Source organism: Saimiri boliviensis, chromosome 15 (assembly GCF_048565385.1).
Source record: "Saimiri boliviensis isolate mSaiBol1 chromosome 15, mSaiBol1.pri, whole genome shotgun sequence".
Classification (NCBI taxonomy): Eukaryota; Metazoa; Chordata; class Mammalia; order Primates; family Cebidae; genus Saimiri; species Saimiri boliviensis.
The window spans coordinates 13,397,360-13,541,538 of record NC_133463.1 but is presented as its reverse complement, the minus strand read 5'-3'; the positions used below and the strand labels follow the sequence as shown (position 1 = coordinate 13,541,538).

The 144,179-nt window shown below is 40.0% G+C and overlaps 1 protein-coding gene, 1 long non-coding RNA gene and 1 other non-coding gene across 3 annotated transcripts; 1 reads left to right on the top strand and 2 right to left on the bottom strand.

Moving 5' to 3' along the window:
* Positions 1-22,646: 22,646 nt before the first annotated feature.
* RAB2A (RAB2A, member RAS oncogene family) lies at positions 22,647-110,731 on the bottom strand. The gene is made up of 8 exons (XM_010346046.3): positions 110,454-110,731; positions 77,606-77,677; positions 68,411-68,478; positions 56,835-56,917; positions 56,303-56,395; positions 50,241-50,352; positions 25,989-26,057; positions 22,647-23,984 (listed from the first exon to the last, which is right to left on the bottom strand). Exons 1-8 carry the CDS (start codon positions 110,497-110,499, stop codon positions 23,889-23,891), a joined length of 639 nt encoding a protein of 212 aa, XP_010344348.1. The 5' UTR covers positions 110,500-110,731; the 3' UTR covers positions 22,647-23,888.
* Positions 110,732-110,776: 45 nt separating this feature from the next.
* Positions 110,777-140,007, top strand: LOC141581426 (uncharacterized). Its single transcript, XR_012514014.1, has 4 exons — positions 110,777-110,999; positions 131,560-131,642; positions 132,124-132,178; positions 139,790-140,007. It is a non-coding gene; the product is annotated as an uncharacterized LOC141581426 (long non-coding RNA).
* Positions 128,721-128,824, bottom strand: LOC120362393 (U6 spliceosomal RNA). The gene has a single exon (XR_005578309.1). It is a non-coding gene; the product is annotated as a U6 spliceosomal RNA (small nuclear RNA).
* Positions 140,008-144,179: the final 4,172 nt, after the last annotated feature.

Genomic DNA, 144,179 nt, shown 5'->3' with positions numbered 1-144,179 from the left:
TACTTTTTATAGTTTAAATTAACAGTCTTTTTTTCAGCAGTTTTAGGTTTATAGAAAGGTTTCCGTGGACCTCCTTACCCATCTATTATTAATACCTTGCATTAGTGTGATAATTTATTATAATTGGTGAATGCCTATGGATGCGTTATTACCAACTAAAGTTAGGAATTTGCATAAGTGATCATTCTTTGTGTACATTTTATGGATTTTGATATCTGCAAAATGACATGTACACACCACTACAGCGTCATACAGAATAGTTTCACTTCCCTAAGGTACAAAGGATGAAAGTAAATGTCCCTTGCACAGAGGCAACCTCTATTATTATACTAGAAAAAAAAGCCATTTTAATAGCAACAACTTGGAAAAAGATAATTTTACAGAATAAGAGTTTTTTCTGAAAAAAGAACAGTTGGGAAAACTATGCTTATATATTCTTCCTTTCTTTATTCACTCATTTACCAATCATTTTTTTAATACCCCTATCAATGAGGTGTGGCTTCAGGTGCAGGAAATACACCAGAGAACAAAGCAGTGAAAATCCCATAGCCTGCCTTCTTGGAGTTGATGTTCTTCTGGGAGTTGGGTCAGAAACTGGGACACCTCATGAAGGCCCATGTGAGCAAATGGGGAACCCCAACAGAATTGAAGAAGAGGACACCCATGTGGGCCAAGAGTGAGCTGCATTTATTCCAGGCACTTAGATGCAAAAATGACCCCACATTTAGAAATAGACCACCTGGGCTGGGTGCAGTGGTTCATGCCTATAATCCCAGCACTTTGGGAGGCCAAGGTGGGTGGATCACGACATCAAGAGATCAAGGTCATCCTGGCCAACATGGTGAAACCCCGTGTCTACTAAAAATACAAAATTTAGCTGGTCATGGTGGTGCGCCCCTGTAGTCCCAGCGTACTTGGGAGGCTGAGGCAGGAGAATCGCCTGAACCTGGGAGGTGGAGGTTGCAGTGAGCCGAGGTCGCAACACTGCACTGCAGCCTGGAGGCAGAGTGAGACTCCATCTCACGTAATAATAATAACAATAATAACAATAAAAGAAATAGACTACCTGCCTTGTCCAAGACTGGTCAGACAGGGCCAGTAGGACAACTAGTCAAAGGTCGTCTTGCGTGAGTCTGAATGGCAGTCGGGAAACAGACTCTGACTGTAGGGTTTGCCCTTGGCCTGAATATGAATGCAAGGCGAGGCGGGAATGCTCAAGTACTGAAAGGATAGTAATTTTTATATTTTTGTTGAGGGGGTTTCTGTTTATGCAAAGAAAGCAGCTGAATCTTCCTGCCATTTGCATGCTTCTCCTTTCATCTTTCAAGCATCTGACCTTGCCTTTGATTCGAGGTGACAATTGAGCCGTACTGAGTTACAGCTCTGTCCATGGCTCTCCCATCAGGAGATCTGTTGCGAAGCATGAACCACAAACTTTATACATTCAAACAAACAGAGTATTTGTAAAACTATTTTTTAAATGAATAGATTACTTTTTGTTTTCTTTTTTGAGGTGAAGTCTTGCTCTGTTTCCCATGCTGGAGTACGGTGCCACCCAGCTCGGCTCACTGCAACCTCCACTTCCTGAGTTCAAGCAGTTTTCTTGCCTCAGCCTCCCGAGTAGCTGGGATTACAGGATAATTTTCATATTTTTAGTAGTGACAGGGTTTCACCATGTTGGCTAGGCTGGTTTCAAACTCCTGACCTCAAGTGATCCACCCGCCTCGGCTCCCAAAATGTTGGGATTACAGGCATGAGCCACTGCACCTAGCCCTGATTACTTTTTTGTTGTTGTTGAGGTTTTGGGTTTATAGAAAGGTTTCCACGTACCTCCTCTCCCACCCTCAATTCCCCTTTTATTAACATCTTGCATTCATATAATAATTTGTTACAATTGGTGAATGTCTATTATTATTACTAACTGAAATCAGTAGTTTTAAGTTCACACCTATAATCCCAGCACTTCGGGAGGCTGAGATGGGCAGATCTCTTGAGCTCAGGAGTTCAAGAACAGCTTGGGCAACATGGCAACACTCTGTCTTTACCAACAATATAAAAATTAGTTAGGCATTGTGGTGGATGTCTGTACTCCCAGGTGCTTGGTAGGCTGAGGCAGGAGAATTACTTGAACCTGGGAGGCAGAGGTTGCAGTTAGTGGAGATTGTACCACTGCTCAAGCGATCCACCCACCTCAGTCTCCCAAAGTGCTGAGATTACAGGTGTGAGCCACCGTGTCCGGCCCCTTCTGTGGGTTTTGATAAATGCAAAATGACATGTAACCATCACTGCAGGTTCATACAGAGTAGTTGCACTTCCCTAAAAATCCTGTGTCCCACCTATTCATGTCCTCTCATCTCCCCAAAACCCAAGCAATTATTGCTTTTTTAAAAAAATGTCTTCGTAGTTTTGCCCTTTCCAAAATGTCATATAGTTGGAATCGTACAGTGGAGAGCCTTTTCAGCTTGGCGTCTTTCACCTAGCAATACGTGTTTAAGATCCCCTTCACTTCATTTTGTTCCCAATAGCTCATTTCTTTTTATTGCTGAGTAACATTCCATGGTAGGAATGTACCACCATTTTTTATCCATTTACCTATCGAAGGACATTTTGGTTTCTTCTAAGTTTTGGCAATTATGAATAAAGCTGCTAGAGACACTCATTTGTAGGCTTTGTGCGAGCCTACATTTTCAACTCATATGAGTAAATACCAAGGAGCGTTATTGCAGGAACGTTTGATAAGAATATGTTTAACCTTTACGCTTGTTTTTTCAAACAAACTCTTTCCTTTTATGTAAAGTGTTTAATGCAGAAAAAAAAAATGTAGCATAACATTTTATTCTGAAACAATATGTTGCATGCAATTTCTTTCTTGATATGAGTTTGCCAGCTTCGGAATCTGTGACAGAAAGCTAAATATTTTAAGGTCCAAAACAATATTTGTGGCATTTGGTTTTTAAAAAATAGACTTTATTTCTCAGAGAAATGTTAGCTTCATAGCAAAATTGAGCTTAAAGTTCAGAGGTTGCCCATATGTCCCTAGCACCTACTGTTTTTTTTCTTTTTTGAGACAGTTTCACTCTGTTACCAAGGCTGGAGTGCAGTGTCTCGATCTCAGCTCTCTGCAACCTCTGCCTCCCAGGTTCAAGCAATTCTCCTGCCTTAGCCTCCCTGGTACCTGGGATTACAGGTGCATGCGACCACACCCAGCTAGTTTTTGTATTTTTAGTGAGACAGGGTTTCACCATGTTGGCCAAGCTGGTCTTGAACTCCTGACCTCAAGTGATCCACCCACCTCAGCCTCCCAAACTGCTGGGATTACAGGTGTGAGCCACCTGTGCCTGGCCTAGCATCTACATTTTTACAATCTATCATTTATGAAAATATAGTTGCACGGGGGTTTGCTAATGAAAATGTTGACTATTTTAACACACACGACTTTAAAATTTAAATGTAATAGAAGCACATGGAAAGAAATACAAGCAATGAAGACCTGACATTAAACATTATCACTTGCATTATTACTTTGGCCGGGCAGGGTAGCTCACGCCTACAATCCCAGCACTTTGGGAGGCTGAGGCAGGCAGATCACTTGAGGTCAGGAGTTGGAGACCGGCCTGGGCAACATGGTAAAACCTCATCTCTACAAAACATACAAAAATTAGCCAGACATGGTGGCATGCACCTGCAGTCCCAGCTACTCAAGAGGCTGAGGTGGGAGAATCGCTTTAGCCCAGAGGCAGATGTTGCAGTGAGCGAGACTGCTCCATTGCACTCCAGCCTGGATGACAGAAACCAACTTTGTCTTAAAAAACAAACAAAAATATTATAATTTCTCCTTCTTCCTCACCCCCACCCCTCTTGCCCTGGTCACCACTCGATACAATGTGTAAACTTGAGGACATCACTTTTCTGTGCTTTGAAAGCATATTCATACTGAAGTTGAGTGTTTTTTTATTTTTATTTTTTCCTCAGCTTACCAGCAGTTTCATTTTTGTTATTGTTTTTACAAAAATTGGATCCTACCATAAATATTATTCTGCAATTTTTTTTCTTTAACTATAATACAGGTGCTTTTAAATTTTTGATGAAATTGTGTCCTGATAAACTCATCATGAGCTACCCAATAATTATTAGGACCTCAAAAAATAAAATAAAGTTAAAAAATAAACCTCATTATAAGCTGAAAATATCATAAGTTTAAAATTCACTTAATACACCTAGCCTACTAAGCATCATAGCTTAGCCTACTCTACCTTAAATGTGCTCAGAACACTTATATCAGACTACAATTGAGCAAAATTATCAGGCATAAGCTATTTTATAATAAAGTGTTGAATAGCTCATGTAATTATTGAATTGTATACTGAAAGTAAAAAACAGAATAATTGCCTGGGTACTTGAAGTATGTTTTCTACTAAATGCATATTTCTTTTGACAGCATTGCACAGTAAAAAAAAAAAAAAAAAAAAAAAAAAATCATTAAGTCAAACCATTGTAAGTTGGGAATTGTCTGTATGAACTTTCCAGCTGAGTACATAAAACATTAACAGTGTTTTGCCAGGTGTGATGACTTATGCCTGTAGTCCCAGCACTTTGGGAGGTCGAAGCTGGCAGATCACCTGAGGTCAGGAGTTCGAGACCAGCCTGACCAACATGGGGAAACACAGTCTCTACTAAAAGTACAAAAAATTAGCTGGGCGTGGTGGTGCATGTCTGCAATCCCAGCTACTCAGGAGACAGGCAGGAGAATTGCTTGAACCTGGGAGTTGGAGGTTGCAGTGAGCTGAGATCAGGCCATTGCACTCCAGCCTGGGCAAAAAGAGCAAAACTCCATCTCAAAAAAAAAAAAAAAAAAAAAAAATTAACAATCTTTTTAATGATTACATAGTATTCCACAATGCACTACCCTATGATAGAAATGTAAGTAATTTTGTTATTACAAATCATGCTTAAGGAAACATTCTACTCACACATCTTTATGCATGTGTGCCAAAATTTCTGTAGGATGAGGCAGAAGTATATAATTGGAATCACTAGCTTATTTCATACACACACACACACACACACACACACACACACACACACAAATTTACATGTTTCATATAAATTCCAGCAACATAAGTCTCTACATACTGGCTGGTATTTTTTGCCACCTGCAAAGGCAAAAATTGGTATATCATTATTTCAAGTTGTATTTTACTGATTTTAAACATATTTTCATATGCTTGGAACCATTTGCATTTCTTTTTTTGAAATTGTCTCTCTTCATGCTCTTTACCTATTTTTATTTTAAAATATTTTTCACAAATAATATACAATAATTTATATAATGCAAGTAATATATTAATGTGATATCCTTATAAAAATTCAAACAAGGCTGGGTGCAGTGGCTCATGCCTGTGATCCCAGCACTCTGGGAGGCTAAGGTGGAAGGATCACTTGACATCAGGAGTTGGAGACCAGCCTGGGCAACATTGTAAGACCGCATCTCTATAACAAGTAAAAATAAAAAATTAGCTGAGTGTGGTGGTACATGCCTATAGTCCCAGCTACTCAAGAGGTGAAGGTGTGAGGATTCCTTGAGTCAGGGGTTGAGGTTACAGTGAGCTATGATCATGCCACTGCACTCTAGCCTGGGTGACAGAGAAAGACACTGTCTCTCTTTTTTTTTTTTTTTTTTTTTTTTTTTGAGATGGAGTTTCGCTTTTGTTACCCAGGCTGGAGTGCAATGGCGCGATCTCGGCTCACCACAACCTCCGCCTCCTGGGTTCAGGCAATTCTCCTGCCTCAGCCTCCTGAGTAGCTGGGATTACAGGCACGCACCACCATGCCCAGCTAATTTTGATTTTTAGTAGAGACGGGGTTTCACCATGTTGACCATGATGGTCTCGATCTCTTGACCTTGTGATCCACCCGCCTCGGCCTCCCAAAGTGCTGGGATTACAGGCTTGAGCCACTGTGCCCGGTGACACTGTCTCTTAACAGATAAGAAATAATAATAAAAAGATTCGAACAGTATAGAAGTGTATAGAATTAAAAAGGAAAAATTATGTCTCCAGAAATCAGTTACCCTAGTCAAAATTTGGGATGTATTTCCCTATAAAATTTTTTCTGCATATGTGATACATACATATATGTATATACACACATATCTGTATATACACATGTGTATGTGTGTAACTATGATCATAAAATGTATTATTCCACATCATGCATTTTGAACTTAATAGATTTGCAAGTATATTGTTTTACTTAACAATATGTCATATATAGAGAACCCTGATTTATTTATTTATTTTTGAGATGGAGTCTCACTCTGTTTCCCAGGCTGGAGTGCAGTGGCACAATCTCAGCTCACTGCAACCTCCACCTCCCAGGTTCAAGCAATTTTCCTGCCTCAGTCTCCTGAGTAGCTGAAACTACAGGCACCTGCCACCATGCCCCACTAATCTTTTGTTTGTTTTTTGTAGTTTTAGTAGAGACGGGCCTTCACCATATTGGCCAGACTGGTCTCAATCTCCTGAACTGAGGTGATCTGCCTGCCTTTGCCTCCCAAAGTGCTGTGATTACAGGCATGAGCCACTGCACCTGACCAAGATTTTATTATTTTATTTTATTTTTTGAAACAGAGTCTTGCTCTGTCACCCAGGCTGGAGTGCAGTGGCTCAATTTTGGCTCACCGCAACCTCCTCCCCCAAGGTTCAAGCAAGTCTCCTGCCTCTACCCCCCAAGTAGCTGGAATTGCAGGTGCCCACCACTACACCAGGCTAATTTTTTGTGTTTTTAGTAGAGACAGGGTTTCTCCATGTTAGCCAGGCTGGCCTCAAATTCCTGACCTCAGATGATCTGCCCACCTTGGCCTCCCAAAATGCTGGGATTACAGGCATGAGCCACTGCACCCGGCCTTAGAGAACCCTGATTTCTAAACCATTCTTTAGTATTCCATGTGGTATGGACTGAACGTTTGTGCCCCACCCTGAAATTCATATGTTGAAACCCTACTTCAAAGTGAGATGGTATTAAAAGGTGAGGTTTTTGAGAAATTTGGGTTGGATGAAGTCATGGGGGTGGGACTCTTATGATGGGATTAATGTCCTTTTAAGAAAACAAAAAAGCTAGAGATGGAGTTCTTGGCCATCTGAAGAAATAGTGAAAAAGAAGCTGTCTCTTAACACCATATACATCAATACCTTGATTTTGGAGTTCCTGCCCTGCAGAATTGTGAGAGATAAATGTTTGTTGTTTGAGATGTATTTTTGTTACAATAGCCAGAACTGATCTGAACATCATTAGGTTTTTCTCCCTTTTTTTTTTCTTTCTTTTTAACCAACACATATCTATTGCTTGGTGGATAAGGCATTCTTCTACTGCCTTGTAAGTATTAGCCCATTTAATCATCATAACCATCCCATAGAATAGGTATTATCGGTATCTTCATTTGATTAAGAAAACTGAGGCATGAAAAGGTTAACTAACTTGCTCAAGATCATATGCTGGTTAGTTGCAGAATCGATTGAAATTTTACTTTAAGATTCGCTTATTGATAAGTTCACGCTGTTCCTAGTTTCCTGCAGTTTCACGTGGTGCGACAGCGCACATCCTGGGGACCCAGCAAGAAGCCTGGAGAGGAGAGGAGCAGGGAGTCTGGTTCAGAGGCACTGAGAAGGTCAGAAGCACTAACACAGGGAGGAGAAAGAGGGCCGAAAGCATTCTTTGTGAGGTGTGATACGTAGGTGGCCTACAGAAAGAACATTCTCACCAAATCCCGGGAGCAGAAAGAACAGGCCACAGAGCCAATCAAGGACAATTTATCTTGAGAAGAAGGTTAAAATAAGTCAATAAAGCCAGCTTACCGGGCAGGGTTTCAATGTGGAAAATATTGAGCCACAAGCAATGACCCTGACAGTTACTATTTCTCAATGATTTGGATAATAAATATGAAAGAATATTATATTATCAAATAGCACATTTATATGATTTGCTATATTTACCTGGCAAATACTCAGCATTTGAGAATTTTCATTCATATTGAATTGAATCAAATGCATACAGAGTGAATATTTGCTGTCTCTTATAGCTAAAATAAGAGAAAGACTATTTCATTTTATTTTTATTTGTTTTTACTTTTTTTCACTCTTTCACCGAAGCTGGAGTGCAGTGATGCAGTCTTGGCTCACTGCAACCTCTGCCTCCCGGCTTCAAGCGATTCTTCTGCCTCAGCCTCACAAGTAGCTGGAATTACGGGTGCACACTACTATGTCCAGCAAATTTTTGCATTTTTAGTAGAAACGAGGTTTCGCCATGTTGGCCAGGCTGGTCTTGAACTCCTGGGCTCAAGTGATCCACCCGCCTTGTCCTCCCAAAGTGCTGAGATTACATGCATGAGCCAATGTGCCTGGCCAAGAAAGACTATTTTTTAAGATAATAAACTAAAAGATGTATAGAAAACAAGAAGTTGAACATAAAAATAGATAAGAACTGATGAAAATGAGAGTTAGAAGAAATTACAGAACATCTTAAATTTGATCAAACAAAAAATAAAAACAGGCAGAAATTTCCTTCCTAAAATGAACTAAATTTGAAAATGTAGAAACAAAACAAATTTTATATTTTGAAAACAGAGATCTTTAAAACAGAAGTGTTTCTGGAATACATGTCATTATCTCTAAATGTTTTTTAAAAGTCTTTGTCACAGCCGAATGTGGTGGCTTATGCCTGTAATCCCAGCATTTTGGGAGGCTGAGGCAGGTGGATCATCTGAGGTCAGGAGTTTGAGACCAGCCTGGCCAACATGGTGAAACCCTGTTTCTATTAAAAATACAAAAAAATTGGCCAGGCTTAATGGTGGGCGCCTGTAATCCCAGCTACTTGAGAGGCAGGAGAATTGCTTGAACTCACGAGGCAGAGGTTGCAGTGAGCCAAGATCGTGCCACTGCACTCCAGCCTGGGCGACAGAATGAGACTCCAGCTCAAAAAAAAAAAAAAAAAAAAAGTTCTGGCCAGGCGCGGTGGCTCACACCTGTAATCCCAGCACTTTGGGAGGCTGAGGCAGGCAGATCACGAGATCAAGAGATCAAGACCATCCTGGCCAACATGGTCAAACTGCATCTCCACTAAAAATACAAAAATTAGCTGGGCATGGTGGTATGTGCCTGTAATTCCAGCTGCTCAGGAGGCTGAAGCAGGAGAATCGCTGGAACCTGGGAGGTGGTGGTTGCAGTGAGCTGAGATTGTGCCACTGCACTCCAGCCTGGTGACAGAGTGGGACTTCATCTCAAAAAAAAAAAAAAAAAAAAGTCCTTGTTGCATGGAAGGGCATATCTTCTTGCTCCTGGATGAGAACACTTACTATTATAACACTATCAATTTCTCCCAAATTAAACCATACATTTACCTCAATTTTCTAAAATCCCAAGAGAAGTAAGAGGGTCTCAAATGGTGGCAGTAGCCTAGAATATAGAATCCATGACACAATAAAAATTCGAAAAACAGGTTCAAATATGCATATGAAAGTTGCCTGAAATTAAAGCACTTAAAGGTAATGAGGAAAGGATTAACTGCTTAATAAATGATATTAAAATAGGAGTTCATCAAGTTGCCAAAAATGTATTTTTCAAATAAAATAATCCACTACTGGTAATAGAGTGCAGGAAACAGAACATTCTCCAAGTCTGATTGGAGTATAAATTGGAGGGCACATCTCTGGAGGGAAATTATACAGATATAAAATCTTTAACGATGTCTATACATTATGAACCAGTGATTCCCATTTCTAAGAATGCGTTCTAAAGAAATCTTTGTATTTTATTTTATTTTTTATTTTTAGAGACAGTGTCTCACTCTGTCACCCAGACTGGAGTACAGTGGCACGATCGCAGCTCACTGCAGTCTGGAAATCCAGGGCTCAAGTGAGAGTTGTCCATGTCCCCAAAGATTTATCTCTGAAGATAATAACTGAGTGTTGACGGTTTTGCCTAAATTATTTATAAATCTAAATAGTCAATAGGAAGGTATGAATAAATAAATTATAGGACACCCTCACAATGAAATACTGTGCAGCAGTCCAAAGGTTCCACCCCTTCTCTGGAGCCTCCTCCACAGCTGGAAGCCAGACCTGAGGATTTCACTCTCTAACACTGACCAAAGGTGTTTTTCTAAGATGAATTTGGGGGCCATGAATTTTGTTAAGAAAACAAAAGTATGCCTTGCCTGAGTCTAAGGTACCTGGGATGTAGTTTTAACAGATAAACTATCCGTTCTTCTTCTATTAATGCAATACACATTGTTGATCAACAATAATCACATGATTGTGTTGTTTCTACTCCTCTCCACATTCCTAGGTGGGTTAAGAGGACATTCTCCAAGAAAGTTCTGTGGCAACTGTATTTTATTCATAGCTGTAGGCTGGCAAACACTGTCTGATGCCAACTACCAGTTTTCTGATTTACTGGCCTTGTGCTCTTGTGCAAATTGCTTAATAACCTCTCTGGTCTCAGTTTCTCAGTCTGTAAAATGGGGTGATAGATCAGCTCACAGACTTTTTGGGAGGATTAAGTTAATTCATGTAAAATGCTTAATATATAATAAAGGCTCAATAAATATTAGCTGCTACAAAAAAATACTGTACAGCCATCAAATTGTGCAGCATGACAGTGAGCTATCATTTATCCAGTGATTGGCATGTGCCAAGCAGATTTCTAAGAACTTGACATGCTACAATGCGTTTCACCTTCCCCACACATCTGTATGAGGCAGGGTGATGATTCCTTTCATGTTATAGCTGAGGAACCCAGTGAGGAAATGCAATTTCTTGCTAGTAAGTGGTAGAGCCCATATCTGAACACTCCTAATTGTTACAACTATGTAACAGTGTTCGAAGGTTTTATGCACAGTAAGTGGGGAAGAAGGCAGTGTCCTCAGTGTGACTTCATTTTGATAAAAGAAGGCATGTATACATAATCATAGAAGGAAACCAGAAAGAAATCCAGCAAGATGCTGTTTTCTCTGGGTGGTGGACATCTCAGTCTTTTTTTTTTTTTTTTTTTTTTTTTTTTGACATAGACTTGCTCTGTTGCCCAGGCTGGAGTGCAGTGGCCTGATCTCAGCTCACTGCAACCTCCTCCTCCTGGGTTCAAGCAATTCTCTACTTCAGCCTCCCAAGTAGCTGGGATTACAGGTGTGTGCCACCATGCCTAGCTAATTTTGTATTTTTTAGTAGAGACAGAATTTCACCATATTGGCTAGGCTGGTCTTGAACTCCTGACCTTCTGATCTACCTGCCTTGGCCTCCCAAAGTGCTGGGATTACAGGCATGAGCCACCTTGCCTGGCTTAGTCTTTTGAACAGATGCTGTTGGTACCCTGGCCCATCCTCGTGTCACCACCTCGAGTTCCCAAGAGTTTCCTAGTCTGTCTGCCCAAGGGCATCTCTGGCTAGTGTATCAGGCAGAGCAGAGTGCTGAGGAGTTGATGTCCCAAGAGAATTCCCCACAGATGACAGAAGGTGCCCTTTGCTGGCTGTGTCCTTCCCACTGTCTCAGAGGGTCTCCAGGAGAATCTCCAGGAGAATGAGCACCAGGGACTGATAGTAGTAATGTTTATAGCAGTGGCAACACCTTCGTAAGCTTTTTCTCTTCCCCATTTCATTTCTGCTTTCTTTCACCTTGCTTCCTGGGATCACCTCCCAGCAAAAGTATTGGCACCCAAATCATCTCAGGTTGGGTTTGCGGAGAATCCAGATGTGCTGAGTAGTTTTTAAATGTTCTCCTTTCTTTAGGTTTTTTTTTTTTTTTTTTTTTTTTTTTTTTTTGTGAAGCAAACATGTTGCATTTTAACAAGTTAAAAGGAAGATGAAGTTATTGTTAAAAAGGAATGTACTGGATTTCCAGTTAAACAAAGTGTATTGAACACATGCATTTATCACCTTCACAGGACTTCAATAAATGCCATCAAGGGAATAAAATGTACAAACACACAGGGCAAAGAGATTAGGAGAAGAGATAGCAGTGTACAAGAAATGCCAACAAATATTTGACTTAGCAGAGCAAAATGTTGGTGAACAGGTTGCAGTCACCAGGGGAAGTGAGTCGAGGTGTGGGGCTGCTTCTGGGTTCCCTCCAAACGCCACATAGCCGGGGATTCAGCCTCCATCCCTCCTCATGGGAGGTGGAGGTCAAGTTTGGGGGCCATTGGCTTCCGACAAGGGATGCCCAACGCGGAGGAAGGAGTGGGTAAGAAACAGGGCTGAGGCCGGGCGCGGTGGCTCAAGCCTGTAATCCCAGCACTTTGGGAGGCCGAGGCGGGTGGATCACGAGGTCAAGAGATCGAGACCATCCTGGTCAACATGGTGAAACCCCGTCTCTACTAAAAATACTAAAAAATTAGCTGGGCATGGTGGCGTGTGCCTGTAATCCCAGCTACTCAGGAGGCTGAGGCAGGAGAATTGCCTGAACCCAGGAGGCGGAGGTTGCGGTGAGCCGAGATCACGCCATTGCACTCCAGCCTGGGCAACAAGAGCGAAACTCCGTCTCAAAAAAAAAAAAAAAAAAGAAACAGGGCTGAGAGCCTGGGGAGGGAAGTGTGAGGTGGGTACAAAATGAGTGGGGGTTGCTTTCTTATTATAAGCCTTGTAATACTATCCGGTTTCTAAAAAAATGAAATGCTTGCATAATCTTAATCAATTTTAAAACAAAAAATTAAAGGAATGTTTTTATTTCAATTCAGAAAAATCAGACAAGTGCTATTTGATCATCAGATAGACATATACATGATGTCGACGGCAGCACTGGTCAGAGCAGCCAAAAGGGGGAAACTGCCCAAATGCCCATTGGTGAAAAAATGCATAAGCAACTTGTAGTGTAAAATTCAGTTGTAAAAAGGAATGAAGTACTCACACAGCTACAGTGTCGATGAAGCTTGGAAACGTTATGCAAAATGAAAGGAGGCAGGCACAGTGTCACCTATCGTTAAGATTCTATTTATATGGAATATCCGGAACAGGTAGCTCCATAGAGACAGAATGCAGATGGTGGTTGCCTGGGGCTGGGTGAAGGGGTACTGTGGGGTAACTTCTGGAATGGGGGCCCCTTTGGATTGATGAAAAAAATTTAAAACTAGATAGAGGTGGTGGTTACACACATTGTGCATGTACTAAATGCCACTGAAATGTCCATTTTAAAATGGCTAATTTTACGTTATGTGACTTTCATGGCAGTTTAAAAAGAAAGAAGGGAAAAAGATCATTCAAGACTGATAAAGGACTACGCGTGGTAGCTCAAGCCTGTAATCCTAGCACTTTGGGAGACCAAGGTGAGCAGATCACTTGAGCTGAGGGGTTCGAGACCAGCCTGGGCAACATGGCGAAAACTCATCCCTACAAAAAATGCAAAAACTAGTGGCACATTGGTGGGCTGTGCCTGTAGTGCCAGCTACTCAGAAGGCTGAGGCAGGAGGATTGATTGAGCACAGGAGGTCAAGGCTGCAGTGAGCTGAGATGGTGCCACTGCACTCTAGCCTGGATGAAAGTGAGACACTGTCTCAAAAAAAAAAAAAAAAAAAAAAAAGACAAAGACTAAGAAAGGAGTGGGAAGGCAAGAATAATCAGGAATGCTGGCACTACTGCACTTGCCTTGTTTTGAGGAATGTCGCCATGCAGACCAGTGATTCTGCCTCACAGGATGACATGTGGCCCTGGGACCAGGCGACACAGTGGAGACATGCATGCCAGCCTTGTGACATCACAGAGGCTCCAAAGGCAAAGAGCTCACATGCCTAGCGAATGTTGATCAGGTGGTAAGACACCCACGGTTAGGAAGGGGATTGATATTATTCATGCTGAGCTTTTCTCTAGATTCAGCAGACACAGATGAAAACAAGAAACGTGAAGGAAGCGTTCTTCACGATCTTTACACCTTGCCTGTTTGTGTCATATATAGTGTTTCCTGAATCCTGCCTTCATCAGAAAGCCTTCCCGGGCTGAGGAAGGAGCTGTGGGCTTCCTTTTTTGACTCTCTAAAATGCATAATCTACAATTACATTTTTTATGAGCAGAATTGTGCTCTGCCCAATTCATATGTTGAATTTCTAAACTCCAGTACCAGAAAATGTGACAGTATTTGGAGACAAGGTCTCTACAGCGCAGTCAAGTTAAAAGGAGGTCATCATGGTGGGCCCCAGTGAGTATGACTGGTGTCATTATAAGAAGGGGACATTTGGACATAGAGGCCCACACAAAGGTAAGATGCTATAACGAGACAGAGAAAAAATGACCATCTATAAGCCAAGGAGAGAGGCCTTAGAGGAAACCAATCCCTCAACACCTTGATCTTGGACTCTCAGCCTCCAGAACTGTGAGACAATAAGTTTCTGCTGCTTAAGCCCTGTGGTCTGTTGTACTTTGTTATGGCTGTCCTAGCCAAGCAATACTACATTGTATAATAATCCCTGCTCTTCAACCTTCAAATGCATATTATCTGTACAAATACTTCACCCATCTTGTATTGGCTGGTCTCATGAAATAAACTCATGATCATTTTAGATAATACATTTTTATAGGCTAGAACCTAGGGATAAGTAACGTTTTGGCTACAGTCTCTAACAGAACCATCTATGATTACAGTCGCTAATAAATGCTTTTATACTACTAACTGCAAAGTGGATGTTGAGTATCAATGCTTTAAGAGAAATCACCTGCTTGAGGGAAAGGTATGACCTGAAGCATGGATAACTCACACCTGCGCAGCTCCCAACACAGCACACACACACACACACACACACACACACGCTCACGCGCGAAGAGGCAGCACGGGGCTGGTGCGGTGGTCATTTACCACGTTCTGTAAATGTGAATTCTGTGCGGCGGCAGCATCTCCTGGGGACTGTAATGTGGCCATTTTAATGCAAAATTAATTGTCAAATATAAGACTGCAGCGGCCTTCTCCCGAGTGATTACCTCACCCTCCAGCAAGTCATCTTCACTCTTGTCCTCGGCGCTCACTACCTTGTTAGCAATATTCAAATGATCACAAATGACTTTGGGATCTCACACATAAAACGCAACACCTCCTGGTCAGCTCACACCCATTCTAGAATTCGTTCTGACTTGCTCATTTCTACAACAGAAAGGGAATCATTCCTGAAGTCTGTGTTATTTCTCCATTGTCATTGTCACCCTCATAATCATTGTAAGACGACACTTGTGTACCTTTGACACCTGCTTCTATTTTCGACTGAATTCTGGGCATAAGTCACATTAAAAAAGGTGTCTTTAATATTATATCAATGAAGTCCTATGTGTGGTACATATGATTTTTTATGGAATCTTGTATGTACTGATATTGAATATTCTGAATAGCCCCTTGGTATACAGATTAAATTATTGTGAAGCTGGAAGATGTAAAAATAATATTTCTAGAGATTAAGTTGGCTTCTGCCAAGTTGAGCTCTACACATGCCAGGCAGTGCAGCAGCTTTACCTCCCATAGCCCCTGGTTGTGACGTGCTCTTTCGCTGCAGGTACACAGACAGCCCAGCAGAACGAATGTCTTTGTTCACAGGGCATAAGGGGTGTATTCATTTCTATGGCTGCCATAGTTTCTATGACGTAAAGCAACAGAAATTTATTCTTTCACCATTTTGGAGGCCAGAAGTCAAGCTTTCACAGGGCCATGCTTCCTGTGAATCCTGGGGAAATCCTTCCTTGCCTCATCTGAACTTGTGGCAGGAAGCCGGCAATCTTCAGCGTTCCTTGACTTGCAGCTGTGTAACTCCAGTCTCTGTGTTGGCCTCACATGACGTTTTTCCCTGTGTGTCTGTCTTCACGTGGCCATCTTCCTATAAGGACACAGTTATGTTGGCTTAGCGGCCCACCCTACTCCAGTGTGACTTCGTTTTAATTAATTGCATCTGCTATGGACATAGATGGCTGCTCCTTGATATGTGCTGGAGGTTGGTTACAGGATGCCTGAGGATACCAAACTCCATGGTTATCACATCTCTGATATAAAGTGATATTTACATACAACCTATGCACATTCTCCTGTATACTTTAAATCCTTCTAGATTACTTATACCTAACACAATGCACATGCTATATACACAGCTGTTATACTGTATTGTTTAGGGAATAATGACAAGAAAAATATCTTACATGTTCAGTACAGACACAACCATCTAGTTAAAAAAAAATTTTCGGCCGGGCGCGGTGGCTCAAGCCTGTAATCCCAGCACTTTGGGAGGCCGAGGCGGACGGATCACGAGGTCAAGAGATTGAGACCATCCTGGTCAACATGGTGAAACCCCGTCTCTACTAAAAATACAAAAAAAAAAAAAAAAAATTAGCTGGGCATGGTGGCACGTGCCTGTAATCCCAGCTACTCAGGAGGCTGAGGCAGGAGAATTGCCTGAACCTGGGAGGCGGAGGTTGCGGTGAGCCGAGATCGCGCCATTGCACTCCAGCCTGGGTAACAAGAGCAAAACTCCGTCTTAAAATAAATAAATAAATAAGTAAATAAATAAAAATAAATAAATAAATAAATAAAATTTTCAATCTGCACTGTACTCTTAAAATAGGGCAATAATACAATTCCTCAGAGACTTTATCTGTTTTATCCATGAAAATAAACATTGGCTTACAAGCTCAATGAGGGCAGATATTTTGGTTCTGGTACTTTTGACAAAGAATTTGAGAAAGAATATTTGCTTTGAGAGTGTATTCTTTTAGCTAATTATGAGGGCAATATTTGAAGACAGGGACAATTGTGTGAGGCAAGAAATCAGCATGAATAGAAGGAAAAATAGGCCACTACAATCTTATTGGGGCTACATTGAATTTCGCAGGCCTCATGATTTCTTTACTTATTCTTTAAAATAATTTTAGATTTACAGAAAAGTCTTAAAGGCAGTTTCTGTACACTTGTCACCCACCTCTCACTAATATTAGCTTTTTTTTTTTTTGAGATGGAGTCTCACTCTGTCACCCAGGCTGGAATGCAGTGGCATGTTCTCAGCTCATTTGCAACTTCTGCCTCCTGGGTTCAAGCGATTCTCCTGCCTCATCCTCCCGGTTAGCTGGGACTGCAGGCACATGCCACCATGCCCAGGTAACTTTTGTATTTTCAGTGGAGACGGGGTTTCACCACGTTGGCCACGATGGTCTCGATCTCTTGACCTCGTGATCTGCCCACCTCGGCCTTCCAAAGTGGTGGGATTACAGGCTTGAGCCACCGCACAAGGCTAATATTAGCTTCTTACACAACCATAGGAACAATGATCGGTACCAGGAAATTAACACTGATTAAAATGCTGCCAACTGATCGGCAGACCGTATTCCTATTTCACCGGTTTTCCCACTAATGCCCTTTCCTGGGACTGGCATTGTACGCTGCATTTCGTTGCCATGGCTCCTTATCTCCTCTAGTCTCTGACAGTGCCTCATTCTTTAACTTTCATGACCTCTAGTTGTGAAGAGGCTTGGCTACTTTGTAGAATGTTGCTCAATTTAGCCAGGTGCGGTGTCTCACGCCTGTAATCCCAGCACTTTGGGAGGCTGAGGCAGGTGGATCACGAGGTCAACAGATCGAGACCATCCTGGTCAACGTGGTGAAACCCCGTCTCTTCTAAAAATACAAAAAATTAGCTGGGCATGATGGCGCGTGCCTGTAATCCCAGCTACTCAGGAGGCTGAGGCAGGAGAACTGCCTGAACCCAGGAGGCGGAGGTTGCGGTGAGCCGAGATCGCGCCATTGCACTCCAGCCTGGGTAACAAGAGTGAAACTCTGTCTCAAAAAAAAAAAAAAAAAGAATGTTGCTCAATTTGAGTTTGAGGTTTCCTCATGCCTGGATTGAGGTGACACATTTTTCACAATGCCATGGAATCGCGTTCTTCTCAGTACACCCCATTGAGAAGTTAGGTGGCATCCTCACATCTTCCTGAGGACTTGATGATGGTGTCTGCCCGGTCTCTCCACTGTTGTATTTCTTCTTTTGCGATAATAGCTTGTGAAGAGATACTGAGCTTGTACACATAACCTTTCTCATGCTTTCGCCCATGAATTTTAGTATTAATTGATTCCTGCTTTAACAATGGCTGTGTTGTAGATTTTCTGTTTCCATCATCCGTTTTTATCTTTTTTTCTTTTTTGAGGCGGAGTTCCACTCGTTACCCAGGCTGGAGTGCAATGGCGCGATCTCGGCTCACCGCAACCTCCGCCTCCTGGGTTCAGGCAATTCTCCTGCCTCAGCCTCCCGAGTAGCGGGGATTACAGGCACGCGCCACCATGCCCAGCTAATTTTTTGTATTTTTAGTAGAGACGGGGTTTCACCATGTTGACCAGGATGGTCTCGATCTCTTGACCTCGTGATCCACCTGCCTCGGCCTCCCAAAGTGCTGGGATTACAGGCTTGAGCCACCGTGCCCGGCCTTATCTTTCTTTACTAACTGGTAGTGCATGTAAGGAAGAGCTGAGCCTTTCCCATTTACTTAATCATTCATATTAACGTAAACTCAAGGATATTTATCTCACTCCCTGGTTTACCATCCATTCCTAGCGTGTTTGTTAGTGTCCTTTTGCCTGACTCCTCTCTGCCCCTTCCTTTTATGAACAATTCCTTACTTTTCTCTGGTATCACAAGATATTCCAGGCTCATTTTCTAATTTCCCTGCCCCAACCCAGAAAATAATGAGCCCTAGTTCCCTTTATTAGAGATTGCTATTTAGAAACCAGTATTGGGCAGTCGGTACGCTCATTGCTGCTGGGCCCTCAGCAGACAAAGCTGAAGAACATGTTTACTCACAGTGTATCTGTACATATACAATCCATGAGTTCATAATCTCAATTCCAACCTACTACCACAAGGTTCACTCTAGCCTTTCTCATTTGCAATGCCTTTTTGGATGAGGAACTTTGCTCTCATTGTCCACAATGTATTTACTTATTTGCTCAGTCTCAGTATATGTGAAAGGCAGCTTTGCACTGCTAACCCATCCCTTTACTAGCTATAGCCTCTGTAATACTTCATTTTGTCTTCAGTCTTACAGTATACAGTGATAATACTATTTTCCAAAGTTATATATGTTGGTTTTCTTCCCTACGCCCTTCAGTGTGGTGTTATTCATTTGTAACAAATTCATTAACAGTTTGTATTTCACTGAGTTCCCGCACTTCATGGTTGATTTTAATTATGTTTGGGTTACGTGAAACATTACCATAGTTGAGTCAGAGCTATACAAAAATGTATACTGAAAGAAGTAATATTCTCCTCTCGTTCCAAGCACCCTATTTCCGGTCCTCTTACTTTCCACCCTATACCCACCCAGTAACAACATTTGAAGAATATTGTTACTCTAACTAGTTTCTGGTATATTCTTCCTGTGTTTCTTCTGCACAAATGAGCAGATACCTGTGCATTTTCTTATACTGCCTTCTTTATTATATGAAGTAAACTGTGGACACTGTTTGCATTTTGCTTTTCTCACTTAATAATATATCCTGGAAATAATGAGATCAGTTCATAAAGATCTTCCTCATCCTTTTTTATAGTTGTGTAGGACTCCATTGTGTGGATGTACACAGTTTATTTAATCACTATATACAGACATAGAAGTCATTTAAAATAACTTTTTTTTTTTTTGACAGAGTCTTACTCTGTCACCAGGTGCCAGGCTGGAGTGCAGTGGCGTGACCTCGGCTCACTGCAACCTCCGCCTCCCGGGTTCAAGCAATTCTCCTGCCTCAGCCTCCCAAGTAGCTGGGATTACAGGCACGCGCCACCAAACCCAGGTAATTTTTTTGTATTTTTAGTAGAGAAGGGGTTTCACCATGTTGGCCAGGATGGTCTTGATCTCTTGACCTCATGATCCACCCACCTCAGCCTCCCAAAGTGCTGGGATTACAGGCGTGAGCCAACACTGTGCCTAGCCCATTTCCGATTTCTAATTACAACAAATGCTGCAGAAAGTAACCTTGCGCATATGGAGCTTTTGCTTTATTGAAGAATTATCGATTCCTAGAAGTGGGATTGCTGGGCCAACAGCAAGCACATATGTAATTTTATTAGGTATTGCCAAGTTTCCCTCCAGAAAGGTAGTTCCAGTTTGCACTTCTACCAGCAACACAAAGCTGCCTCACTAATAGTAGGTGGTGGTACTGTATTTTACATTTTTTTCCAGTTTCATAGGTAAGAAATGGCATCACAGCTTTAATTTGCCTTTATGTTTGATTTTTAAAAAATAAATTTTATTATGTATATTTAAGATACACAACATGATGTTATGGGATGCACATAAATAGTAAAAAGGTTACTAGAGTGAAGCAAATTCATGTATCCATCACTCACATTCTTTGAATTAAAAAAATGCATTTTAGGAACATTTTATGTTTTCTTGTAAATTGCTCATGTTCCTCCATTTTTCTATCAGGAGTTTGGTGCTTTGTCCTTCAATGTTTTAAGAACTGGCCTTGCCTGCGTCTGTAATCCCAGCTACTCAGGAGGTTGAGGCAGGAGAATTGCTTGAACATGGGAGATGGAGGTTGCAGTGAGCCGAGATTGTGCCATTGCATTCCAGCCTGGGCGATAGGGCAAGATTCCGTCTCAAAAAAAAAAAAAAAGAAAAAAAAAATTTGTAAACCTAATTAATACTAACATAGACTGGCACTTAGTTTTTGTTAATTCCAGCACTCTGGGAGGCTGAGGTGGGCAGATCACCTGAGGTCAGGAGTTCAAGACCAGCCTAGCCAACACGGCCAACATGGCGAAATCCTGTCTCTACTAAAACAAAAATTAGCTGGACATGGTGGCAGGCGCCTGTAATCCCAGCTACTCAGGGGGCCGAGGCACGAAACTGCTTCAACCTGAGAGGCGGAGGTCGCAGTGAGCCAAGATCGCACCACTGCACTTCAGTCTGGGGGTAGAGCAAGAGCAAGGCTCTGTCTCCAAAAATGAAATTAAAAAAAAGTTCTCTATCATGACTTCAACCAAGAAAGCAGTATTACCTAGTAATCCCAATGGAGTATGAGATATCTACTATGGTGTTAGGCTTTATTTTAATGTAAACGTAAAGTACACCTACCTAAACTCTAAGAAACACAGGTAGATATGCTGGTCACCTATTTGTATAGTCAATTCTTGTTTATTATGAAACAGCTTTATCTCTTTGTGTATCTTTTAGCTCATACAGTCAAACCCCATGCTGCCAACATCAGGACTACATAAACTGAGATAGAGCTTTACTATCTATGACAGAATCAATGCTTTAAGGTGTTCCAAAACCAGACATTAATCAGTTTTTCTGAGTGTTTGGATACATTCTGGTACCATTCATATCCCTGCCCTTTTTGACCACTAGCAGATAAATAGGGACCATTTCCCTGTTAAGAGGCTATTTTAAAATATCATTAAAAACAAACTCTATGCAGATCCAGTTCCTTTCCTAATTTGTTTTAGTTTTATATTTAATTATATGCCACTCTTTCAAAAAATTGGCTTTTCATTCAGTTGTCTTAAATTTAGAAGACAAATGGTAACATGTCTTTATGAAGATCACAATTTTGAAATGTTACATGTTGAGTGAGGCATGAAAGTTGTTTATTTTTTCAGTGACTGATTTTCTATGTCCATAGATGCTATAAAAACTGATCAAAGATCAACTAAATATTCAATTACAGTATTACAAATTCAACTGCAGGTACCAGTATTATTTGACAAAGATAATAAAATGAGCAAAGAGTGGAAATCACAGACAATAACACTGCTTTGTCAGTTAACAGAAAGGATTCATTCCATATTCCTTAATGGTAGATGTGATTTGTAGAGAATGTGGAAATGAACTATTGAGAAGTCCACCTGCTGCCCCAGACTGAGGCACATTAGGGTGATGGTGGGAGGAGTTATATTTGAGGACTCCATATCTTCTTAGGATAATAAAATGCATGTGCTGGTTTGCTGCCGTTTTTTTTGCCATTAATTTATCTTCTTATACTTGATTTATAAAAGAAGTAGGGGAGACAGCATGGAAACTAAACACATTAAACTTCGGGAAAAGTTAACAGAAGCTTAAAAATAACAATTTCCAAAGAATCATTCTCTTCTTGGTATAGAGCAGAACCTGTTCTAGCCAGCTTAACTTTTTCTACTCATTGGTAGAGAGCGATTAGCAAGATCAGTGAATTTGATACGACCACTTGAAAGAAAAAAAGGCTGTATTACAAATACTCATGAAAATAGATTTTCTCTCACCTTTCTCTCTGCCCTCAAGAAGACAGTTGAAACAAAACTATGATAGCATTTGTTATTTCCCACAAGTACTGTCAAACTTTTGACAGAGTATTGCTGAATCTTCAGGGAAGACCTGTAGAAAGTTGAAGGCAGTGAGCAAAGTCTAAGTAGTTGTTAGAACTTCTTTATGCTTTCTTTCAGGTGTAAGTGCTTTTGTGGTAGTTGAGGAGTAGAAAACACTTGCTTACACTGTTTACACCATCAATAAAAAGAATTTCAATATAGTGAGATCTGTTGCATTTTAGCAAAGTTTTTAAAAAGTGTAAGTGTTAAACATTCTGATCCTTTTAAAACACATGCTTAAACACACGTTAAAGCTGTAAGTGGATTAAAAATACATTTAAAAAGAGGTGGTCATAATAATAATAAAAAAAGAACATTTTTATACATAGGATTTTATTTTGCACTGCTATAACAATTTCATTATAGACCAAGGGAGAAAAAGAAAAAAAGGATAAAACCACCACACTGAGTAAATTACTAAAGCTTTTCTACTTTGCAACAGGATTTTCCATCTGACAGATTTACTGTCATATCCCCTTCAAAACAGACAAGATGCTTACCATATTTTCAAGATTATAGAGGTTGCCACTGAAAGAAAAATTTTACACAGTCACTGTACATCAAGGTTGAAAAACTGTCCTGCATGAAAAATATACTCAGAAATCATGTGAATAAAAGAAAAAAGAAAACATTATTGTGTTTAAGGAAAGATTAAAGTCCTCATAATGTGCCATCTAAATGTGGATACTCATTCTTCCTGGAGTCGCTAAGATGTAGGAATTTCTTGCTTCTGCCCTTTTCACTCATTATACTGTGTGTTTTTCTGCCCCCAACAGTATTCATTAAGGCAAACAAATCCTTTTCTGAAGAGGTCTTAAGGAAATTGTGGACAAAGCAAACTTTTGGCATTAAAACAGGTTAACATATACAAAGCCTTTAGTAATATACATTAAGCATATTTTTCTTGGACTAGTGACAAGAAAAGATGAACATGCTTGTTAACAATGTCAAAAAGTTTAAAATTCAGTGTCCAAGCAATTCCTAACAATGCTTCTGTAGCTTTAGGCTCTAAACAGTATAGAGTTTATGCAAATGCATTAAAGAATTCAAGCTTGGCAAATTACACCCAAGCAGGTTATTAAACTATATACACAGAAAGTAAATGATAAATACAGAATTAAAAGAGTCTGTCTGTTTCCTTATAGCCTTGAAAATTGACAAAGTTTTTGAGGACAGTTCTATATTATTAAACATTAGGTAACCACAGGTGTTGGGAAACCTAACTACACAAACCAATTTAAAATACTCAAGATGACTTTGTAGTGTTTAATACAATTCAGTTCGTAGTTAAGGGCACAAGACAACATTTAACAAAAATAATCACATCAATTGACCTAGAAATCAAATGCAAATAGATATGAATACAATCTCCAAAATCTGTCTTTTAAGTGAACATTAACCATTTATTCAAAGTTATACAAGAATGTGAAGGATTAAAGTCTTCTGTGACATAAAGCCATTTCAAATAGTTTCATGTCTCAGCTGAGCAGGAGGAGAGAGGGTGAAAGAGTGAGTGAGTCGGCCGCGTCGGGCAGCTAGACAGCAAAAACAGACTCAACAGCAGCCGCCCCCGGCCTGCTGTCCCCCCTGATTGCCTGCATGTGTTGCATTAGTAGCAGCATGCTGAGGGCCAATTTTAATGCCATTTGCCTGAAATAAAAGAGAACAGAACAATAAATACGACCAGACACGACCAGACAATCTAGTTCAACTAGATTCTTAAAAAAACTCATTTAATTCTTAATAATACAATTGTATCAAGCATTGAGAAAAATACAGTAAGGTTTTAGCAACAATTAAAACAGTATCTCTTAAGTAATGTTCCTTCCTTTTAAAAACACTGTGGAAATGTTTCTGAAAATAATTCTTCATCATACCAGGTACTGCGTAAACAGAAATTGGATAATGCTGCTTTTCAGGAAATTCTCATAACGCACAAATCATTTAAAATAATTATTGCAAGACATCTTTAAAGGACAAAAATATCCAAAGCCCATGCTGCTTTAATACAACGTAAAACCTTTTTTCTAGACAGTGTTTCTGTTCCATGTTGAATCAGCTGTACAGGCTAAGGGCATATGAGTGTTCTGTGTCATCAATAATTTCTATGATCCCCAAAGACATGGCAGCTTGCCAAGAACCCACACACAGAGTAGTTCTTTCATTCATCAAACTCACACTTATGTCTTAACCCTCACTCCCTCAAGTGGATTTTACCTAAAAATACAACACTTTGAGAAAAGTAATACAGTAGCTTCAGAAATTAAGCTCTTAAGGAAACTTTACGTCACAGTAAATCTCAGATTTATAGTGCTTGGCAGTTGTTCTGCAACAGTAGTAGCCTTGGGGTTTCTGGCACTAGCTCAGTATTGACAGCAGCTGATGTGGTTTCTTTTCGCTCTTTTGACTCCTCTTTAATAAAAAGCATGCCCTATGGCTCATTGGTTTTGCCCCCTCTGGGCTGGTAGCAACTTCTTGAGGAATCAAGGAGTCAGACTTGGCATTAGGCCAAATAAATAGCACGGCCTGTTGGCTCCTGACAGCACATTACAATCAAAGCCGCATAAGGCACAGTAAAGCAGTCAGCTACTATATGAAACCAGACAGAAACAATGAATGTGCCCTTTTAGATAGAGGCCCAATTACTGTTCAATTTATATGGCATTATTCTCTGAATGGTGTCACCTTTAAACTAACTGGAGAAGTACTGCCATATAAGCACAGAAGATAGGATTTAGAAACTACATTACTCCAAATTAAACAGTGAGAGAATCATGTACTTTTTGGAAACCTCAGGCAAACTGCTGTTTGTTTTAGCAGAGACTACTGAAGTAACAGAGAGACTCATTTATGCACAGGATGAGAGAGACATATGTAATGGTTTCCTAACACAATACTTTTCTAACTGCAACTAGGGAGAAACCAGGGCTTTTCTTTCAGAAGCCAGATGTCTTATTACAGAATGGCAAAAACATTTATGTAAAAGTAAGTATGCTATATCCACATAAACATTTTGAAATAAATACAGATAAATGCAGACTGGGGATGTGGGTCAAATGATGCTCTTTGGTGAACACTCTGAATTAGATGCTTCAAAGCCTTACATTTTATTCAAATCATGTTGACCAAAACAGGACCAAAATAACATTGCAAAAAACCCAATGCCAAATGCCAGTTATATTTATATTAATTTAGTCTCCTGAAAACATGCTATGCTATATATTGGGAGTCATTTCCAAATTTAGTATTTCCCTCTTTCCTACAGACAACAGAGAAAGCATCTTGCATTATTACACAGTACATGCATTTATATACTAGAAAATTATTCCCAAAGCAGATGACACCATATGGACATGTGGATAAAAGTGGGTTTTCCTTTCTCTTTGGGGGATTTATATTATTTTGCATTGTTTGCGATAAATGGATAGGGCCACTTACTTTAATCCATTTTCATAAAGTGATGCTCTACTAGAACATAAATATTTAACTATTATACCACATATACCAATTTTTCAGTTGGATGACTGTAAACTAATGGTGTTAACTGATTATCATGATTGATTTTAGGAATTAAAAAAATTATAAAACAATAAATCCAAACAGTAATTAAAAGTGAATTCTAAATTCATATTGACAATATTTTTATGTATATACCTCATTATTAATGTCAAAGACTCCTTCTTGAATTTTTTCATAAATTTCTTTTGCTGTATTAATAAATGCCTGAAATATAGAGAAATTGGTTCATATTATATAAAACCAAAGCAGTAACATTACATATAGAACATCATAATGTTCAACATATGAAAGTCAATAGATGTAATATATTAATAAAGAATAAAGATCATATTAATATATTATAAAGAATTGATGTGATACATTTTATTAATAAACAAGCCCACATGATCGTCAACAGACACAGAAAAAACATTTGACAAAATCCAACATTTCATGATAAAAAAAACTCGACGAACTAGAAATAGAGGTGAACTCCTCAAACGATCTAAAGAAGGGCATCTAAGAAAAACTACACCTAACATCATAGTCAAAGACGAGGGCTGAAAGCCTTCCTCCTAAGATTAAGAACAAAGCAAGAAGGATGTATGCACATGCTCACTAGCATTGAAAACAGCATTATTCACAAGAGCCGACAAGTGCCAACAACAGAAATACTCATCAACCAATGAAAAACAAAATTTGGGATATTCAATTAGTAGAATATTATTTGGCCACAAAAAGGAATGAAGTATTGATTTATACTACAACGTGGATGAACCTTGAAAACACTGTGCTAAATCAAAGAAGGCAGACACAAAAGCCCACAATAGCACAACTCCATTTACATGAAACGTCCACAATAGGCAAATCCATGGAGACAGAAAGTAGATTACTGGTTGCTAGAAGCTAGATGGAAAGGAAAATGGGGAGAGAATGCTAATGAGTATGAGGTTTCTTTTTGGGATGACTAGAATGTTCTGGAATTAGAAAGTAGTGATGGTTGCACAACTTTGTGAATAGACTAAAAACCACTGAATTGATTGATTGAGTGACTGATTTTTGAGATAGGGTTTCACTCTGTGCAGTGGTGTGATCTCGGCTCATTGCAACCGCCACCTCCTGGTTCAAGTGATCGTCTCACTTCAGCCTCCGAGTAGCTGGGACTACAGGTGTGTGCCACCTTGTCCAGCTAATGAACTGTATACTTTAAAAGGATCACTTTTATGGTATTGGAATTATATCTCAAAACATCATGACCATGAGAGAAAAAAAGAATACTGGAACATGAGAATAGCACATATGACAAAAACACATTTCTATTAAGTAAACTGCATAATCCTCCATGTAAAAACTAGCTTACTTTTGGAGGATACAGTTCTACACAGGGCCTTTTTTTGGGTCATGATAATGTATTATTGTGTTTTTTTGTTTGTTTGTTTTTTGAGAAGGAATCTTGCTCTGTCACCAGCCTGGAGTGCAGTGGCGCGATCTTGGCTCACTGAAACCTCTGTCTCCTGCATTCAAGCAATCCTCCTGCCTCGGCCTCTTGAGTAGCTGGGATTACAGGCGCGTGCCATCATGCCCAGCTAGTTTTCTGTATTTTTAGTAGACATGATGTTTCAACATGTTGGCCAGGATGGTCTTGATCTCTGGGACCTTGTGATCTGCTAGCCTCAGCCTCCCAAAGTGCTGGGATTACAGGTGTGATCCCGGCCAGTAATGTATTATTTAGTATATAGTTTAAGAAGGAGAGAAAAAAGGATGTTTATGATAAAGAGATAAAAGGCAGCTCAACTTCTTTGCCATGTTACAGTTTCATGCTTTTCCCACATAGTATACCATTAAATTGTCAAAATAAAAAACTAGTGTTAGAATACTGGAGACCAAAATAAACCTATAAATACCAAAATTTATACATAAGCATTCTCTATGTGAAATATTTAGAGATTTTATATAAATATTACCAATGCTGTAGAAGGCATACAAACTCTGAATAGGTTCTAAACTATCAGATTTGACAGATCACAGATAACAGTACCAATCAATATAATAAATAAAGTCCTCCTCAATTAGCACTCTATAAAAATTCATAAAAGAAAGCTATACTCCATTACCACTGTTACAGACCTAATTCAAAGTTTAAAAAGTAAACAGGATTCATGGAGAGGAACAAATGATACCTTTCATCTTTCTACACTGGAAACATTTGACTGCTGAACTTGCCATCAGAGCTTTTGTTTCCTAATTAACAGGACTGATATGTTTTCACCTTTAAAGGCCTTACAGCTCCCCTGAGTAATCAATCTACTGCAGCTCAATTACTGCACCAAGCACACACCAGTCAGTGAAGGAGATTTGAATGTCTGCGGCAGGAGCACAGAGATATGAATATGCATAAACTCTAAGTGGCTGATCGAATCATCACAGAGGGTCATGAGAATTTGCAGCAAAATAATGAGAAGAATTAATCACTGCAGATTCACAAGGCACTTAGGACGCCGAGTGTGCTTTCCATGTATATGCTGGAGCTAAAGTGAAGAGGGAACTGGCTCTCAGCCAAGTATGAATTGATTCACATTCTTCAAAATTGAGGTTATCCCTATAAATAAGGAAAAACCTAACTTTATTTCCAATAACATGGCAATTACCGTGATGGCTTTAGAAACCAACCTAACTAAATACTGAAGTCAACAGATACATAAATTCATAGGGCTGGAAGTGCTTCAAGGAGCATCCACATGCCCACATTTCACTAGAACGTTAGATTGAAGTACAAGGCCTCATAAGTGAGTTATAACGTCATATAAAAAACAAGCACTTTTATACTACAAAAGTTATTAAATGTGCCAATTTATGTAAAAATTGCCTTTTTCCCCATCTGGTAATAAATCACTTTAAAAACAGGCTTCAGAAAGTGATGCTATATAAAACTTCATAAGTCACTAATAATTTTATTACCTAAATAGTACTGAATACTTTTACTAAGCACTTTTAAGCATAGTTGTAGCAGATGAACTGAGGATGTACAGTATTTTTTATCTGAAAGGCAGGCAATCAACTTCATTATAACTAAAATATAACTAATAGTCCTGGGATATTGCTACTTTACTTGGTCGTTCAATCTCTGATTATATATTATAGGCAATAAAATAAAAATTTTTTTACCCTCTGAGCATATTGTAGAGGATACTATACAAACGGGTTATTTTACATACTTCATGACAAATATTAATATTTAATATCTATTACGAAGTGATTAATGACCAATTTTAATGAGTCCTTTGCATTTGAAACCCAGAATGATAAATGCAGACATTAATATACCTGTTTTAAAAGTATGTGACTATTTGCAGTAAGACTAGGCTTTGTGCATGCGCGCGCGCGCACACACACACACACACACACACACACCCCACAATATGTGGCTACAAACTTTGAAGTTGCTGAGTTCCTAAACATAATCAACATTAACCAAATACTAAGGCTTATGAGAGGTCAAATAAAATTTCTAAGAGCCTTGGGTGTCACAGATAAAATCTCCCCGATTTAAGTTGCAAAACATTTCCAAAAAGATAACAAATATGTATGTATATAATACACTGGCTGGGATTTTAAAAAATTGATCATTTTACTGTTCATTAAATATCAATCCCATACATAAACTTTTTAAGGTATAGATGTTTCTAATCCATCTTTAGGCCATTGAATTATATATATATATATATATATATATATATATATATATATATATAATGTACAAAAATACATTTTAGTATTGCTTGGTAAGTATCTCAAGGCAGTACTAATGTTCTTCACAGAATTCATTTAAACGGTTAAGCTATTCCCTTAAAAATGCCTTATCTATAGATACTAAACATACTGTAGTTTTGAATCTCTAGCACAATACCTAAAACAGCATAGATACTTAAACCACCTTTGTTGAACTCAATTACCCTTAGCAAGGAAATACATACAGGGTACAGTGGGCTTACAGGAAATGCTGGTTTCTTTTTGCTTACTTACACCATCTCTTTGGGGGCAATTCTTTTAAGATTTCAGTAAGGGGCAAGCAGTAGGCAAAACTAACATATTTCAGAACAGGAAAAAATATTTGCTGATAAACTGATGTCAAATGATTTCATTTGTTTCAATGATTTCATTGTTTGCACCATGAAACAATGTCTAGGCAGATCTACCATTATGAAGCGTAAACAGATTTCTCTGCAGCCAACTGAATTTGGTGGTCCTCCTGCTTCCCCATGTGGCGCGTGCTCTGTTCCAGATCAGAAGCCTGCCTCTCTCATTTTACCACTAGACCTTCCTTTTCCCCATGCTTTAACTGCCATGTTCGGTCCTTTACCTTCCTTTTCTTCATTAGCCATTCATTCTCTTGCTTTCCACCTCAAATACTAATCTTTCAATGTTTGGCAGCAATTAATCTGAATGACTGTGATAATACCTAAACTTAAGGCAAAATTTCAGGGACTTCCACAGCACACCTGAAACAAACATAACCACAAAAGACTATAAATGTGTTGTAATTCAAATAAACACTCAGTGAATACACATACTAATATGTATCTTACATATCACTGATATTTACCCAAGGGCACCTATTAAACTGTTGTCACTGGCCAGGCTCACACCTGTAATCCCAGCACTCTTTGGAAGGCCTAGGCAGGAAGACTGCTTGAGGCCGGGAGTTCAAGACCAGCCTGGGCAATGTGGTAAGACCCTGTCTTTATTATTAAAAAAACTGCTGCAACACATTTAGAACTTCTGTAGGTATCATGGAAGGTACAAATGAGGAGGACTATTGTTGCTGAACAACAGGAACCATTTAGGTAGGAATAAAACCATTTATTTGGCAGAAACTAAGCCCAAGGGGTCAAATCTCCATAAATATGAAAGAAAAAACCTTTCTGCACTAAGTGATAGGTGAATGCAGTGCAGGATTGAGTCAGGTCTCACTACATCATGGATAACGTGCTAACAGGGCCTTCAAAACCAACTGTGGAAAATAGAAGCAGAGGGGAACATGGGATACTATTTTATTACGGTTGGACAGTTTTTAAGACAAAATATTGAAAATAAATGGTCTTCAATAGAATATTTAAATTACTTCCTTATGTAACATGCTGCCACCTGGTGGCAAGATAAAAATTAGGTAAGACCAGTATTTTGGACAGTTTAAATATCTTGAGCAGATGCTACAGAGCAGGGTTATCTTATAAAAAGGCACTTTAAGTTTTCTCTTAGAACTAAGAAATATGACGTAACTAAAATGTTGTTTAATTTTCTTCTCAATTGCTGAAAGTCAATGCTATGAACATTACAAGTACCCATTTGCCTCAGTTGTTAATAATCAATACATACTAAGTACTTATGAGGCAGTCACTACACTGATTTATAAAGGTTTTCACTATTTCTTGAAAGAAATTGTTTAAGTATGTAAATAAGAAAATTAATGTTAACTTTCTTTTGCTTTCAAGAAAATCTGTATTTGTGAGATGAAGTTAGACCTTAAAAAATCAGCAGAACTGGCCGGGCGCGGTGGCTCAAGCCTGTAATCCCAGCACTATGGGAGGCCGAGGTGGGTGGATCACGAAGTCAAGAGATCGAGACCATCCCGGTCAACATGGTGAAACCCCGTCTCTACTAAAAATACAAAAAAAATTAGCTGGACACGGTGGCGCGTGCCTGTAATCCCAGCTACTCAGGAGGCTGAGGCAGGAGAATTGCCTGAACCCAGGAGGCGGAGGTTGCGGTGAGCCGAGATGGCGCCATTGCACTCCAGCCTGGGTAACAAAAGCGAAACTCCGTCTCAAAAAAAAAAAAAAAAAAAAAAAAAAAAAAAAAAAAAAAAATCAGCAGAACTACTGAGGCTCTAGAACAGGCGTCCTCAAACTTTTTACACAGGAGGCCAGTTCACTGTCCCTCAGACCGTTGGAGGGCCGCCACATACTGTGCTCCTCTCACTGACCACCAAAGAAAAAGGTGCTCCTTCCTGAAGTGCGGCGGGGGGCCGGATAAATGGCCTCAGGGGGCCGCAGGCGGCCCTCGGGCCTTAGTTTGGGGATGCCTGCTCTAGAATCAGGCTCTCCAGGTTCAAACCCCAGTGCCACTTCTTTTTTTTTTTTTTTTTTTTTTTTTTTTTTTTTTGAGACGGAGTTTTGCTCTTGTTACCCAGGCTGGAGTGCAATGGCGCGATCTCGGCTCACCGCAACCTCCGCCTCCTGGGTTCAGGCAATTCTCCTGCCTCAGCCTCCTGAGTAGCTGGGATTACAGGCACGCACCACCATGCCCAGCTAATTTTTTTGTATTTTTAGTAGAGACGGGGTTTCACCATGTTCACCAGGATGGTCTCGATCTCTCGACCTTGTGATCCACCCGCCTCAGCCTCCCAAAGTGCTGGGATTACAGGCTTGAGCCACCGCGCCCAGCCAGTGCCACTTCTTATCAGCTGTGTTGCTCTGGAAACAGTGCTTAGTCTCTCTGTAAAATGAGGATGATAATGTGGGAAGTATGTGCTTTTTTATGTTCGATTTTAATTGCAACACAAACAAAACAAATTAAAATTCCTTTGACTTGTATTAAAGGTAAGTGATCCTAATAAAGGAAAGATAAATGTAGCTGACTTCATAGATTGTTGGGAGGATTACTGGAAAGCACTGAAAAGCATGCTTGACAAGTATTAAGCACTCAATATGTGTGTCAGCTGTTGGCATGAACGTTTGGTTGCAAAGACACATGGGGAACAACAGAAGGGAGTACGGTACTCAGTGAGTATGTGCCCTGCAGACACCACAGAGTTAAGGAGAGAAATGGTGATCAATGCTCTATAGTCAATTCAAGTATCTTGATTAAATAGAGCTAAACCTTAAAAAAAGTGAATTGACAACATACAATGTATGCAGTGAGCCCCCCAAAATAAAATATATTTGATAAAACTTAGATATTGGGCAAAGACAGGAGAATCCTGTGAAAGGAACAGCAGACTAGAATTTGATAAGAAACTCCTTCAAATTCTGTGACTTCTTCAAGTTCTGTGATTCTACTTCATTTAGGGTCAGTGAAGAAAAACTAATACATCACCCAATAAAGTGGCTTTTAAATAGTATTTCAAGGCAATTCTGCAGGGGCCACCTTTTGAAATGAGATAGGGGGTAGGGACAGCCCTGTGGAAGGAGAACCTCTCTCTGCCTCTTCCCTGCCTCATTCTGGAGCATCACCAGTTCCAAAGTAGTGTTGCTGTGATGTTACTTTTCTTATGCAGTGTCTCTGTGTTTCACTAGAAGGAAAAGAGTCACTGCTAAATCTACAATGTATAATTTTCTCATTTTGTAGATATGACTGAGCTGCAAAAGGAGAAATGACTTTCCCAAGGCCACATACAATTATAGCAGAAGCAGGATCAGAATCTGATATTCTTCTATGTATATTGTTCCTTTATTAGGATCAATTATCTTTAATACAGGTCAAAGGAATTTTCATTTGTTTCATGTTGCAGTTAAAATACATAAAAAGCATATATTTCCTACATCCTTTAAAACCCTTTTAGCTAGAAATCATATTGAATTTCTAGGATTATTTTTGGAAGTATATAAAATTTGTATTATTTATATCTTTTGTCTCTTTCCTACCTTTACAAAAATTAGTATCAGCAATATCAATGCTAATTAAAGGAAAGTAAGGAGCCTAAACAAATCTTAAGTTTAGCAACAGAATAAAGGGAGGAAGATACTAGAAATATTCAATTAAGAAAGTTTGGGGAACATGGCATTTAAGAATTTCCTGTTCCTAGAAAACCAAAAACCACATGTTCTCACTCATAAGTAGGAACTGTACGAGAACACATGGACACAGGGAAGGGAACATCGCACACTGGAGCCTGTCGGGGGATGAGGGAAACGGGAGGGAGAGCATTAGGACAAATACCTAATGCATGTGGGGCTTAAAACCTAGAGGATGGGTTGACAGGTGCAGCAAACCAACATGGCACCTGTATACCTGTGTAACAAACCTGTATGCTCAGCACATGTATCCCAGAACTTAAAAAAAAAATTATTATTTTAGAGTTTGTTGCTGCAGCATAACATAGCAAAAGCTCAGCAATACAGATTGTTAATAATTGGTTTTCTACGTCAACTTAATAGTTTTAAAAATCAAAATTATTGCAGTATTTTACTCCTTAGTACTGAGTATACTGAACCAATGAATAACATTTTGTAATTCAAGTGATGGATTTAAACTTAGCTTATAAAGAAAAATTTCACTCCAAGTTACTCTCAGAATGCTTATTTATATTCAAAAGTAAATTATTAAAGTATTTTCAATTAAAAAATTCCTATTCCTACTTTCTGTCAGAGATAATATAAAAACATTTAATTCCTTAGCAATTTAGTTTTTCCATTTAATAAGCACTTACTGAGTGCTTGATTTGTACCAGGCACTAAGGACACTCAGGTAAATATGAATTCTTTAAAACTCAACGATGTGGTATATAGGAAAGACACAAATCCAAAATGGGAACGTAGAAGGAAAAACTTCAGTTGCTTAGATGAGTAAGGTGGCATGACCACTTCCAAGTGTAGGCCTGAAAGATAGGTAAGCTCCCACCCATATGTTAGGAAAATTGAGGGGAAGAAGGGCATTCTGGCCAGAGGAGCAGATTTTAAGCTCAACTGTGTTGGAAGCTGCGGATAGACAGGAATGTCAGATGAAGTTAGAGAAGTGGCCTTATAGGCAGAGGAACACTGAAAAGGTAGGAAGCAGGAGAGGGACAAAATCAGAGGAGAGTTTGGATAATAAATCACAAGAGGGCGATGCTGGCCATAGGGAGACTAGTGAGGAGTTCAGAGCAATAATCCAAGAAAGAAATGAGGGCCTGACCAATTCAGATGGTGGCAACCAGAACGAATGGCAAAGCTCAAACCTAGTATCCGCTGTGAAGAAATTAACAGGACTTGGTAAGTGACAGAGTAAAATGGTGATATGTTTATGGATGACTCCACTTTGGGTTTAAGTGATGAGATGAAAGGGTATACTATGAATTGAAATAAACTACAAGGGAAGAAAATCAGTTTTCAAAAATGGAACGAAAATTTCTTTTAGACACGTGGAATTCTAGTATGTTGTATACTTAGGAAGTCTTGGTAGTTGGCAATCTATATAATTGTGCACCTATATGGGAATATAAGCTACAGCTAAATCTAAGTGTGTAAGTGTATGACATGCATTTATTAGCATAATTTTCTTAGGTAATGATTAACCACCCTGGTTTAGAAGTACAAAAATGGATGCAACTTTCAAAGTCAGAGTCTGGATTATCTATGAAGTTCCCTAGGGTGATGGCCAAAGCAGAGGTGAAGAAGCTGATGCTAGTCAGCCCAGTCTTCCAAAATGTAGAAGAGAGTAGTAAATATTTATTGAACTAAGCTATCCTCGAGGGATACTGGAACACTGCTAAGGAAGGGCGGGTCAGATTTCCACTGAAGTCCTGTGATATGCATTCACGGCCTTAACACTCAGAGTAGGCTTAAGGGGACAACAAAGTTTTCAGTTTACAACCTCATTATAGCTACATAAAAATACTCCTTCCACCACTTTCAACAAAGCCCAAAACAAGATAAGATGGTCCCTCAATGCAAATGAGGTCTACAGACTAAGTACCAAGACAGAATGCAAGTATTAGCAAGGGGCCTTGAAACTGGTAGTCTTCCTAGTTACTAATGTCTTAGTAAGTCATGCATTCTCTCTGGACATAGAAATTCACCGATCCTGTCAGTTTAGGTGGCTTGGTAGGTTACTGCAATCCGTCTTAGGGTTAGCTGGCTGTATTTTCAGCTATCATCTCGGTTGTATCTAGTATTTCAGCAACAGAAGTACTTCAGCAGCATAAACATAAGACTTTTGGGAAGGGGACTTTGCCTAGCCTGCCATTATGACATGAATGTCTCTCCATCTAAAAAGACCTTTTCAAATCACAAAGATTCCAGGCAGCTACTGAAGGAAGAAGCACCTGTTGAGAGGCCAATTTGCTCATCTGGATTTTTTTTTTTTTTTTTTTAAAAGACACAGGGTCTCCCTCTGTTGCCCCAGCTGGAGTGCAGTGGCATGATCTCAGTTCACTGAAGCCTTGCCTTCCTGGGCTCAAGTGATCCTCCTACTTCGTAACTGGGAGTGCAGCAGGTATGTCCCACTGTGACTGGTTAATTTTTCTATTTTTTATAGAGATGGAGTTTTACCATGCTGTCCAGGCTGGTCACAAACTCCTGGCCTCAACTGAGCTGCCCACTTCGGCCTCCCAAAGTGCTGGGACTACAGGTGTGAGCTACTATGTCCAGCCTCATCTGGATTTTCTAAAATCTCGTTTTAAAATACTTGGGCAAAGATAAGGTTTAGGACAGAATTCCACCTACATGTAACAAGTGGGACCAAAGCCTAATGAGAATGAAAGACTGAAGGAAGAAGAGCATGGTTGGAGCAAATACATACTTACTCATCCGAACTTATCTACTGTTGGGGTTGCAGAAATAAAAACTGTCTTCAAAGAACTCTATCCCTATGGTGGGGCTGACATGACAAGTGCAATGATATCATGCTAAGGTGAATTCATGCCCAGGATGACACAGGAATGAGTAGATGAAAAAGTCTGTCAATACAGACACTGTGTGTGGTGGCTGGTGGTGGAGGGAACACATGCTGGTGTCACGAGATGCACTCCAGAGGAGGGACTGGACTTGAGCCCTTCCTTCCGACTTGATCCTTCAGGGAAATGGTCATTTCAAGTGCAGAGAATACTTTTTTGTGAAGAAAGGGAGAGAACACTGCGAAGCTGATCGACTCTTAGTTTACTATGCAGCACATGGTGTGGGGGGTTGGGAGTCAAAGCATCCTGTATGCTAAGCTAAGGAGTTTGATGCTGAAGCTGTGGGGAACCACTGCATGGTTTTCATAAAATTGCAGAGAGACATTCAATCTTCATTTTTAGAATGATCCCAGAGGTCACAGTGTAAAGGACTGAAAAATGAAGACAAGAAGTCCAATTAGGCTACAATTATGACAGTGAAGACAATTTGGAGAGATATTTAATAGTTAGAAACAGTAACAGAGGAAAAGTGATAAGTATTAACTGAATAAATCAATGTGAAGGGGTAAGAGAAGTAACACTATGGAATACAGAAGATTTGCAGATTAGAATAGAGAAGGGCTATCAGCTCAGTTTGGATATGTTAAATTGGAAGAGTGGGAAGAACACTTGGGGAGAATTGTCTAGGTGGCAGCTGTCAGGGTGGAGCTGAACCTACAGTCTAAAAGGGTACCTGAAGTAACAGACTTAAGTGATATCTCAAAGTAGGAAAAAACTGGTTAAAAAAAAAATCTGAGGAAGGCCAGTGAGGGTGGGGGTAGAAGGAGAAGGAGGAAGAGGAGGAGAGAGGGAGTGGGGGGAGGGGAGGAAGAGAGAGAGAGAGAGAGAGAGAGAGAGAGAGAGAGAAAATGGTGTCATGGCACTAAGAAAGAAGTTTATTGAAGAGTAGTCAAAAGTATCAAATATTCCGAAAGGACTGTTTAAGCCAAGAATAGAAAAGCAGGAGGGAAAAAAAAGTATAAATCTTGCTTTTTGAGTGCCCACACAGTCATGATTGCTGTTAGCATTTTGATGTATTTTCTTCTAGCCTTTACCTATTATGCATGATATGTTTTTTGTATTATTCTTTTACTTATTCTCTGTTTTCCAAGCTTTCTTTCATGCAATTACTTTTTTATAATGAACTTTTTCTAAAAGTAAAAATAAAAACAAACGAACAAACAAAAAAACACGCAGAAAAGTATTTGTTAGGTGTGATTTTTAGGAAGACCAGGATGACCTTGGCCATGGTGGAAGAAGTCAGACCATGAAGAGGGGTGTGAAAAAGAACAAGGAAATGGAGACCGCTCTTACCAGAAACCAGGAAGAAAAAGATGCAGGAGAAATGGAGTGAAAGGATTTTATTTTAAAAGATGGTTGAAACTTAATCACATGCTGGAAGCCAAGAATCAATAGAGAAAGAAAGGGGGAAGATAATGAGATGGTTTGAAGCAATAATGTCTCTGAGGAGATGGGAGGAGACAGCACTCTGCCTGATTCTCCTGTGACAGAACAAACCGGATTCCTCCACAGGCTCCCTAGCTCCTCAGAGTGTGACCTCTGGATCAGCAATAGCTACATTAGTTGAGGGCCGGTTACAAATGCAAGCTCCCAGGTCATACCACAGATCTACTGAATCAGAATCTGCATTGTAACAGGATTCTTAGGTGATTTGTATATACACTAATATTTGTGAAGCTCTGGTCAAAAAGACAACTGACTTAGGCTGGGCATGGTGGCTCATGCTATAATCCCAGCACTTAGGGAGGCCAAGGCGGGAGAACTGCTTAAGCCCAACAGTTTGAGACAAGCCTGGGTGACTTAGAGAAACCTTGTCTCTACAAAAAAAATCTTTAAAAAAAAAAAGACAACTGACCTGAAAAAAAAAAATCTTATGAGGCATTCTTAGTTTAGCTTCAGAAAAAAGTAGTCTCCATGCCCCCACCACAACATATATGCGACCATGAAATAAGAGAGTGAGCAAAATAACACAGACATCAGTCCATGGTATGTTAAGAAAGCTTATGCAGCCCTTGCCAATTCCAATTTTAGGCATTTCAGAGACTTTACAGGAGCCCCTCCAATCACAAGCCAAGAAGCCTAGGAGGGAAGGATGGTTTTATAAGCCAGGCCTGGGTCCCACCACCCTGCATAGCCTCAAGGACACTGCTTGTGTAACCCAGCCACTACAGCTCCAGCTTGGGCTCAAAAGTACCCAGGTATAGCTTGGGCAACTGTTAAAAAACGTTGCCGACTTTTATTTAATCCAGATTTTCCAAGTATGACTTGTGTGTACAATAAATATCTATGTGGATATATATTAGCGTTATGAATGTAGTATATGATAGTCTCTCTCTATATATATCCTGTCTTGAGAAATTCTTCCCTCTAAGTAATACTTAATTTAGGAAGACTAGGGTATCATTTTATTTTTACGCTCTTTGGAAATAAACTTCAAAGTGTTGCCTTGGGTGCCATTTTATTTAGGATCCTAGTGCAAGATAGGCAGTATAAATCAGGAAAGATCAAAACAGTTGGAATATCAGAGATATAGTTAAAGGATCTGGAAACCAATATCATCTAGATAGATGCTAAAACATTTAAGAGTATTCACTGTAGAATTCACAGGTCAGTGGCAGCTCTAAAAATAAAAGTGGTGCCACTTCCTAACAGTTCTTCCTAGTTTTTACTCACTCCCTGCTCAGGGTATCTCTGAAATGAAGCATTTTATATATATGTATTAGTCTCTATTGCCTATAAGTCTTTACTTCCTCCTTGCTCAGGGCATCACTGAAATGAAGCATTTTTTTCCCCCCTGAAATGGAGTCTCACTCTGTCGCCCAGGCTGGAGCGCAATGGTGCAATCTTGGCTCAAGGCAATCTCTGCTTCGCTGGTTTAAGCAATTCTCCTGTCTCAGCCTCCTGAGTAGCCTGGACACAGGCGGAAGCCACCATGCCCAGCTAATTTTTGTATTTTTAGTAGAGATGGGGTTTCACCATATTGGTCAAGCCTGTCTTGAACTCCTGATCTCAGGTGATCTGCCCAGCTTGGTCTCCCAAAGTGCTGGAATTACGAGTATGAACCACCGCACCCAGCCTGAAATGAAGCATTTGATATGTATATTATTAGTCCCTTCTGCCTATGAGCATGTAAAAAAAAAAAGTTACTTCCAAGACACAATGGGGGTATACGCATTGGGTAAATACTCATTCCTGCCCCCCCAAAAAAAATCAGCCAAAAGAAAGGGGCTACAGGTGCCACACAAGTTCAAAACCAAGCAGGGCAGTCATCAAAACTTAAAGCTCCGAAATAATCTTTTGACTCTATGTCTCACGTCCAGGGCACAGTGGTGTGAGAGGTGCATTCCCAAGGCCTTGGGCAGCTCCACCACTGTGGTTTTGCAGGGTTCAGACCCCACCGCTGCTCTCACTGGCTGGTACTGAGTGCCTGTGCCTTTTCCAAGTGATGGCTGCAAACTGTTGGTGTTATCTACCATTCTGGGGTCTGGAGGACAGCGGCCATCTTCTTACAGCTCCACTAGGCAGTGCCCCACTGGGGACTCTATGTGGAGCACCAATCCTACATTTCCCCTTTGCCTTGCCCTCGTAGAGGTTCTCTGTGAGGGCTCTGCACCTGCAGTAGGCTTCTGCCTCAACATCTACGCTTTTCCATACATTTTCTGAAATCTAGGTGGAGGTTCCCAAGCCTCAACTCTTACACCCTGTGCACCTGCAGGCTTACCACTGCATGGAAGCTGCTAAGGCTTCTGGCTAACACCCTCTAAAACAGTTGCCTGAGCTGCACTTGGGCCCCTTTGAGCAACAGCTAGAGCTAAAGAGGCTGGGATGCAGGGAACAGTGTCATGAAACTGCGCGGGGTGGTGGGGCCCTGACCCTGGCCCTAGCCTACAAATCCATTCTTCCTTCCTAGGCCTCTGGACCTGTGATGGCAGGCGTACCTGTTAAGTCTCTGAAATGCCTTCTAAGCCTTCTCTCCATTGTCATGGCTATTAGCATTTGGTTCCTTTTTACTTAAGCAAATTTCTGCAGCCTGTGTGAATTCCTCCCCTGAAATGGGCTTTTCTTTTCTACCACATGGCCGGGCTACAAATTTATCACTTTTATGCTCTGCTTTCCCTTTAAATGTAAGTTCTGATTTTTGGTGAGAGAGATCCAAGATGGCCGATTAGGAGAAGCTCAGGATTGCAGCTCCCAGTGAAAGCGCAGAGAGTGAGTAGACGCCGCATTTCCAGACAGATTTTTATTGCCCACAGACCAGGAGATTCCCAGGCGAAGGAGCCCCACAGGTCGCCAGTATGACTCTTTTGGCTGGCGCGGCGGTTCTCAATACAAAATACAGGGGACGGGGTATCCTTTTGGCTGGTGAATGGAGCTCCAGGAAGGCAGAGTCACCCATTCAACTGATTAAAAAGGGGACTGAAACAGCGAGCCAGGCCAGAAGATTCCCAGGCAAAAATGTACTGTGAATCTCGGCACCCCTGTTTCAGCCAGCGTAGTGGGTCGCCACACGGGAAATCACACAGCAGCTCTGAACGAATGGAGCTCTCGGCTCAGCACTTGAGCTCCTATAAAGGACAGACTGTCTCCTCAAAGAGCTCCCTGGCCCCCGTATACCCAAAGTGTCACCTCATCAAGGAGAGCTCAGACTGACATTTGGCAGGTATCCTTCTGGGACAAAGATAGCAGAAGAAGAAACTGGTAGCAACCCTTACTGTTCTGCAGCTGCTGCAGGTGATCTCCAGGCAAGCAGGGCCTGGCGTGGACTTCAGCAGTTCTACAGCAGTGGGTCTAGACTGTTAGAAGGAAAACTAAGAAACAGAAATAACTTCATTATCAACAAACTGGACGTCCACTCAAAGAAACCCAACCTTTGTAGACAGCAACTACAAATACGACAGGTGGATAAATCCACAAAGATGGGAAGAAACCAGTGCAAAAAGGCCGAAAACACCCGAAACCAGAATGCCTCTCCTCCTACAAGGGATCACGATTCCTCATCAGCAAGGGAACAAGGCCGATGGAGAATGAGTGTAATGAATTGACAGAATCAGGCTTCAGAAGGTGGCTAATAAGAAACTTCTGTGAGCTAAAAGAACATGTTCTAACCCAATGCAAAGAAACTAAGAGCCTTGAAAAAAGATTTGATGAAATGTTAACAAGAATAGACAACTTAGAGAGGAATATAAATGAATTGATGGAGCTGAAAAACACAAGAACTTTGCAAAGCATGCACAAATTTTAACAGTCGAATTGACCAAGCAGAAGAAAGGATATCAGAGGTCAAAGATCAACTCAATGAAATAAAACGAGAAGGCAAGATTAGAGAAAAAAGGGTAAAAAGGAATGAAGAAAGTCTCCAAGAAATATGGGACTATGTGAAAAGACCTAATCTACGTTTGATAGGTGTACCTGAATGTGACGAAGAGAATGAATCCAAGCTGGAAAATACTCTTCAGGATATTATCCAGGAAAACTTCCCCAACCTAACAACGCAGGCCAATATTCAAGTCCAGGAAATACAGAGAACACCAAAAAGATATTCCTCAAGAAGAGTAACCACAAAGCACATAATCCTCAGATTCACCAGGGTTGAAATGAAGGAGAAAATGCTAAGGGCAGCCAGAGAGAAAGGTTGGGTTACCTACAAAGGGAAGCCCATCAGATTCACAGCAGATCTCTCAGCAGAAACCCTACAAGCCAGAAGACAGTGGGGGCCAATATTCAACATCCTTAAAGAAAAGAACTTTCAACCCAGAATTTCATATCCAGCCAAACTAAGCTTCATAAGTGAAGGAAAAATAAAATCCTTTGTGAACAAGCAAGTACTCAGAGATTTCATCACCACCAGGCCTGCTTTACAAGAGTTCCTGAAAGAGGCACTACACATAGAAAGGAACAACCAGTACCACCCACTCTAAAAACATACCAAAAGGTAAAGAGCATCAACATAATGAACACTCTGCATCAACTAATGGGCAAAACAGCCAGCTAGCTTTAAATGGCAGTATCAAACTCATACATACTAATATTAACCCTAAATGTAAATGGACTACATGCCCCAATCAAAAGACACAGACTGGCAAATTGGATAAAAAGTGGCCCCATTCTTAAAAGGCTTCCAGCTTAGTTAGGGAGATAGTAAATATGGTCAGGTTATTTTTAAATCAGAACTAGAGAAATTTGTAACTGTAAAATGGAATGAGAAAATTGGACTTTGAATGCTTTAGGACTAAATGTTATAGTCTTATAAAATTGCTCTATTCCTACTGAAGATTGGCCATGAATTCTGATGTGAATGAACTCATGACTTTAGCTAAGGCATCCTATTGTCTAGCAGAAGTTTCTGCAATAAAGGAAATGTTTGATAATCTACGCCATCCAATAAAATAGCCACTAACTACATGTGGCCTTTGAGCCTCTGACACGTAATTAATACAACTGAGAAATTAAATGTTTAATTTAATTTATATTAAATTAAAATAATTACAAAAAAAGATACTCAGCATCACAGCTCATTAGGGAAGTGCAAAATAAAATCAAATTAAGACACTACTATACACCTTTTAGAATTGCTAAAATAAAACAACTGATAATACAACATGCTGGTGAATATGTGGGACAACTGGAGCAAAACTCATGTTTCTGGTGGAAATACAAAATATGATAGTCACTTTAGGAAACAGTTTTCAAAAAAAAAAAAAAGGAAAATGAAATTTTTATTTTAGATTAGCTTGCACAGAGGTGCATGCCTGTAGTCTCAGATACTTGGTAGGGTAGCCTGAGGTGGAGGCGTGGGGCCTGGGTGAGGAGTTTGAGGCTGCACTGGGCTATGATTACACCATTACATTCCAGCCTGGGCAACAGAGCAAGATTCCCATTCTTTCTCCCTCTTTCTCTTTCTTTTCTTTTTCTCTTTTCCTTTTCTTTTTTCTTTCTTTTCTCCCTCTCTCTCTCTCTCTCCCTCCCTCCCCTTTCCTTCCTTCCTTCCTTTCTTTCAAAAAAAAAAAAATGTAAGTTCCAGTTTCAGGTCATTTCTCTGCTCACATGAGACAAGCTATTAGAAGTAGCCAGGTTACATCTTGACTGCTTTGTCACTTAGAGATTTTTCTACCAGATACCTTAAATCGTCATTCTCAAGTTCAAAGTTTCACAGGTCCCTAAGGCAGGGGCACAATGCAGCCAGGTTCTTTGCTAAAGCGTAACAAAAGTGACCTTTGTTCCAGTTCTCAATAAGTTTCTCATTTCCATCTGAGACCTCCTCAGCCTGGACTTCATTGTCCACATCCCTATCAGCGTTTTGGTCACAATTCAAGCAGTCTCTAGGAAGTTCCAAATTTTTCCTCATCTTCTGAGCCCTCCACACTCTTCCAACCTCTGCCCATTACCCAGTTCCAAAGTCATTTCCACATTTTGAGGTATCTTTATAGCAAAGCCCCACTCTTCAGTACTAATTTTCTGTATTAGTCCTTTCTCCCATCGCTATAAAGAAATATCTAGCCAGGCGCGGTGGCTCAAGCCTGTAATCCCAGCACTTTGGGAGGCCGAGGTGGCTGGATCATGAGGTCAAGAGATTGAGACCATCCTGGTCAACATGGTGAAACCCCGTCTCTACTAAAAATACAAAAAATTAGCTGGGCATAGTGGCACGTGCCTGTAATCCCAGCTACTCAGGAGGCTGAGGCAGGAGAATTGCCTGAACCCAGGAGGCGGAGGTTGCGCCGAGCCGAGATCATGCCATTGCACTCCAGCCTGGGTAACAAGAGTGAAACTCCGTCTCAAAAAAAAAAAAGAAATATCTGAGACTGGGTAATTTATAAAGAAAAGGCATTTAATTGGCTGACGGTTCTGCAGGATGTACAGGAAACACGATGTTAGTATCTGCTCAGCTTCTGAAGAGGCCTCAGGAAACTTACAATCATGGCAGAAGGCAAAGGGGGAGCAAGGGACTTCATATGGCTAGAGCAGGAGAAAAAAGAAGATGGCGGAGGTGCTACACACTTTTAAACAATCAGATATCACAAGAACTTAATATCATGAGACCTGCACCAAGCAGTATGGTGTTAAATCATTCAAAAGAAACTGCCCCTGTGATCTAATCATCTCCCACCAGGCCCCAATATAAACATCGGGGATTAGAATTTGACATGAGATCTGGTCAGGGACACAGATCCAAACTCTATCTACCTATCAATCTAGCATCTTTCTTCTTTTCCTTTCTTTCCTTTTCTCTTTTCTTTCTTCTTCTCCTCCTTCTCCCTCTCCCTCTCTTTGTCTTTTAAAATAGAGATAGGGTCTTGCTATGTTGGCCAGGCTGGACTCGAACTCTTGGCATCAAGTGATCTTCCTGCCTCAGCCTCCCAAAGTACCAGGATTGCAGGCATAAGCCACAGCATTTGGACTCATTTTTAATATTAAAATCATAGCACCATCCCTCATATTACTAAGTGAATAAAGAAGATTCATGTATTATGAATGGGTGCTTCATTTCCTTGAGTTGAACTGTGTTTTATTAAAATAATTCAGTGTTTCTCAATCTCAATACAGCTGACATTTTGGACCAGATAATTCTGTGTTCTGAAGAGCTATCTTTTGCATTCACTTATCTCTAACATCATGCTACCCCTTTTCCCCCTCAACAGATCCGTCTGAAATGAAATCATAAAGCTGATTAATAGTAAATTGGAAATCTACAGATTAATAGTAAATCTATTTCCAGCAACAACACAGCTAGTGCTGGAATAAAGCTGCTGTTATTTTACGCTGTAAATTATTCAATCCTTTATAGATAACTGTAACAGTTAAACTTCATAGTGTCCACTTGTATTACAGGAACTGGGTCTTGATTAAAATGTATACACAGAGTACAGCACAACATCAAAAGAAAACAGGTCTAGTTCTAAACATCATCAATGTGCCATTTATATTTAACCTTAACAAATAATAATAGTCTCCAATTTTTAAAAAGAACCCACAGTCAGATGGCACACTCATCAGAATACTGGCATTTGTATAAGTCATTCTATCTTCTAACATAATTATCTTTAAATAGTTTGTATTTTAAAAAACCTTTTAAGAGAGTTCTCTGTGCATTAAAATTTCTCTACACATCAGTGCCAAGGATCAGCTGCGATGTTGAGTAATTTTCAACAGATTATAAAAAAGAGGATGACCTTCTCTGAATTGTTCCAACACCAACCACCATTGTCACTAGACAACTGGGATGTGTCATTAGAATACCTGCCTTATTCTTACCCCATCACACAATCAGCTCTCATAGAAAAGAGTCCTCCAGAGACCAAGCTGGGGATAGATTCCTGTCTGAGCTCATGGTCAGTTTCTATCCACTGTGCTAAACCGCCTCTCTCATAGAGCTTTGCTTATTCTTCTAAGGAACAACAGGATGGCATAGTTAGGCAAATCTGAGCCCTTGAAAAGCAAAAAAAACATAGAACAAACTTCCCCATAAGTACTGTAATTGCTGTTTGTTCCAAATCCAAGGGACAAGCTGATCCATAATCGATGGGCCATTCATGCCTAACATTTACCTCCCTGAATCTAATTCTGCAGGATAATTCTTGCTTTAAGACAGTGTATGGTAATTTTTCAGCTTCATAGTTTGGTTTTGGCTCTCCTGCCCTAGGAACTGATGGTGAATGCCTGTCAAATGGCAGATACTAAATAAGTGTTGGTTTAGTACTCCTCCTTCCTACTTCTCTAAGGTGGAAGAAATCCTTTTGTTAGTCTTCTCTGATCCCGAATAAAAAAAACTAAATACTTGTTTTCCAATATTACTTGTTGAATGAAATAAAAGGGATGACATTAAGACTTGATATTAGATATTAAGGAATTACTGCTAAGTTATGTATGATAATGGTATTGTGTGATATATATATATATATACACACACACACACACACTTATTTTTTGAGATGGAGGTTCGCTTGATTACCAGGCTGGAGTGCAGTAGCGCGATCTCGGCTCACTGCAACCTCTGCCTCCGGCAAGCAATTCTCCTGCCTTGACCTCCTGAGTGGCCGGGACTACAGGTGCCTGCCATCATGCCCACATAATTTTTATATTTTTAGTAGAGATGCGGTTTTACCATGTTGGCCAGGATGGTCTTGATCTCGTGACCTCGTGATCCACCTGCCTCCGCCGCCCAAGTGCTGGGATTATAGGCATAAGCCACCACACCTGGCAGGTACTGTTATATTTTTAAAAATTACTTATGCTGAAGTATTTATAGGTAAAAATATTTCTGGCATTTGCTCAACAAATGGGATATAAGACTCAAAATGTCTACATGGTGATAACTTCTAAAACTAGATGATGTGTATAAGGGTTTACTTTTTAAAGTGATAATACTGATTAATTTGAAACAGCGGCCTGTCCAGGCACAGTGGCTTGAGCCCGTAATCCCAGCACATTGGGAGGCTGAGGTGGGAGGATATCTTGAATTCCAGAGTCTGAGACCAGCCTGGGCAACATGGCAAGACTTTGTCTCTATAAAAAACAAAAAAATTAGCTGGGCATAGTGGCACACACCTGTCTTCCCAGTTACTTGGGAGGCTGAAGCAGGAGGATCACTTGAGCCCAAGAGGTTGAGGCTACAGAGAGCCATGTTTGAACCACTGTACCCCAGCATGGGTGTCAGATCTCAAGACCCCGTCTTAAAAAAACAAAATAAAACATTTAGGCTTAACACCAACTCCATCAACTTCACTGTGAGCCTACCAAAATGCTTTGATATAAATGATATAGAAAAATAAGCTAATATAAATGTGTATTGCCCTAAAAGAGCCTTTTAGTTAAAAATCTGACACGCAGACATCGTGGATGAATGTGGTTTGTTTTGTTTAGCTTCTAACCCGGACTTTCTTATTCCATATAGCTTAGCTGCCTTTTCTTAAAAAAAAAAAAAAAAAAAAAAAAAAAAAAATTAGTACAATTTCATCTTTAGCTACTTCTGAGAATATAATTAAGAAGTCTATGCATAATACCCTGGGCACAGTGGCTCATGCCTGTGACCCCAAGCACTTCGGGGGGCCAAGGTGGGCGGATCACTTGAGCTTAGAAGTTTGAAACCATCCTGGGCAACTCAGTGAAACCCTGTTTCTACTAAAAATACAAAAAATTAGCCAGACATGGTGGTGCGCCTGTAGTTCCAGCTATTCAGGAGGCTGAGGCAGGAGAAATCGGTTGAACCTGGGAGGTGGAGATTGCAGCAAGCTGAGATTTTGCCAACACACTCCAGCCTGGATGAGAGCAATACTCCATCTCAAAAAAGAAAAAAAAGAAAGTTTATGCATAATAAAAATCTCAACATTAATTATTATTTGTTAGGTATATGCTAAACATATATGGAGGGAACTATCTGTACAAAAATTTGCACTCTGCAGAAATGCGACATCATAAAGAGCTCTTGTGAAAAAGTCCTATGAGCAAAAATTTAACAATTTGAAAAAGAAAATCTGTATTCTTTAAGAATTCATAAAAACACCATTAAGCTTCCATAGCCATTTTCCATATTCTAATATTCATATTTTATGGTGCTTGGGAGGCCTCTTCTGATGAATTTTTATTTTTAAAATTGTCATGGTGTTAAAAGACTGAATTTAATTAGTTTAAGTTACATGTACAGCTGTGTTTCAACTTTTTGTTTTAAGGCCATTATAGATTCCTCTGTATTATTATTTTTGTGTGTGTGATGGAGTCTCACTCTGTTGCCCAGACTGGAATGCAATGGTGAGATCTTGGCTCACAGCAATCTCCACCTCCCGGGTTCAAGTGATTCTCCTGCCTCAGCTTACTAAGTAGCTGGGATTACAGGCTCCTGTTACACGCCCAGATAATTTTTGTATTTTTAGTAGAGACAGGATTTCACCACATTGGCCAGGCTCAAATTAACTTTTTCATACTGGCTGGGTTGCGGCAGTTTATGTTTTTGGATAAACTGGTCTATTTGATCTAAGTTGTCATATTTATGTGGGTAGAGCTATTGATGGCATTCCATAAATACCTCTTTTATGTCTGGAGAATCTGTAGTGATAGCTTCTGTTTTGTTACTGACATTGGTAACTTGTACCTTTTCTGTCAGTTTGGCTAGAGGTCTGTCAATTTTACTGATGTTTTTAAAAAAATCCAGCTCTGTTTCACTGGTTTTTGTTTTCAACTTAATTGATCTTTGCTCTTTAATATTTCCTCCCTTCTATTTATTTTGGGTTTTTCTTTTTTGTGATTTTGCTTTGGGTTCTTGAAGTAGCAGTAAAAATAATTTAGAGACTTCTTGTCTACTGTATTATAAAATATTATAAATGACTGTAATATTTTACCTAAGAAAGAATTCTTCAGTGAAAATACCAACGCTGTGGAATTACTGTAGTCAATTTCCAGGTTCAAGAGTTAATCAAAAGAGCTCCAAAGTATTATTCTTTTTTTTTTTCTGAGACAGAGTCTTACTCTGTCGCCCAAGCTGAAGTGCAGTGGAAAGATCTTGGCTCACTGCAACCTCTGCCTCCCGGGTTCAAGTGATTCTCCCACCTCAGCCTTCTGAGTAGCTGGGATTACAGTGCCCGCCATCACACCCAGCTAATTTTTGTAATTTTTAGTAGAGATGGGGTTTCACCACGTTGGTCAGGCTGGTCTTGAACTTCTGATCTCAAGTGATCTGCCAGCCTTGGATTCCCAAAGTGCTGGGATTACACTGTGTCCAGCCTCAAGTATCATTCTTAACATTTACTGACTGCTTACTATGTTGAAGGCACATGTTAGCTGTTGCCCAGGACCCTGACCTCTGTTATCCTTACAGCAGTGATTCTTCAATCATTTGTTTTTTACAACTACTTTCTGTAGTTGCTTTTATAAGCTGTTCTTATCCAGAAATTGGGAACTAAGCATTACTTTGGGTAAACTACTACTTTTCTTAGCTTCATTATCTCTTTTTATAAAATAAGAGTATAGTAATACATAGAAAGGATCAACTATGAAATCATCTATTTATAGTATGTATATACATACCAACTCCAAACACATACAGCATAGAAGAATACACTGTGTTCAGAAAAGTTCCAATAGTTCAGGTTGACCAGTGGAAATAATTGAGATAATACAAATTTCTTCAATAGATGAAACAGAATTCTCATGCTTTGTAAAACGTTACACATCAATAACATAATATTTTAAGCAGAAGTGGTAATGTGGTAATATACTGACAGTTAAAAAAAATACAATTTAAAAAATAAGCAGAAGTGGATAAAAATAGCTACAAATATTTTGGTGTCTCGAAACATTTCCAAATTTCATTAGTATTCTTTGTTTCCCTCCCATGCAACACAAAAAAGTCCAATATATTTATATCTTTGAGTATAGTGGATTCTCAAAGAAAGTCATTTTGCTCAACATAATTTGAAAGAGCAGGACTACACTATCCTCCTCCAGTGGCCAGACTGACTGAGTTTCTATGAATGTGATTAAAATATAACTCTAAGAAACTATAGAAAATTGTTTAGAAAAAGAGAGGCAAGAAAAAATATGTACAAAGATGTAAGAAAGCATTCAGGCTTTAAGGGAAGGCTCAATATAAGATTCTGACAGAAGATGAATGTTACAAGCCATTTTAAAGGGAAGAAATTTTCCCACTTTATGATGTTCAAAAACCATCAGACTAAAATCTTAAAATAAATAATAAATAAAATGGAGATACCTAAAACATTTCTATTAAGTAAAAAGAGAAACATTTTAAAGGGCCTTTTATTTACCTCTTCTACATTGGAAGCAGTCTTAGCAGACGTTTCCATGAAGATAAGTCCATGTTCTCGTGCAAAAGCTTCACCTTCTTCTTTTTTTACTTCTCTTCTAGATTCTAAATCACTAAATAGGGGAAAGAAAGGGTCACATTATTAATCAACATGGTACAAATAGAGGCATTTGTATAAAGTACACCATGGAATTCAAAGTTGTGATGACCATTCTTTTAATTAATATTTAACATACTAACTGTACTATTCTGGGTATTATGAGGGTTAGTACTTAGAACATACTGTCTAGTTTGAAAGAACTAACGATCCAACAGAAGAATACTGTGTCTGAGTTCTAGAATGTTAGAACTAGCCGTAACTTAAGGGAGCCTCTAGTCCAATACCTATGTTTTGAGTACAGTGGATTCCCACAGAAGAGAACCATTTTGCTCAACATAATTTGAAAGAGCAGGACTATACTACCCTCCTTGATTGGCCAGACTGACTGAGTTTCTATGAATGTGATTAAAATAGCTCTCAGAAACTATAGGAAATTGTTTAGTAAAATCCAAAGTACTAAAAAGACATTACGTCACTGATCTCAGTTTGTTTAATTTCCAATTTCCTCTTAAAGCAAAACTGATATAGACAGAGAAAGAGAGAGAGAGGGAGGAGAGAGATAAAAGGAGAAAGAGAGGGAGAAAGTGTAAGCTAGAAATTTCCAATGAAAAAAGGGAATTAGTGAGGTTGGTGGCGGGGAGGGGAGTAGCAGTCTCTTTCAAAGTGTGTTTTATTGTAAAAGTTAAAAAACTTATTATGATTATATTTACTACTTTTTATTTAGATATTATTTACTACTACATATTTATACATGGAAAAAAGATATAGGATAATACACTATCTACATACTTCCAGCTAGCCTTGACATATTATTTGCCAGATTTCAGGTTTAAGAAATAAAATTAGCAATAGCAGAATCACCACCTGTGTGTGTGTGTGTCTCATCCCATTCTCCTCCCTCTTATCCTAAAGGTAACCACTACCTGATTTTGGTGTTTTCATTCTCATTCATGTTTTTGCATTTATACTCATGTTTATAACCATAAATACTATTTCTTTTCCATGTTTTCAAAAATTCAGATGTAGCTACTGTTTTACAACCTGTTAACTTTAGTCAACATTATGTTTTCAAGTTTATCCATACAATACATGTAGATCTAGTTTATTTTTTTACTGCTGTATTATAGTCTACTGAATGAATACAATACAATTAAAATTTTCCATTAGACAAAGTTACTTATAATTTTTCATTATTATAAACAGTGAACATTTTATATAGTTTTTTGTGTATACCTGTGCCAAGGCTTTTTTCCAGGGCAGTTTTCTTTTTCTTTCTTTCTTTCTTTTTTTTTTTTTTTTTAAGAGACAGTCTCACTATGTTGCCCAGACTGGTCTTGAACTCCTGGACTCAAGTGATCCTCCCACTTTAGCCTTCCTAATTGCTGGGATTGCAGGTGTGAGCCACTGAGTTCAGCCTGGGTAGTATTTATCAAACTGTGCCATGACTCCGTGAATTGTAAAAATCACATCAGTAGGAAATAATCAGAATTTTTTTAAAAAAAGAAATAGGCTGGGTGCAGTGGCTCACACCTGTAAATCTCAGCATTTTGGGAGGCTGAGGTCAGGAGTTGAAGACCAGCCTGGTCAATATGGTGAAACCCTGTATCTACAAAAATACAAAAATTAGCTGGGCATTATGGCAGGTGTCTGTAATCACAGCTCCTCAGGAAGCTGAAGCAGGAGAACTGCTTGACCCAAGATTATGTCATTGCACTCCAGCTCTGTCTCAAAAAAAAAAAAAAAAAGCGAAAACGAAAACAACATAAAGTATCAGAATGTATCACCTATATACATAAGTTCCATGTACTGTATTTGTATAATGGAACTTATGTATATAGGTAAAATTTATTAAAATTTTGTTATATGTGTAGGTATATGCACAATTTATATACTAGGTCATGATGTAAAATACATTTCTTGGCCGGGCGCAGCGGCTCACGCCTATAATCCCAGCAGTTTGGGAGGCTGAGGTGGGAGTATCACGAGGACAGGAGTTCAAGACCAGCCTGACCAACATGGTGACACCCCCATCTCTACTAAAAATACAAAAATTAGCCAGGCATGATGGCACGCGCCTGAAATCCCAGCTACTCATGAGGCTTAGGTAGGAGAATCACTTGAACCCGGGAGGCAGAGGGTGCAGTGAGCCAAGAGTGTGCCATTGCACTCCAGCCTGGGAGACAGAGCAAGATTCCATCTGAAGAAAGAAAGAAAGAAAGAAAAAAAAAAAAATATATATATATATATATATATATTTAGGTCAAGCAAAAAAACTCAAAAGCCGTATTACTTTATATACTTAGTTATACTTAGTACAGAGTTTTAAAAACACCAGTTTTCCAGGCATTACATCATATTGTTGTCTTTGTTCACTCCCTTTGAATCCCACTTAAGTTCTTACGTCACTTAAATATCTTTCAACTCACGCCCACCTTTTTGTTTAGGGTTTGTAATACAATCCTTATACTATTAAAAGACTTTCATCTTTTAAACCTCTACTTCCTATTTCTTATATAATCAATTTATTAATAAAATGCCATAGTAAGAAAAATCTGTGTCATCTGTTGCTGTAAGTCACTGCCCTTCCCTGGCTCCCTACTGCTTAATGCCTCTAATTCAAAAATTGCTTATTCCCTGTTATTATGTCTACCCACAATTCACTTCATCTAAAAATAATCATCTCATTTATTTCTCTCTGTTCTTGCTTGTTCATTATACTCCTAATTTTAAAGGTCACCCACCTACAATCATCAGAAACATCTCCTGGTTACATACTATATTTCTTTTCACATTTGAGCTATCAGCTGCTAGTGGTCAGCAACCAAATTTAAGCCACCAGTAAGCTGTCACTCATGTTTCCAGACACAAGGAAAAAAAATCAGTAAAAGGATAAAAATTCTCTTTATTTTCCGAGTATTCTCCTATTATTTCATACCTTGAAAGGCAGAATAACTATTTCCATTGTAGAAAGACTAAAGTTTCTCTCCAACAGCCTTAACCTTAAAAAGGCTTAGTGAGATGACTTAAATGTGGAAAAGAATACACAAGAAAGACCTTCAGAGAATATCATCTTCAGAGAATACTACACAAAGTGTAGTAATTTTCTTCTCTACACAAAGAAGCAATGTTTAGCTTTTTATAATGTAAATATCACTTAATTAAATATTTTCCCTTAATAGCAAATCTCAATTTCTATTAAACACTCTAAAATCTATACAGTATAATGTTTTACATTAGAGCTTTTTTATAGCTTTTTTTGAGATGTAACAGACATAAAAGTTGTATTTAAATGCAAAATTTGTTGAGTTTTGAGATATGTATGCCTGTAAAGCCATCAGTCTCCCAAAACTTTCCTCATACTCCCATTGTAATCCATCCCTTCTTGCCCCTGTACCCTAGACAGCTGATGATCCACTTTCTGCCACTACAGATTAGTCTGCATTTATCAAGATTTTATATAAATGTAATCACGTGGTATTTTTGATATAAGTTTTTTCACTCTGTAATTATTTTGAGAATCATCCATTTTGTTGCATGTTATCAATAGTTCATTCCTCTTTATAGCTAAGTTGTAGTCTGTTGTAAGGCTATATCACAATTTATTTTTCCATTCCCCTGTTAATCCATATGTGGGTTGTTTCCAGTTTGAGGCTACTACAAATAAAGCTTGTATGAATATTTGTACACAATTCTGTGGACACATGAAAACGTATTATGTTGGGTAAACATTTGGGAGTAAAATGGCTAGGAAACACAGACGTCTGTAACTCTTTTGCCCAGGCAGGAGTACAGCTGGCACAACCATAGCTCACTACAACCTTGAGCTCCTGGACTCAAGTGATCCTCTCACCTCTGCTTCCTGAGTAAGTAGGGATAAAGGCTTGTACCACCATGCCTGGCTAGTTTTTAAAAATTATTTTATTTTTTGTAGAGAGAGGGTCTTGCTATATTCCCAGTCTGGTCTTGAACTCCTTGCCTCATGTGATCCTCCTGCCTTAGCCTCCCAAAGTGCTGGGATTACAGGTGTGAGCCGCTGTACCTGTCCTTCAACAAATTTTTTGATAAATTTAGTAAGATGTCTTAAAAATACTTAGTTTTACAATCCATGAACAAAGTTATATCTCTTTATTTAGTCTGTTTACAATATTCTCTCTCTCTCTTTTTTAATCTAGGGTGATGGCAACCTTTCTTTCCTGATATTGCTAATGTTTGTCTTTTTCCCTGATCAGTATCTATTTTATTTTATCTTCTCAAAAATTAGCTTCTGGTTTCACTGTTTTTTTCTTTATCTTTTTTTTTGCAGGGGTGGGGGAGGCTTTCCTTGGGTTTGATTTGCTCTTATTCCAGTTACTTAAGGTAAAAAATTAGGCTACTTTCTTTTTTTTTGAGACAAGGTCTTGCTCTGTTGCCCAGGCTGGAGTACAGTGGCATGAACATAGTTCACTGCAACTTCAACTGGGCTCAAGTGATTCTTCCTCCTCAGCCTCCTGAGAGCTGGAACCACAGGAATGCACCATCATGTCTAGCTGAATTTTTAAATTTTTGGTAAAGATGGGGTCTCCCTGTGTTGCCCAGGCTGATCTTGAACTCCTGGGATCAAGGAATTCTACCTGGGCCTCCCAAAGGGTTGGGATCACAGATGTGAGCCACTGCACCTGACCCTAGACTGTTCATTAAAAATTTTTCTTAGTAGTACTATTTTTAACTCCATCTCACACATGTTCAAGGATTGCAGAAAAAGAGAGAAGCTAACTTGTGGGAAATAGATATAAGCACAAATAATTCCTGTCCATAAAAATGCAGACTGTGTCCTGTGGAATACAATTACTATCCTTCGAATATTGTTCAGTTTTACATCCATCTTGTAAATTCATTTCAGTATTCCTTATTTGACTATGAATGTGTGGTACTTTGAGTTCCCTTCTGAACTGGTTGAAATATCTTACCAGTTTCCTTATGTTGTTAATTAATGAGATAAAAGTTTTGATATGTGCTCATAAAAGTCATGATTTTACCGCTCTAAAAACAGCATCTCTTAAGAGTATTTTATTAATATAATCCTAAAGAATGAATGGGCTGGGTGTGGTGGCTTATCCCTGTAATTCCAGTATTTTAGGAGGCCCAGGTGGGAGAGTCACTTGAGGTTCGGAGCCTGAGACCAGCCTGGGTAACAAAGTGAGACTCTTTCTTTGCAAGAAATAAAAAAATTAACTGGGCTTGGTGGTGCCTGCCTGTAGCCTCAGCCTGTTGGGAAGCTAAGGCAGGAGGATTACTTGATCCTGGGAGGCCAAGGCTGCAGTGAGCTATGATCACACCACTGTACTCTAGCTTGGGTAATAGAGTAAGACCCTGTCTCAAAAACCAAAACAAAACAAAAAGAATGGTGCCTAACGTTTTGAAAATACTAATATTTTCTTATCACTGTAAGCTTCTACCAAAATTAGTCAAAATGTTCCCATATTCTTGCAAGTTTGTGGAAACTGGCCAAGCAAATATGTTTTCCCATATACTAGCATTTTAAATTGAGAGTACAAGGATGTTCAATCCATCTCTCCAAATAAATCAGTGGGTTTTACTTTACATCAGTAATCTGATAAAACTCCATCAGATTAATTTTTAAAGTATTTCTTTACATAAAAACTATTTCAAATAACAACAGTAATAATTTCCAACAAAGTTTATTATCAGCATTTTAAAAATCAAAAGAATCCTTTTGTCACAGGTAAAGTCAGCGTTGGGAATAATAATTTGAGAAAAATATTACCCAGTAAGATTGAATGTAGACGGCTAAATGATTCTTACTCAGTGTGATGTATAATGCAACAGGAACCCTTGTAAATTGTCATATGTCATAATTCAAGAGGCTAGTAACTTATATTTGAACAAAGGTTAAGGAAAGTAACCATATAAACACTACTGTCTTCATCATTAATGCAATATAAGCTCTAAATTATCCTTTTTACCTTTTATTTCCAATAAGCATAATGACCATGTTGGAATTGGAATGCTGGCGGGCATCTTCTAACCAGGTTGTCAAGTGGTTGAATGTATCTCTCCTAAACATAAATAATAATTTAATTACTATGTTCAAAGCATTTCCCTTAGTATTATACAACAAACAACATACATATGATTAAAGAGAACCATTTTTAGCCATATCCACTTATGTAACGAAAAGTAGTTTTAAGCACCGTATCTGGGTTTAGAGCTCACTGATTACACTTCAGTTTAGACATTAAATGTAACCACACTTTAGAAAATTCCAATGAATAAATGATATTGATAAAATCCATCAATTTAAGGGTGCTTATTCAGATAAAAAAAACAATTCAATTGCAGGTTTCTGCAGTAAACTGAAATTTGACTCAACGCACAGTTTTAAAGATGAGTAGCCAGGGCAGAAAGGCTAAGCGATTCTTTTATTACTGTTAACCAAATTTATTTAGAAAAATTCTCTATATCAACTACTGAATTGCAAAGTTTTCAAGTTCTCACCTTGTAATATCGTAAACTAGTAAAGCTCCTGCTGCACCTCTGTAGTATGACCTTGTGATGGAACGAAAGGATTCTTGCCCTGCCTGTGAAGAAAGAAAAAGTTGAGAGTTTCCTTTAATACAATGTCCTCTACATTTTCATATTATTCAGATACAGAATACGGGCAGGTAGGAAAGGAGTGCATAAAGAAGAAAACTTCACCAGTCTTAAGTTACAAAATACCACTATACTTAAGACAACCAGATGCACATGCAGCCACTCTGGCACCCTCCCCACCCCCCAAGACCTCTAAACCCTTTTTGGCAATCCCTGACAACCCAATTTACTGAATGGCTTCACAATACACGAATCATTATTAAAGGACAGAATGGACTCCTAGCAACTAAGCTCTGAAGACAAATTTGAAAGGAAGCAAATAACCCAGAGCCCCACATTTGAATTCAATAACCCACTCCCTGGGGCAGCTGTTGACACTAGAATAAATAAAGCCCATTGTAAATAAATGATGAATGACATCTTTACGCCCACCATCTGCTGGAGTAAAGGTTGTTGGAAGGCCAAGGATGCAGATTTTATCAGTTATATCATAAACTGCAGTGAGCTTTCAACAGTCATCAAATGGAATTCTTTGAGCAATCATTTTATTATGAAAAACAAAATGGTTCTAAATTTAATTTATATAATTTTTTCCTCCACACTTAATCAATTTTCTCTGTATTTGATATATAATGCTTGTCAAAATGCAACAGGATGTAAATGTTATCTTTATATTCACTTGTGAAACAGAAAAAAGAAATTATGCAAAGCTAGGTAATTTTTCTTTTACTCATGGTACTAATTTTGGTTTTTTTAAGAATTGCTGGTGAGAAATGTGACTGTTTTCTCTGAGTTTAAAACTGAGACAGTTCTTATAAGTTATTTTTCATTTTTAATCCCTTCTTTTTCTACTTTTGCAAAAATGTAAGAATTTTTATTAAGTAAACATAAAGCCAATTTTAATGATTTTTATATTCGAAATCCACTAACTTGAAAAATATTGATTGTTTACACGTTCTGAGTTCTGATATTGTAAATATTTAGCCCTTCCCACCCTCAGAATGCACATGGACAGCTCATGTTCTGCCCTGTTTAACACTCGACCCTCTACAACACCTTGCTCTTGCTGGCTCTTCCTCTATACTCCCTCCCTACCACACTCCCTACCCCTGGCATGTGACTAAGTATGTGCTAGGCATGGGGTCTGGCACATAGCAGGCATTCAGAGAAAGCCTATTGAGTGCAAAAGTGGAAGAACAGTTTGGGCATGGTGGCTCATGCATGTAATCCTAGCACTTTGGAAAGCCAAGGTTGGTGGATCACTTGAGACTGGCAGTTTAACCTATTTATGCCTAGTGTTCCATTGAACGCTAAGCTTGTGGGAGTTATTCATATCTTACTGCTCAAGGTCATGGCCAAGGTCTAATTTTTCACAAAAAAATTTTGCAGCCTCCCACATAAATGGGTTAAGACCAGCCTGGACAACATGGCAAAACCCGGTCTCTACTAAAAATACAAAAATTAGCCAACTGTGGTGGTGCACTCCGTCTACTTGGAAGTGCACCCCAGCTACTTGGAAAGCTGAGGTTGGGGGGGATCATCTGAGCCCAGGTGGGGGAGGTTGCAGTGAGATGTAACTGCACCACTGTACTCCAGCCTTGCTAACAGAGCAAGACCTTGTTTCCAAAAACAAAAACAAAAAACCAAAAACAAGTGAAAGAAGAAATCCTAATGTCTTAGTTATATGCATAACTCCATCAGTACTCCATCCCACCTGATTGGACATCTGTAAATCTGAATGTGCTAAGATTCAATGCAAATAACTTCTCCTACGTGGAAACTAACAATTAGATCCTCTCTTGGGTTGGCATTTTGGCAGTTAGAATAAAGTCATGCTAAATTGGACAGTGAGAAAGCCATCACATAAAAACACTATGTAAAAATAGCCAAATCATTTTACATGGCTTAGGTTAAACTAAAGACAGCCAGGTATAATGACTTATGCCACTTTTGGGAGACTGAGGTGGGAGTACCGCTTGAGGCCAGGAGTTCAAAGCCAGCCTGGCCAACATGGCGAGACTCCGTTTCTACAGAAATTTTTTAAAAATTAGCTGAGTGTGGTGGCTCACACATGCAGTCCCAGCTACTTGGGAGGTTGAAGTGGGAGGATCACTTGAGCCAAGGAGTTTGAGGCTACAGTGAGCTACGATCACACCACTCCATTCCAGCCTGGGCAGCAGATGAGGTCCTGCCTCTTAAAAAAAAAAAAAAAAAAGAACAACAGCAAAAAACTAGAAGATACCTTATTTATTTAGACCAGATTTCACCATTCGAACTACTGGACTTTAAGTAATCAACCTGCCTAAGCCTCCTAAAAGTGCTGGGGTTACAGTTGTGAGCCACTTCCCAGCCAAATTCACTGTTCTAAAGGCACAGAAAAACTAAGGACTAGATTTTTAGGGATTAATTTCATTGTAAATCCTACGTAACAAGAGAGGATTCTGTGTTAGCTACAGTAGTCTCCTCTTATTTGCAGTTTTACTTTCTGAGATTTATGTTACTGGTGAGTCAACTGCAATCTGAAAATATTAAATGGAAAAGTCCAGAAATAATAATTCCTAAGTTTTAAACTGTATACTCTGCGTAGTGTGAAAAAAGTCTCCCACTGTCCTGCTGCTCCATCCTGCTGGGGATATGAATCACTCCTTTGTCCAGCCTATTTTCACTGTATACACTATCCCACCTGCCTGGTAGTCAGTCAGTACAGGTTGAGCACTCCTTATCCAAAATGCTTTGAACCAGAAATGTTTCAGATTTTAGAATATTTGCATTTTACTTATCAGTTAAGCATTCCTAATCTGAAAACTAAAATCCAAAATGCACCAATGTACATCTCCTCTGAATGTCATGTAGAAGCTCAAAAAATTTGGGATTTTCAAATTAGGGATGCTTAAACTGCAGCCACCTCTGTTATTGGATTAAAAAAATAGTATATATAGAGTCCAGCATTATCTGCAATTTCAGGCATCTTCTGGGGGTGTTAGCACGTATTCCCCATGGAGGAGTAACTACTGTAATACAAAAAAGATACAGATTTTATTAGTTCAAAATAAAATCAGGTTTACATCTCTAATATCACCCATGGCTCATCATCAAGGAAAGGTAAAAGTCCTTTAAAACAATCTCTACAGGTACATTCTGTGGGATGAATTAAAAACACATTGCTAGAAAACCACTATTATCAAGATCTAAAACTTCCAGGTGAGAGCCTAGATAAGATACAGTAAAAGAGTAAAAGACAAAATAAATTTAGAAAAAAAGAGAAAAGTAAATTTCTATAACCATTCTCATTCCTTCTGAACTGTTTTGTAAAGAACAAAACACATGTTCCAAAATACAAATAACTTACACAATACATTTGAATCTAGACTTCTGCCCACTACAAAATTAAACAAAAGCTCAAGCAAATAAAAAAACACAATTTCCACTGAAGACTATGACTGTAGCTATGCATCTTAAAATCCATGATTATTTAATAATAAATAGATGAGTATTCACAATAGTTTACAAATTCTTGAGACTATTTAATATGAAAACTATCACAAACTGGCCTATTCTCTTTGGTAATGGTGTTGGTAGCCTTGAAATAAATCTTGCCCAGAGAAGTTTTTTTTTGTTGTTGTTGTTTTTTTAATAGTTATGGCTTCCCTAACTATAAAAAAACTGTTATATAAAAACTAACTGCATAAAATTAGCCCAAAGGTTAACTACCTTGACATATAAAAGCAAAGTAATCTGATTTTTAAAAAGTACTTTAATATATACCTATCCAAACTTGGATTGACCTATATTGTTTTAAGTGAAACAAAAATGTTAACTAAGGTATTATAAAAGCGTTTGATCCTCTTCACAATAAACTCTTGGTTAACAGAGATTGTAAAAGTTTGAAACCAAATGGGATACAGAATTCTTTGTATTTAAAAGAAATGACTACCTAAGTGAATTGCACCACAAAACAAACGGGGTGGGATGGCCAGAGTGGACAGTTAAGTTCTCTTGGCTCACAATATTTAACTCTTAGATTTATTTAAAAATCCACAAGATTGGCCAGGCATGATGGCTCACGCCTGTAATCCCAGCACTTTGGGAGGCCGAGGCAGGCGGATCACCTGAGGACAGGTCAGGAGTTTGATACCAGCCTGGCCAACATGGCAAAACCCTGTCTCTACTAAAAATACAAAAATTAGCCAGGCATGGTGGTATGCTCCTGTAATCCCAGGTATTCTGGAGGCTGAGGCAGAAGAATCACTTGAACCCGGGAGGCAGAGGTTGCAGTGAGCTGAGATCTTGCCACTGCACTCCAGCCTGGGTGACACGTTGGACTCTTATCTCAAAAAAAAAAAAAAAAAAAAAAAAAAATTCCCAAGATACTCAGAGATACAAAAAAGTAGAGCAGAACAAGTTTGCCTAAGAGATAAAGAACAAGCTCAATTTTAGTGATGTTTAATATTAAATCAGAGTCATGGAACATTTGTGCAAAATAAGTCATCATCTTCATCTTTCATGTAAGGATTACTAATTCAAAATTGGTCCTTTGCACCATAATTTTAAAACTTATTTCTAACTGTCAGATAAAGAATCCCCCAAATTGGCTTTCCTATGAGTCTGAGTCTTTTGGTGAATAGCAATTTTTGTAGTAACCAGGCTGGCAACTAGTAGTAATCTTAACTCTTCTTCCTCTTCTACCCCATAAAACATAACTTTATACATATTAAGCTATAGTTCAAAAATCTCTGTATACCCTCAAAATCCTAAGCTCTTGGGAATCAGATCTCTACTTGTCTCATAAGAATTTTTGCATATTCAATCAAAGTCTGGTTCATACAAATCCATTTTTTTCTACTGATATCTTGCCTATAGTCTGAAAATTCCTGCTTTTATGCCACTGTTTAACTGCTTGTCTGAAAAACTATTTTCTTCTCTCTCCACCTATCCAATTTCCATTTCCTTTGAGGACCAGCTCAAGCCCTAATTCTTTCACAAAGCTGGGAAAGCTCGTCTACCACAGCCCACAGTTATCCTTTTCTCCTCACAAATCCAAAAGCACTTTCATGTGGTCATTTGGTTCTAACACTATTAATTAGATAAAATGAACATACTACTCAAACACTTATCTTTTTTCTTCTTTAGTTATCCTTGAAAGATAGCTTAACTAAGAATACTATATATATACACACACACATTTTTTTTTCTTTTTTTTTGAGACCGAATCTCACTCTTGCCACCCATGCTGGAGTGCAATGGTACGATCTCGGCTCATTGCAACCTCCCAGGTTCAAGCCATTCTCCTGCCTCAGCCTCCTGAGTAGCTGGGATTACAGGCGCCTGCCACCACACCCAGCTAATTTTTGTACTTTTAATAGAGATGGGGTTTTGCCATGATGGCCTGGCTGGTCTTGAACTTCTGACTTCAGGTGATCCACCTGCTTCGGCCTCCTACTGTGCTGGGATTATAGGTGTGAGCCACTGTGCCTGGCCACTAAAGTATATTTATAGTAGGCACTCAAATATGTTACCTGGATTGATTCCAAAGAGTCAATAAAGTGAGAAAATTAAGATTTGTGAGAATCAATGTTATAGTAATACTTCTCTTATTTGCATTGCAAGTTATTTATCTAATAACTCCAGCTATGTAGAACACAGATGAGAACCAAAAGAAGGAAAGAAGGATTTCTAAACAATAGTCAAACAAACTGTGCCTTGCCCAAGCATTAAATCTCAGGTACTTTACTTAGCATCACAACTTAAAAATTTAGACACTTATCAAGGAACTGCTATCACTGAGGGGAAAGATTTTGAAATCTACATGCATGTCCAAAACTTCTATTTTGGCTGACAGGAAGATCCGTAAGAATCAACACAATTTTTGTGCTGTCTGACTGTCCAAAAGGGTGATGAAAAAGTCAACCTGGACTATTTAGTTGTGAGATCTTGAGAAGAGAAACAATGGGTAGAAATGCCTAGAAAAAACAGTAGAAGTTGAATGCTTTATAGAATTTGAGGATATTTACTTTGGAAAAAAGGCTTAGTTGGGCACAGTATAATCCCAGCACTTTGGTAGGCCAACGATGGCAGACTGCTTTAGCCAGGAGTTTGTGACCAGCCTTGGGAACACGGCAAAATCCTGTCTCTACAAAATAAAAAAAAATTAGCCGGGAGTGGTGGTATGTGCCTGTAGTCCCAGGTACTCGGAAGGCTGAGGTGGAGGCTGCAGTGAGCCTTGATCACACCAGTATACTACAGCCTGGGTGACAGGGCAAGACCCTGTCTCAAAGAAAGAAAAGAAAAAAAAAGATAAAACAGTGTATGATCACTGACGTCAGATACTTTTAGTGCTGCAATGTAAAAAAAAGGTAGAAACCGCAGGTAGGAGGTAGTCACTAAAGAAGAATGAAATAACTACGTCAGTTTCCTGTCCGTGTAGTTGTTCAAGAAAATGTAGATGAACAGCTGCCTAAGGAGGCAGAACAGCTGCAGCTCTACGCCTCTCAACTCCTGGCTGGGGGGATAGAGGGAGGAAGAAGGAAGAAGTGGCAGTAATGGGAGCAGAGAGGAAAGACAGAAGTGAAGGCAGGATTGTTTCCAGGCCTCAGGGTTCCAGGCCCTTTCCCTGGCTCACCACATCTGGTCATCCATCCTTACTGATGCATTGAAACAAAATAACATTCAATTTTCAGAAACAGTGAATCAAGAGTATAAAGTAGGCCAGGCGCGGTGGCTCAAGCCTGTAATCCCAGCACTTTGGGAGGCCGAGGCGGGTGGATCACGAGGTCGAGAGATCGAGACCATCCCGGTCAACATAGTGAAACCCCGTCTCTACTAAAAATACAAAAAATTAGCTGGGCATGGTGGCACGTGCCTGTAATCCCAGCTACTCGGGAGGCTGAGGCAGGAGAATTGCCTGAACCCAGGAGGCGGAGGCTGCGGTGAGCTGAGATCGCGCCATTGCACTCCAGCCTGGGTAACAAGAGCGAAACTCTGTCTCAAAAAAAAAAAAAAGAGTATAAAGTAACACGTTTTTCAAAGGAGAAAAAAATATGCCTGTGATTTGCTGAGAAGAAACTTAGCATGTTGTTTTCATATAATTTTGTCAAAATTTCACTAACTTTCACTTGATAAAAGACATCTAAAAAGAAGTATTTCTAGGGAAGCTGAGTAGATATATGAACTTAACTAGAATATCCATATTACAAACTTTTTCGGAGAGGCTGGGAAATCAAACATATTTGGGTATGCTGGAAGAGTGACAGAAGGCCAGAGAAAAAGAGAAAAAGAGCACGAGCAGAACAAGGCGTTAACGGCTGGCCAAGGTCTAACAGTGACAACACACTTCTGCCCTTTTTCTGCCAATAAACAGAAACCAGGGACAACATGTTTCTTCTCTGACTTCCCCTGGCAGAATAATAATATTTACAGGTTTGGCTTTTAATAAATGAAAAAAAAGTACCTCAGTACAGGGCCAAGTGTCAGTGCTTTAAGGGAGGCACTGATAGACTCTTATCATTGCTTCCAGCTGTGATACTGATTGATGGCCTAAAGGCCTTCAAGGAGTATCTGCTGGTAGCTATCCTCACTATTTGCAAAAGAAAGCAAAGGTGGTGGATGTGAAAATTTTGCAAGGAAAACTCCTTATTTTAAATTTTTGAAGATAAAAATGACAAATATGCTAAGATACTAAGACAAGTTTTCCCTTGAAGGGAAAACTTCATTTCTATAAGGCTGATCAAACAAGTAATATTTTACTAATTTTCCACTGAAGGACTCTAGGATGGTTTTGTAAACATTCTGGGTCATGAATAGACATAACCCTTGCTATCAAAAATGTAACTGGCTATCCAAATGTATAGACACACTGTAAAACATTAATGGTACGGAAAATCCTGTTTCACTCAGATATAAGCTAAGTGTGAGACTAGCCTTAATGTGTATTAGATTACATTTATTATAAAGTTTTGGAGGTTGGGTATGAAGTAAAAAGAAAGTCAATGAAAATAAGAGAAAAGCCTGACCAGAAACACAGTAAGACTCCATCTCTACAAAAAATTAAAAAAATTAGCTGCACATGGTGGCCTGCACATGTAGTCCCAGCCACTCAAGGGGCTGAGGTGGGTGGATCACTTGAGGCCAGGCATTTGAGGCTGCAGTAAGCCATGATTGTGCCACTACACTCAAGCCTGGGTGACACAGTAAGAAAGACACTCTTTCTAAACCAAACCAAACCAAACCAAAACAAAAAATAACAAAAAAGGAAAACTACAGGACCAAGACTCAAGAAACAACCTCCAAAAGAAATAAGTTACACTTTTTTAAAACAGTCCTTTAAATCTAAACAGGCCATTGGTTCCTGGAGCTCTCCTTGTAGAAGTGCTTGAATTCTTGGGCATTATGATGTCTTTAAAGGGACCACAGTCTCTCTCAGATACAGAGGAAAGAAAATGAGCCCTCTACTCTCCTAGAGGAACACAAAAAAGGGTTTTTTTTTCTATTCCCTTCTCATACTGTCCAGCACAAGAAATTATTTTAGATTTATTTTGAAAGTTTATTGTTGGGCGGGCACGGTGGCTCACGCCTGTAATCCCAGCACTTTGGGAGGCCGAGGCATGTGGATCACGAGGTCAAGAGATCAAGACCATCCTGGTCAACATGGTGAAACCCCGTCTCTACTAAAAATACAAAAAATTAGCTGGGCATGGTGGCGCGTGCCTATAATCCCAGCTACTCAGGAGCCTGAGGCAGGAGAATTGCCTGAGCCCAGGAGGCGGAGGTTGCGGTGAGCCGAGATTGTGCCATTGCACTCCAGCCTGGGTAACAAGAGCAAAACTCCATCTCAAAAAAAAAAAAAAGTTTATTGTTGTGTAAAGAAATCAACTCAAGCTAAAAAAGCAAAAACAAAAAACCAGGCCTCTATCAAAAGAATGCATGATGAATTAATCTACAAAAGAGACAACTAGGAAATGAATGGCTTACTCAAGTTTCAAAAAACAAAGGAACTACTTTAAGAATAGAAGAACAAGTGAATAAACTAAAATAATCTCAAGACAATGAAGTGGTTTATGCCTAAAATATCACATAATTATCATTACTGTATTAATCTTTCCTTTCCAAAATCATGTACTTTAGTAGATGATGCCTCCTGAACACAGCCAGTGACCCTGTAAGTTGCTTAGGCAGAATGAGATTCTCGATTCATTCATTAAGTAAAATTTACCAAACACTGTATGTATCAGTCACCAAGCTAAGAATACAGAATACAAAGCTGCATAAGATATAGGTGGTTCCTCCTCTCACAACGCTCATTCTGAGAAGGGGAGATATGTGAACAAAAAACTATGACAACAGGATCAGAGTAACAACAGGGATATGCACAAAATATTACAGGAAGAGTAAGTTATTCCCATGGGGATCAAAAAGTCTTCACGAAAGAGCTGACATCTTAGCTGCTTTCAACAGAAAAGCAAACAAAAAGCACTTCAAACAATGCAAGTAGTTACACAAAAGTATAAAGAATGAAAAATATGTTTACTGAGGAACAACAAGTAGTCTGGTTCACACTACACAATGGAAAGGTGTGTGTTATGCAAGGTTATAAGCTAAAACAAGTAACATAGTTTATGTAAATCAGTTCTGAAAAAAAGAAACAGCTCGGTGTGGTGCTGAACGCCTATAGTACCAGCTATTCGGGAGACTGGGGTGGGAGGATTGCCTGAGCCCAGGAGTTTGAGGCTGCAATGAACTGACAGTGCCACTGCACTACAGCCTGAGTTACAGAGTGTGACCCTGTCTCAAAAACAAGAGAGAAACTCTTTTAATACAGAAGTAGAAAATATTTCCTTTTGGTTGGATATTATTAATTTTAAACCTCTAGGAAAAACGGGACTTTGTGTATTTTATTTTGATCTTTTCCATGCAGTTTTGAGATGTTGCCTGAGAGAATGCAAATCAAAAGTTTTGAGATGCTTGAGGCTCCTGTGGGAAACCCCCTAAGGAATAGTGAAAGTATTAATCTTCACTGAGGAAGAGGAGGCAAAAAAAGTACAAGAACCCAGAGTCAAGTGGACAATTCAAGGACAGGACCAGATAGAAATGTAGGGTTATTATTTAAGGGACAACTGTGACACACAGGAAGTATCAGGAAACCCAGGTCCCGGAAGAGCCTTCAGCAACTTGCTTGGTCTAGGGTGTCTTCACAGACTGGATGTTCTCTAAGGTTTCTTCTTTCAATGGCTGCTACACATAACAAGCAAGAAACAAACCGAGTGACTTGAGAAAAATAGGCCACGGGTATATGATGATTAAATCCCATGTATTTTATATCTCATTTACTAGTTTAGAGAGTATGATCCTTGAAACAACAGAAGACCCTTTCAGGTTTTCTCAATTGGGGTTCTGTGCAGAATTCTCCCCTAATGTCCTGAAGCAGTGGCTCTCCAAGTGCGATCCCGGGACCTTGGCGATTCCTCAGACTCTTTAAGGGTCTATCTGGTCTTCCATTTCCCAATTGCCTTATTTGCGTGAGGCTGGATTTTCTTCATATACTTCAACTAAACAACATACATAAAGCTCAGTGAAGAACCAGATACAAGAATCCAGTGTCTTCTGTTAAGCAGACCGATATCACTAGTCTTACCAGAAAAATAAAGTTTTTTTTTTTTTTTTGAAAAATACAGTTTCCATTATAATTGTATTGGTTACCCTAACAATAAATGTATTAATTTAAAATGAATTAATGATTGAATATTTGATAAATTTCTCATTTTAAATTTCTAATATGGTAGATATTAATACCTTCAAGCCCCACAAGCTAAAGCTCTTTGAGGGTTTTCATTTAATTTTTAAAAGTATAAAGCAGTTCTGAAACAAAATGGTTTGAAAATTGCTACCTTAAAGTACCCAATGTATATAATACAGTAACTTCACTTTTATGCATCTAGGATGGGAGAACAGAGAAAATAGTCACTCAAATCATTTTCTGTATACCGTGGTTCAGATGAGAAACCACCAGTAAAAACAGTATTGTATGGCATGTAATAGGTACTCAATAAATAAGGGTAAATGACAAAATTAGGATACTGGATTAAGAGCAACACGACTTCAAGTGGTTAGGACTAAAACTTGTACAATAATAAGGTTGCAGAATAAGTTATTGTATAATATTGATATTCTTATTTTAATTCCTCTGTGTTCTTGAGACATGCTGATTGTTTTTCTTAAAAACACAGTTTCTAGAGCATTTCATTTAATACCACATAACATAAGCATCCACTCAGATATGCTCACTAACACCAACACCCGGGGCCCATCTATTGAAAACAATGCATAAGAAAAACCAATCTTCTCCAGCACATTTCATGTCATGGCTGGAGGTTAGTGTCTAACAAACCATAAAAGGCATATAATAACATTAAAACAAAACAAACGTACGATGTACTTTTATAAAGCAACTTTACTGAGATCATATAGTACATTCTTCTTATACTTACCGTATCCCATATCTGAAGTTTTATCTGTTTCCCATCAATAGTTATCATTCGAGCACCAAACTCTACACCTAAATAGAGTAGAAAATGATTTGTTACAAAATTAGTGAGAACATAGCTCACATTCAAGGATTAAAAACAGAATGTTTACTTTTAAGATATGATATGTTAGGTGATATACAGATTGACTTTAACAAATGCAGTGCCGACTCTTAGAAAATATATAAGCTAAGGAAGACGTGCTAATAAGTCATAGCTAAGGACATAATTAAAATACTAAGATACTAAAGTCTGGAGAGTCAATGATAAGAAACCAACTGTGGTCTTCATGTTTTGTAGGCTCAGTAACATTAAAACTAAAAAAAAGATCCAATAGCCATAATTATTAATCACAAATGTTAAATATTAAAATTTCTTAAAAATTACATTCATATGGTATAAAAATCACTAAAAGGGATAGGTATATTTCAATATCATAGTATTGTGCCAGCATGAATAATTAGCAAGGAAAGAAATCTCCAAATGTGCCATTAGCTATAACCAATGTTTTAATACACTTCCCAGACAGTGCTCCATGAATAAACACATGTAGAAATAGGTATACAATTCTGCATAAATGGGAACATATAAATGCTGCTCTGCAATTTGCCCCCCCGTTTTTTTTTGAGATGGAGTCTCGCTCTGCCACCCAGGCTGGAGTGCAATGGTGTGATCTTGGCTCACTGCAACTTTCGCCTCCCAGGTTCAAGCGATTCTCCTGTCTCAGCCTCCTCAGTAGCTGGGATTACAGGTGCCCACCACCAAGTCCGGCTAATTTTTGTATTTTTAGTAGAGATAGGGTTTCACTATTTCCCTATTTTTAGTAGAGATATTGGCCAGGCTGGTCTTGAACTCCTGACCTCAGGTGATCCACCTGCTTCGGCCTCCCAAAGTGCTGGGATTACAGGTGAGAGCCACTGTACCAGGCCACAATTGCTTTTTATTTAATAATATATCACAGACATTATTCCGTACCACAAACATTCTTGTAAATCGATAAACATAAAAATACATCATTATTTTTGATGTTTGCATAATATTCTTTTGTGTATAGATAATTTACTAAATTGTTACTTTATTCCTACAGATTTAGGTTCTCACATATTTCACTAAATAGTGAATGCTGAAATGAACTTTCTGCATACATTTTTCAACTTACTATAATTTTAGGCAATTTATAAGAAGCAGGATTGTAAGGGGAAATAGGATTGCAAAGGGAATACAGACTTTACACTTACAAGTTAACTACTTTGGTTTTTTTTTTTTTTTTTTTTTTTTTGAAACGGAGTTTTGCTCTTGTTACCCAGGTTGGAGTGCAATGGCGCGATCTCGGCTCACCGCAACCTCCGCCTCCTGGGTTCAGGCAATTCTCCTGCCTCAGCCTCCTGAGTAGCTGGGATTACAGGCACGTGCCACCATGCCCAGCTAATTTTTTGTATTTTTAGTAGAGACGGGGTTTCACCATGTTGACCAGGATGGTCTCGATCTCTCGACCTCGTGATCCACCCGCCTCGGCCTCCCAAAGTGCTGGGATTACAAGCTTGAGCCACCGCGCCCTGTCTACTTTGGTTTTTAACTTGCACTTGTCATCTTTGGAAATTATGCATTCAATCATCAAAACAGTAGCAGAAAAATAGGGGATAATTTTAGAAGAGCAAACAGCTGTAAAGACAACTCTGAAAGTAGCATATCTCTTATAACAAATAACTGCCGAGAGTGTGTTCACTCAGTATTCGTACCAGAGTCAGGGTGAAGGAAAGACACACATGGTCACCAAACACCAAATGTCATCCTGGCAGAAAAACAACTTCTAGTTTTCCAGGGAAGAGCATATACTGCCTGATGTTAGAATTCCAGTTTAGCATCTCCCATAACTCCCCAACTGTGATTAGGAGGGTGAAAAACAAAGATAATCTGTCCTATGATTTAAAACCTGATAGGGTTTTATGCTACTTATTCCATCCCACAGCCTAACGAATACCAAGAAACTAAGGTGATGTTCACGTTTTTCAGGCTTAGAAATACAGGAAAGCTAGAGAAAAGAGAACCAGGAGTCATGATGTATCAGACTGAAAAATGAAAAACTGTAGCATGCCACATAAAACCATTACAATGTTTACATATATATCCATCACATATGCATACAGATTTATAACATAGCTATATGTATATATATTCATATCTGTCCTGTGCCATAGGGTGGGGATACACAAAAAATCCATTAATGACATGAAAAATGAAATTAGTTGAGGGAAGAAACCAGTTGCTAAGTATGGTACAGATGTTCTTTGCAATACTCAGTACTGAAAAGGAATGTACTGAAGCACAAAATTCTACATGTCAGCAAGGTATCTGACAGAGTAGAGGCTTTCTCATGAATCTATTGTTTCTACCTACAAATGAGAGAGAAAAGAATTATTTTTCCTTCCATTGTCAAGGATGTTCTGGCTTTTAAGCACAATCCTAAACTATCTACATTGCTCATAATGTCAATATTAACAAAAAACAACTACAAACTAGAAACAGATCCATGAATGCTCCTGACACCAATGGTGGGCAAGTAAGGAAGGCAAGGCTAGCAACAGCAAGCAGATGCTGCCTCTCTGGAATTGATATCTTGAGCAGAGGGCTAAAGATACAGAAATTGACCTGCGATCACTCCATCTGAGCAGATGAGAAGCTAACAAAACTGCCCCCGCTGCAGGATGGCTGTTAACAGTTTCTGCTTCCTGGCCTCCAAGATGCTTTGTTCCTGCCCAATTCCAAGTTTCCAACCTCCTGTAGGTTCCATATACAACTACAGATATAGAATATTCCCTTTGCTTAATTTAGCTAGAATTGGGTTTTAGTACGTTCATCTCTTTATTCAAATTAAGCAGATCAGCTGGGCCCAGTGGTGCAGTGTTGTCTATAATCCCACACTTTGAGAGGCTGAGATAGCAGGATTGCTTGAGCCTAGGAGTTTGAGGCTAGCCTGGGCAACATAGGGAGATCCAATCTCTATAAAAAATTAAAAAATCAGCCAGGCATAGTGGCATGTGCCTGTGGTCCCAACTGCTTGAGAGGCTGAAAAGGGGCAGGATCGCTTGAGCCTGGGAACTTGAGGCTGCAGTAAGCCATGATCGGGTGGCCTGAGACTTTGTCTCAAAACACAAAACAATAAATAAAGTAAGCAGATAGAGATCATGAAGCTTAAAATCTTTAAACAAAAATTTTGCCTCTAAAAATACATCCAATTTTAAATAAATCTGTTAAGTGAAAATCAAGAATGTTTCTAAACCAGGGAAATGTCATAATAGAATAGACATTTTAACTTATCAACCAGGTCAGGATGAATAATTTTAAAAAAGAAAAAAACAAGAAGCAAAGAAACCAGTTAAAAGCCTATTGTACTATATTTAGGCATGAGATTAAAAAATGGTGGTGGGAAAAAAATACACTTCTTAAAGGAAAAGTTGGCAAGTGTTGATTACTGAAAAACTATGATTTTTGTTTTCCCATCCAATGAAACAAAAACAAACACTTTAGTTTCAGCTTCAGAAATATAACTCTTTTCCAATTACCTTCCCACAACTGGGTCCGATGTAGGTTTAAACTCTTTAATTCTATGTGGATGAAAATACTGAGTCCTAGTCTCTTGGAAGCCTCAAAAACAAACACAGAAACTGAAAACTTGATTTCTCTTCTGGAATATTAACATTTTAAAATCCTTTTCCTTAGATGTATACATGCTTAAGAAGCCCATTTAGAAAGGTTTCCTTCTCTTTTTTATATGTGATAAATTGTTATTCCCTATGCCGTTGAGGCTCTCTTCCCAGATCCATTTTCAATTAGCCAATTTGGCTGCCAGATAAATTTATGTGGAGTCAAAGTCAAGATCTCATTTACCTGACATTTTCAGAGAATGATGCTTATTTTTTCAGAGATGTTATTCACTTCCAGCCTTCCAGAATCAAATACTCTAAATACATACACATTCCAATTGTCTCTAGATCGTTATCATCCTTGCATCATTTACTGAGCATTCATAATCGACATTTACCAGGTTCTGTGACCCTGGGCAAGTTAAGCCCCTTCTTTGTCTTAGTTTCCTCATCTGTAAAATGGTATTCATAATACCTATCTCATGAGATTTTTTTTTTAAGATTAAAAGGATGAGTACATATAAAATAGAATAGTACCTGGCACCCAGTATTTAATATGTCAGGTATAATTATTATTCCATATTATGCACTAGAATGTCTAAACTACCCACATGACTAATGATGACAGTCCCTGTGAGAAAGGGCCATCTGTCAGAGCCAGGTAGTCACTGTTTGCTTCAGATAAATGTATTTTTTTTTTAAGTTTCATTAACTCAAATATCCTGAAGCATCTTAAATATTGACTCTGCATAGTTAATGTACAGAGTACATTTACATTCACTTTCTAGATCTAAAATAAAATTTCAATTAAAAAAATAGTTTATGATAGTTACCATCTTCAATCTATAATAACAGACTGTTGGACATACATAGTCCAACCATAAGCCATGGCTGGACAATGATTCCAACAAAAAACAATCTATTTATAAATGTACACTGGAAACTATATAAATAGAAAACTATTTATATAGTTTCCCTTAACACACAGCAGGTAAAACGACAGGGCTTCCTACATTCATCCTCCATAAAATTTACTTTGCCTTTTTAGGAGGACTGATCCTAATTATGAACAATGAAGTTCTAATGCATGAGCTACTAGGAATCCCTACTGGTGCTGGGCATTATGTTGAAACTCTGTGCCTATACAGTTACTCCATGTTGTCTGTTTTTCAGTTTTGTTTTGTTCTGTTTTTGAGATGGAGTCTCACGCTGTCACCAAGGCTGGAGTACAGTGGTGTGATCTCGGCTTACTGCAACCTCTAACTCCTGGGTTCAGGCGATTCTCCAGCCTCAACCTCCCGAGTAGCTGGGACTACAGGTGTGCACCACCATGCCCAGCTAATTTTTGTATTTTTAGTAGATACAGGGTTTCACCATGTTGGCCAGAATGGTCTGAATCTCTTGACCTCGTGATCTGCCTGCGTAGGCCTCCTGAAGTGTTGGGATTACAGGTATGAACCACCACACCTGGCTGTTTTTCAGCATTTTTTATTGTTGTTCCTTTCTTGTTAACAATATTTCTCCACAAGTGTGGGTATCAAATCTCACTTCTTTTAAATGGGGGCTATAGTTTGGGATATGGATAGTTGTTCAGAAAAGAACTATAATAAGCAGAGGTATCAAGCAATGGCATCCTCTGAGAAGAGAAAGACTGAGGATGTGAAAACGTACTAAGCGTTCCGGGAGCAGCAAGCAGCAAAGACCTGATGGCATGTAGTGTCTGTAAGTGTTAGGGAAAAGTAGAAGAGAAAGCAAGAGAGGCAGACTGAAAAGAATTATGAGCTCAGGAGTCAGTGGTTTATAAACAGAGTAGAGAATGTATCATTACAGGAAACAGAAGATAAGGACATGATGACTAGCTAAAATACCTAGGTGTGAGGAAATTCTGGTGATGGCTATATTAGAGTACTCACCCAGACTGCTCGCTACAACTACCAATTTGGTAACCATGTTGTACGAAAGTGATTTGGGGACCATGAACAGTGTGGACAGAACAAGAGATTAAGTGCGCCTGAACCAAGCTGAGCCCATAAACTCTCCTGCCTAGGAAACTTTGAATTGAGTTAAAGAGAATCTCTGCTCTCCTGAATGGTAATGAACTTTGGAACTACTAACAATGGCCATTTCCCATCATGGAGATATGGAAATAAAAAACAATGGTCAACAGGCAGAGAGAAAAATGAAACAGGCATTAGAAGAGAATGGGAGACAATGAGGGAAGGATGGGAGACTGAGAAACAGAACTCGTGTTCCTCCTTAAGAGCTCTAAGCTCTGGTTCCAGGCTGACCCAGCTGGCTCCCTGCCCTCAGGTTCTGAGACACACCTGAATATTAAAATAATAAATTGTCCTTTTATTTAAACCCATCCAGGTAGATTTTTGTCATTTATAACCAACTGTAAAAGTTAGAAAGAAAAAAAATGGTATGCCAGTCAGTACAACCAGAAAAACAGAAACCACACTTAAGTACACAGGAGATAGGGAATTAAATGTAGGAACTTGGTTATAGTAAAGAAAGAGCCCCCCAAAACCCAAAGGAGATGGGGAATAAACCCAGAGATTACAAATAGCAGGAAGCTGCTACCACCCCTAGGCTGGAAAGACAAGAGAGAAACAGGTTATCAGAGCTCAGGAACCAGACCACTTGAGCCTGCCAGGCAAGGGCTGGAGCCAGAGGAATGAAGAACACACAGTGGATCCGAGGAGAAAAAGATCTTGGCTTTTCTTCTCTTTCAGCCTCCTATTTCCCGGTGCCCACCATTAGCAAACCTAGTGTGAAGCCAGCTGGTAGCTTATATGAGTTACCGTTTTCCAAACTCTCAGGTCGACTCCTTCATCTCTCCCCACAGCCTATAGCAGAGGTGTCCGATCTTTTGGCTTCTCTGGGCAACATTGGAAGAAGAGGAACTGTCTTGGGCCACACATAAAATACACTAACACTGACAGTTGATGAGATTTAAAAAAAAAAAAAAAAAGAAAAGAAAACAAAAAAAAAATCTCATAATGTTTTAAGAAAATTTACAAATTTGTGTTGGGCCTCATTCTAAACTGTCCTGGGCTGCATGCAGGCTGTGGGTTGGACAAGCTTGGCCTATGCCAACTGCCAACAGCAGGCTCAGGTCCATCCTCTTCACTTGGTGTGCCATGCTAACTTATTTACACGCAAGACTCAAGGAAAAGGAAGAACACTGTTGTTTAGTATTCTATACTGAAAACAACTATTTTGCTAGTTGTCTTAGAACTGAGTCATGTGCCTAAAAAGTCGACTAGTTTCAAACCTATTAAGCAAAGGACAAATCCGATGGAGGGGCAGGGAAGAGAACTCATTAAAGTTAAACAGGCGTGCACAGTGGCTAACACCTGTAATCCCAGCACTTTGGGAGGTACTCAAGGCTGGTAGATTGCTTGAGCCCAGGAGTTTGAGACCAACCTGGGCAACATGGCAAAACCCTGTCTTTACCAAAAATACAAAAAATTAGCCAGGTGTGGTAGCGCATGCCTGTAGACCCAGGCACCTGGGAGGCTGAGGTGGGAAGATCACGTGGGACAGATTTTGTGGCTGCAGTGAGCAGGGATTGTAGCACTGCACTCCAATCTAGTCTACAAAACAAGACCCTATCTCAAAAAAAAAACAAAAGAAAATGTTAAAACAAAGTTACCAGGACCAGCATGAAACATTACCTGTTTTACCCATATCACCTGTTTTACCCATAATTATTGTTTACACTTAAAACTATCAAAATTAGAACAGAAAATGGATAGTCTTAATGACAGTAGTTGCTAATAAAAGATTTCGATATATCCACAAAGTATTATACCTATAGCTTGGTTGAAAACTATTAGTTAACAATTTGATTCATGAGCTCTATCTTTGATTTGGTATTTTAAAAGCACACAGGGCACAAGGATCAACATGCTACAAATGGTAAATTAATAATGTCAACAGAAAATAAGCAGTTAGTGTCTAAAAAGATTCATCAAACAATTCGCTGTAAAGAATGACTAGATTTCCAATTACCTTTTTTCTTCATATTAGACTAATTTCTAGTTGTTTATCGGCTATAGCCACAGAAGAATAATCTAGCTAGATTCTTCAGCTTTCAGAATATAATTTTTAAACAAGAACCCTAAATCGTAAGATTACCTTAAGTTTTTAGCTTTTCACTCATCTTAATTTTTTCCTTTGTATATTAATAAAATGGATTATTGTACCAGAGTGAGCATAGAAAGTCAACACCAGGACAAAAGTATGCCAAATTGCAGGGCCTTTATTGCCGGCGGCCCTGGAGGGCTCACGTCTCTCCAACCGGTGGCCCCGAAAGGAGGGTGTCAAGACCTTTTATGCTTGGAAACCACCTCCTGGGCAGGGGTGGGGGTGAGGGGCTTTGGACATTCCAATTGTTATTTAAGTGTTTCACAGAAGTCAAGATAAGCCTTACTTTACACATTGCCTGGGGAGGGTGGAAATTAACAGACCTTAGTTACTTACTACAAGTCGCAGGGGCCAAGATGGCGTGGGTTTGGACTGCTTGCCTGTCACATCAGGGTTACAGAGGTATGGTCGAGGTATGCAGTTCATGGGGCTTTTAACATGTCACAGTATCACTATTTTAAATAACAGCAGATAATATTTGTTGACTATTTCTTACCAGTAACTATTTCATTTACCCTTTACAACTGAAGAAAATACAAAATGCCCAGTGATACTTTTTCTCAGTTAATAATTATGAAAGTCTAGAGCACTTTCCACATTGCCAGGCACTTTAATGCTTTACATTTATTAACTCACTCACTGCTCACAATAACTTCATGTGATTGGTACTACTACTATTCTCACTAAACAGAAAGAGAAACTGAGACATGAAATGGGGACGTGGCTTGCACAGCAAGTTAGCAGCAGAGACTTGATTCAACTTCCAAAGCGGATTCAAAGTTTCTGCTCTTACCATGATGGAATACTGTCTCTTAATTGTTTCATTGTTAATTACAACTGAAATCTTAAAAACTAAGGTCTTTCAGCATGCTACCCACTTTTACAAAGTTGGGTAATATTTATTTTTACTACACATTATGTTTTAAAAAGTGACAGAGACGGCCAGGTGTGGTGGCTCACGCCTGTAATCCCAGCACTTTGGGAAGCAGATCACAAGGTCAGGAGTTTGAGACCAGCCTGGCCAGCATGGTGAAACCCCATCTCTACTAAAAAGACAAAAATTGCTGGGCATGTGGTGGTGGGTCCCTGTAATTCCAGCTACTTGGGAAGTTGAGGCAGGATAATCACTTGAACCTGGGAGGCAGAGGTTGCAGTGAGAGATTGTACCACTGCACTCTAGTCGTGTGACAGAGCAAGACTCCGACTCTCCCCCCCCCCCCAAAAAAGTGACAGACTAAACTACATAACAATAAATCCAGTTTCACTGATTTTAGCATCATCATTAACAGAATGGACTGTCTAGCATTTTCCACTTAAACTATCCAAAACTTTTAATGCTTCTCATCCGTTTTATAAAACTTACCAATAGTAAGGTCATGCACTGGCTGAAACCTCTTGTCTGTAAACTGTAGCAATAAGCATGATTTACCAACACCTGAAAGTTAAAAAAATAAAAGTAAGTGACAAAATTCACAGAAATTAAGATACTTTACAAAAAGCACATGGAAAGGAGGCAGCCAAGGTTTCTGGCACACTGTGAATAATCTACCATGATTTCCTCAGTACTCTAATTTCTTGCAAAATTAGAGGACTGATGATTTAGGTGGAAGTTGTAAACCAATCTAAAGTACCTTTTTCACCCTTTCTTACTCATTTAATATTTCCACGAGAAAGATAAAGGTGGCAGCTAAACTTGTAGAAGAAAACTCACAAGGTCCTCCTGGCAGCCTCTACTACAGTACTGCTTTTGTGCACTTTTGTTTTTTGTGTAACTGTAGATCTCATGCCTAAGATCGACGTTTCTGGGAAAAGCTCCTTACTCTGTTTTCTTGCTAATTCATTTCATAAGCAAATGTAATCTGAATTGCATTCCTTTACTTTACTAAAATTGACCCCAGTAAGGTCGTTAATAATTTCCACATTTTCAAATTCAAAGGAAAATTTTCTATATTCATCCTACTTGCCCTCTAAGGAAAACTTGATACTGAACACCATACCTGCTCCTTACTCATTTTCAATTTCAAGCCCTCTAAGAAACATTTCCTCATCCTCACACTAGACAATGGCTGCTTAATTGATAGTATCCTGCACTTCTACAAAATACTAAAGACAGTCACCATTCATTCATTCAATCATTCACTCAGTCTTTACTGAATGCTAAGTATTCACTGCACTAGGACATGAAAATACAGTAGTGCTGAAAACCAACATGGTTCCTGTGTATGGGGCTCACAATCTAGTACAGGTGAAATTAAACAAAGTGAATACTGAAATAATATACTATATATGAATAATCTGAAATAATTATGACTCATTTGAAAGAAAATAAAGTGCTATGAGAAAGGGTAACAAACTTGGTGTTGTGGCTCATGCTTGTAATCCCAAACTTTGGGACGCCAAGGTAGGCCTTGAGCCCATGAGCTCAAGACCATCATGGGCAACAATAGAGAGACACTGTGTTTTAAAACAAAAAGACTAAAACAACGTCCAAAAAGATGGGTGTGGTGGTACGCATCTGTAGTTCCAGTCTACTTGAGAAGCAGAGGTGGGAGGGTAGTCTGAGTCCAGGAGTTCAAGGCTACTATGATTACACCACTACCCTCCAGCCAGCAACAGAGTTGAGACTCCGTCTCAAAAAAAAAAACAAACAAATGAGACTTAATTTAGACAAAAGGGATGGAGAAAATCTTTGTTTTTGTTTTGAGAAAGAGTTTTGCTGTCACCCAGGCTGAAGTGCAATGGTACGATTTCGGCTAACTGCAACCTCTGCCTCCCAGGTTCAAGCAATTCTCCTGCCTCAGCCTCCCAAGTGGCTGAGATTACAGGCGCACACCAGCAGGCCTGGTTAATTTTTGTATTTTTAATAGAGACGGGGTTTCGCAATGTTGGCCAGGCTGGTCTCAAATTCTTGACCTCAGGTGAACCATCCCCCTCAGCCTATAAGTGCTGGGATTACAGGCGTAAGCCACCATGCCTGGCCAGAATGGAGAAAATTTTTCTGAAGAAATGACAGTGAAAAGAAACTAGAATTTCAAAACATGTGATCTTATAATTTTCTTCTTTGTTGCATTACAAAAGGCCCAAAGTCAAATTCATTTTATCCAATTTTTAACTCTTTTGAACAGACTTTCAGGTGTAGGACGAAAGACAAAAGAACAGTTTTTCTAAGTTAAAAGAGTTGGTTACCAAGAATACCAAAGGAATTTGCTCTATGTTCAAAACCTAGCATGAAAGAAAAATTATCTTTTAAAAGGTGCGAAAGTTTGAAAATAGGTAATTGAGAAACACATCTTCAGTTATGTGACATTCCCAATTTTTCCACATGGTATAGAAAAAATATATATAGTTAGAAATCACAAGTTTTCTTGTGGGACTTCAAGAATCATCTAAGAGTTTGGTAATCATTTAAATAATAGAAGAACCAGAAAACCCTTTCCCACCTCACAAGAGAGTATGTATCAGTCTAGTAATACTAATCTCATTCTAAGTGCTGGTTAAAAACTTTCAGGATGCCATATTCTTCTTCTTCATTTTTTTTTTAAAGAGGTAGGGTCTCATTATGTTGCCCAGGTTGGCCACAAACTCTTGGGCTCAAGAGATCCTACCACCTTAGCCTCTCAAGTAGCTGGGACTATAGGCATATGTCACTACACCTAGTTTCCATGTTCTTAAAAAAATTTTTTTTTAAATTTTTAATTGACATATAATTGTGCTTATTTATGGGACAGTGATATTTCCATACATGTATATACAATGTGTAATGATCAAATCAGGGTAATTAGCATATCTGTTCACCTCAAACATTTATCATTTTATGTCTGTTGGTAACATTAAAAAATCCTCTTACAGCTATTTGAAAATATACAATAAGTTACTAATTATAGTCACCCTATAGTACTATAGAACAGGATAACTTACTCCTGCTATAATTTTGTACCTGTTACCCAACCACTCCCTATCCTCACCTTTCCCCTACCTTTCCCAGCCTCTAATACCCACAATTCTACTCTCTGCCTTTATGAGCTCAACCTTTTAAGCTATTACTTATTGTGGATACGAGAACATGCAGTATTTACTTTTCTGTACCTGACTTATTTCACTTTATATAATGTCCTCCAGTCTCATCCATGTTGCCACAAATGACAGGATTTCATCATTTTTTATGGCTGAAACAGTATCCATTGTGTATATTTACCACATTTTCATTTTCATTATTCATTCATCTACTGGTGGACACTTAGGTTGATACTATATCTTGACTATTATGAATGGTGCTGCAACAAACATGGGAGTGCAGACATTAACACTACTTTGATATAATGATTTATTTTCCTTTAGATAAATACTCAGTAGTGGGATTCCTGGATCATATGATAGTTTTATTTTTAGTTCTTGGAGGAACCTTGATACTGTTTCTCCTGGTGACTATAATTTAAATTCCCACTAACAGTTTATAAGAATCCTCTTTCCTTTGAATCCTCACCAGTATGTTATTTTTTGTCTTTCTGGTAACAGCCATTCTAACTAAGATGAGATGTCATCTCACTGTGGTTTTGGTTTGCATTTCCCTAGTGATTAGTGATGCTGAACATTTTTTCATATACTTGATGGTCATTTGTGCATCTTCTTTTGAGAAGTATCTGTTCAGATCTTTTGCTCATTTTTAAATCACAGTATTTTTGTTTTTACTGTTGAGTTCCTTATATATTCTCGATATGAATCCCTGGTAAGATAAATAGTTTGCAAATATTTTATCTCATTCTAAAAATCGTGCCTTCACTCTATTGTTTCCTTTGCTGCGAAGGATTTTAGTTTGATATCCCATTGTCTATTTTTGCTTTTGTTGCCTTTTTGTTTGCTTTTTGCGTTTTTGAAGTCTTATTCGTAGTATCTTTGCCTAGACCAACGTCCTGAAGCATTTTCCCAGTATTTTCTTCTAGTGGTTTGTTGTTGTTTTTTTTTTTTTTTTTGAGACGGAGTTTCGCTCTTGTTACCCAGGCTGGAGTGCAATGGCGTGATCTCGGCTCACCGCAACCTCCGTCTCCTGGGTTCAGGCAATTCTCCTGCCTCAGCCTCCCGAGTAGCTGGGATTACAGGCACACGCCACCATGCCCAGCTAATTTTTTGTATTTTTAGTAGAGACAGGGTTTCACCATGTTGACCAGGATGGTCTCGATCTCTCGACCTCGTGATCCACCCGCCTTGGCCTCCCAAAGTGCTGGGATTACAGGCTTGAGCCACCACGCCCGGCCTTCTTCTAGTGGTTTTATAGTTTTGGGTCTAGTTTTGAAAGACCAAAATCTTTCATCCACTTTGAGTTGATTTTTTAATATGGTGAGAGACAGGGGTCTAATTTATTTCTGCATATGGCTATCCAGTTTTCCCAGCACAATTTATTGAAGATAAATACATTTGTGCCCATAAACTATATCTACATATCAGCCTACAACCTCCTTAAAAATAATCTCTTCTGGCTTTGTCAGACTACGATTATTATCTCCTTGATGTGTTAATTCTATGACAATCAACTCCTCTTCTTCCATGTAACCCTGAAGATACTGGAGGGTCTTCCCTACCACTCTCCACTCTAACTTCATTACTTTTCACTTGAGAGGACTAATCAAGTCCCGTGGCCTCAACCTCCTTCTACAAATTAGCCAGTGATTATCAAATCCATCTCTAGCCACCACCTTAACTTTACTCCAATTATTTCCAACTGCCTACTAAACATTCACACTTCAATACCTTCAGTTCTGAAACTCAAACTTCCAGAGCCAAATTCATTCTTTTTCATTCTCTTGTTCATAATCCTCCCAATTAACCTGTGATTCACTCTACCCATGATACAACAGATCAAAACTCAGCTCTCCTTCAGTATTTCCTAATCTCTGGAATTATTTCCCAATGGTTCACACTTCAAAGAAACTTGGAATCATCCTTAATTACTCCTTCTTCATCATCTAGCTCTAATGGTTAATCAATCTCATCAATTCTCTCTGAAGGTCTTCATAAACTCCATGCTCTACCTTCCTCTGAATCATTAGTGCTCTAGTTCTAGTTCTCACTAAGAACCAAATCTTTCTGCCTTCAGCCTTTCTAATCTATTTTACAAACCACTGTGGAAATATTTGCTAAAGTGCAGACACAATTAACTCACTCTCACGTTATATTAACTAAAATATAAAAATTCAAGCTCTTCAAAATAGTACACAAGGTCCTTTCTGAGCTTGAAATAATCAGATAATTGAGCCAGACAATCATCAAGTTTCTTTCTAACTCTATTACTCTGACAGATTAATACTAGGACAGCATACTCTAAAGACTCTATAGTTATCAACAACAAACCACCTCTTGTCCCTTGAAATGGTATCATATTGTTTGCTGGTACCTTTTACCAAGGAACTTTTCACTCCCTGGCAAATTTAAATTCATGCTTTAAGACTCAACTCAAGGCTTTGTACACCCGCTTTGGTAGAACATTCCTGTTCCAAAAATCTACCAATCCTCAAGCAGAACTAATAGTTTAGCCCCCACAATCACATACGCCAATGAATCAATCCATTTTAGCCTTGGGCTCCCATAATACTTTATATATGCCTCAAAACCCTGATTAGAATCCCAGCTTTGTCACTTATTAGCTGTAACACAGGGTACTTAACCTTTTTAAACTTCAGAATCCTCATCTATAAAATGGAAGAAATCTCTACATCTCAATGAATTGTTATAAGCAGCAAATGAAATATACAGATATAAAAGGGACCCTGTACAGTACTGGTTACCTGAGTTTGTCTAGTTTATAACAATTATTTGAGCTGTAAACCAGAACATATGCATTTTTCTGCGTGTATAATTTATTTCAATAAAAATGAAAACAACAAAATGACGGTCTTTGATGCATCAGTTTGGCTAGGCCCTACCCTAGTTATTCAAACACTAACCTACGTGTTGCTGTGAAGGCATCATACATGTAATAAAAATCCACAGTCGATTGACTTTCTAAAAGTGCAACAAAGACTTCCCAGAGAGAAGAAATAATTCCACCCGTGGACAGCAACTTTAGCCACACCTCTGGGTTACAGCCTGTCCTGATTATTTCAGACTTCCTTGTTCAGCCCCCACCAACACATAAACCAAATAAACCAATCAATTTCAATCTTAACCCCCATCTCTATTTGCATAATCACATGCACACATATATCCTACTCGTGCTGCTTCTCTAGTTGGATACTGACTTTTTTCTCCCTTTTTCTTTTTTCAACCCCGTCTTACCATCCCACAAACTGACTCTTACAGACAACCATCACCACTCAAAAAGCACAGTGTGTAGAACAAGAAAACTCTCAAATAAAGCTATTATTTTTATTAATTATATCATGCTTTGTAGGCTCTCCCATAACAGAATGTGACCCTCAAGTCACACAGTACATGAGCTCTATTAGGACAGATATCACATTCAGGAGTATATCCCTAGCATACAGCAGGTACAAAGCAAGCCTCTGTCTGTCCTCATACCTTTCTTACTATAAAACTTGTCTAAGTTGTTGATTAATAACAGAAAGAAAATTTGCACATACAGCTAATGCTGAATTTTCCTCACTACCTCTAGAAGACCGGAGGACTTTAACCAACTGTGTAACTTTGCATTTATCATTTCATCTTTTTGGATGTAATTTTACTATATGTACAGAGAATCAGATAATTGAGCCAGACAATCATCAAGTTTCTTTCTAACTCTATAAATTGGCCCTGGTGATTTATTACTTAAGAGCTTTAAAATTTTAATAATGTTTTCTTTTCACAGATAAATTTAAAGTTAACATCTACTCGAGTATGTTTAAACTGAAATGGAAAATAAATCTATCATGTCACAAAGTATAGTAATATGAAGATAACATAGAGGATTTATTTTCTCACAACTTGGGAGGCTGAGGCAGGAGGATCACTTGAGGCCAGGAGTTCTTTACCAGCTTAGGCAACATAGTGAGACCCCATTGGTATAAAAAAAATTTAAAAATCAGCCCAGGTGCGGTGGCTCATGCCTGTAATCCCAGCACTTTGGGAGGCCAAAAGACGGGCAGATCAGATTAGGTCAGAATTCCGAGACCAGCCTGGCCAAAGCGAAACCCCATCTCTACTAAAAATAGAAAAATTAGCTGGGCATAGTGGCATGCACCTGTAATCCCAGCCACTTGGGAGGCTGAGGCATGAGAATCGCTTAAACCTGGGAAGTAGAGGCTGCAGTGAGCTGAGATAGCACCACTGTACTCCAGCCTGTGCGACACAGTGAGACTCCGTATCAAAAAAAAAAAAAAAAAAAAAAAAAATTAGCAAGGTGTGGTGGCACATGCCTGTGGTCCTAGCTACTAAGGAGGCTAAGGAGGGAGGATTGCTTGAGCTCAAGAGTTTGAGGTTGCAGTGAACTGTGATTGAGCCACTGTGTTACAGCCTGAGTGACAAGCAAGACCATGTCTCTAAAATAAAATAAAAACAGTAAAAGATCAAAATCTGAAGTTTCTACTAAACAAATGTTACTCTGCCCCACTGTAAAGCTGAAAAATTGTAAGTCAAACCATCAAAAGACAGAAACCATCTGTGTTACCTTTTTAGTGTCTTAGTTTCCTAATCAGTAAGAAGTAGGTTAAAAAACACCTATCTCATAGGATAATTGAGAACGTTAAATAAGCTAATCCATTCAAAGTCTTAAAACAATGTCTGGCACACAGTAAAGTTTCAAAAAAGAATTCAACAAATGTTTGTTACTGACATCAATAATAAACCACTATTGCTATGTCTATTTATACTTTAAACTCCCTAAAAGCATGGTTCACTTTTAGGGAGTTTAAAGTATAAATAGACATAGCAATAGTGGGTTATTACCTATTCATTTTCAGTATTAGCCAAATGGATTTCCAGTGCAAAGACAAAGGCTCACAAACTTGTGGAATGGGAAGAGACTATAAACTTGTTTTTTTTTTCCCAACAGGTATGTACAAATGTGTATGTGGATACAGGAGAGGGAGAGAGAGAAACAGAGAGATCAGTTGCAGGGTGTTAAACGGTATGGTAAAAAGAAAAAGCAGAGCAGGGCAACGATGTAGGACCTGAAATGCTGGGGTGGGGGAAGGAGGAACGTGTGTTATTAAACCAGGTAGTCTCTCATTGAGAAGGTGAGATTTAAGTGCAGGTTTAAAGGGGGTGAGGAAATAGGCCAGTGGATCACTGAGAGAAGAGTATTAGTTAACAAGAAAAATTCTGAGGTGGCACATTTGGGAGAAACTGCAATGAGGCCAATGTGGCTAAAGCACAGGAGGCAGGGAGAGCCATGACCCTAGGACCTAGGATACAAGAATGACAGCAGCCTAATCACACAGAACCTAAAGAACTTTCTAAGTTTATTGAGATAAAATAGAGGATTCACTGGAGAGTTTTCATCAGAGGAGTAATATAACTTTACTTAAATTCTAAAAGGCCTACGGGCTGCTACCATGAGAAAAACTTACATGTAGAAGCAGATGAGAGTAGAAGCAAACAGCCAGGTGTGGTGGCTCATGCCCTCCCTAGCACTTTGGGAGGCCAAGGCAGGTGGACTGCTTGAGCCCAGGACTTTGAGACCAGCCTGGACTACATGATGAAATGCTGTTTTGGCCGGGCGCGGTGGCTCAAGCCTGTAATCCCAGCACTTTGGGAGGCCGAGGCGGGTGGATCACGAGGTCAAGAGATCGAGACCATCCTGGTCAACATGGTGAAACCCCGTCTCTATTAAAAATACTAAAAATTAGCTGGGCATGGTGGTGTGTGCCTGTAATCCCAGCTACTCAGGAGGCTGAGGTAGGAGAATTGCCTGAACCCAGGAGGCAGAGGTTGCGGTGAGCCGAGATGGCGCCATTGCACTCCAGCCTGGGTAACAAGAGCGAAACTCCGTCTCAAAAAAAAAAAAAAAAAAAAAAAAAAAAAAAAAGAAATGCTGTTTCTACAAAAAAATACAAAAACCTTAGCCAGGCATGGTGGTGAACACCTTATTCCCAGCTACTTGGGGAGCTGAGGTGGGAGGATCGCTTGAACTTCGGAGGTGGAAGTTGCAGTGAGCCAAGATCACACCACTGTATTCCAGCCTGGATGATGGAGTGAGACACTGTCTCAAAAAAAAAAAAAAAAAAAAAAAAAAAAAAAAAAAAGCATCAACCAGTAAGGAGCTTTCTCAATGAAGCAAGAAATGGTGACTCGGACAGGGTGGTTGTACTCGGGGTAGTTCAAAGGGACTAAAGCAGAGCCAAGAGAATGTGTTGACAACATGAATATGAATTTTTTGAGAAACAGAAGTATGTTAAAAATGACTCCAATGTTTTTCCCCAATCAAACAGAACATTCAGTGAGATGGGAGATGTAGGTAAAGTAGATTGAGAGTGGACAGATCATCAGTTCTAGTTTGGTTACTTTGAGTTGACATGTCTATTACTCATCTAAGAGACAAAGGTGAGTAGGCAACTGGATATGTGAGTACAGATTTCAGGAAAGACATTCAGGATGGAGATAAGCCACATGTAAAGAGGAATCAGCAAAAAGAAGACAGAGACACAGCCCATGTTTGTTTTTTTAATCACAGAATTAAACAGAATGAGAACAAAAAAGAATTTTGAGTAAAGGCTGACAAATTCCAAAACCTTTTTTATTATTGTTGCTACTTTCCCAATAGAAATGGAAAATCAAATAAAAAGCAACCATCTAGTCTTTTAAAAAAATTTATGCTGGGATCGCTGATAAAAACCCAATTTGAAATGGGGGGAAAAAACGATCTCCTGTCAATGACTTTCACTCTGGACCAAGAACAAGGCCTGTGCACATCCTCTCCCTTCCTCTCCATGCAGACAGACATTCCACGTTACCAATGCCATCCTTTGCCATTCCACGTGAAGTAGCTCCAATTTCCAATCATTTTCTATCCATTAGTAGTCTTCAATCTACACCAAAAAAAACCAAAACACAAAAACCCAAAAAACAAAACCAAAACCAAAAAGCAACCAAAACTGATGCTGAGGCCTCACACCTTCAGAGATTCTAATTGAAGTGTCAGCACTGTGTAGTGGTTAAAAGCACCGCCTGGGTGATCTTGGATAAACAACTTGGTCTTTGCATGCATCATTAAAATGAGGATAAGAACAGTATGTACTTCACAACATGAGTTGTGAGAATTAAACCAGTTAACGTATATAAAGCACTGAGATCACATAGGAAACACTATGTAATAACTTACCAGTATTATCACTGAATTAAACAAAGACAAAAATCCAACATGGATCACTTCTTCACTTGACACTTCCTCTAGACGTCCATATAGTTTATCCTTTCTTTACATCCTAGAGAGTACTATATTCCAATTCAAAATGAGGTCTCATTCTTTTCTCCCGGTTTGGAGATCTAGCAACTCCTTTTTCTTGCATCTTTATTGCCTGCTTCTCCCTGGAAATCTTTTGACACATGCATTCAAGTCTCCTACCTCTGAACACACCCAGGAGAAGGTTGGTTAAGTCTTGTACATCAAATTCTCTCAGCTATCACAAGTAGGAAATATCACTAACTGGAATCCTAAACCTCATAGAAGGTTTGAGACGCTTAAGAAAAAAGAAAAAGTCTAACACAAAGAATTACCCTGAGACTTTGGAAGGCACCTGTCCAGATGACAAAGGTTTTTTATTTGTTTTCCTCAACAAACAGAAAGCCATGGGCACCCTCCAGCCTCTCCTAGTATTTTTCTGGATGTGATCTTTCCCTTAATGGACTTCCAGAAGACTTTACCTCTGAAATGACAGTTATGATGCACTAACTTTTATCTTACTCTACAATTATTTAATGCCTGTTTTAATAACATTTATAAACAAAGTTCCTTCAGGGCAAGATCTATATTCCTATTCATCTTTTCATCCTCCAAAGCACCTAGAATGATCCATTCCGCTAGTATTCATGAAATATTTGTTTACTGAATAAAAAGCACATGTGCAAAATATTGTCTTTTAAGGCCTTGTGTGGATACACAGATCATTACCTATAATTAATACAAATCACTACACTTAGTAATACTGCTATTAGAGTTGCTACTATAAAGTCACCTTATCTTCTTCCTTTACTCAGGGTCAGAGTCACTGTCCCTCAGTAGGACAGCATTGTGAGAGCTGAGTATTTAAATACCAAGTCAATGGTCTAACAATTGCAAGTAGTACTCATTAAAAATGCAGATTCCTGGCCAGGTGTGATGGCTCACACCTGTAACCCCAGTGTTTTGGGACCCCAAGACAGGAGGACTGATTGCTTGAGCCCAGGAGTTTGTGACCAGCCTGAGCAACATGGCGCCTCTACAAAATATAAGCTGGTTGGTGGTGCATGGCAGTAGTTTCAGCTACTTGGATGGTGATGTGGGAGTATCACCTGAGGAGGCTGAGGCATTACTGTCCCACTGCACTACAGCCCGGGTGACAGTGTGAAACCCTGCCTCAAAAAAAAAGATTCCTGAAGCCCCACCCCAGAGATTTAGTATGTCTTTGGTGGGGCCCAAGAATCTAATTAAGTCCTCTGGTCATTTTAAGGCAAGGAGTCCTTCTCAATTGTATTTAGTCCTGTGTTTTATATTTGATGAACTCATGCCTTCTTCATTTAAAAGTATATGACCAACTTAAGAGACAATAAATATTTACTGGACTAGCTTTGAATCCTGTGTTTGACACTGATAGAAAAAGTTGTTTCAGATTTCTAGGCCTTGTTTGGTTATTTGTGTAATGATAATTATACTACATCTTATTCATTGGCTAGTGTAAGAAATAAAAAAGATAACCCATCTACACTTCTTTTTGATTTCCCAATACCTAGACAAGCTCACTTTATCTGCTAAGGCCAAAATATACATATATACATGATTAAGCACTTATCACATGGTACTTTTATTATCAGATTCACTCCTCAGGAGCAGTTATATTCGCCTTTTTGTATTTTGAAAACAACCTTGCACAGTGGACTGCCTTAAAAGCAGACGCTCGGTGAGTGAATTAACGCATCTCAAGCTCATTGGAAAGATCACAAAGTGATAGACTATTATGTCAAACAACTCTAGTCTACATTTCAAGGAAAAAAACTAAAAATTTCTAAAAAACTTTTTGTTCAACAGTGGATTTTTCAGATGGAAAAAGATGCTAGATAATGAAAATGTGACTACATTAAATTAGAATTGTATCTGCATTATCTGCCCCTAATTTAAATGTTGTTTTTCTTTGAAAAGGTAGTGAGTACACTCATGTGCCAGTTATCAACTGACTGCCTCCTAGCTCCAAATCCACCCTTCACTGTCCTTCGAGTGAGACTGAAACCTTTCTACCTTGGTAGGGCACAGGGCATGACAGCTTCATCAGCACTCAGCACCCCTCTACAGTCATCTGCCCTCAGCACTCCTTCAGATTGCCTCTCATGATGTTCTCAGGCCACACACACACCATGGAAGGCTTCCCCGAACACAAAGAGGGCAGCTTTCCAGCCCATCTCAGCCCCTTAGTTACCTTCTCTGACATTCAGTAGGCCTCAGCCATGGCCCCTGCAATGAGGTCTGGATGTCAGATCTGTTCCTTTCTTCCATGCTCTGCATAGCCTTAGAGGTAGTAACTATTACCTTATCTGCTGTTACTATGGTCTTCAAAGTTCTCTCTACCTCTTGGCCAATTCCCCCATTACTCTAACTCTATGTTACATTTAAGGATTCTTTATATTAGACTTTCTCTGTTCAAATTCCTGTGTAGTTTCTATTTCCTAATTGAACTCCAAATGATACAATTTACATGAATAATATATCCTTCATTAAATAAGCCAAATTTAATTTGGTAAAGTTGAGGGTATTTGAATATAGGTAGAATTTAAATTTTCTTAGAAAGACACAGTTTAAGTGCAGTATTTTTACAAATACAAAGCTAGATATGATTTAAATCTTTAAAAATTGGAAAATAAAATAGAGTATTTGATAATTTTATTAGGAATAAGTTACAGAGGTATTAAATCTAATAGCAAGTAAGAATGTGGCAAAAATGGCATTCCTATTCCTTTCTTCCTTTCAACTCATGGAACTTTCCCCACTAGCTTGTCTTAACAGTGGAAAATGGCTGGAATGTTTCAGAAAAATCAGGAAGAATAAAACTGAGCTATATGGCCAGGCACGGTGGCTCACACTTGTAATCCCAGCACTGGGATGCTGAGGCAGGCAGATTGCTTGAGGCCAGGAGTTTGAGACCAATCTGGGCAACACAGTGAGATCCTGTCTCTAGAAAAAACAAAAAATTAGCCAGCTGTGGTGGTGTGTACCTATAGTCCCAACTACTCAGGAGGCTCAGGCAGGAGAACTGCTTGAGCCAGGGAGGTCAAGGCTGCAGTGAGTCATGATCATGCCACTGTACTCCCACTGGGCAACAGAGTGAGACACTGTCTCAAAATAAATAAATAAAACAAAAAGGAAAACAGTTGTAAATGTCTCTTAGAATTGTATGATGTCAGTTTTGTTGGAACTAGAGACGTCCTCTGAAGTTTTTTAGACAGTAAGCTGTAACTAGGTAGGTCACAAAACCAATTTAGTGGATTGGAACTAGCATTAAAAAAGAATTAGATGGGCCGGGCACAGTGGATCATGCCTGTAATCCCAGCACTTTGTAAAGCTGAGGCGGGTGGATCACCTGAGGTCAGGAGTACGAGACCAGCCTGACCAATATGGTGAAACTCTATCTCTACTAAAAATACAAAACATAGCCAGGCGTTGTAGCATGCACCTGTAGTCCCAGCTGCTGGGGAGGCAGAGACAGAAGAATTGCTTAAACCCAGGAGGCAGAGGTTGCAGTTAGCCGAGACTGTGTCACTGCACTCCAGCCTGGGCAAAAGAGTGAAACTCTGTCTAAAAAAAATAAATAAATAAATAAAAAATTAGATGGCCAGGCACGGCGGCTCATGCCTGTAATCCCAGCACTTTGGGAGGCCGAGGCAGGTGAATCATCTGAGGTTAGGAGTTCAAGACCAGTCTGACCAACATAGTGAAAAATCCCCTCTCTATTAAAAAAAACAAAATTTGCTGGGCATTGTGGCACATGCCTGTAATCCCAGTTACCTGGGAGGCTGAGGCACAAGAATCGCTTGAACCCGGGAGGTAGAGGTTGCTGTGAGCTGAGCTTGCACCACTGCACTCAGGCCTGGGGAACAAGAGCAAAATTCCATTTCCAAAAAAAAAGAAAATAATAATAATTAGAACAAAATAGCAAATATGTTACAGGATTAGAATAAGCACCCCTGGAAATTTTTGTTTTAGAGATATATATGCATTTACACACAAGAACCCTAGATTGCAATGTAAAATATACCTTATACTGTGGCTTATAAAAAACAAACCTAAAAATTACTGTGTAATATCTAATCCGACTCATATACAAAAAAAGATCTCATCCACATTTCTGCTAATACTGATGGTAAAATAAACTGGGAAGAATCTGGAATACTTCTATTCTCTTTTAATCAATATTTACAAGGACAGAGATCAAAGGAAAAATCTCATTGAATCATTTCTTGGCAATTTAACATCAATAATAAGAGGCACAATGAAACTCAAAATCAAGTTTTTTGATTCTAAATCATATTTTCTTTCCCCACTGTGCTACTCAACCTCTTGAATTTGTTCTTTCTCAGATACATACTGCTATTTGTAATCAATATCTTTGCTAACTAGAAAGAATGCCATCTTAATTTCCAGAAACCAATACTAAGGATCAAAGGAACATTCTATAAGGGAAATGACTCTGACACTGCAGAAATTTAACAAACAGAAATTTTTTAAAAAGAATACAATTTCCACTATGCTGACTTTATCCCAAATAATAAAGTGCTCCAATTAAGTCACATAGATAAATCAGGTATCTTAACATACTTTAATCTACTTTCCTAATCCTTTTGTAATTAAAAATTCCAAATGAGAACTGCAGTATTTCAGAAATATATTTCAATAAAGTCATTTGAAAACTTTTCACAATGGTATAGATCAAACTGGATGTAAATGTAAAATATAATTATGTAATAAATTTACTGTACATGATCTCTAAGTTGTATAATATAAATGGTTTGTATCAAAGTCAAAGGTTGTAAGCAGAAAAACTATTTCATGCAACTGACAGATTAGTAATAACCAAAGAAATAATACCAGTAATAAAATCAAACTGCTAAATTCTCAAACACTAGGCATCAGTTAAGATACACAATGTTGGAGTTAGCCTGCTGAATAGTAAGTATCTGAAATATATACCAAGGTCAAAATTAAATATTCTTTCTAAATTGATACTTTCAATGGAAGGTAATTTGGCAATACCTACCAAAATGCAAAATGTAAATACTAGTTCACCCAGAAATTTTGCTTCTTGCACAAATGCACAAGGAGGCTAAGAGCAACACTGTCTATAATGATATTCATCAAAGCAGGTGTAGGTGGACATTTGCTATTTCTGGCTACCTTGCATCAGAGCACTTTTCTTTGAGCTCCCTAGTAGCTAAGGCAGGAAGGTATGTGTCCTAGACTGAGCCAATCAGATACTCCTATCTAGAACTTAGAATCTTGAAAAAGTACTGCAATATCAAGGACCATCAAGAGACAATACGTGGTGGCTACAGCAGAGATGAGAGAGCAGTGGAGGCCAGTGGTATGCATCCAGCACCTTCTCCAGCAGGCTGTACTGACAACAGGAATTTGGCTGTGCCTTGCCTTCCTTCATTTTGCCCATTTTCAGACTTTATTTTATTGCTTTCCTGTCTGTGAACTGTCCAATCTTTCCCATAAAATCTTTTGTTTACATTAACCAGAGCTGGCTTCTGTTATTTGCTACCACAGACCTAGACTAACAGAATCAGAAACTGATAAATTGTGGTTCAGCTATATGAGGGTTTTTAAAAAACGAGAGAGATTTATATGTAGTGATATGGAAAGACACTCAGAATTTACCGTAAAGTGAAAAAAAATAAAGTTGTATAACAGTAGTGACTGTGTAATCCAGGCCTCCCCAAACTACGGCCCCCTGAGGCCATTCATCTGCCTCCCCACCCCCCACCCACCGCCGCACTTCAGGAAGGGGCACCTCTTTCATTGGTGGTCAGTGAGAGGAGCACAGTATGTGGCGGCCCTTCAACGGTCTGAGGGACTGTGAACTGGCCCCCTGTGTAAAAAGTTTGGGGACGCCTGGTGTAATCCTGCTGGTAGAACTGGGACACATGTACACATACACAGGCTTATAGAGGTACAGAAAATTTCTGGAAGGATGTAAGCCACTGTTTACCATGCTTGCTTACATACGTAAGGTGTAAAGAGGAACTTTTATATCAATGCTACATAAGCAGTACTTTTATTGTCCTCATCCAGCTACCTCCATAGTGACACTGCTGTTAAATAACCAGTAAAACTTCCCGTGTGACCAGTACAGCTACTTTAAATGTTGATCTGATAAGAAAATTTCAAGAAACCCTGCAAGTAAAATAATGCACTGCGAAATAGAAAATTTTGATTTCCTTCTCTCTGCCGTTGAAAGTCTCTGAATACTACTACTCAGCAGTACTTTTGAGTAAGACTTATTCATGGCTAAGGCTGAAAATTTACATATTCACACTTAAATCCAACATGATTTTTCTATTTCTCCTACAAATTCTCCAAGAATGAAACTTTAAGCCAGAAACGATGGGGGTAAAGGCCTAGCAAGAAAAAAATAGGTGAAATGGTGAATGAGGCTTATTACTGTACAAATAACTGAGTTTAGGGTAGAAATTTGTCCCACTTAGAGAATAGGAAAGAGAATAAGACTCCCTCTTTGAAGACGTACAGCGGGTTAAGCAACTCCGTAAACTATGTCACACAATGCTCTTCACAGTATGGTCCCAAGATTCCTTACTCTTAATTATCACATCCCTTACCCCCAGTGACAAAAACCCTTTACTGCCACATTTTGTATAGCACTCCTGGTCTATAAAGTCATTAAACGTTCTTGGCAAAATAAGTGTGAGAAGCTCTACTCAGTACTTCTTACATAATTAATATAAAGATGGGGCAAAAGCACAAACTGGAGGGTAGTGGTGTGATCCTGGCTCACTGCACCTCTGCCTCCTGGGTTCAAGCAAGTCTCCTGCCTCAGCCTCCCCAGTGGCTGGCATTACAGGCACCCACCAACACACCCAGCTAATTTTTGTATTTTAGTAGAGACAGGGTTTCACTATGTTGGCCAGGCTGGCCTTGAACTCCTGATCTCAAGCAATCCACCCGCCTTGGCCTCCCAAAGTGCTGGGATTACAGGTGTGAGCCACCATGCCCAGCCCACAATAGTATCTTAAATGTCTTTGAGAAGAAAAAAAAAAAAATCAAGTGCAAATCTCTATCTTTTGAATAAACTCCGTCTTCCAAGCCTTCATATGTGTCAATTAAACTCCTACTCCAGTGCAAATTAACTTACCAGTGAACAAGCTCTTTCCATTTTATGAAGAGTCCAACTGTAGGTCTTCTACTCATGGTCCTGGTATGAGTCCCTCTTTCATATGTCAGTCACCTAAGTATCTGAAAGTCATTATTATATTCTCCTTTAAGTCTTCTTTTTTTTAGGTTAAAATGGTTCAGTTACCCAACCATTCCTAAAACGTCATGAATGTTACAGCCTTCATATCAATGTTACTGGTCTCCTGAGCACAGACTCCAGTTTGTAGATATCCCTTTAAAATGAGAGTTTCAGAAATTGCAGTTGAGGCCTGACAGGGTAGGACCTGCCTTATCTGTACATTATATTTTTACTGATCTAGCACCACATTTATTCTTTTGTTTGCTTTATTACTTATTTGACTCATATGAAGCAAGTAATGTAAAACTAAGTTTTTAGACATGTGGATATTGAACTACCTGACCTCCATTTTATATTTGTATGGTTACTTTACTAGCAAATACTGGGTTTTAACTTCATTTTTATTTAAATCAATTTTGCTAAAATTTAGCCAATCATTCTGCCTACCAAGGTCATTTTGGATTCTGTCAGTTAAAATCTAAATTATACATTAACTCCTTCAACCAGATTGGACTGTGTCCAAGTTGCTGCTAATATCAGAAGTTAAAAATACAGGACTGCACATAGCAGCATGCTCCTTCCAGCTTGCTACATAGCAGTCCTTTATGGATACAGTTCTTAAATCCAACTAAAATCCAACTGGCTGGGTGCTGTGGCTCAATGTCTGTAATCCCAGCACTTGGGGAAGCCAAGGTGGGCAGACTGCTTGAGCCCAGGAATTTGAGACCAACCTGGGCAACACAGTGAGACCTTGGTAGGTCTGTTTTACAAACAGAAAACTTGGGAATTTAAATTAATTGTTCATGTACACTAATAAGTGAATGGCAGGTATCTTCTCTTCATGAAACTCTCTACTGGCCTACAAGGCATAGGTGACCTGTACATGCTTGGAAAATCTACCACATTGCTTTCTGTGCAGGACATGTGCCTGTCTAAACTCAAAAGCCCATGGCAAGTGGGCATGCCTGTGATCTACACCTTGATCTTTATCTGTATGACTGAACCAGGGTGGTACCTGATAGTAGAAATAAACCTGAATTCACCAGTGATTACAATACATATAAAAACATTAAATTCTCCTTTTAAAATACAGACTCTCAGATTCAAGTTTTTAAAAATATAGAAATACACTATATTAAAAAATAGGCCTTTTTTAAAAAAGGTGATACAGGGCTGGGCATGGTGGTTCATACTACTGTAATCCCATCCCTTTGGAATGCTAAAGTGGGAGGATCACTTGAGCCCAGGAGTTGGAGACCAGCCTGGAAAACACGGCAAGACTCATTTCTAGAGAAAATCTAAAAATTAGCCAGGCGAGGCCAGGCATGGTGGCTCACATCGGTAATCCCAGCACTTTGGGAGGTTGAGGTGGGCAGATCACATAAGGTCACGAGTTTGAGACCAGCCTGGCCAACACGGTGAAACCCTTTCTTTACTAAAAATACAAAAAGTAGACAGGTATGTTGGCGTGTGCCTGTAATCACAGCTACTCGAGAGGCTGAGGCAGAACTGCTTGAACCCAGAAGGCAAGAGGTTGCAGTGAGCCAACACTATGCCCACTGCACTCCAGCCGGGGTGACAGAGCGAGACTCCCTCTCTTAAAAAAAAAAAAAAAAAAAAAAATTAGCTGGGTGTGGTAGCCCGTGCCTGTGACCTCAGCTAATCCAGAGGCTAAGATGGGAGGATCCCTTGAGCCTAAGAGGCAGAGGCTGAAGTGAGCCAGGACAGTGCTACTGCAATCCAGCCTGGGTGACAGAGCAAGAACTTGTCTCAAAAAAAGAAAAAAAGGTGACACAGAACCAAAATAAGTCAACTGATTACTATTGTTTTTTTTTTTTTTTTTTTGAGACGGAGTTTCGCTCTTGTTACCCAGGCTGGAGTGCAATGGCGCCATCTCGGCTCACCGCAACCTCTATCTCCTGGGTTCAGGCAATTCTCCTGTCTCAGCCTCCTGAGTAGCTGGGATTATAGGCACGCACCACCATGCCCAGCTAACTTTTTTTTGTATTTTTAGTAGAGACGGGGTTTCACCTTGTTGACCAGGATGGTCTCAATCTCTTGACCTCATGATCCACCCGCCTCGGCCTCCCAAAGTGCTGGGATTACAGGCTTGAGCCACCGCGCCTGGCCTAGTCAACTGATTATTTTGGAGAAAGATTTAGATATGCCAGTAAAGCCGAAGATGTATATATCTTCCACCCACAAATCTGCTGTAAGATGTATTTCCAAAACTCTAGTATCCAGCTCAAGGAGGCAAGCATAAGAATTATCTATGCAGTATCATCTTTTACAACAAAACGAACAACTCCAAAATGTCCATAAGTGAAAGAACGGAGAAAAGTGCAGTACAAACAGAACATAATCAAGCAATTAATATCAATAACATAGAATAAAATACATTAATATAAACTCCTCAAAATAATGAGCAAAAAATTCCAGTTAAGTGTAATGTTTACATCCTAAACAAATATGAACCAAATACGCAAAATTAACATCAAATACCTGAATTCAAAAAAATCATACCAAGAAACAAGTGAAGGGAAATCTAATGACAAATGAATAACTCCTCAATTAAGATATATGGGTGATAAATAACTTACAAAGTAGCCCCCAAATTCATGGGAGGTGGGGGAAAATAATCTGACAGAAGAACAAGAAAAATCCATTGTCATAATATGAGACTTTTAACATCTCTACCCAAAGCTCAAAAAAGAAGCAGACAAAAGACTATATAGAAGATACAATCCACACTAATATCAAGTCTGATTTAAGAGACATGTATGGAAACTTGAACTCACTATATACACAAGAATATACTTTGTAAGCACATATGGAACATGTACAAATATCAACCAAGTACTTGGCTACAAAATTAGTCTCACACACTGAAAATTCAGTACATATAGTCTATACAGTCTCTAGTTTAAGTGTAATAAAGTCAGAAATCAATAATGAAAAGATTGTTTAAAAAAAAAGAAGATGAAAAAGAAAAAAAAAAAAAAAAGAAACATGCTTAATGGGTCAAGAGAGAAGCCATGAGAAGAAAACAAAAACTTCAGAGTAGCCAACTGCCCAAGACCTGTTAAACTGTTTTACTTGGATTCCTGTAAGTCCTCTTTAAATTCTTATCATGAATCTCTTTCCTTAAAAGCTAGCTGAAGTGCATTTCTGTTTCTTCTTAGAACAAAATCCTACCGAGTCTTTTAAATCACTACCAGGGGCCAGGCACAGTGACTCACACCTGTAATCCCAGCACTTTGGCAGGCTGAGGCAGGAGAATCACTTGAGGCCAGGAGTCTGAGACCAGCCTAGGCAACATAGTGAGACCTCATCTCTTAACATAAATCATAAGTGGACTCGGATGGTCATTCACTGTAAGCAGAGCTGCCAAAAATACAGAGATCTGAAATAAAAGGAATCTTGATAACGTAAGAAACCTGTCATAAAACAACTTGATGCAAACAAATAAAATACCAGCACAGGCTAGGAAAAAAAAAAATTAGAGTCAAGGATAACATACTTCTTCAAGTATCAGCTGGCCAAAAACATGCAAGCTAACAAGAGGGTGGTGGTGGGGGGAATCAACATATTAGAACACACAGAGGGCAAAAAAAATTATGTTTTTGCTATTATTAGCATTACTTAGACACTATACAGCACTGGTCAGGTTTGGGTGAATTTTTCAAATGCATATGGGAAAATTACAGAAACATTCAAAGAAGCGGAATAAAAAGTAAAGATATAATCATTTCTCATTCAAGTCACTGTTACACATACAATATCATTTATTCATTCCAATTTTATAGATGAAGACACCAAGACAAAGAAAGATCAAATGGGTTGCTCCCAGTCACACAGCTGATAAATAGCAGATAAAGTACTTTATCCTACTTTTATATAGGATAGCTCTGCACTATTATGCACGAATGGAGGTCCTACCTATTTAAGTAAAGGGAATTGAAGGTTATGTATTCCCCACAGCAACTGAACAGACCAAAAAGTAAGCCAACAGAAGAGGTCTGATGTGAAATTTATGGGAATCAAGAACTATAATATGGAGAAGAGAGCATGAACTTTGGAGTCCCAAAACTTATTAGTCAGTTACAAGCTGTATACAAGAAAACTGTATGTGACAACTACTGTCCCTTTCCTCACCTATAAAATGGTGTTTTCCTCATAGATTCAATGAGTTATGTCTGTAGAGAAAATGCCCTATAAAACCAGTTGTATATTTATACCTACTACATTATATTGTATTATTATTATTTTTAGTCCATGACCTGCTGAACTGTATTATTTTTAAGAGGAAGCAGAAGCAAAGCTTCTTTTAAGACCCAATGTCTGCAGTTACTAACTATATACATGAACATACTTTAAAAAAAAATAATGGATACTACAATTTGGGTAAATGAGCAGGGTTGTCTTCTTGCACTGGTTAGTGCTAAATACAGCGTCTACTTCAAAGAAGTCTACACAACTTCACATCACAGACCTTGAGTATAAATGTCCTGATATGGTTTGGCTCTGTGTCCTATGAAAGTCTCATCTGGAATTGTAATCGCCATGTGCTAAGGGAGTGGCTGATTTGGTTGTTTGATAAGTCCTGGCCCTTTCTCCATTGCACGCACTCTCTCTCTCTCCTCCCTCCCTCCTCCCTCCCTTCCCTCCTACTCCTGCCACCTTGTGAAGAAGGTGCCTCCCTCTGCCTTCTGCCATGATTGTAATTTTCCTGAGGCCTCCCCATAGCTATCTGGAACTGTGAGTCACTTAAATCTCTTTTGTTTATAAATTATCCAGTCTCGTGCAGTATCTTTATAGCAGTGTGAAAATGGACTAATACATTTCCTTTCTGATTTTATTTTACTGTTTTTACCATTTGTTCCTTAGCCCTTGAAATTTCTAGCTCGTGTCCCCACCCAATCTCATGTCAAATTTTAATTTCCTATGTTGGGGGAGGGACCTGGTGGGAGCTGACTGGATCATTAAAGCGGATTTCCCTCTTGCTGCTCTCAGTGACAGTGAGTGAGTTCTCACGAGATCTGGTTGTTTAAAAGTGTGTAAAACTTCCCCCTTCACATTCTCTTTCCTGCTCTGACGTGGTAAGATGTGCTTGCTTTCCCCTTCACCTTCTGCTGTGACTGCAAGTTTCCTGAGGACTCACAGCCATGCTTCCTGTACAGCCCGTGGAACTGTGAATCAATTAAACCTCTTTTCTTCATAAATTCCCCATTCTCAGGTAGTTCTTTTTTTTTTTTTTTTAAATAAAGACGGGGTTTCTCCATGTTGGTCAGGCCGAATGCCAGACCTCAGGTGATCTGCCCACCTCGGCCTCCCAAAGTGCTAGGATTACAGGCGTGAGCCATAGCACCTGGACTTGTGTGTGTGTGTGTGTGTGTGTGTGTGTGTGTGTGTGTGTGTGACAGAGTCTCACGCTGTCGCCCAGGCTGGAATGCAATGGCGCCATTGAGGCTCACTGCAACCTCTGCCTGTCGGGTTCAAGCAATTCTCCTGTCTCAGCCTCCTAAGTAGCTGGGATTGTAGGTGCATACCGCTACACCCGGCTAATTTTTTGTATTTTAGTAGAGACAGGGTTTCACCGTGTTGCCCAGGCTGGTCTTGAATTCCTGAGCTCAGACAATCCACCTGCCTCAGCCTCCAAAATGTTAGGAATACACGAATGAGCCACTACGCCTAGCCTCCAAAGTGCTAGAATTACAGGTGTGAGCCACCACGCCTGGCTTCAGGTAGTTCTTTATAGCAGTGTGAGAATGGACTAATGTGGCCCTTTATGGTAGGCAGAATAATGCCCTCCAAAAGATATTAACATCCTAATCCCCAGAACCTGTGAATATTTTACCCTACATGGCAAAGGGGACTTTGCAGATTTGATTAAGATTAGATCTTGAGATGGGGAGACTAGCATGGATTATCCAGGTTAGCCCAATCTAAACATATGAGTCCTTAAAAGTGGAGAACCTTTACAACAGAGAGATGTGGGATGGCCCAATAAGAATCAGAAAGATGAGACATAAGAAGGATGTGATCCACTGTTGTTAGCTGTGAAGATGGAGGAAGGGGGCCATAGGCCAAGCAATGTAGGGGTGGACTCTAAAAGCTGGGAAAAGCTCTCAGGTGATAGCCAGGAAGGAAATGGGGATCTTAGCCCTACAGCTGCATGGACCTATATTCTGCCAACAACCTGAATGAGTCAAGACACTCTAGAACAGGCGTCCCCAAACTTTTTACACAGGGGGCCAGTTCACTGTCCCTCAGACTGTTGGAGGGCCGCCACATACTGTGCTCCTCTCACTGACCACCAATGAAAGAGGTGCCCCTTCCTGAAGTGCAGTGGGGGGGGCGGATAAATGGCCTCAGGGGGCCGCATGCGGCCTGCGGGCTGTAGTTTGGGGACACCTGCTGTAGAAGGTAACCCAGTCCTGCTGAAACCTGGATTTTAGCCCAGTGAGACATGTTAGACTTCTGGACTATAGAACTGTAGGATATATTTATGTTGTTTCAGTTGCTAAGTTTCTGGTAGCTTGGAATGCTAGCATTAAAATACTGATATATATATCTCCTTAATATCTCATTTACATTTAAAAAAACTTTAAAAAATTTTATGTAAGTGCCTTAAACCCTGTTTTGAAAGAAGGAGGAATAAACTGGTCAATGCATGCAGCCTACCCAGCAGAATTTACCTAGCACACATTCATCATTTACTGAAGCACTAACTCTTAACTCTGCACCAGGCACCATCCTTCCTTCAAGGAGTTGTATCAGCATGCAGCCATCAATATTCATTTTCTTCCTTTCTCCCTCAGATTTGGCCAAAACCACAGTGACTCTTAGCTATACCTGAAAATGAGAACTTTAAACTTTAAAATGAGAATTGGGAGAAACCTAAAGCTACATTATGGCTATGAAAAGTAAAAACTCAGAAGATGTGGGGAAGGCAACAGCAAAGGAAAATGAAGCCAGCTCACCCTATAATCAAGAGAATAGTCTGTGGAGTCAGACAGCCGTAGATCTTTGTTCTACCACTGTATTCGTTCCTTTTCATACTGCTATAAAGATACTACCTGAGACTGGGTAATTTATAAAGGAAAGAGGTTTAATTGACTCACAGTTCTTCATGGCTGGAGAGGCCTCAGAAAACTTATAATCATGGCAGAAGGGGAAGCAGGCACATTATTACATGGCAGCAGGAGAAAACCAGACTATCAAAGAGGAATTGTCAAACACTTAGAAAACCATCAGATCTCCTAAGAACTCACTCACTATCATCAGATCCAATCACCTCCCACCAGGTCCCTCCCTCAACACGAGGGGACTATAGGGATTACAATTTGAGATGAGATTTGAGTGGGACACAGAGCCAAACCATATAAACCATCTACTAAGATAATTTGCCCCAAATGACACAACTCAGTTTCTTCATCTGTAAAATGATAATCTCACATATCTGTTGAAGGATTAACAGTAATAAGCTTTTGATACGGTATAGGAACTATAAAAAGTGTTGAGGATTACTCATGAGAATCGGCTATACAGACCACAGTGCCAAAAGCTAATGTGATGAAGAATTCCACATAAATTCAGTCTGGCTACACCTTAGGGATTACATAAAATCCCCCAAAGCAGAAAATTTGACAACAGAAAAAGAACTATCAATTTTAGAAAAATAAGCAAAAGTGGCCCATGGCTGACCAACAGTGGAATGTTACAGTACTATCATCACTACAAACAATACTTTTTAAAAATACTGATGTCAGTATTAAAAATACTGATCCCTGGAGAGTGACTAAAACAGCAATTCCATGGATAAGAACCAAGTCTTAATAGTTTTGAGTTGAGAAACACTGCGTAAATTTAAAAGGGGCTACTATCTGTGCATGACAGCAGAGAGAATCTAGCACCTTTTTGCCAGGCATCTCTTACTTACAAGTGAAGAGTAACAGCTAAAACTAGAGTATTTAAAAACCTGCAAATACTTAAGGCTAACTAAATCCAATGGGACAGTTTCTTGTAGAAAATGTAAAGCTAGGAGGGGGACAAGGGAGGTCTGCATATATGGCTGCATCTTTTGTAGCAAAGGACACAGCCTCACCGACTAAGGATGAGCAGAGAATAACAAATGAAGTAAGCACAGCTGGGCCAGAAGGGAAGGGAAAAACAGCTGAGATGGCAAAATTAGGGTCTGCTCAAATAAAACATCAAACTGACTGGCTACTGCAAAAGGAGGAGAGCTGGAGTTAAAATCCAGGAAGGGAGCAGTTGGGGAGACAGAAGAGAAAACTTCATGCTGGACAGGAATGGCATGGGACTGAAAGGACAGAACACCAAACAGAGTGATATTATTTGAGAAGACGAGGAGGGAGAGTCACCAGAGGAGGTTTTTAGAAAGGAAAAAAGGAATGAGAACAACAGGGCCAATAGCCTCTATGATTCACTAAGGCACAGTATAAGTATTAGAGGGAGGATACTTCCCTCTAATAAATAAATAAACGGGGTTAGAGATAGAAAACAAACAGAAAAGAGCTAGTCGAAAATCTTAAAAGATCACCAATAACATACATAAAGCAAAAATTTAAGGATAACAAAAGTATATAACCTAAATTGTAGATGATGTTAAAAGATATGTTTCAGCTCTCATTTGATAAATAAAACAGCTAAGCATATCTAAAAATGAGCAAAACTAAATAATATAGCTTAGGAATCCATAAGATATACAACTATGAAGAAAAGCAGGGGAGGAGTAATATAAAATTCAGGCCAGTGGAAAACTGGATGAGAAAACAATGTGTGTTTATTATTATTCTTTAAAACTATTAAACTGTGTATACATATTACACATATTCTTTTATATACATGCTATATCTCATAATAAAAAGATTTTAATAGAATTTTTCCACCTCTGAACTTCCCAGTTTGTTTTCTGAAGATAACTCTAATAAATCTGCTTATATAATAGAATGACTAGTATTTCTGGCCACAGGTTTTGCAACATTCAGCTCCACCTCAAATCTAGTGAATCAAAATCTCCAGGGGTTGGGCTGCCGAATACACATATTTTTTTAACAAACACCCCAGGTGATTCACAAAAATCTAAATTAACTCAAATTTGAGTGTCTCCCACAGGAAGAGGTCTTCCTTCTGTTAAAACTTTAAAGCTCTTGAGAATCTAGTCCTATTCTTTCCCCAAATCCTCTAGAACTTTGCTCCCTCCCTCTTTCCTGTCTTGTATTTTCAACCTTTCAACCTCAAGGATCTCCTATCTTAAAATACAAACACACATTCACATTTATTCAATAAAATAGCCCACACATGGTTCTACTTTTAACTTCCCAGTAACTTTTTGTAAAAGCACCAATACTATGTGTAATGCTGTTTATTTTTTTAAAAAAGAAAGTAGAAGGCCTCTAAAATATAAAAAGCCCCATTTCACCAACACCAGCTCTTTCAATGTAATCAATATAAGTATATAATTTTACTCTCCTTCCCAGAAGTAACAGTTAAGTGTGCAGTCTTTGGGACTTTTTCTGTATATTTAGACATATATAAAAATCCACAGTATTTTAAAAACATAAATGAAAGTATACCTTACAGTTCTCCTCCTCATTGACTTCCGAATCAAACACTGTGGCAAAGCACTAATGTCTTCCTACCATTTCAACCAGTAGTCCCTAACCTCTACTGCACTTGACAATGGTGACCACTCTCTCTCTGGGACCTGCCTCCTCTGCAGATTCCGTGACACTGTACTGCCCAGGTCTCTCTTCCTCTTTTGCTTATTCCTAAAAGTCTCCTATGCTGGTCACTTTCCCCATATGCCCCATGAACACTAGTATTTCCCACCGTTACATCCACACTTTCATCTGTCAATTCATTCAATGAACAATCACCATCTACTTCATTCCAGGAGGACAACTGTGTCAGATTCCCATTTGTCAGTGGTTTTGCACATGAACCGATGCTCCAAAATCGTTTGCATCAAAGAAACAAATGTGGCTGCGTGCAGTGGCTCATACCTGTAATCCCAGAACTTTGGGAGGCTAAGGCAGGTGGATCACCTGAGGTCAGGAGTTTGAGACCAGTTAGGCCAACATGGCAAAACCCCATCTCTACTAAAAATACAAAAATTTGCTGGGTGTGGTGGCAGGCGCCTGTAATCCTAGCTACTGCGGAGGCTGAAGCAGGAGAATCGCTTGAACCCGGGAGGTAGAGGTTGCAGTGAACCAAGATCGCTCCACTGCACTACAGCTTGAGTGACACGAGCGAAACTTCTCAAAAAAACAAACAAACAAAAACAAATGCTTGTAATTTTGGCATCATATGTAATTTCACTTTGCAACTAATTCAAACTATATTATGATCAGCAAGCCCCTATGCCAAAGCAAGAAGATGAGAATTAGAAGAAAGTTTGAGAAGTTAACTTTTTAAAGTGATAATTATTTTCATGTCATGAGAATTTTTCTTCCTTACATAATCTTGTAATTTCAAAAGCTCAGAAAATGAACTCTCAGATAATAAGGACTTCATTTTATGTTATTAGTTCCCAAATCTCCATCCCAGATTACTCTTTCCTGAGCCAGAAATATGAACTTTCAGCTACATACCAGACATTCCCCCATGCCCACTCTGGGAGTCCCTACTCATCATTCTAATTTCAGCTCAAACATTACTAGCGCCTCCCCTCCCCTCAAGGATCCATGCACTTGTCTATTAAATAAATCTGATACTGAACGGTGTACCGTTACATCTAAGACAAAGCCAAATACCTTCCTAACTAAAAAGATTATTTAAGCCGGGCGCGGTGGCTCAAGCCTGTAATCCCAGCACTTTGGGAGGCCGAGGCGGGTGGATCACAAGGTCAAGAAATCGAGACCATCTTGGTCAACATGGTGAAACCCCGTCTCTACTAAAAATACAAAAAAAAAAGCTGGGCATGGTGGTGCGTGCCTGTAATCCCAGCTACTCAGGAGGCTGAGGCAGCAGAATTGCCTGAACCCAGGAGGCGGAGGTTGCGGTGAGCCGAGACCGCGCCATTGCACTCCAGCCTGGGTAACAAGAGCGAAACTCCGTCTCAAAAAAAGATTATTTAAAATATAACTGAGGCTGAGAGCAGCAGCTCATGTTTGTAATCTGGTACTCTGGGAGGCTGAAGTAAGAGGACGGCTTGAACCCAGGAGTTTAAGACCAGCCTGAGCAACACAGTGAAAGCCCATTAGCCAGGCATGGTGGCATGTGTCTGTGTTCCCAGCTACTTGGAAGACTTGGGTGGGAGGATCGCATGGGCTCAGGAGACTGAAGCTGTAGTGAGTGAGCCATGATAGAGCTACTGCACCCCTACCTGGGCGACAGAGATCATGTCTCAGTAGATAAATAAATAATAAATTATTTACTTTATAAATAATACAAAGTAAAATAAAATGTAAGTGGTAGGTATATACATAAGAGTGAAAAATAAATAAAAAATAAAATGTAGGCTGGGCACGGTGGCTCACGCCTGTAATCCTAGCACTTTGGGAGGCTGAGGTGGGTGGATCACCTGAGGTCAGGAGTTCGTGACCAGCCTGGCTAACATACTGAAACTCCGTCTCTACTAAAAATACAAAAATTAAGGCTGGGTGCGCTGGCTCAAGCCTGTAATCCCAGCACTTTGGGAGGCCGAGGCGGGTGGATCACAAGGTCAAGAGATCGAGACCATCCTGGTCAACATGGTGAAACCCCGTCTCTACTAAAGGTGCAAAAAATTAGCTGGGCATGGTGGCGTGTGCCTGTAATCCCAGCTACTCGGGAGGCTGAGGCAGGAGAATTGCCTGAGCCCAGGAGGCGGAGGTTGCGGTGAGCCGAGATTGCGCCATTGCATTCCAGCCTGGGTAACAAGAGCGAAACTCCGTCTCAAAAAAAAAAAAAAAAAAAAAACAAAAATTAGCCATGTGTAATGGCAGGCATCTATAACCCCAGCTCCTTGAGAGGGAGGCAGGAGAATCATTTGAACCTGGGAGGCGGAGGCTGCAATGAGCTGAGACCGTGCCCACTTGCATGCCAGTGTGGGCAACAAGAACAAAACTCCATCTCAAAAAAATAATAAAAATAAATAATAAAATTTAAGTGGGACTGGGACTGAAGAGAAGGTAAACAGAATGAGGGAAGAGAGGAGAGGACCTGCATTAAATGCAACAGGGAGTGGTAGAATTTGTTACAATCTTAAAAGAATGGATAAAAAGGAGTTGGCCAAGTGACAAAAATTTTTGACATAACCTTTTTTGATAGAGAAGGGACAAGAAGGGGAGATTCAGATATTAACAGAAATAAGAACACAACCAAAGTTTTGCCTTTGTGTACCTGGCCGAGAGTTGAGGGGCAGGAAGGGTTAGTGATAAGGTTATAATAGTAGGCAGATGCTAGAATTTTAGGAGCAAAAATTACTATAGGTTTGTATTTTTTCTCTCCCTCTATGCTTGATAATTAACTGCTTGTTAAAAACCACTTTCCACTTTATATCTACATTTAAATGACAAATTTTACTAAATGATTCAGGAACAAGAACAAAGAAAAAACGTAAAGCTACATTTTAACTGCATTTAGCCTTACAGTAAGAAAACAGCTCAACAGTATTAAAACCTCTTCTATTAAAGAGGGAACTGGGAAAAGGAAAAATGCGCATTGTTCCTTTCCCTTGAGAAATCAAAAGTACTTTCACATTTATCCTCATTTTATCTCACATAATGAGAGAAGATTATAGGTTAGGGAAACAGAAACATAAAAATTAGGTGATCTCCCTCAGTCTATGATGCATGTTTCTGACATTGACTTTTTAGAAAATCAAGGTGGCTCTCAAATTACTGATTTTAAAGTCATCTTTTCTAAGGCTATACGGAGTTTCTGTGGGTACACTCTGAATTAAAGAAATATGGTAAAGGATTTTGCTCAAGTTAATAAGCAAAAAAGGGACAGAACAGGGCAAAACAACCACAACCACCACCACCACCACCACCACCACCTCTGTTAAGCTATTAATATATACAAACAGGAATATAGTAGCCTGTTGGCTCCTCTCTTATTCATTAAATATACAAGGCCTATCTTTTACTAGGATCTTCCTGAAAGAAACACAAAGCCATAGAAAATATCTTTACTGCCTTCAAGAAGTATATAATAGATGCCTACATAATATTGAGCCTATACAAGTATCTATAGAACAAAACAGTCTGGGATCAGTATCAGAAGAATGACACAAAGTGAAAAACATAAATGCAGAAAAAAGGTAGTCATTTTAAGCCAGGATACTGTGAAAATCTTCACACAATAAAGGCTTAATATATGTTGACCGTGAAGGCATTACAGAAAACTCAAATAACACTTTGAAGGACTGATGGATTTTCCACAGGGAGAGGTTGTGCCAGAAAACACTCTAAGAATAGAGAGTAGCAGAGTCCAGGAAAAAACACAAAAATCAGCCACTGGGTCTCACTGGTTGAAGCAAGGAGGGGAATAGTGGGAAAGAAGGCTAGAAATGTACATAGGAGCTAAAATACAGAGTTCGTTCAAGGTCAAACTAAAAACTGTGAGTAAACGAGTAGCCTTTTGACATTCATGCTTCAGGAAGATTACATTGACAGTAAACCACACTGGCTGAACTTAAGTGGGGAGCAGTATGCTCCATACAATAATAGTGTCAAGAATTCTGTTCCTGAACTAGGTCGTATGAGCAGTAATGACAAGAAAGGAGTGTCTTCCCTTTCTTTGAACTGTGTGGGGACTGCTTTTGGATAAGGGCAAATTCCAAGAGAACAGAGCATTAACTTGTTAGGATTTGTAGCCCCACTATTGCCTGCACAATACTTTATTTACCTACAGTAGAGCCTCAAATAAAAAACTGGAAAAAGGCAACCAGCAAAGTCTGATTTGAATCTTTACCACTATTGAGACGGCCAAATGGCCACAGCCACAAGCTTCTATTTCTCAAACCCACTCATATTACAGTTAATGCGGCATTCCTCTCCAATCTTGTTTTTACAGTCTAAATCAAATTTTGCCAGAAGGCTTTAGAATTCTCCTTCCTTCTTCCAAATACACCACAGTATTTTTAAAATAAAGTTTATAAATCCAATTTACACACATACACACCAAAAAACCTTGCTGAAAATTCATGTTTCTAGCAGAAAGTTTTTCTTTCAGGCAGTAATCAACAAGATTTTTTTTTTTTTGAGACGGAGTCTCCCTGTGTCACCCAGCCTGGAGTGGAGTGCAGTGCAGTGCATGATCTCGGTTCACTGCAACCTCGGCTCACTGCAACCTCCACCTGCAGGGCTCAAGTGATCCTCCTGCCTCAGCCTCCCAAGTGGTGGGATTACAGGCGCCCACCACAACACCTGGCTAATTTTTGTATTTTTAGTAGAGACAGGGTTTCACCATGTTGGCCACGCTGGTCTCGAACTCCTGACTTCAGGTGATCCACCAGCCTCCGCCTCGGAAAGTGCTGGGATCGCGCAGGCATGAGCCACCGCACCCGGCCAACATACTTCTTTAGTTACGGGACCTGCTACATTATTAGTTCAACTACAAACAGAGGCTTACATTACCAAAGTTGTGCAAATAGTCCGAAGTTGTGCAAGAGTAACCACTGAAATCAGACTCTGGTATATTAATAGTTGCAACACCTAAACAATCTTTAGGTTTATTATTAGATTCAAAGTAATATCAAAACCACAGGTATTAAAAATACGAAGTTTGTTTACTTTCTGTGCCATATACTGGGATGTCATTCTAAGTGAGACTAACTGACTTTCTTTCTGCTTCAAATGGACATGAGCTCACCTGAAAATTATCCGTTGTGACACCGGACCTGACTTATTTAAAACATCAGCGTCCCCAACATATACATACGTAAGTACACACCCAGGGCACTGAACGACTGTGCGTTACTATCAAATAACCCCAGTTCCCACGTGGCAAAAGTCCACACAACCCGTTCGCGCTTTCCTAACCCCGAAAGGGATGCTCTAGCCGTCAAGTAAGGAGATGTGGCTTATTGTGACTCGAGAGTGAAGGTGTTAAAAAAGCATATATAATACAGAGGCATATGTTATATATTTTAAAGCTTTCCTTTCCTGCTCAGCTGCCTGTCCCACACCAAAAAGCGCCTTGCCCAGGCCTTAACAGATGCGTGCAGGTGGAGGAGGGTGGACTGGTCAGGAACTAAGACCCGGACCCCAACACCTTCTGCTCTCCTAGGTTTCCCTCCTCCTTTTTTCCGGGGCCTCGAAGAGACCTACGGCGAGGGGTTCCGGGGGTGGGGTGCAGTCCTGCGGATCGGGCCCCGGCGGCCCCGGGCTAGGCCTCCCCTTCTGTCGCACACTTCCTGCATCGGGCGTCGCAAACGGCTGCCGCGGCCCCCAGCTGCGGGGCCGGCCGGGTCGGGGTCCGCAGAGCCGGCCTGGCCAGGCCGCGGCCGCTCGCAGGGCCCACGTCACCAGCTCCAGCACTGCGGAAATGCAGCGGCGCGGCCGGGAGGGAGGCGCCGGGTGGGGTCCGCGTCCTCGCCACCGCCAGACGCCGTTTGCCCCTCAGCCCCGGCGCGGAGACCGCCGACACCCGCACGGCCGCGCCCGGGGCCCTCACCTGTGTCGCCGATGATGATGTACTTGAAAAGATAGGCGTACGCCATGGCCGCGGCCGCTCAGTGCCAGGGCACACGGCTCCTCCTCCCGCTGCTGCTCCTCCTCCGCGCCCCTCACCCCGGCGCCGCTCAGCCTCGAAACGCCAGGCCCCGCCCGCCGCCGCCGCCGCCGCCGCTACTGCTGTCAGCTGCCGGGAGTAAGGGGCTGCGAGGAGGCCGGACAAACTGACACCTGCCGAGCTATGGGAGACAGCGCCCGACCGAGCCCAGGCGAACAATAACAGCCTCCGCTGCGCCTCCGCCCCGCCTCCACGCCGACCCGGAAGTGCTGCGGCCGCCGGCGCCGCCGGAGGAAAGGGGAGGAGCCCCGCACGCTGGCCGCGCCCCGCCGGCCGGAGTCCCGCCCCGCCCCGTCGAAGTCCCGCCCCGCGCAGAGCTGGCCGGGCCCAGTCAGCCCTGTCCCGAGCGGGGCGAGGCCGGGCTCCGGTCGTTCCGCCACCTTTGAGCAGGAGAGCCCGGCCGCCGGGAGACGCTGGGGAACCGGGCAGGTGGGGGTTCGGGGGAAGCGGGCAGGTGGGGGTGCGGAGGACTCGGTTCCGTCGCCTTCCACCCTGTGGCGGGGGCGCGGGGCACGTGGGGGAAAGGCAGAGGCAGCGTTCGGTGCAGGGCTCCGCCCTGGGCTCCTAAAAATTTGTGTGAAAATGTGGAAGGCACGCGGCGAGGGAGTTGGGGGGCGGTATTTCTGTGTTTGGCATCGGGGCTTGACGGTGAAAATGGCAGTATTTATAAAATGGAAACCATAAATCTGAGACTGCGAAGTAAATCATGGTATGCCCATACAGTGGAATACTATGCTGCTCTCACCTGAGGTCAGGAGTTCAAGACCAGCCTGGCCAACAATGCGAAACCCCGTCTCTGTTAAAACTACAAAAATTAGCCTGGCGTGGTGGCGCTTGCCTGTATTCCCAACTACTCAGGAGGCTGAGGCAGGAGAATCACTTGAACCTGGGAGGTGGAGGTTGTAGGGGGCCGAGATTGCACCACTGCACTCCAGCCTGGGTGAAAGAGTGAGACTCCGTTTCAAAATAAATAAAAATAAAAATTAATAAAGCCTCTGGACCTGTCCTGGTTCTGAGGGCTGCTCTTAAAAAAAAAAGCTTGACTTTGGTTATGCAAAACGGAGACAATCTGTACATATATATATACAAAACATATTTTTACATGTTATACAACATATGCAACATATGTAATATATGAATCCTATATAATTTTTATCATGTATAAAAAAATACTGCTAAAGGAAAAAACAAAATGACTAATTTATGCATTTAAATAATAGTTATTGAATACTGTGTTTCATGCACTGCCAGGCATAGCAACTAGAAGCCCTGTATGTTCTATGTTCTGTTTTTCTACTTTTCTTTTTTAATCATCAAGCCCAAAATGTATCACTCTGTTCAAAAGGAGCACAGGTTATGGAAGAGGAGGTAGAGAATAGTCTAAATGTCAGGAAAGGTTACCTAGAGATATGATGTCTGAGCCAGGAATATGAATGATGAATAAGAGTTTATCAAAAGAATCCCAGCACTTTGGGAGGCTGAGGCAGGTGGATCACAAGGTCAGGAGTTCAAGACCAGCCTGGCCAAGATGATGAAACCCCGTCTGTACAAAAAATACAAAAACAAAAACAAAAACAAAAAAATTATCCAGGCATGGTGGTGGGTGCCTGTAATCCCAGCTACTCGGGAGGCCGAGGCAGAGAATTGCTTGAATCTGGGAGGTGGAGGTTGCAGTAAGCTGAGATTGTGCCACTGCACTCCAGCCTGCGCGACAGAGCGAGACTCCACCTCAAAAGGAAAAAAAAAAAAAAAAAGAGTTTGTCAAAAGAATAACAGTTTGGGGAAGGGAACCAAAGTTTATGGACAAGGAACAGAATGTGCAAAATTCCTGGATCTGTTCAGGGAATTTGAAATTACATAAGGAATTTAATTGACTAACCCGTATCCTCATAACCTATAACCCCATATGGAAGGAGAATCATTGCTGGCGAAAAAGTGATTGGGATTTAGTGGCCCTGGTTCCTGTTGCATAATACTCTCCTCTCCTCTTTGGAATCTATCATGTTGTAATTAGTACTGACACCATTATGCTGGCTAGATATGGAGGGCTGCTACATGCTTTGGATGGCCTTGCCAGATACGAACTCACAAGGTTTTTCTGAAATATTTGGAGGGGATTTTACTAAAGGGTTAGGGATGGCACAGAAGAATTTGACATGAAAAGTTACCTGGAATCTCAAAATTTGGTTCGTTTACCTTGAGTTTAAGGAAGGGGAGGTCCCTGCCCAAGGCCTCCAGGTTTCAGACGTCATTTTGTCCCTCCCACTTGAGTGCCTTCACCGAATCTTCCTGGGTGATAGAGGAGAAGCTCAAGTACTCACTCTCACAGGATAGAGGGATGTGGCCTTTTTTCACCAACACAGCCTAAACAGGACATCTCTATCAGGATGTTACACAAACGTCTAGCCTCCTAGGAGTCAGGAGTATTCCTGTATTATTAGAGTAGGAGAGTACCTGGAGAGATCTCTATGCCAGGTTATGCAGGGCCTTGTATGATATGTCAACATGCATTTAAAACTTTACCCAGCAGACACAAGGGAAATTGTGACAGGAAAGAGGATGAGAACTGGATTTGTAACAAAAATCATACGCAAGGATATAAAGCTATAGGGGCAATGTGTTGTAAAGAAAATAACTTAGGAAACCTGGCTTTTGGTCTTGGCTCTACCTGTAATTGATTGAATATGAGGAACCATTTGGCCTCTTAAAGCTTCAGAGTGCAGGTTACGATGGCTTGTGCCTGCAGTTCCAGCTACTTGGGAGGCTGAAGAGGGAGGATAGCTTGAGCCAAGGATTTAGAGGCTTCAGTGAGCTAGGATGCTGCCACTGGACTCCAGTTTGGGCTATAGACTGAGACGCTGTGTCTTAATAAATAATTATTGAAAGAATTATTTTTAAAAATCTGAGGGCTTTAGTATGCTCGTCTATAAAGTAAAGGAGTTAAGTATTTCCTAAAAGGGCCATTCCAAGCATGAAGTCCTTTAATTTTATGTTTAGCCAGCCTCCAAATCTAAAGCCATCTGTAAAGAATGGCTCTAAAGCCATTTCTCTTGTGGAAATGCCAGGACCATAGATGTCAAATGCCTATTGTTCTGATTGATTGATTTATTGATTGATTGAGACGAGGTCTTGCTCTGTCATCTAGGCTGCAGTGCAGTGACCTGATCACCGCTTACTGCCGGTCTTGACCTCTTGGGCTCCAGTGATTGTCCTGCCTCAGCCACCCAAGTAACTGGGACCACAGGCACGTGCCACCATGCCCAGCTTATTTATTATTATTATTATTATTATTATTTGGAGAGATAGAGACTCCGTGTGTTACCCAGGCTGGTCTTGAACTACTGGCCTCAAGCAATTCTCCACCTTAAAGGACAGAATTTTTCAAGTTCTTTTCTGAGTTTCAGTTTCCTTTTATGGAAAATGTGGATAATAACTGCCTCACAAAATCCATCTAGGATCAAATAATGTATGTGAAAATATTGTGTAAATTATGAAAAATATATATCTAATACATAAAACTCTCAGTGCTGCATAATATTTAGAAATTACCTTGAGGGGCTGAGTGCAGTGGCTCACGTAGGTAATTCCATCACTTTGGGTGGCAAAGGCTGGAGGATCCCTTGAGCCTAGGAGTTCAAGACCAACATGGATAACATGGTGAGATCCTGTCTCTACAGAAAATTAAAAAGAAAAAAAAGAAATTACCTTGAGGAAGTAAAGGCCTAATCACTTATATAAATTCATGATTTAATATCAGCTTCGTTCCTGGCTCTATTTTATGTCTCTACCTTTTTTTCTATGTGTGATTCATAATATTTTGTTATATTTTCTGTAAATCTATAATCTCTTTTAAATCCTCTTGGAAAAAAGACAGGGTATAAAAAAAAAATCACATAAACCTCATTTAAAACATTTTCTTTAGCCCATAAAATCCAAGCATATTTTTCAAGAAAAGTTCCCCAGACAGAATAACAGAAATAAACCTCTCTTCCATTGAATATAGTATACTTCCTGGGATTTTCCATTCAGTTTGATTTTCAGCTATTTTCACTCTCTTAGAATGTATTGTGATAACCCTGTCTCTTAACCTTACATCATATATGGTCTGAAGGTCATAACTGTGAAATTTAAAGATTGTCACTACATTCTTCAGTGTCTCCTAATCAAGTTCTCCATGACGTTTTCGAGTACAATACTATATTAGAACTTTGCATTTGCTTCTCCCAACCAAACTTTCGTGTTTATATTTTCTCTGATTTTAATTATTCTCAGTCTTTGGGAAGAGGTTTAGGGTGGAGTGGAATGGGAGAAGGTGGTTGGGAATACTGTAATCTTGAGGTTCTTGCCTTTGTTTCTGTGGTTCCTTAGCTAATCCTTCTGAAATGATATGCAAAACTCATAATGATGTATATATTTGCACATGTACACTTTTATGGGAGAGATTCTTCCATGACCCAGAAATAATTAAGAACAACTGTAAAATGCCTTCCTTCAGCCATGTCCAAATACTATAATAGAACTAGTTTTCCAGCAAATGCTTAAAACTCAGTACCAGTTTTTTTGTTTTTTTTGTTTTTTTTTGTTTTTTTTGTTTTGTTTTTTTTTTAGAAAGAGTCTTGCTCTGTCACCCAGGCTAGAGTGCAGTGGTGTGATTTCAACTCACTGCCAACCTCCACCTCCTGGGATCAAGCGATTCTTGGGCCTCAGTCCCCCGCGTGGCTGGGGCTATAGCACATACCACCATACTCAACCAATTTTTGTATTTTTAGTAGACACGGAGTTTTGCCATGTTGACAAGACTGGTTTTGAACTTTTGGCATCAAGTAATCCACCTGCCTTGGCCTCCCGAAGTGCTGGGATTACAGGCATGAGCCACCACACCTGACCTCAGCATGAGTTTTGGAAGAAGAAATAATTAGACTGAAATCCTGACTACACCACTCAACATCAGCTGAGTGATCTTGGATAGATTACTAAATGCTCTAAGCCTTAGTTTCCCCTCTGAGGTGACATATATAAATGTCTAGCACTATGTCAAGCACACAGAGGACACTTCATAAACAGTGAGGTCATTTTCCCCTTCCTTTCCTCTCCTCCCTGTCCTCTCCCACCTTCAGCCGGTTAATAAGAACTGTAGCTCCAAAGCAAATAAATTATCTTTCTCTACCTCATCTCACCCAACTCCTGGCAATAACAACAACAACGACAACAACAACAACAACAAAAAAAAAAACATAGGAGGCTGGGCACAGTGGCTCATGCCTGTAATCCCAGCACTTTGGGAGGCCGAGGTGGGTGGATCGTCAGGAGTTCGAGACCAGCCTGACCAGCGTGATGAAACCCCGTCTCTACTAAAAATACAAGAATTAGGCAGGCATGGTGGCATGCACCTCAAGTAGGCCAGCTGCTTGAGAGGCTGAGGCAGGAGAATCACTTGAATTTGGGGGCCAGAAGAGGGGCAGCTGCAGTGAGCCAAAATTGTACCATTGCATTCCAGCCTGGGAGACAGAACAAGACTCCATCTCCAGGAAAACAGACAAACAAACGTAGGAGTTAAGTCAGCCCAACAAAGACCCTGCTTTAAAGGAGATTCAAGTCTTCTTGTGCTAAATCGTAAATAACTTTGGGCTGATGAAGACTACGGGAGAGGTGCTCTATTATTTTACAGAGTACAATTTCTTCTAATTTCTTTTAGGGAAATGAGGGTAGGTTTTGCAGAGAGAGAATCTTTTAAGTGGGTCTTCAAGGGCATTATCTTTTATAGGTATTGCGTTAACCTAGTCATTCCAGGTGCTTCAACAACCCTCCTTCTTCTTTGTTTCCCTCATCTACTTGATATGCCATTTCTATTCTAGTTAGGTAACATTCTTAGTAGTATTCCTTGCTTTGCTTTTCTATTCATGACCTATTTCTGGTTCCATGTTAAAGTCAGAAGTGACTGTTTTCTCTTTTCCATTCTGCTAATCCTTCAAAAAGCTATTTGAAAAGTCAAAAATTAGTGACAGCAAATTCACATCCTCAAAGTGTGTATAGGTGGGAGAAAAAAGTTTCTTTTATAGGTAGGCTATTCTTTTATAGCAATGGACTGATCATTAGTAATAGAAAGGACTGATGTAAGTGCATGGAGCAGAAACAATGAATACTGGGATAATAATAAGCTAATTTTATAAAATAGTGCATTAAAATTATAACTATATGGCCAGGCATGCTGGCTCTCACCTGTAATCCCAGCACTTTGGGAGGCTGAGGTGGGAGGATCAGTTGAGTCCAGGAATTCAAGACCAGCCTGAGCAAAATAGTGAGATCCTGTCTATATAAAAAAATTATTATTGAGATGAGGTTTCTGTCACTCAGGCTGAAGTACAGTGGTCCAATCATGCTTACTGCAACCTCAGCCTCCTGGGCTCAAGTGCTCCTCCCATCTCAGCCTCCTGAGTAGCTGGGAGCACAGGCATGTACCACCACCACTGGCTGACTTTTAAACATTTATTTGTAGAGCCAGGCACGGCAGCTCATGCCTGGAATCCCAGCACTTTGAGAGGCCAAGGCCAGTGGATCACTTAAGGTCAGGAGTTCAAGACCAGCCTAGCCAACATGGTGAACCCCGTCTTTACTAAAAATACAAAAATTAGCTGGGTGTGGTGGTGCACACCTGTAATCCCAGCTACTAGGGAGGCTGAAGTAGGAGAATCACTTGACCCAGGAGGTGGAGGTTGGAGTGAGCTGAGATCATGCCACTGCACTCCAACCTGGGCAACAGGTCAAGACTCTGTCTCAAAAAAAAAAAAAAGGCCGGGCGCGGTGGCTCAAGCCTGTAATCCCAGCACCTTGGGAGGCCGAGGCGGGTGGATCACGAGGTCGAGAGATCGAGACCATCCTAGTCAACATGGTGAAACTCCGTCTCTACTAAAGATACAAAAAATTAGCTGGGCATGGTGGCACGTGCCTGTAATCCCAGCTACTCAGGAGGCTGAGGCAGGAGAATTGCCTGAACCCAGGAGGCGGAGGTTGCGGTGAGCCGAGATGGCGCCATTGCACTCCAGCCTGGGTAACAAGAGCGAAACTCCGTCTCAAAAAAAAAAAAAAAAAAAAAAAATTTGTGGAGATGGAGTTTTGCTATGTTGCTCAGGCTGGTCTCAAACTCCTGAGCTCAAGTGATCTTCCCACCTTGGCCTTCCAAAGTACTGGAATTACAGGTGTAAGCCACTGTGCCTGGCCATAAAAATTGTTAACTATTAAGAAAAATTACTATATAAGCTGGACACGGTGGCTCATACCTACATTCCCAACTACTTGGGAGGCTAAGGTGGAAGGATCCCTTGAGCTCAGGAGTTTGAGGCTGCAGTGAGCGATGATTGTGCCCCTGCACCCCATTGCTCTCCAGCCTGGGCAACAGAGTGAGACTTCATCTTTAAAAAACCCACTATATAAGTATATTAAATTAATGATTAATGGAGAACCTAAAAGTGAATTAAAAATAAGAATAATGTTCTTAAATTAATTATTATTTCTAAGTCCTAAAGCTTTGCTTAGTGCATTCAACAAGAACGTGATCTGGAGAAAGGCCCCATTTTGGATTCTACAAGGTCTGAATTATAGTCTCTTCCTTGCCACTAACGAGCTGACTTTCAGAAAATCGTCTTCAAACTTTCATCATCTGTCGAAAAGAGATAATAATTCTGGTTACTTAAATAATAGCATTTCTAGCCACAGACTTGAAGACTAGGAGAGAATATACCAAATTGCAATGTATCCAAGTATATTAAGAGATCAACTCCTACAGATCCAGGTAATAACATCAGTAGTATTTTATCTTCCGCATTGTTAATATTTTTTACTCTTCATTTGTCTTTAATATGTCCTACGTTTGATGTTAAATAATAGGTATTCCTTGCTTTGGACAATTTGGGATTGGAATGGGACTGGGATCATGAAAAGTATACTTCACAATGTGCTAAAGAGAGAACTACTTGTTACTATTCTGTTGTTGTTTTTGGCTTTACTGCTTCTTGTGGAGCAGGGCTACCCCACCGGCAGTGTGCCCAGAATAGCAGTACTTGTTACTCTTACAGATGTCTCAATTAATTTTTACCTTTATCCCTAATGATGTTTACATTTTGATAAAGAAAAATTCATTTTGTCTTTATTTTTCGAGAAATGATCATCAGCCTTCATCCCTGTGGGAGATGAGGACAGAGAAAGCTTTCTGTCTCTGATGTCTTTTGCATGAGACAAGATCTTAGGAAGTAAGTGGTACAGGGAATTGTGAGATTACATTTCACCCCCTTTTCTGTCTCCTCTCTCTTTTATATAGCCTTTATCTCTGCTTCTAACAATCCCATTATCAGAATTTCCAACATAATGTAATGGTGAGAGAGAAAAATCGCCACCACAGGATCAAATTTCACTTGTAATCTGGAGAAAATAGGAGTCTAGTTTTCCAAACATTTCTATTAAAAAAAAAAAAAAAAAAGTTGGACCAGGTGAGGTGGCTTATGCCTGTAATCTAGCGCTTTGGGAGGCTGAGGTGGGCTCATCATGAGGTCAGTAGTTCGAGACCAGCCTGGCCAACCTGGTGAAACCCTGTCTTTACTAAAAATATAAAAACTTAGTTTGGTGTAATGGCGGTCACCTGTAATCCCAGCTACTAAGAGAGGCTGAGGCAGGAGAATTGCTTGTCTCTGGGAGGGGGAGGTTGCAGTGAGCCGAGATCGTACTACTGCACTCCAGCCCTGGTGACAGAGTGAGACTTCATCTGAAAAAAAAAAAAAAAAAGAAAAGAAAAAAAGAAAAAAAAAAGTTAAGCTATTAAAAGAATAAGTCTGTTCTCCAAAAAGCAAAATTATGTCTCAGGACTCATATTAAAAAAATCTGTAAGATTAATTCAGATTTGTGGGAAGAATAATCTCTCTACTTCCAGTGCTCTTTTAAATTTCCCAATTTAAAGAATATGGAGATCAATTCTCAGGAACCTCTACAAATGTTCAGGTTAGGAGAAAATACTGCACAACCTTGAAACAACAATAAACATTTGATCTCTCACACAATTTTTGTACATCAGAAATCTAGGAGCAGCTTAGCTGGGTGATTCCGCCTTAGGGTATTATCTGTTGCACTTAATTTTTTAGCCAAGGCTGCAGTCATTTGAAGGATTGACTGGGGCTAGAGGATTTTCACCCAAGATGGCTCACTCGTCCAGCTGTTGACAGGAGACCTCGGTTCTTTGTCACATGGAATTCTTTGTAAGACTGTGTGAGAATCCTCATGACTGCAGCTGATTTCTTCCAGAGAGGGTGATCTGACACAGAACAAGGCAAAAACCTCAAAGTCTTTGTATGACCTAGCCTCAGAAGTTACATATCATCACTTCTGTATTTTGTTGGTCTCACAGACCAGCCATGATAAAATGTTGGGAGAAACTGCACAGGGGCATTTATGCCAGAGGCAAAGGTCACTGGGAGCCATCTTGGTAGCTGGCTGCCACAAACCTGAATAGATAAAGAAATAAAAACAAGTATCTAATAAATATCATCTGAAGTCAGATACATTTTGAGTCAAATCACATTCATGTAATCTATCTACATACAAGGTTATTATAAATGGATTCGCCTACAAAGAAGTTTGGTGGTTTTGATTTTATATACTGCTAAAATATTTTATTTTATATTTTTTTGAGATGGAGTCTTGCTCTGTCACTCAGGATGGAGTGCAGTAGCATGATCTTGGCTCACTGCAACCTCTGCCTCCCAGGTTCAGGTGATTCTCCTACCTCAGCCTCCCAAGTAACTGGGATTATAGGAAAGTGCCATCACATCTGGTTAATCTTTTTGTGCTTTTAGTAGAGACGGAGTGTCACCATGTTGGCCAGCCTGGTCTCAAACTCCTGACCTCAAGTGATCTGCGTGGCTGAGACTCCCAAAGTGCTGGGATTATAGGAGTCAGCCACTATGCCTGTCCTGCTAAGAATGTTTTAAATAAGGAACTGAAAAATAATTATTTTTGGCTGGTGCTGTGGCTCACACCTATAATCCCAGCTACACAGGAGGACTGCTGGAAGCCGGGAATCCAGACCAGCCTGAGCAACATAGTAAGACCTCCATCTCTAAAAAAAATAAAAATAAATTAGCCAGGCATGGTGGCATGTAGTCTTATCCACTTGGAAGGATCACAGAGTTTGAGGGTACAGTGAGCTATGATTGTGCCACTGCATTGTAGCTGGGGTGACAGAGTGAGACCCTGTCTCTAAACAACAACAACAACAACAATTGTATAGTCATTAGCAAGCAATGAGTTTCTGATTAAAAAAAAATAATAATTGTGTAGTCAGAAAAGGAAGATAAAGTATATTTTTTCAGTTTAAAAAAAAGTTATGTTCAAAGCAGTTGTTTTGAAGCTAGACAGCAATGCCAAAGTATTAAAGAAAAGATTTTTAAAGATAATGATTACTGTTTGTTTCCATTCCAAGTCCTTGTGGATTTATGTGGACAACAGAGTAAACCATTTATTTCCACTTTTTTATGAACTCTGAATCATTTTTTAGAAACTGCATATTTTCCTGCCTGTGAAAACTCTTATATCCAAATATTATAGCAGCTATTATTACAGATAGCATTGTATATTATGCATCATTTTGCATTTTAAGTTTCAGGTTAACAAAATTTACACTAAATGGAGGTGGTGGAAGCACTGCCTTTAGCTAAGCAAGTTTACGGTACAAACCAGTAGGGAAGCTTCACTATCATTTTATTCCCCAAAAGAATCTTTTGTGATACTACAGTTTAGTAATCTTTATTAGAAGAACTGCAGGCTTATGTAATTTTGGAATATTATCTTGAAGTTTTTATTACCAGACTTACTGAAAAGCATTTTTTGCTCTTAGTAAGTGGGTATTTTAATTTTCCTGATACTATGTCTGATACAAGTTATAATATGAAAACATTTGTTTGAAAGAGCAGAGTATTCAGCATCGATACACTATACTTTTTGTTGATTTTTTCTTTAGAAAAATCAATTATAGACAAAGCCTCTTTAGAACGAGATCCTTCTTCCTCTCTTTGAATCAACTGCAAGCATTTCTGAAAGGTTCTTCTTTCACTTCACCTCAGAAGACACTGAATCCAAATACCAGTGGTGAGATTGTCTGATCTGAACTCTGAGATAAGCTATTTTGCTTTAAAGAAACAAAAAACAGCCAGGTTATTGAATTACTAATTGAAATACAAAAACTAAATTACTTGCCTTTTCTTTCTTGGGAGCAAACAGAGATGAGGAAGTAGACATGTAACATGTTTTATTATAAGGGACCCAGTAGATAAGAAATTGAAAGACTCAGTTTACAGGGATCCTTCAAGTAGTGTTAATTCACTCAAGAATTTTTTTTTTTTTTGGGGGGGTGGGCAATGGAGTCTTGTACTGTTGCCTGGGCTGGAGTGCAGTGGTGCGATCTCAGCTTACTGCAACCTACGTCTCCCAGGCTCACGCAGTTCTCCTGCCTCAGCCTCCTGAGTATTTGGGATTACAGGTGTGTGCCACCATGCCTGGCTAATTTTTGTATTTTAAGTAGAGACGGATTTTCACCATGTTGGCCAGGCTAGTCTCGAACTCCCAACCTCAAATGATCCACCTGGCTTGGCCTCCCAAAGTGCTGGGATTACAGGCATGAGTCAACGCGCCTGGCCCAATCAAGAAAATTTTAAAGTCATTTAAGTAAATATCAATTTAATGATTTATTGAATGCAATTATATGAGAAAGAATATTTGAGACCTGTCATTCAGATGCCAGGCACTCTGCCAAGTGCTATGGGTAAAGAGAGAGGTAGGCTTACTGTGAATCTAATCAAGCTTAAGTTCAGGGCCCCCAATTTGCAAAAACATCTTTTAATGCAAATGTGTTCACACGATCAATTTTCTTTCTTTTTTTTTTCTTGCAAATAAAAAGTCGCAAAAGTAAGATATCTAAATCTTAATCAGTGAATTCTATTGTCTCTTTAGTCTTCACTCCCATCTATAACACTTCCTCTTGTGTTGGGAGGTGTTACAGAATATCCACAGATCTTTTTTTTTTCCCCTGGTACTGGTTATGGAAGAGTATTGTTGAAGATGCATTTAGTTTTGTAAGATATATTAATTTGGTCACTTGCATGTGTAGTTGAATTATTGCCAAGAGTTGTCCAGTATAGAAATGGCTTCTAGAGATACTGCAATCTCTGCTGTGCTGATTCACACTGCATCATATGATGTAGAGATTGTATCTTAATATTAGCATGTCCTGCTGGATTTGCTTTTTATTACTAAATTGCTAAATAACCTTAGAGGCTAAAAGCAATACAGCATTGTGAGACAATAAGTGGCTGTTGTCTTTAGCCTCTAGCATTGTGGTAAATCTGGGCATAGAGTCACTGGATTTTCTACTCAGTATCTCATAAAGCTGAACTCAAGGTGTTGGCTCGGTTGCATCCTCATCTGCTACTCTGAGTTCCTTTCCAAGCTCACATGGTGTGGCCAGATTCATCTCCTTTCAGTTGTTATTTCCTTCTTGGCTGTTAGCTGGGAGCTGCTCTCAGCAACTAGAGGCAACTTGCATGCCTTATCGCATGACCTACTCCATTTCCAGAGCTGGCAATAGAGAATCTCCCTCATTTTTAATTCTTCATGCTTTGAATCTCTTTGTCAGGAAGGGTGCTGTTCCCTTTAAGGACTCAACTGATAAGATCTGGCCCACCCAGGATCATCTTTCTATCTTAAGATGAACTGATTTGGGACATTATTCACATCTACAAAATCCCTTCACAGGAACACCTAAATTTAGTGTTTGAACAACTGGAAAAAGATATGTATATGCCAGGGTGTAAAAATCTTCGGAGTCATCATATATTTCTATCTACCACACCTGCTATGCCCAGCATTGAAAACGTGGGTTAGTGAGTTTTACCTATTGTAAAACTTTTCAACTCAGAATGTATATTTTCAAAGATTTGGAAAGAACTTTCAAACATAAATGAAAACATTTTCCAAAAGCTCACACAGCTAGAATATACCATTTTAGTAGACTCCTGATTTATTTATGAAAAACCTTCATGTGTTTATTTATTAGAACAAAGACTTCATAAAAGAGTTAACAAATGTGCAATAAAAGCAATAGAGGTGAATGATAAAATTAATAAAAGCTAGGTACAGTGGTGCATCATGCCTGTACTCCCAGGACTTTGGGAAGCTGAGATGGGAGGATTGCTTAAGCCCAGGAGTTTGAGATCAGCCTGGGCAACAAAGTGAGACCTTGTCTCTATAAAAACAGAAAGTTAGCAGGCCACTATGGCATGTGCTCATAGTCCCAGCAACATGGGAAGCTGAGGTGGGAGGATTGCTTGAGCCCAGGAGATTGAGGCTGGCTGCAGTGAGCCATGTTCCTGCCCTTCGCTTTAGCCTGGGTGACAGAGTGAGACCTTGTCTCAAAAAAAAAAAAAAAAAAAAAAAAAAAATACTCAGTGCCTTTTTTGAACTCAGAGGAAAGGGGTCCTGCCCTGAACCCTGCATTTTAGAGTACCTTGCCCATCACAAATGCCAAAGCACAAAGATACTTGTTTTTCTTTTTGACCTCATGGTTGCAGAAAGCTGGCTGAGAACAGGAGAGAATGGCTTGGGGGAAAAAAAGCTGTTTCAAGTTGGCCACCCCAAATCACCCAGATGGGTATCCAGGCAAATCGGGGTCCCTAGGTACTTGCTCTTCTTTTCCTTTTCTACTTGCCTGGTATTGTTTTGAGAGGTGAACCTCTAGAAGGGCAAGATTTTTGTGTGTATGTGAAACACGACAAAGGGTATCTGTTTACCCTAGCTCCCTGAGGAACCTAAGTCACTCCTGTTCTGGCATTCGAGTGGGTCCGGGCAGCACCCAAGAGTCCAGGACCTCACTAGGTTCAACTCATTGACAGACTGTGTATGGAAGAACTGGAAAGAGAAAAAATATAAGCATGATTTCTGCATGTTTTGCCTGATGAACAAAGTAATGCAATTAATTGAGGTAGCAGTAGATCATGTATGTGAGAAAAAGGAGAGTGAATCAAAGATTCTGTTTCAGACATGTTGAATTGAGATGCCAGTAGACTTCCAAGGGATGTCAGATGAGCAACTGGACATTTGAATCTTGGGGGAGTGGCCTGTGGTCGAGATAGAAATACTATATAAGCTGGTATAACTGTGGGGTCCAAATGTTTTTTCAAGTGTCTGCTAGACATTTGTAGTTCCTCTATTGTAGATTACATACTTGTGTCCTTTACCTGTATATCTACTGAATCTCTCAGTTATTCTTAAAATTTCCTAGAAATTTAATGCAATTAAAAATGTTTAATAAAATACTAAATCATCTAATTTTCACAGCAAACCTGGTACAGGTTTTTAAATTTTTGAATATTTTATAGACAAAGAGACTGATGCTTAAAGAGATTAAATAATTTCTTTCTTTCTTTCTTTCTTTTTTTTTTTTTTTAAAGATGGGGTTTCACCATGTTGGTCAGGCTGGTCTTGAGCTCCCGACCTCAGGTGATCTGCCCACCTTGGCCTCCAAAGTGCTTGGATTACAGGCATGAACCAGTGCGCCCGGCCATTAGTAAGTGGTAGTGATAGATGCTGGATTCTATGGGACTAACGAGAGTTGTGACCTCCACAGACAAATTTAAAAATTGTCAGCATATAACAAATAAGAAAAACATATTTGTCCTCCACAAGAAAATGATGTATGCTTTATGTTCACAAAGCAAGGATACATTGTGTCTCCCAAGAGAGCTCACAAGCTGGTATGTGTAGTAAATCAGGCTTAGGAACCTGATTTCTCTGTATCAAGAGTGAATCCATCTTTCAGGAATGGACTTACATTAACCTAGTTTATGAGTCTGATTTTTAAAAGTGGAAGGTCAAATTGCAATGAGAAATCATTGTCCCAGAGACAGGGATATTTTAAAATTTGTGCAACTAGCTTTTTGTTTTCCTGGATAAAGATAATGTGTATGGAATATTTAGTAACCTTAAGCTAAGAGAACATGAGTCACCCATCTCACTTTTGGGATGACCTTTCTAGGGAAAAGCATCAATCCCAATGCCTTTATTCAGCTCATTCGCTCTCTTACTTCATCAGCCCTAACCACACCCTGTTGTCTCACGCTGAACAGCACCATTAATCTCTTTGACCTCTGCAGGCATTTATAACCCTGGCCTAATGGCTTTGCCCAAGAACCAAATACTTTGATGAATGAAAAACTCCTATGAATCATGTTTAAAACAATTTTTTTTGTGTGTGGTTGAAGTTTTTGAGATCTAAATCATGAATCATGTTTTAATAGAGAATACTGCTGTTTATCTCTGAGACCTTCTTCTTTTAAGGGTTTAAGGCTGGCCAACCCCATTTGTGATGACAGTCACTTTAGATACCTTAACAAATTCAATTAAATTACTGTCAAGTTCTGGCCCTGGGATCCAAGCTGGATCTTTAGGTCACTCCCATAATTTTATTTTGTAGTATATTAAGCCTCCAGCTTCATTAATTACTGACCATATGACCTAGCCATGCCATTGATTCCATCTGTGTTTCAGTTTCTTAATCTGTAAAATGGGAAAAAGAATATCAAAGTGATAGGATTACTGTGCAGCGCCCAGATTGTGGGAAGCACTCGGGATATGTTATTTTCGTAAGATGTCTGGCATCATTACATATTGACATTTAACATTAATGCTCAGAGTACAAACTTATCTCCGAGTTCTTAGGTGAGCCCTTAATGTAAAACCCAATGACTATAATACCAACCACAGGTGGTTTTGAAGCCAAAAAACTGAAAATAAAAAGAGGGGTAGTGGACCTTGTAGCATGAGCTTCAAACCTGGACTGAGAAGCAGTAATTCAGTATATATATATATATATATATATATATATATATATATATATATATATAAAAGTGGGAAGGGCAGAAACTTTAGGCAGTGTTTTGTTTTATCACAGGCTTCTTTTCAGCAACAGACTCTTTAGCCTGGTGAAACTCATTGGTGCCTTCTCAGAACAATGTTTTTAAAGGTACAAAATAAAATACAGAAGATTACAGAGAAATTAAATTATACTGAAAATTTTATCAAAATGTTGCAAATGAAACAACCTTTGCAAAGATTATGACAGTAAAAGAAATCTAATAGAGAATACTGCTTTTTATCTCTGATTTACTACAGATTTACTACACATTTTATCTCAATAAAGCCTGATTTACTCACATAAGCCTGATTTACTACACATTTTATCTCAAAATGGAATTGACTCCATTTTGCTTCTAACCTCCAAACTGTCCTTGGTTATTCCTGGGAACGGGCCAAACTAACTTTGGGAAGAGTTTAAGTATATGGTTTAACTTAAAAGCAAGGATGATTATAGTCCCTCCATAAAATGAACCCCTTCCTTCTTCAGGACCCAAAAACCATCTTTGTAAGTCTAATGGAAAACCGTAAGAATAGGATTATGGGAAGGGCCTGAACTCTGCTAAAATGTAGGTGTAGTTCCATAATCCCTTACAGCTCAGGGGTCATGTGGCCAGAGGTCACTAGATTTGTGACAGTCGCAATTTTTCCCATAGATTATATCACCATTGGCTGGGCACAGTGGCTCACACCTGTGATGCCAGTACTTTGGGAGGCTGAGTCAGGAGGATTGCTTGAGCCCAGGAGTTTGAGACCATCCTGGGCAACATAGTGTGACCTCTTCTCTTGAAAAATGGAAAGAAGGAAGAAAAGGAAGAAGGAAGGAAGGAAAGGTGGAAGGGAAGGAGAGAGAGAGGGAAGGAGGGAGGGAAAGAGAGAAGGAAAGAAATGGAAGGAAGGAAGAGAGAAGGAAGGAAGGAAATAAGGAAGGAAGGGAGGAAGAGAAGGAGGGAAGGAGAGGGAGGGCGGAGGGAAGAAAGAGGAAGGGAAGAAAGGGAGGGAAATAAAGAGAAGGAAGAAAGGAAACGGAAGGAAGGAAAAAAGGAAGGGAGAGAGAGGGAGGGAAGGGGAGAGAGAGGGAGGGAAGGAGAGAGGAAGGGAGGGAGGAGAGAGGGAAGAGGGAGGGAAAGAGAAAGAAGGAAGAAAAGAAACAAGGGAGGAAGAAAGGAGATTATATCATTATTGTAGAACCTAACTTTTTTTTTTTTTAAAGACAGGGTCTAGCTCTGTCACCCGAGCTGGAGTGCAGTGGTATGATCACAGCTCACTGCAGCCTTGAACTTCAGGGGTCAGAAGATCCTACTGCCTCAGTAGCTGGGACCACAGGTGCACATCACCACACTTTAATCTTTTTTATTTTGTTGGCACAGGGTCTCACCATCTTGCCCAGGCTGGTCTTGAACTCTAGGGTTCAAGAGATCCTCCTACCTTGGCTTTCCACAGTGCTTGGATTACAGGCATGAGTCACCTTGACCAACTTTGAAAATTGATTTTTTTTTAAATGTTCTTCAGACTGACCCCACCCAGACTGGTGACTCATGACTAAGCTTGTCCTGTGGCCCCACCCAGAGAAGGACTCAGAGGACTGTTTTCCACACGCGTATAATTTTATTCCCAACCATTCAGCAGCACCCAGTCCCTAATCCTCTGCCCACCACATTGTCCATAAAAATCCCTAGCCTCCCAAACTTTAGGGAGACAGATTTAGTGATAACTCCAGTTCTCCTTTGTAGAAAATTAAACTGTTTCTCTACCGCACGGTCTTGGTGAACTGATTTTGTCTGTGCAATGGGCGGGAAGAGCCCATCATGTGATTGCACAAAAACAAATTTGTTTTAGAATATTTTATATGCTTCTTTATTAACAAATTAAATAAGGAAATCTAACAAGATGTCTAATAACTATAATAGTAGGGATGAGTATAAATAATATCACAAGATATTCCTATCAGTGGTACTGTATGATAAAAAACATCTGTATTTCTATTAATGACAAAGACATAGGCATGCCTACACTACCATGGTTGGTTGTCAACTGTCATAACTGCAGAAAATGTTGAATTTCAGAGTGAATAATGATATATATTTTTTCCTATTCATACTCCTGTGGTCAATGGACCCCAGATTAAGAGCTCATGCATTAGAGGATGGTAGCACAAACATAAAAAAGACAGAATTTTTTCCTCTTTTTATTATTTATTACAAAAGTATAGAATGATTCACAAATTTGCATGTCATCCTTGCATAGGGGCCATGCCAACCTTCTCTGTATCATTCCAATTTTAGTATATGTGCCCCAAGAGAGAATTTTTTTTTTTTTTTTGAGGCAGAGTCTCACTCTGTGGCCCAGGCTGGAGTGCAGTGGTGTGATCTCGGCTCACTGCAACCTCTGTCCCCTGGACTCAAGAAATCCTCCTGCCTCAGCCTCCCAAGTAGCTGAGACTCCAGGTGCATGCCACCGTACCATCGAATTTTTGTATTTTTATGTAGAGGTGGGGTTTCACTATGTTGCCCAGGCTGGTCTCAAACCCCTGAGCTCAAGCATTCTGCCTGCCTCAGCCTCTCAAAGTGCTGTAATTACAGTCATGAGCCACCGCACCTGGCCCCAAGAGAGAATTTTTGAAGGAGGAATTGGTTAACACATTTAGCAGAAAGGTTAGATATTATAAAGATAAATGCTTATTGGATTTATTATGTAGGAACTAATCAGTGAATATTACCAGTGCAGTTTCATTAGAGAAGTTAGTGGCATCAATCAGATCGCAGTAGTTTGACGATTAATTGGCAGAGGAGAATGCAAACATGAGGAAGTGGAGAAGTAGATGAAAAGGTCACCTCTAAGGAGCTTGGCTATCTCGAGTGAAAGCAAAGGGCCACAGATAAGAAGTACATAGCCTGAGGGCGGGTTGGTTACCAAGGGGCAGGTCTGGAGATGTGCACATGCTTTGGGGAAAGAGTTGTAGAAAGGGAAAGGCTGGAGAGTCTAGACAGAGGGTCAATACGTTATGGAGAGAGACATCTGAGGGGGTAGGCAAAGGTGGGACTGAGAGGGCAGGCAAAGGAATCCACTCAACTGGAAAAAGCACATGTCTTCTGCTTAGAGCAGGGAGCAACCTGGTAGACAGACAAAAACTGAAGAGAGCAGAAAGCTGGGCAAATTCCAAAATTGAAATCTATGCCTTTGTCGTCTTCATAGCCACTAGCCCAAATGGGCATGTCCTGTGCTCTAGGTAAAGACAGTAGCGCCTAATGCCTTAAAAAAGGTGTTATATCAGGTAGGATATTTGCCTCCACAAATAACTGAAAGCCCAACATTAAGGATTTATTGTTTAACTGTATTGGCTTAAAGAATAAAGGTGACTTAATTTGTTCATTCAACTGAAAAGTCCAGAGATTCGTGGTGATCAGTGTATTAGCTGCCTTTCTCAGAGTTGTTCAGATCTGTTTGCCTCCAGGTTGTGGCTTCATTATAAAGGTGGCAGTGACGTGGTAGAGGAGTTCTGGGTGTCATCACCATACGTGAAAACCTTCAGGGCCAAGAAGCTGTTTCTTCAGAGTATGTAAGCTTCTGGTGCAAAACAGCCCAGCAGACCTCCCCTTACATCTCATTGGCCCAGACTGCTTTCCTGTTCATGAATCTTTCCACATGGCAGGGAAATCCCCTGGAAGGGACAGCTCACCAATTGCTGGGTAGGTTGCTGAACCCATCATTGACAGGAGGCACAGTATTTGGTGTGAACTGGCCATTTTCAGGCTGAGCACTGCCATGCAAGTGTGTGCTGGACATTTTGAGTTGTTAGAATGATGGCAAGTGGAGGTCAGGGATGCTAAACATCCTAAGATGTGTCTGAGAGCCCTGCAGAGCAAAGAACTAGTCAGCCCCAAGTGCCAGTTGCACCTGCTGCGAAAAAAATACTACTGGAGGGCCATACATGATGGCTCACACCTGTAATCCCAGCACTTTGGGAGGCTGAGGCAGGCAGATTGCTCGAGCTCAGGAGTTGACATCAGCCTGGGCAACATGGTTAAATCCTGTCTCTACAAAAAAATCCCCAAGTTAGCTGAGCATAGTGGCAAGCGCCTGTAGTCTCAGCTATTTGGGAGGCTGAGGCACGAGAATTGCTTGAGCCTGGGAGGCTTAGATCATGCTACTGCACTCCAACCTGGGCAACAGAGAGAGGAGTGTCTCCAAAAAAAAAAAAAAAAAAAATACTGTGTAGGCAAGAGACCCACCCTTATAGCTCACTGACTGGATGGGAGGATATGGGTGTTGAAAAACGTCTGGATGAAAGGAGGAAGCTGCAGCAGGGAAGGCAACCAACAACAGCTATTATAGATGCAGATTTTGGAGGCAGAGAGCCTGGGATTTAAAACTTGGCTCTACTACTTTCGAGCTGTGTGATCACGCAAGCTAATGAAACTTGAAAAACCTTACTTTCTTTAATAAGTAGAAAAGGAAAAATAATACTTGCTCTTAAGATTACTGAGATTAATGAGAGAATGTATGAGTCTGTCAGATATCCTGGTCCACAGAAGGGACTCAATGTCTGGTTCCCTTTGTTCTTGCTAGGATGTGCATTAGTTTACAGTGTAGCCACTTGATAGCATCTGAAGGGATCAGTACCTTGCTATTTCCAACAAATGTGTTTTGAGGTGCTAATATCTTCTAATGAGGGTGTGAGCCATCGTTTAAACCATTAGATTAGGAACATTGCAGATGTTCCCAGCACAATGTGTGTATGTCACAGATGGCTCTAATGGCAAGTCCGTGTTAATAAGCAAGAATAGACATATCAGTTTTAGCTCTGGGTTTTTATTTCCTTCTTAACTATACTGTTGCTGTTTAAAATAAATGTATGCACACATTCGCTTCTCTCCCTCTCTCTCTCTCCATATATATTTTAATATATATTTAATATATACTTCAATATATATAAAATATCTTTAAATACATATTTAAATATATTTTAATGTATGTATATTTAATATATATATTTTTAATATATATATAAACAAAAAATATATTCTTTTTTCTTATATAGATGGAGACTCATTATCTTGCTGGTCTCAAACTCCTGGGCTCAAGTGATCCTCCCGCCTTGGCCTCCTTCCTAAAGTGTTACAGGTATGAGCCATCATGTCCGACTTGTTTTATAATTAGGCAACGATGCACAAGAAAATAATCTCCATTCTGTTTTTCAGGCTGAGTGTGGTGGCTCACACCTGTAATCCTATCACTTTGGGAGGCCAAGGTGGGTGGATTGCTTGAGGTCAGGAGTACAAGATCAGCCTGACTAACATGGTGAAACCCTGTCTCTACTAAAAATACAAAAATTAGCTGGGCATGGTGGTTGGTGTCTGTAATCTCAGCTACTCAAGAGGCTGAGGCAGGATAATCACTTTAATCCAGGAGGTGGGGTTTTTAGTGAGCCAAGATTGTGCCACAGCACTCCAACCTGGGTGACAGAGCAAGACTCCGTCTCAAACAAAAAGAAAATGAATAATCTCCATTCTGATTTTTACTGCATTAGCTTTGCCTTCAAACACAGGCCATTATGGACACTGGTCGCTGTTTGGAAGTTAACTTATATATTTTTTTCTTCCAGATTCTATGTAAATTATTGATTCCTCTGGAAAAGCCTCCTCAGTTTTCCAGATTAGGTAGGTCTTTTGTTTTTGTTCTCATAGTCTTGTGTTTTTGTTGTTTATTGCTACATTACAAATCACTCCAAAATCCAGTGGTTTAAATACTAACAGGGTATCATTTCTCATAATTCTTTTGGTTGGTTGATGTATTAGTCCGTCTCACACTGCTATAAAGAACTACCTGATACTGGGTAATTTATAAGGAAAAGAGGTTTAACTGGCTCACAATTCCACGAGCTGTACAGGAAGCATGGATGGGGAGGCGCCAGGAAACTTACAGTCATGGCAGAGATGAAGGGGAAGCAGGAACGATCTTCACATTTTGGAGCAGGATAGAGAGTGTAACAACCGGATCTCATGAGAACTCACTATTACGAGAACGGCAAGGGGGAAATTCGTCCTTGTGATCCAGTCATACCCCACCAGGTCCCTTCCCCAACATTGGGAATCTCAGATTGGCAGATTTGGGTGGGGACACAGTGTCAAACCATATCAGTTAATCAGGTGGTTCTGGTTCACGGTGTGTTGTGCCAGTTGGGGTGCTGAGATAGCTGCAAGGTCACAAGTCTGGTATTTCATGCTGGCCACCTACTGGGAGTTCAGCAGGGGTTTTTGGCCAGGCTCCTTTGTTAACTCTTACGTGGACCTCTGTATGTGGCTGCTTGGGCTTCCTCCACAGGCTGGCAACTGGATTCTAAGAAAGTGCATTCCAAGAGGCCTAATCCTATGTGCAAGTTCATCAAACTTCTGCTTACTCTATGTTTGGAATGTCCCAATGGTGAAAGTTAATTGTATGGCCAAACCTAGTGTCAACGTGAAAGGGGATTACTCAAGGGCAAAATACCTGAAGGCATGATTCCCTGAGGCCACCAAAGTCTATCACATCTAGTGAATCTTTCCTTTATAAGACTCAACATTGTTTCCAATTACGTATTTGTGTTATTTAGTATCTCTATCTCTTAATAGACACTAAAATCCATGAAAACAGAAACCTTTTTGTATTTTGTTAAGCATTGTGGAATGGAACCTAAAATGCAATTTAAAAGTTCTGAAGAGGCCCAAGTGGCTGAGAAACTAACAATAGACACCATCATGCAGGGCTTGCAGTAGGAATTGTTCAAAACTGGTCTGTCCAGTGTTGGCTGATTCACACTATAGAGTTCCAAGTATGCTGCGCTCCCTCTCCCAGCATGGGAGAGGGGACCGGAGTACGTCTCTCTTACCTCAAGTCAAGTAAGAGGATTTAAAAATGACTTGGAAAACTTAATATATATGGCTCTTGGATTTGGGGACACTATCAAGGGAGATTGGGGTCAGTCATATGGCCAAGGGTTTAATCAATCATGCCTTCATAATGAGACCTCAATAAAAGCTCTGGACACCTAGGCTTGGAGGAGCTTCCTGGTTGATGAATACAGTGAAGTGCTGGGAGGATGATGCTCCCTGACTCCTCCAGGGAAGGGCACTGAGGATCTGTGTTCCCTCCCAGACCTTGCCCTACGTAATCTTTTATTTTTAAAATTTTTACGGTTTTTAAAAATATCTTGATACCTATGTGTATTCTTCACAATAAAACTATTATATCATATATAACATGTTTCTGAGTTCTGTGAGTCATTGTGGTGAATTACCAAACCTGAAATGGTTGTGGGAACCCAATTTCCCTTTTTCTCTCCAGCCCACTGCAACTATGAATATAATTTTCTATCCTAGTTTTATCTTTTTCAGAATGTTGTAGAAACGGAATCATATAGTATGTAGCTCTGTGTGTGTGTGTGTGTGTGTGTGTGTGTGTTTGTGTGTATGTGTGTGTGTGTCTGTGTGTCTGTGTGGCTCTTTTTCACTTAAAATTAGGCTTTTGCAATACATTCATGTTGTTTAATGTACTAGTAGTTCATTTCTACTCATTGATGGGTAGTGTTTCATTTTGTGGATGTACCACAAGTGGTTTATCCATTCGCCAGTAGATACATATTTGAGTTGTTTCTGGTTTTCGGCAATCATTCGTAAAGCTGTTATAAACATTCATGTGCAGATCTTTTGTGTTGACCTATATTTTCATTTGTCTTGGATAAATTCCTAAGAGTGAGGTTGCTGGGTCCTATGGTAAGTACATGTTTAGTAGTAAAAGGCTGCCAAACTGTTCTGTCGTGGGCAGATCTATGCAAACGTACACCAAAGTCCAAAAAAGAGGCTGACAAATTCAGTTTTTTAGAAAGAACCATTTAATAGGAACTTACAAGCAGAAGCCTTTGCTGCGTTTGGGGCAGCAGAGAGAGAGAAGGTGGATCCTGGTACCATTATACCCAAGACCCAGGGCTTAGGTACCATAGAAGGGGGTGTTTCAGAGGAATGTATAGGACAATTGAGGTATGACAGCATCAAGGTTGTTTGATCTAAGGACAGGATTTACAGTGGGTACCTGCTCTTACAAGAAGAACAGTCGATAAACTGGCACACTTAGTGGCCTTTCCAGACGGGGTTAATCAGAAGCCAACATGGTGGATTAACTTTTAAGATGGAGTTGCTTTAGCGTGCACACAAACTGTTTTCCGAAGTGCTGCTACCATGTTTTGTTCCTACCGGTAATGTAGGCGAGCTCTAGTTGCTCCACATCTTCATCAGAATTTAAACAAAATTAGCCATTCTAGGCCGGGCACGGTGGCTCACATCGGTAATACCAGTACTTTGAGAGGCCGAGGCAGGCAGATCATTTGAGGTCAGGAGTTTGAAAACAGCCTGGCCAACATGGTGAAATGTTGTCTTTACTAAAAATACAAAAACTAGCCAGGGGTGGTGGCACACACCTGTAATCCCAGCTACTCAGGAAACTGAGGCAGGAGAATTGCTTGAATCTGGGAGACCAAGGTTACAGTGAGCAGAGATCATGCCTCTACACTCCAAACTGGGCAACAGGGTGAGACTCCATCTCAAAAAAAAAGTTAGCCATTCTAGTACGTGAGAAGTGGTAGCTCATGGTGGTTGTAATTTGCATCTCCTTATGCCATTAACATCTTTTCTGTGATAAAAATGCCTGTACAAATATTTTGTCATTTTTTTCTGGGGGGGGGAAGTTATTTGTCCTATTATTAAATGCAATCTTATTTTTATAATTATGTAAACAGACTCAAGGATAATCCAGATTTGGAGAGCTTAAACTGATACAATTGGGGAAGCTCTCTTTAGAAAAAGACTATAGAATTATTTATATAAATAAATAAATTATTTAATAAATTATTTTTATAAATAAATATCTCTTGGTATGCATTTATTTTGTTTTGTTTTAGAGATCTGGTATTGCTATACTGCCCAGACTGGACTTGAACTCCTAGGACCAAGGGATCCTGCCATCTCAGATTCCCAAGTAACTGGGATTACAGACACGAGCCATCATGCCTGGCTCTCTCTCAGTGTATTGAAGTGCTCCATGCAAGTGAGGAGCCCAAAGCTTAATTTTCATTAGCTTCATGGTAAATCTGCCCCAGATAGAACATAATTGGTTTACCTAACATCCTATTGTTGTACACTGAAGTTGTTTCTTTTTTTCTCTTTTTAAAAACTTTTTAATTTTGAGTTTCTTACCCATTAAAACCCATATTCGGATGAATAGCTTATAACTAAATCTTGACATAGATATATATTCACTTCCTTGAGATAATTTTCTAGTAGTAGAATAGCTGGGTCAAATGATATGATCGAATTAAAAACTTTTGCCACAAAAATTCATGTAATTTACAGTTCTTCTAACAGTATATGTGTATCCCTTTCACACTCACCAATTCTGATCACCATCTTTACTTTTGTTTTCTAATGATTCCATCTCCATTTGACTTCACTCAAGTTTCTACCTCTACTATGTCACTGAAACTGCTTGGTACATTACCAAAGACCAAAGACCAAATCCAGTGAGTTCTTTTCACTTTTCATCTTCTCATTTCTGCATCATTTCATATTGTTGACCATTGTAGCATTCTGGGGGAAAGAGCAGGTGTGATGTCTGCGGTTCTTCTGGGGCCTCTGGGGTCACCCTCCTTGCCCTGCTGACCTGGCCCTCTCTTGTTTTGCCTCACCCTAAGAACCATAATCCTAGGGTTCTTCCTGGACTCTTTTTTCCTTTTCCTTCCCTTCCTACCTACCTATCTGTGCTGGCTAATTTTATAGATCAGTTTGACCAGTCTGTGTCACTGCTCTACTTTAAGGTAATGCCTGCCATCCCAAGCTGCGAAGCAGGCTATTTTTTGCATATTGATGGTACTGTTAAACTGAATGTCATGGCCCTTGTGAAAGGATGATATGCAAGTTCATAAAAGTGTTCCATATTTGGCCAGGCGCGGTGGCTCACGCCTGTAACCCCAGCACTTTGGGAGGCCGAGGCAGGTGGATCACGAAGTCAAGAGATTGAGACCATCCTGGTTAACATGGTGAAACTCCGTCTCTACTAAAAATACAAAAAATTAGCTGGGCATGGTGGCGCGTGCCTGTAATCCCAGCTACTCAGGAGGCTGAGGCAGGAGAATTGCCTGAACCCAGGAGGCGGAGGTTGCGGTGAGCTGAGATCGCGCCATTGCACTCCAGCCTGGGTAACAAGAGTGAAACTCCGTCTTAAAAAAAAAAAAAAAGTGTTCCATTTTTCATAAATAACATTTTTGAATTAAAATTATTTAAAAAAAAATAAACTGAATGTGTTCTCTGCTATCTTCACCCAAAATATCCAACCAGTGACCATTTACTCATCTTTCAAGACTCAGAAGCCAGCTCTGGTACCAAGCCTTTTCTGATCGCCCAGGTAAAATCAGTATTTCTGATACTAACTTTTTTGTTTGTTTGTTTTTTAGAGACAGGGTCGTACTCTGTTACCCAGGCTGGAGGGAGTAGCACAATCATAGTTAACTGCAGCCTTGTATTTCTGGGCTCCAGTGATACTACCACCTCAGCCTCCTAAGTACCTAGGACTACAGGTGTGTCACTACATCTGGCTAATTTTAAAATTATTTTTATTTTTTGAAAAGACCAGTATGGTAGTATAATTTCCTTAAATTTATTATAGAGATAGGATTTTGCTATGTTGCCTAGGCTGGTCTTGACCTCCTGGCCTCCAGCAATTCTCCATCCTTGGCCTCCCAAAGTGCTGGGATTATAGTTGTGAGCCACCAAGCCCAGCCCCCAGACTCACTTTGAACGTAGCATCTGAAACACTTTATTGCACTTATTTATTTACATGTGTGGCATCTAAATAAATAGCAAATAATTCCTGATTAGACTGGGAATTTTCACTTTTATATCCTGAGTACCCAGCATAGAGTCTGACTCAATACAGATGTGTATTTGTGCTTGATGAATAAGCAAATGAATTAATTATTGTGGAAACAGCATTGTTCTAGGAATTCAATTACACAAGTACACTCCTGGATCAACCTATTTACTTATTAATTTACTTGCTTTACAGGTAGCCTTGAGATTCACTGGAAAGAAGCTGGTAAAAACATGAGCAAGTGACAGAATTTGCGACAGTCATGTGGGCAGAATGTATTGTGACTGTCACGTGCGTCTCCAAAAATAATTTGTTATTAATATTCATCTTATGACAAGTAATCCACATTGTGTTGATGTCAAAAGGTTCGAATTCCTAAAAGAGCTGAGACTAAGAGTAATTCACGTTGCAAAAGTAATACGTACCTGCTTGCTGCTGATCTGGAGAGACTGAAAGCAGAAACTATGTATAAACATAAGTCAGGGAGGCTGGACACGGTGGCTCATGCCTGTAATCCTGTTAGCAGTGGCGAATCTGTGTGGGTCTGCAGCAACTCGATTCTTACCTCCTAAAAGGAAAAAATTCAGGGGATATAAGGCAGAGGCAGAGACTGAGACAAGCTTTAGAGCAGGAGTGAAAGTGTAATAAAAAGTTTTACAGCAGGAACAAAAGGAAGTAAAGTACTCTTGGAAGAGGGCCAAGTGGGCAACTTGAGAGATCCAAGTGCATGGTCCGGACCCTTGATTTGTGGTTGTAAACATTGGCATGGGCATGGTTCTGGGGCTCTGTGTCTCTCCTCCCTTGATTTTTCCTTGGGGTAAGCTGTCTGCATGTGCAGTGGCCTGCCAGCCTTTGAGAAGGGCCACATGCGCAGTGTGTTTACTGAAGTTGTGTACATGTTCATTTGTGGCATTTTTCCCTCAGCAGTTGAGTGTTTTTAGATATACCAGTTAGACTCCTCCATTTTGCTTTTTGGCACGCATATTTGAGCCCACTTGCCTAACTCCTGAGATCTTATTGGGAAGCTGCTGATAACCAGCTTCAGGTGTTTCTATCTACTGGGAGACCGCCCTTCCCTGGCACCAGCTGCAACTAATTATTATTTCAGAGAGGCAGTTTAACAACTGCCTGACCAATACCTGGTGGTCGCCTGACGTATCTGGGGACTGGGAGGCACTCATGCCTTGCTCATGTCTGCCTAGCTACCTAAAAATCTCAGCAGTTTGGGAGGTTGAGTCCAGAGGATCACTTGAGCCCAGGAGTTCCAAGATCAGTCTGGGCAACATAGTGAGACCCTATCTCTACAAAAAAAATTAAAAAATTTGCTGGGCATCGTTGCATATACCTGTGGTCCCAGCTACTTGGGAGGCTGAGGTAGGAGGACCGCTTGAGCCTGGGAGATGGGGGCTACAGTGAGCCTGATTGCACCACTGCATTCTAGCCTGGATGACAGAATGAGACACTGTCTCGGAGGAGGGGATGGGGAAAGTCAGGGAGCTGCATCCTGTCATGGTGAAACTGACATCAGCTTCTATATTACACAGTCTGGCAAGTGGTATAGCGCTGAGAAGGAACTTCGCCTTGACTCTCACAAACCTGGAGAGGCAAAGTATAGCCTTGTGCCTCCATACATGGTGCATGGTAATGAGGCTGCCCCAGCATTGATAATTATCCAGAAACCCCGAGTAGCTCTTGGGTTTCCTGAATCCATCCTAGGCCTTCAGGTAAATCTGTTTAAGAAAAAACTTGCAGCTGGGTGTGGTGGCTCACACTCTAATCCCAGCACTTTGGGAGGCCAAGTCAGGAAGATCACTTAAGCCCAGGAGTTTGAGACCAGCCTAGGAAAAATAGTGAGACCTATTTCTACAAAAATATTTAAAAATTAGCCAGGCATGGTGGCGTGTGCCTGAGGTCGGAAAATCGCTTGAGCCCGGGAGGTTGAAGCTGCAGTGAACTGTGATTGTTCCACTGCACGCCAGCCTGAGTGATAGAATGAGACCTTGTCTCAAACAAACAAACAAAAAAACCAACCTTGCATTCAACCTGTCCCCCAACTTAACCACTAGGGGAAAACAAGTGAAAATAAAAGGTAGGATTCTCAACTAATCTTTGTTTTCATTCCTTTTACTTGGTGGCACAATTTTCCTGAAAGATTAAACGCCTTCTTGAAGCATGGGTCAGAATGTCTCCCTTTCTTCCAGGAGTCTTATGGTTTATGCTTAGATATTCCATAACAACCATCCCGGTGATGATGGCGGCAACAGCACCACAGGAGCAGCAGTCACTGTTTTCTGGGCACTGGACTAATCATTTTGCCTGCATTACCTCAAGCAGTACCCCTATGTAATACATATTTTTATATATCCACTTTACAGATGAATAACCAACTCAACTAGATGAGGAAATTGGCCGAAGCTGTACAACTAGTAAGTGACAGAGGTGTGAAATGAACCCAGCTGCGTCTGGCTCTAAATTCCTCTAAACCACGTAGTCTTCTCTATGTCTCCTGAACTCTAATGATTCTGTAGCATATACTCTAAAATTTATATTGATGGTTTTACATTTCTTCAAATATTTGAGTTGACCGAACAAATTTATGGGCATAGTCATGTACAATGATAAGAAAATGTATAACAACTTGAAAAAATATGTCCTTGGATTCTTCTTTTTTTTTTCTTCGAGACGTAGTTTCGCTCTTGTTACCCGGGCTGGAGTGCAATGGCGCGATCTCGGCTCACTGCAACCTCTGTCTCCTGGGTTCAGGCAATTCTCCTGCCTCAGCCTCCTGAGTAGCTGGGATTACAGGCACGCGCCACCATGCCCAGCTAATTTTTTTTTGTATTTTTTTTTGTATTTTTTTTTTTTTTTTTTTAGTAGAGACGGGGTTTCACCATGTTGACCAGGATGGTCTCGATCTCTTGACCTCGTGATCCACCCGCCTCAGCCTCCCAAAGTGCTGGGATTACAGGCTTGAGCCACCGCACCCGGCCTTGATTCTTCTAATTAAAAAAAAACAATTCACCAGGCATGGTGGCTCACACCTATAATCTCGGCACTGTGGGAGACTGAGGCGGGTGGATCACTTGAGTGCAGGGGTTTGAGACCACCATGGGCACCAGATTGAGACCTTATCTCTACCAATAATTTAAAAATTAGCTGGGCCTGGTGGTGTGCTCCTGTAGTCCGCTCAAGTCCCACTGGGTGGCTGAGGTGAGAGGACTGCTTAAGCCAGGTTAAGGCTATAGTGCGCACTGATCATGCTATTGTTTTCCAGCCTGGGTTGGGTGAGACATAGCAAGATGCTGACTCAAACCAAAAAAAAAAAAAAAAAAAAAAAAAAAGAAAGAAAAGAAAAAAAAATCCAGCCAACCAATCCAATCCACAGACAAAAACCTCTGAGGGGCTGAACACAGTGGCTCACGCCTGTAATCCCATCACTTTCGGAGGCAGAGGTGGATGGATCACCTGAGGTCAGGAGTTCGACACCAGCCTGGCCAACATGGCAAAACCCCATCTCTACTACAAATACAGAAATTCGCCAGGCATGGTGTTGCACAGCTGTAGTCTCAGTTACTCAGGAGGCTGAGGCAGGAGAATCGCTTGAACCCAGAAGGGGGAGGTTGAAGTGAGCCAAGATGCTGCCACTGCACTACAGCCTGGGCGACAGAGTGAGACCCCATCTCAGAACAACAACAACAACAACAACAACAAGAACAACAAAACAAAAACACAAAAAACCTCTTAGGTTGGTTTTTGTCCTAAGCAGAACTACGTTCTAAATATTGGTGGAACGGCAGGTTCTCGGATGTGTGAGTCGTCTGGTGAGTCATTTTTCACCGCCGATGTGTACTTCATTCCCAAATTCCTTATCAGTTAGAGCTTAGAGCATGAACTTTGAAAGTCTTAAATTATTTACCATATGTCTCACTGGTTGATCAGATGAATATTTTTCCTGGCATTGGTTCTGACCAACCACTGCTTCATACATGTTAAGTTTCCAGTGAGGTTGTTTATCCTCCTACTTCTACAACTTTGTTTCTTCTAAGCTGTCTCTTACTAAATGCGTCAGGGTTTTTTGTTTGTTTGCTTAGTCCTTTTCTCAGGTTTAATGATCCTTTCCTGCCAGCATGTATGAATCATGGATAATGACAAGCCTGGAAGGTGTAGGAAATACGTTCTTGCTTTCATCCTGGTGTGATTGTTACAGCAGTGACTGGGGGTCAGCCCTCCCACCTACACCCCCTTGCTGTAAGGATACCTGACTTTTTTGTTGAAATCATAAAATCTGCCGAGTTATGGGCATTAGATGGCAGTGGGAAAGATTAAGCTTATTCTCTGCCTAAACATCTTTTTAATCAAGTGAGAGACAGTTCAGCCAGAAGGAAGTGGTGGTATGGAGAAGCCGGTGGGGCCAGCTATTACTTCCAGCCTTGGGAATGATAAATACCTCCAGGTGCCTACACTCCCGACTCATCTTTATCTCTTTGAAATTGATATCCTGGTTCCAGATACCTGCTACCATTCATGACTGGCTCAGAATTCTCAGAGGATCTGATCACAAAATTTGCCCTCAGGCAGAGCCTTAGCCGGCAATTGTGGCAGTTGGCGCAAAAAAAGTATAAGACCTTCCTCAAGTTAGTTTTGCAATTTTGGGCTGGGCACAGTAGCTCATGCCTGTAATCTCACCACTTTGTAAGGCCAAGGCAGGAGAATTCCTTGAGCTCAGGAATTTGAGACCGGACTGGGCCACCTAGTGAGACCTTGTCTCTATTCATATATTTAAAATATAATTAAAAATAAAAATAAAGGCAATTTTATAATTTTAACTAATCATTCTTACTGATTAGGTACTGACATTTATACAATCACTATTTAAAGTGGTGTGCTTGCTACCTTTAGGGGGTCTGGGACAAAGCTTTGTCACCCCGCCATTTCTGTGTGTCCCTGTGCTGGTCTCTGATGTGCAACTTCAGTCTCCTTTAGCAACCAGGATTGGTTACTCCCACCCCCAGGGAGTGCTGTCTTCAGCAGCCCTTTGCCATCAGTCCCTTCAGAGCAACCTCAGCTGAGGAGAGCCTCATTTTCCCGGACGGTGCTTCCATCCTAACAAGGTGCATATCTGACTAATGGACCCCAGAGTATAAAGTCCTCCTCTCTTTTTTAAAAAAATTTATTCATTATACTTTAAGTTCGGAAGTACATGTCCAGAACGTGCAGGTTTGTTACATAGGTATACGCATGCCATGGTGGTTTGCTGCCTCCATCACCCTGTCATTTACATTCGGTATTTCTCCTAATGCTATCTGTCCCTAATCTCCCCACCCCCGCTATTTCTCCCCTAGGCCCCACCCTCGACAGGCCCCGGTGTGTGATGTTCCCCTCTCTGTGTCCATGTGTTCTCATTGTTCAACACCCACTTATGAGTGAGAATGTGCGGTGTTTGATTTTCTGTTCTTCTGTTAGCTTGCTGAGAATGATGGTTTCCATCTTCATCCATGTCCCTGAAAAGGACATGAACATATCCTTTTTTATGGCTGCATAGTATTCCCTGGTGTGTACGTGAAAGGTCTCCTCTCTTGCTCCAACTTGGGACTACTCTGAACGTCCACTGTAGCTCTAGAGCTCCTGTGGTTGTGGTGGTGGGCGTTAGCTGAGACTGCCAATGGGACAACACTACAACCTGACTTCTCCCTTTGCTTCATCCTGCTTCCATGATCTACCTCTAAGACACTCACTAATAAACATCCAGACAACCCCCTGCAACAGTCCCCAAGCACCAAGCTCTTCCCTCATACATGAGAGGGTACACTGCTGAGTGGAGCCAAGCATACTATCAGTTCAGTGATTAGATATCAATCAGGAAAAATGTACATCAGTGATGAAATGACATGTGTGGCTTTACCTGCCCAGAAATCATTCCCTTCTTCTGGTAACAGATCCCATGTGTTCCTTAGGGACTCACCCAGTGCCCTTCCCATGTATGTGCTCCAGGTGGGTTGATTTTACCCCAGGTTCCAGGGATGGGCGTGTCACCCTGGACTCTGTGTAGAGCATCTATCCACTTTCTCTGGCCACAGAGATTGACTCTGGAATGGACATGAGAGCCAAGGTGGCCTAATGAGACTCAATTCCAGGACTTTGCTTTTGGTGTGAAAGACGACTCACGTATTCGCCCCATGCTGGAGGAGGTGAGCCTGAGGCTGCTGGATGGCTCAAGGAAAGCCTGCCTGAGACTAAAGATGGAAGAACGCAGCGGTGTGTGGTGCCTCACACCTGTAATCTTAGCACTTTGGGAAGCTGAGGTGGGTGGATTACTTGAGCCCAGGAGTTCAAGATCAACTTGGGCAACTTGGCAAAATCTCATCTCTATAAAAAATACAAAAATTTGCCAGGCATGGTGGTTCATGCCTGTAGTCCGAGCTACTCAGGACATCCGGGCTGGTCTCAAACTCCTACGCTCAAGTGATCCTCCAGCCTCAGCCTCCAAAAGTGCTGGGATTACAGAGGTGAGCCACCAAGGCTGGCCATTTCAGTCTTTTATTATGGGTATGTTAGACCTAAGGAAAGAGGATCTCTCCAACCTTCTCCATGCTTCCTTTTCACCTGCTCCCAGGCAAGATTCTAACCATTCCCTGCCTTTCTGATTGTGGGTCATAAGACTTCCTACCCTCATGCCCTGGGGGAAGGGATGCTGACATACTGAAGCTGCCATAAAAACCCAACAGAACTGGGTTCAGCAAGTGTCTCCATGGCAGATCTCATGGA

Bases quoted from the DNA above. Each gene is read 5' to 3' on its own strand.
- RAB2A (XM_010346046.3), bottom strand. From the start codon at position 110,499: ATGGCGTACGCCTATCTTTTCAAGTACATCATCATCGGCGACACAG. The intron at 68,479-77,605 runs GTAAGTTTTATA...TACTCTATTTAG, and splicing joins AGTGCATGACCTTACTATTG to GTGTAGAGTTTGGTGCTCGA. The intron at 23,985-25,988 runs GTATATACATAA...CTTTTATTTCAG, and splicing joins TCTTTGACATTAATAATGAG to GCAAATGGCATTAAAATTGG.